Below are 144179 nucleotides of genomic sequence, written 5' to 3'. Positions count from 1 at the left end.
TATGGATTTTCTCTAGTAGAAAGTAAGATGTGAATCTCACCTCCAAAGTGAATTTGAGATATTCAATTTAGGGACTGCATGGAAACAGAAATAAAAAGCAACCAACTGACAACCAAAGTTCTTTTCATTAAAGTGTCAGCAAGTCTTCAAAGCTGATGTCTCCTATTTCATATAAATAAAAAGAAAATCAGATGACACGAGGCCTAGAAAATTAACACCATGTTTATAATTAGCTCTTCCAGAGATCTGGTCACGTCCATGTGTGACACGATCCAGTCTTAGTATTTCATGAGGCACCAGGAGGCAAAAAAAATATCCTCTCTTCAAGGAAAATCCCTGTACATGTAAGAAAGGTGCCTACACGATCAGGCCTCCCTACTACCTAACTGTGTTGCCATGGGGGTGTCAGGGAGGGGGTCTGGGAATATTTGCCCTGCTCCCTTCTCCCAGTTCTCAGAACTATATTCCTTTCTGTTTAGCTAATTAGAGACTCAATTGGGATTATCAAGGTATTTCTTTTTTCCCTTTGCCCCAGTAAGGGTAAGCCTATTGTATTATAAAAACGCATTATTCTTGTTTACTTAAATTAGGTTTTATGTTATTTGATCATCTAAAAGCAAAGATTTAGATTGGAACCGAAGTCAGTTGATCCTTTTTGCTGGCTTGAGCTGGCTGGTATGATGAAAGGAAGGGCAGCAGTGCCACTGGTATTGTCACAATGTCTAGTTTTAGAACAACAAACAGAGAAGAATGATAACTGGCACAGGGGAGGCATACTTAGAAGACTATTGAGGAACTTGACAGTGGAGAGAAGATTTGTGAAGGGGGAAAATGTGTATTATTTTTATCAAGTGCCCTCCTGAAGGCAACTGTTGACTGTCATAAGTCTGCATAGCTGGAACTCTGCAATGGATAGACCATACCTCCTGATATTCATTTGAAAAAATAGAAGACACAATCCCCAAGGACATTGTCCAGACAGTTAGTGTTGAATGGAGAAAGAGTTTACTACAGGCTGGAGTGATCAGGGAAGACTTCCTGGAGGAGGTAGTGTTCGGTCTTGAGGTTTGAGTAGAGTTGACAAGGAGGACAGGAAAGGGAGTGGCATCCCAAACAAGAGGCACAGAAGAAGCAAAGCCTTAGAGGTGGGAAAGTTCAAGACATTTTCAATGGAAACTAAGAAACGTGGCCTGGCTGAAGCAGAGATGTTTGGGGATATAGTTTATTAAATGCATTTGACAACTTAATTAAAAGGAGAGAGAGAGATGCATTCTAATGACACGCTTCTTTATCAGAAACTTGTTTTTTAACCAGAAGTAATGATAATATCAGAAGCACAAGGGGTACATCTAAGTCACCAGAAAAGACTGGTTTGGATGCAAACATAATAAGAATGAAACACACATCCATATGATTGACAAAAAGCCCCCATCCTAGATGAACACACCATGCACCTTCTCCAGGCTTATACTCCAGCAGATGAAAACTTACCGGGACCTTTTACCCACATAGAGCATTAGCTGCCCAGCCATCTTTATATGTTTCTCTAGTCAGTTCATGACTTTATTCTCCACATTAGTTCACACCTTTTCACTTTCTTCAAAGCTTCAATGAACTCCCACTCTTGAGACAGGCCTGTGAAAAGGACTTTTAGAAATGAGGCTACTGGATGAATCCCAGTTACCACCAGGAGTTTGGAATGAGGGACCTCTAGTAGCATCGTTTCCTAGGATTTCACTTGTCTTCTTCCCTGAATTTCTCCCTCCACACTTTACATGTACTAACTCCTGGACTTTTTCTCCTCCCACCTGTACTCTCCCACAGTGGTGTGCTGCTAAACTGGCTCTCTGAAAGAAATAAAGCCTGAATTTGTTAACGTTTGTTGATTTCTGTGGTATAAAGATTCCCACCACAGCTGCTTTCAAGCTACCACCAGCTTGAAATATTTAACAACCACCAAGATCCTGGGAGGCAGATCTGGCTCTCTGGATCACCTGCGTCACACCGGGCTCCCTTCTCATTCCTCAGACCACTCTTCCCATGGGCCTCTACTCTCTGGCCTTTGTAGGGGTTTTGTGCTTCATAATAGGGTCGCAGCAACCAGGATCAGCTGGCTGAAGTATCCTGAAATCAATGATGTTAGACCTGTAGGATGCTAAACCACATCTTTTACTGTTCCAGGGGTTAGGGCTCACCTTTCATCTCTCATGAAGTTCAATATTCTAGCAGGGCCAGGCAATGCTAGGGAAGCATTTAACAACAAGAAGCATTAAAAAGCCTCTTCCCTCTTCAACGAAATTCTGGTTCCTTAGCATTCTGGGCATAGTTCTTTTGCACACCGACAGGAAGCAAGAGCTCTTATCCCTGATGAATTCTCCTTCAGTGCTTCATACACTTCAACGTTTGTACAATTACCAGGGGATCTTGTTAAAACGTAGATCCTAATTCAGGAGTGGGAGGGCACTGAGCGTTTGCATCTTTAACAAGCTCTGAGGACCACACTTTGAGTAGCAGCAGACCGGATGACCTCTAAGGTCCTTTCCAACTCTGGTTGGAGAAGGTTGGTTGGCCTGTTGAGTAGGACTCTTCATTAACACTCAGCAGTTCTAAGGACTCTAGCGAGGTCTGCCAGCCCTTCAACTCTGTGACCCCACTGCCCTCACCTTTTGCCACATCTTGGCTAAATTGTCGACTAGTACATCCCACCCTGGCAAAGCCCACATCCTCTGCTCCTCACACAGTCACCTTCAAAGCATTTCTCCTGCTCACCCCTCCCTTCCCACCAGCCCACCTCCGGTCCCAGCTTACACTCCCTGGTTCCAGGTCCTTGGTCCAGTTTCCACAGTGCCCTTAGCACATGTGCATTTTTAACTGGGGCTATTTACATGGTGTCCCTTTTCCATTTGTGTTCTCATGCACATAATATCTATTTACATCCTCTCTTGAGTCTTTAAGAACAGAAGCTGTGACTTTGTCCTCTGCTCGGAGTCAGGTATGTAGCTCCACACAGGTCGTCTCAGGGAGACAACATTCATAAGTGTCAACCAGTGTCTTCTAGTGTCTCATTTTCCCTGTTCCTTTTTTTTTTTTTAATTTTTGTCAGTCCACATAGATAGGTTAATTTTCAAATGCTTTTTATTTTATTATTATTATTATTTTTGGCCGCTCCACGCAGCATGTGAGATCTTAGTTTCCTGACCAGGGATCAAACCTGCACCCCCTGCATTGGAATCGCGGAGTCTTAACCCCTGGAACGCCAGTGAAGTCTTCCCCCTGTTCCTCTTTAAGTCCTTCCTTGACAGACCTTCCTTTTTCTATGCTGTAAACATATTCTTCCCCTGCAATGTGGTATCACTGAAAACGCCAGGGACCCTGGGTCATAGAGAACCACATCCTTCCCAGCTTCAGCATGTGAAGCAGCACAGTGTGAAGAGCCTGGAAGTGGGGTGAGAAGGTCCTGCCTGAGTTCAAATCCCCCTTGCTCCCCTGATTAGGTATGTATGATCAGGTAGGTGATTTTGCCTCTCCAAAATGATTTCTTTGCAAAAAGGGGATAGTGGTGCCCAACTCAAGCAGTTGTAAGGGTTTAAGAAAATAATTCATGGGGAGCACTTAACACTGTCTAGCATGGAGTAAAAAATGTGCGACCTTAAACTCTCTCAGTCTTGGCTCCTTGTGGGCAAAATGAGAATAATAGTACCCATCATACAGGGTATTTGGGAGGATAAAATGAAGCAGGGCGTGCGGAGTGCCTCAACACTCCACCCGCAGATGGCCCCCCTTGCTTCTCCTTTCCTGCCATGTGGGCAGGCTCCTGAGGTCAGCCTTGCTCTTGGTGCTTTTTCTCTCCTGCCCCTGCTCCCATTCTCTCAGGCTTCCTTCCTTCTCTTCTTTCCCTTAATAAGTGTTCATTGACTGTAGTGACAGTGTGAGGGGAGAGTGGCATAATATTATTGGTCCCCCTTAAAGAAGTGTAATGGGGAAAAACCATGAGCCTACAGGTAAATGGGGATAGAAATATAAAATAATGACCACTTCTACATTAACTTTTTATTCGGTCATTGAAAATTATGTTATGTGGGAAATATCTGACTCTGTAAGACACAGTCCTTCTCTCTAGATGCTTATAACTACAAGTATGAGCAACAACAAAACGTTTACTTTAAATAAGATTAAATTGTGGAAAAATTCAACCTCAAACAGAAATTCTATGGCCTAAAAGCCAATGACCACGACTTAAAATGATATTCTCAGCTGACTAAAATCAGTCTTTCTTTTTCTCTCCTGTTTCAATTTTTACTTTGTTGATTGCTTAAAAGAAGAAACTACTAGTGAATTTTGTGTTGCATTCTCTCATCTTACAACGGATCCCAGGGGATATATCTTAAAGAGGGAGTGAAGAATTCGTATTCAGGAATATGTCAAGCTACTGGAAAAGAAGAAAATCCTAAGAAATCCTAAGTCCTTTGCAGAAGGGATACAACAGATGGAAATTGCAATCTTCTTAGATTCTCAACCCTGGCTGTGAAGTAGAATCACTTGGGGAGATTTTTAAAATTATCAAAATCCAGGTCCCAACCTAGACCGATTAAATCAGAATTTCTGGGCATTAGCAGTTTTATAAGTTCCCCAGGTGATTCCAATGTGCATCCCGGGTAGAGAAGTGCTCTGTTAGTTGACCAGCAGGAAACACCACCTGTTAAGCAGGTTGGTAAAGGAAGGTAAGAGTCCAACTTCACCTGAGAGCATGCTCTCACTCTTGTTCTGACCTCCAGCCAAGGCCTTTTTTCAATTCTCCAAATGCATCAAAACTTCACAAAGGCCCTCTGCCTAGAATGATCTTAATCCTTCTCCTTTTTCATCCAGCCCATTCTGGTTCATTCCCAAGGTTCAGCTCAATGACTTCTCAAGGAAGCCTTGGCTAACTTAGACCATAATACCCTATGCTTCTCCTCAGCATATATTGTAAGTAAATGAAGTACTGTGTAATTAATTGTGTTTTACTTTTATGCCTTCCTAGAGCAGGAGTTCTCCAAGTGTGGGCTGTGGACTGATAGCATCAGCCTATCAACTTGTTAGGAATGCAAATCTTCCAGCCCCACTCCAGACCTACTTAGTCAGAAACTCTGGGGCTGGGGCCGGGTTTTAACCAGCCCGCAGGGTGATTCTGATGCAAACTGAAGTTTGAGAGCCAATGGGCTAGAGTCTTAACTCCTTGAGGGGCAAGGATCACACCTGCTTTTTTTTTTTTTTTTTTCTATTGCTATATCCTCAGTGTCTGCCTCAGTGTCCTGTGCCAGGTACGCACTTGATAAATATTTGTTGGATGAGTGTAAGGCTCAAGAATCTGAGGTGGAGGTCTCTATGCCTGGCAGTAGGGAGCATATTCATTTAGGTTAAACTCTCTGCTACATAAATCCATGTGCATCGTGGGAACTTATTCATCCTCAGCTGACGTTGTTGGGAAGGGCCAGCTCACTTAGGGCCTTACGTGGCCTTGTTAAGGATGTTGGTCTTTATCTTAAGAGAAATTAGAAGATATCAAAGGATTTAAACAGTGAAATGACAGGTTTTAGAGGAAGGAAGAGGGTACTATAACTTCAAAGAGGGAGGTTGGTTACAAGAGAAAGGGCAGCAATGGTGACAAGTGGAAAGAAAGGACTCTGGGTGAGTGTGAGAGGAGGGTAGCTGCCCCTCTGATGGGCTGGTGGCAGAAGACCTCAGGGAGAAACCAGGGCAGGTGGAGGGATGAGACATTTGAATAAAAGGTTTGTGGGAACTGGGGATCTGGGGGATTCTCTGGAGGCACAGGAAGACTCTGGAAAGGAGGCAAGGGGAGAGGGTGCGTGCTGGGAGGAGCAGCGTGAATAACCCAAGCTCAACAGTCTCCTGCAGGCAGCTTGGCCCTGGGCCTAACGGAGACCCATGGCTTGTGATGTTGCCTGGCAGGCAGCCGCAGTTTCACATAGAGTTGTTTGGGGCCCATTTAATTTCTAATGAGGAATTTCGAGTAGCTCAGCGTCAAGCGGGACTCATGTTCTTGTTCTATGCATAGTGCCTGGGTTCTGGCTGAGAACCTTATTGTCCAGATCTAGCACCGTTTTTTATCCTCATAAGTTGCTGGATAAGGTTGATTTTTTTTCTTCTTCTCAGTCCTCCCTTCATCCATCTACATACTATGTACCTGGTAGTACTCTAGGAACTAGGGGTTAAATCTTCCTCTGGAATCGTACTCTCATGGCTGGGTTCCCTCTTTCTACAGCCAGATTTCCTTGATGACAACTATCAGGCAAGTGACACCCACTGTCACCTCCAGGAGCAGTAGTCCCAGGCTGTTAACCCACTCCATGGTTCAAAGTCATCAAGAAAGACACAGTTCATCCAGGAACTGGATGGAACAACGTTTCCCTCAAATAGAGGAGAGAAAGAGCAAGATCAGCTTCAGTGATCTTGTGGTTCAACCACCCAATCAATATCCAGTGGTTGGATATTGGTTCCCCCATGGCCAGTGGGTCTCGCCCTGCCGCTGATGCAGGGTGATGGTCTGCACACACCCTTCTCCTGCTGCAAGAGAAGGACCCGGGTTTCCCTGGTGGCGCAGTGGTTGAGAATCTGCCTGCCAATGCAGGGGACACGGGTTCGAGCCCTGGTCTGGGAAGATCCCACATGCCGCGGAGCAGCTGGGCCTGTGAGCCACAACTACTGAGCCTGCGCGTCTGGAGCCTGTGCTCTGCAACAAGAGAGGCCGCGACAGTGAGAGGCCCGCGCACCGCGTTGAAGAGTGGCCCCTGCTCGCCGCAACTGGAGAAAGCCCTCGCACAGAAACGAAGACCCAACACAGCCAAAAATATAAATAAATAAATAATAAAATTAAAAAAAAAAAAAGAGAAGGACCCGATTCCCTCCTCACCAGTGATGACTATAGTAGAGGAGCTAACCAGGTGCCATATGATACACAGGCTTACACAGAACAAAAGGAGTACATTTGAGTCTAAAACAGGAAAAGATATTCCCGCACAAGGCAATAGGCCCAGCACAGGCTGTGAGGGCTTTTTATTTTCTTAAGGAAGGTTTCCAGGGCCAAGGCCCATTCTTTTTTTTTTTTTTTTTATAGATTTATTTTTTATTTATTATTTTTGTTTATTTATTTATTAGTTTTGGCTGTGTTTGTTGGGTCTTCGTTGCTGTGCACGGGCTTTCTCTAGTTGCCGCGAGCAGGGGCTACTCTTCGTTGCGGTGCGCGGGCTTCTCACTGCGGTGGCTTCTCTTGTTGCAGAGCACGGGCTCTAGAGTGCACAGGCTTCAGTAGATGTGGCGCGTGGGCTCAGTAGTTGTGGCTCGCGGGCTCTAGAGCGCAGGCTCAGTAGCTGTGGCGTACGGGCTTAGTTGCTCCGCAGCATGTGGGATCTTCCCGGACCAGGGCTTGAACCCGTGTCCCCTGCATTGGCAGGCAGATTCTCAACCACTACGCCACCAGGGAAGCCCCAAGGCACATTCTTATGTGGCTGTGCAAGAGTTGAAAGACTGCATTTCTCAACAACTATCTCACAGAATCTTGGGATTCTTAGCGTTGAAGGAGGTCTTTGGGGTCATTACATATGTTCCCCCATCCGCGCTACTTTGTCCGTTGTCTACTACGTAGAATTTGGCTGTCAGACGTCAGCATGCTCCATTACCTGTCCCAACTCGCATGCCATGTCCCAGTGAACCCACCCAGTTACCAGCCATTCCTGGGTCTGATTCAAACAGCTACTAAGCCAAAACTCTGACATTTGAGGGAATGAGTATATAAACAGACAACAGTAAAGTAAGACAGTATATAGGACAATAGACCCACAAGGTCTGCAGCAACCCATCCAGGAAGCCAAACCTCAACCTCTGTAGCCATCGGCCCAGAAGGATCAGGACTTGGACAAAGACTGCCAGCTTCCCTACCTTTAATGCCAGCTTGCAGTGCAGGACCAACCAGAGAAAGTCCAATATGCTCCCCAAGCCAATCACGTAAGCTGCCCCGCTTCTAGTTAGCCTGCATCCAGCTTCCACAGGTGAACAGCCTCCAATCAGTGCATACCTGAGGCCTCCTCCTTTTTGTACTATGAAGCTTTTCTACTTCCTACCTGCCTTTGAGTCTCTGCCAAACACCAGTGAAGGTGGCTGAGTCCCTTACTAGAGACAGCTGTGAAAAAAATAGCCACTGTTCTCATTTGGGAGTTCTTTATATATTTCCACACATTAGCGGACAATAAATTAAATAAACTTGGAATTATCTCCTAGCTATCATGGACTTGGTGAAATAAAACTCATAACTAGAAGATGCTGAAAGTAATCTGAGGGGACTAGAACTGCATTTTTATATTTTTCAGTTTCATTGAGTTAAAATTGACATAAAATATTGAATTAGTTTAAGGTGTACAACATAATGATTTGATATAGGTATATATTGTGAAATAATACATGTTTAGTTAACATCCATACCAATTTTTTTCTTGTGATGAGAACTTTTAAGATCTATTCTCTTAGCAATTAAAAAATATACAATACAGTATTGTTAACTATAGTTGTATATAACAAGATAAACACTGTATATTTGAAAGTAATGTACATGCTGTACATTATATCCACAGAGCTTATTTATCATATAACTGGAAATGTGTATCTTTTGACCACCTTCACCCATTTCTCCAACCCTCTACCTCTTACCTCTGGCAACCACCAATCTGCTTTCTGCTTCTATGAGTTAATTTTCTCTTGGTTTTCACATATAGATATCATACAGTATTTGTCTTTCTTTGTCTGACTTATTTCACTTAGCATAATGCCTTCAGGGTCCACCCATGTTGTTGCAAATGGCAGGATTTCCTTATTTTTTATGGCTGAATAGTACTCCCTTGTGTGTGTGTGTGTGTGTGTATGTATATATATATATATATATATATATATATATATATATATATATATATACACACACACACACACACCACATCTTCTTGGTCTGTTCGCCCATTGTTGGGCACTTAGGTTATTTCCATGTCTTGGTTATTGTAAATAAAGCTGCCATGAACATGGGGGTGCAGATATTTCTTCAAGAAAGCAATTTTTTTCCTTCATATATATACCCAGAAGTGGAACTGATGGATCATATAGTGGTTCTATTTTTAATTTTTTGAGGAAACTCCATACTGTTTTCCATAGTAGCTACACAAATTTACATTCCCACCAATGGTACACAGGGGTCCCCTTTCCTCCATGTCTTTGCCAAAACTTGTTATCTCTTGTCTTTTTGATGACAGCCATCCTAACAGGTATGAGATGATATCTCATTGTGGTTTTGATTCACATTTCCTTGATGATTAGTGATGCTGAATACCTTTTCAAGTACCCATTGGCCATTTGTATGTCTTCTTTGGAAAATGTCTATTCAATTCCTCTGCCCATTTTTAAATCAGATTTTTTTTTTTGCTATTGCATTGTATAGAACTGCATTTTTAAAACATATTTAAATCATATGGAAATCCACGGTCATGGATAGTCATACAGCAGAGAACACTTGACTAGGGATAAAAGAAAAGAAAAAGACACATGCTATTTTTGCAGGATATGCTACAGACCATCGAGCCAGAATAAAGATAAAGGTAATATTTTCATGACATAGATTATAAAACTGGCAAAAAGAGAAAATTCTAGTAAAAGATGTGACTATGAAATGTCTGCTAAAAATCTAATTCTTTCCAAAATAGAGAATCAGATGCACTTCTGACTTGCTTTGTTAACATTTCAGGAATAAAACAAACCACAAAACCAAAAAGATTATGTGGCAGTGGAGGAGGAATCAAAGCTAACAATCTCATTAGAAAGTTCTGAAAATATGGGAGGAATGGAATGAATTGAATCGAATGAACTGGAGAACGCACAGCTCTGCAAGCAACAGACGAGGAAAGATGGCTGGATCTTGGCAGAGTTTTTCTAGAGTCTTGTAACAGTCAGCTGGATCACTGTTGGAAATTTAGCAGCCTGTTTTTTTCTTCTATTCAGCATTACAGCTAAGAGTCCCCACATTTACATATAAAGCAGCGAGGTCTGAAGTGACGTTATTTTAGCATATGGTCTTATTTCTGATATGCTAATATTGGTAGATATTTTGGGCAGTTAGGACTAAACACTGAAATAAGAAAAGCCACCACCTACGCTCTACTACAGTTATATTTCCCACTTAGAGTTAGTGTTTCCAGACTGCCCACACTTCATTTTAATCAACTTCTATTACTTTGCTGAATCAACTTATGAAGTTTGTATTAAAAAACAATATTGCTCATGATTTCATCAGCTCAGTAATCAGCTCAGTAACTCAGTAACCCTAACTAGAGTGGAAGAAATGAATCTCAAATAAGGGGCCAAGTCTTAGGTCTTCCAAATGCACTTCTCAGCATGCATGCACTCCAGAATTTTCAGCTATATCTACATTTTAATGTAACGGCCAATACTATGAAGAGAGGATACTGGAAAAAGCATCTCAGATCATATCTGCATCAAGCAAAGTATTAGCATTGCAGACTGATTGTTTTTCATTGAAAGATTGAAATTATTCTTTTTTTTTTTTTGAAATTATTCTTTTTTGACAGCTAAATATAATTCACTAAATAAATATTTGCAATCATTAAATAAATACTTGTATATCAACTATGTGCAAGACACTGTGCTTGCTACTCTAAAACAGGTTGAATGAAAGGTGGAAGATTTATTCTCCAAGTTTATTAAGTCTTAAAATGTATTTCCTTGTTTCTATCTATCAATGTTTCTCTTAGAGGCATCCAATCTATATATCTTAAAATGCCATAAAAATGGTTACACATTTGTTCATTTAACCTAACTTCTTTGAAGAAACGTCGGTCAAACCAACTGACCTTTAATTAAAATAAGTATTTCTCAAATGTGATATTTTGGGGGGCTTGAATGATCTGAAAAGCACGTTCGAAGTAGTCCCCAGAAAGCACAACCTGACAAACAGAAAATGTTGATTCTGTGAAATTCCCCACTGGTTTAGTAGGTATGAGCATCTGGGTGCTGATGAAATGCATGCTTGGACGCCACCCCTTCCACCAAAAGTCTCAGTTCTCCATGTGTGCACACAGTACTCCCATGACTAGGAGGCTATCGATTGTAAATCCACCATCAATTCAACAATAGATATTTGGGCAAAAAGGGGATAGTGGTGCCCAACTCAAGCAGTTGTAAGGGTTTAAGAAAATAATTCATGGGGAGCACTTAACACTGTCTAGCATGGAGTAAAAAATGTGCGACCTTAAACTCTCTCAGTCTTGGCTCCTTGTGGGCAAAATGAGAATAATAGTACCCATCATACAGGGTATTTGGGAGGATAAAATGAAGCAGGGCGTGCGGAGTGCCTCAACACTCCACCCGCAGATGGCCCCCCTTGCTTCTCCTTTCCTGCCATGTGGGCAGGCTCCTGAGGTCAGCCTTGCTCTTGGTGCTTTTTCTCTCCTGCCCCTGCTCCCATTCTCTCAGGCTTCCTTCCTTCTCTTCTTTCCCTTAATAAGTGTTCATTGACTGTAGTGACAGTGTGAGGGGAGAGTGGCATAATATTATTGGTCCCCCTTAAAGAAGTGTAATGGGGAAAAACCATGAGCCTACAGGTAAATGGGGATAGAAATATAAAATAATGACCACTTCTACATTAACTTTTTATTCGGTCATTGAAAATTATGTTATGTGGGAAATATCTGACTCTGTAAGACACAGTCCTTCTCTCTAGATGCTTATAACTACAAGTATGAGCAACAACAAAACGTTTACTTTAAATAAGATTAAATTGTGGAAAAATTCAACCTCAAACAGAAATTCTATGGCCTAAAAGCCAATGACCACGACTTAAAATGATATTCTCAGCTGACTAAAATCAGTCTTTCTTTTTCTCTCCTGTTTCAATTTTTACTTTGTTGATTGCTTAAAAGAAGAAACTACTAGTGAATTTTGTGTTGCATTCTCTCATCTTACAACGGATCCCAGGGGATATATCTTAAAGAGGGAGTGAAGAATTCGTATTCAGGAATATGTCAAGCTACTGGAAAAGAAGAAAATCCTAAGAAATCCTAAGTCCTTTGCAGAAGGGATACAACAGATGGAAATTGCAATCTTCTTAGATTCTCAACCCTGGCTGTGAAGTAGAATCACTTGGGGAGATTTTTAAAATTATCAAAATCCAGGTCCCAACCTAGACCGATTAAATCAGAATTTCTGGGCATTAGCAGTTTTATAAGTTCCCCAGGTGATTCCAATGTGCATCCCGGGTAGAGAAGTGCTCTGTTAGTTGACCAGCAGGAAACACCACCTGTTAAGCAGGTTGGTAAAGGAAGGTAAGAGTCCAACTTCACCTGAGAGCATGCTCTCACTCTTGTTCTGACCTCCAGCCAAGGCCTTTTTTCAATTCTCCAAATGCATCAAAACTTCACAAAGGCCCTCTGCCTAGAATGATCTTAATCCTTCTCCTTTTTCATCCAGCCCATTCTGGTTCATTCCCAAGGTTCAGCTCAATGACTTCTCAAGGAAGCCTTGGCTAACTTAGACCATAATACCCTATGCTTCTCCTCAGCATATATTGTAAGTAAATGAAGTACTGTGTAATTAATTGTGTTTTACTTTTATGCCTTCCTAGAGCAGGAGTTCTCCAAGTGTGGGCTGTGGACTGATAGCATCAGCCTATCAACTTGTTAGGAATGCAAATCTTCCAGCCCCACTCCAGACCTACTTAGTCAGAAACTCTGGGGCTGGGGCCGGGTTTTAACCAGCCCGCAGGGTGATTCTGATGCAAACTGAAGTTTGAGAGCCAATGGGCTAGAGTCTTAACTCCTTGAGGGGCAAGGATCACACCTGCTTTTTTTTTTTTTTTTTTCTATTGCTATATCCTCAGTGTCTGCCTCAGTGTCCTGTGCCAGGTACGCACTTGATAAATATTTGTTGGATGAGTGTAAGGCTCAAGAATCTGAGGTGGAGGTCTCTATGCCTGGCAGTAGGGAGCATATTCATTTAGGTTAAACTCTCTGCTACATAAATCCATGTGCATCGTGGGAACTTATTCATCCTCAGCTGACGTTGTTGGGAAGGGCCAGCTCACTTAGGGCCTTACGTGGCCTTGTTAAGGATGTTGGTCTTTATCTTAAGAGAAATTAGAAGATATCAAAGGATTTAAACAGTGAAATGACAGGTTTTAGAGGAAGGAAGAGGGTACTATAACTTCAAAGAGGGAGGTTGGTTACAAGAGAAAGGGCAGCAATGGTGACAAGTGGAAAGAAAGGACTCTGGGTGAGTGTGAGAGGAGGGTAGCTGCCCCTCTGATGGGCTGGTGGCAGAAGACCTCAGGGAGAAACCAGGGCAGGTGGAGGGATGAGACATTTGAATAAAAGGTTTGTGGGAACTGGGGATCTGGGGGATTCTCTGGAGGCACAGGAAGACTCTGGAAAGGAGGCAAGGGGAGAGGGTGCGTGCTGGGAGGAGCAGCGTGAATAACCCAAGCTCAACAGTCTCCTGCAGGCAGCTTGGCCCTGGGCCTAACGGAGACCCATGGCTTGTGATGTTGCCTGGCAGGCAGCCGCAGTTTCACATAGAGTTGTTTGGGGCCCATTTAATTTCTAATGAGGAATTTCGAGTAGCTCAGCGTCAAGCGGGACTCATGTTCTTGTTCTATGCATAGTGCCTGGGTTCTGGCTGAGAACCTTATTGTCCAGATCTAGCACCGTTTTTTATCCTCATAAGTTGCTGGATAAGGTTGATTTTTTTTCTTCTTCTCAGTCCTCCCTTCATCCATCTACATACTATGTACCTGGTAGTACTCTAGGAACTAGGGGTTAAATCTTCCTCTGGAATCGTACTCTCATGGCTGGGTTCCCTCTTTCTACAGCCAGATTTCCTTGATGACAACTATCAGGCAAGTGACACCCACTGTCACCTCCAGGAGCAGTAGTCCCAGGCTGTTAACCCACTCCATGGTTCAAAGTCATCAAGAAAGACACAGTTCATCCAGGAACTGGATGGAACAACGTTTCCCTCAAATAGAGGAGAGAAAGAGCAAGATCAGCTTCAGTGATCTTGTGGTTCAACCACCCAATCAATATCCAGTGGTTGGATATTGGTTCCCCCATGGCCAGTGGGTCTCGCCCTGCCGCTGATGCAGGGTGATGGTCTGCACACACCCTTCTCCTGCTGCAAGAGAAGGACCCGGGTTTCCCTGGTGGCGCAGTGGTTGAGAATCTGCCTGCCAATGCAGGGGACACGGGTTCGAGCCCTGGTCTGGGAAGATCCCACATGCCGCGGAGCAGCTGGGCCTGTGAGCCACAACTACTGAGCCTGCGCGTCTGGAGCCTGTGCTCTGCAACAAGAGAGGCCGCGACAGTGAGAGGCCCGCGCACCGCGTTGAAGAGTGGCCCCTGCTCGCCGCAACTGGAGAAAGCCCTCGCACAGAAACGAAGACCCAACACAGCCAAAAATATAAATAAATAAATAATAAAATTAAAAAAAAAAAAAGAGAAGGACCCGATTCCCTCCTCACCAGTGATGACTATAGTAGAGGAGCTAACCAGGTGCCATATGATACACAGGCTTACACAGAACAAAAGGAGTACATTTGAGTCTAAAACAGGAAAAGATATTCCCGCACAAGGCAATAGGCCCAGCACAGGCTGTGAGGGCTTTTTATTTTCTTAAGGAAGGTTTCCAGGGCCAAGGCCCATTCTTTTTTTTTTTTTTTTTATAGATTTATTTTTTATTTATTATTTTTGTTTATTTATTTATTAGTTTTGGCTGTGTTTGTTGGGTCTTCGTTGCTGTGCACGGGCTTTCTCTAGTTGCCGCGAGCAGGGGCTACTCTTCGTTGCGGTGCGCGGGCTTCTCACTGCGGTGGCTTCTCTTGTTGCAGAGCACGGGCTCTAGAGTGCACAGGCTTCAGTAGATGTGGCGCGTGGGCTCAGTAGTTGTGGCTCGCGGGCTCTAGAGCGCAGGCTCAGTAGCTGTGGCGTACGGGCTTAGTTGCTCCGCAGCATGTGGGATCTTCCCGGACCAGGGCTTGAACCCGTGTCCCCTGCATTGGCAGGCAGATTCTCAACCACTACGCCACCAGGGAAGCCCCAAGGCACATTCTTATGTGGCTGTGCAAGAGTTGAAAGACTGCATTTCTCAACAACTATCTCACAGAATCTTGGGATTCTTAGCGTTGAAGGAGGTCTTTGGGGTCATTACATATGTTCCCCCATCCGCGCTACTTTGTCCGTTGTCTACTACGTAGAATTTGGCTGTCAGACGTCAGCATGCTCCATTACCTGTCCCAACTCGCATGCCATGTCCCAGTGAACCCACCCAGTTACCAGCCATTCCTGGGTCTGATTCAAACAGCTACTAAGCCAAAACTCTGACATTTGAGGGAATGAGTATATAAACAGACAACAGTAAAGTAAGACAGTATATAGGACAATAGACCCACAAGGTCTGCAGCAACCCATCCAGGAAGCCAAACCTCAACCTCTGTAGCCATCGGCCCAGAAGGATCAGGACTTGGACAAAGACTGCCAGCTTCCCTACCTTTAATGCCAGCTTGCAGTGCAGGACCAACCAGAGAAAGTCCAATATGCTCCCCAAGCCAATCACGTAAGCTGCCCCGCTTCTAGTTAGCCTGCATCCAGCTTCCACAGGTGAACAGCCTCCAATCAGTGCATACCTGAGGCCTCCTCCTTTTTGTACTATGAAGCTTTTCTACTTCCTACCTGCCTTTGAGTCTCTGCCAAACACCAGTGAAGGTGGCTGAGTCCCTTACTAGAGACAGCTGTGAAAAAAATAGCCACTGTTCTCATTTGGGAGTTCTTTATATATTTCCACACATTAGCGGACAATAAATTAAATAAACTTGGAATTATCTCCTAGCTATCATGGACTTGGTGAAATAAAACTCATAACTAGAAGATGCTGAAAGTAATCTGAGGGGACTAGAACTGCATTTTTATATTTTTCAGTTTCATTGAGTTAAAATTGACATAAAATATTGAATTAGTTTAAGGTGTACAACATAATGATTTGATATAGGTATATATTGTGAAATAATACATGTTTAGTTAACATCCATACCAATTTTTTTCTTGTGATGAGAACTTTTAAGATCTATTCTCTTAGCAATTAAAAAATATACAATACAGTATTGTTAACTATAGTTGTATATAACAAGATAAACACTGTATATTTGAAAGTAATGTACATGCTGTACATTATATCCACAGAGCTTATTTATCATATAACTGGAAATGTGTATCTTTTGACCACCTTCACCCATTTCTCCAACCCTCTACCTCTTACCTCTGGCAACCACCAATCTGCTTTCTGCTTCTATGAGTTAATTTTCTCTTGGTTTTCACATATAGATATCATACAGTATTTGTCTTTCTTTGTCTGACTTATTTCACTTAGCATAATGCCTTCAGGGTCCACCCATGTTGTTGCAAATGGCAGGATTTCCTTATTTTTTATGGCTGAATAGTACTCCCTTGTGTGTGTGTGTGTGTGTGTATGTATATATATATATATATATATATATATATATATATATATATATATATATATATATATATATACACACACACACACACACACCACATCTTCTTGGTCTGTTCGCCCATTGTTGGGCACTTAGGTTATTTCCATGTCTTGGTTATTGTAAATAAAGCTGCCATGAACATGGGGGTGCAGATATTTCTTCAAGAAAGCAATTTTTTTCCTTCATATATATACCCAGAAGTGGAACTGATGGATCATATAGTGGTTCTATTTTTAATTTTTTGAGGAAACTCCATACTGTTTTCCATAGTAGCTACACAAATTTACATTCCCACCAATGGTACACAGGGGTCCCCTTTCCTCCATGTCTTTGCCAAAACTTGTTATCTCTTGTCTTTTTGATGACAGCCATCCTAACAGGTATGAGATGATATCTCATTGTGGTTTTGATTCACATTTCCTTGATGATTAGTGATGCTGAATACCTTTTCAAGTACCCATTGGCCATTTGTATGTCTTCTTTGGAAAATGTCTATTCAATTCCTCTGCCCATTTTTAAATCAGATTTTTTTTTTTGCTATTGCATTGTATAGAACTGCATTTTTAAAACATATTTAAATCATATGGAAATCCACGGTCATGGATAGTCATACAGCAGAGAACACTTGACTAGGGATAAAAGAAAAGAAAAAGACACATGCTATTTTTGCAGGATATGCTACAGACCATCGAGCCAGAATAAAGATAAAGGTAATATTTTCATGACATAGATTATAAAACTGGCAAAAAGAGAAAATTCTAGTAAAAGATGTGACTATGAAATGTCTGCTAAAAATCTAATTCTTTCCAAAATAGAGAATCAGATGCACTTCTGACTTGCTTTGTTAACATTTCAGGAATAAAACAAACCACAAAACCAAAAAGATTATGTGGCAGTGGAGGAGGAATCAAAGCTAACAATCTCATTAGAAAGTTCTGAAAATATGGGAGGAATGGAATGAATTGAATCGAATGAACTGGAGAACGCACAGCTCTGCAAGCAACAGACGAGGAAAGATGGCTGGATCTTGGCAGAGTTTTTCTAGAGTCTTGTAACAGTCAGCTGGATCACTGTTGGAAATTTAGCAGCCTGTTTTTTTCTTCTATTCAGCATTACAGCTAAGAGTCCCCACATTTACATATAAAGCAGCGAGGTCTGAAGTGACGTTATTTTAGCATATGGTCTTATTTCTGATATGCTAATATTGGTAGATATTTTGGGCAGTTAGGACTAAACACTGAAATAAGAAAAGCCACCACCTACGCTCTACTACAGTTATATTTCCCACTTAGAGTTAGTGTTTCCAGACTGCCCACACTTCATTTTAATCAACTTCTATTACTTTGCTGAATCAACTTATGAAGTTTGTATTAAAAAACAATATTGCTCATGATTTCATCAGCTCAGTAATCAGCTCAGTAACTCAGTAACCCTAACTAGAGTGGAAGAAATGAATCTCAAATAAGGGGCCAAGTCTTAGGTCTTCCAAATGCACTTCTCAGCATGCATGCACTCCAGAATTTTCAGCTATATCTACATTTTAATGTAACGGCCAATACTATGAAGAGAGGATACTGGAAAAAGCATCTCAGATCATATCTGCATCAAGCAAAGTATTAGCATTGCAGACTGATTGTTTTTCATTGAAAGATTGAAATTATTCTTTTTTTTTTTTTGAAATTATTCTTTTTTGACAGCTAAATATAATTCACTAAATAAATATTTGCAATCATTAAATAAATACTTGTATATCAACTATGTGCAAGACACTGTGCTTGCTACTCTAAAACAGGTTGAATGAAAGGTGGAAGATTTATTCTCCAAGTTTATTAAGTCTTAAAATGTATTTCCTTGTTTCTATCTATCAATGTTTCTCTTAGAGGCATCCAATCTATATATCTTAAAATGCCATAAAAATGGTTACACCTTTGTTCATTTAACCTAACTTCTTTGAAGAAACGTCGGTCAAACCAACTGACCTTTAATTAAAATAAGTATTTCTCAAATGTGATATTTTGGGGGGCTTGAATGATCTGAAAAGCACGTTCGAAGTAGTCCCCAGAAAGCACAACCTGACAAACAGAAAATGTTGATTCTGTGAAATTCCCCACTGGTTTAGTAGGTATGAGCATCTGGGTGCTGATGAAATGCATGCTTGGACGCCACCCCTTCCACCAAAAGTCTCAGTTCTCCATGTGTGCACACAGTACTCCCATGACTAGGAGGCTATCGATTGTAAATCCACCATCAATTCAACAATAGATATTTGGGAAAAAAGAAGCCACTCTATAAAATGTATACATGGTTATAAATGTTAAAATAGAGAGAAAGGTACATCTTAGAATCCAAGTAATATGATTTTCTTATAAACATACATATATATATCATACATATATAATGTGTATTTTTTCTCATAAGCATACCTATATATATATTTTAATATCTCTCCCTCTCTCAAACACACACACACACACACACCATCGTCATCATTGTCTATGTGGGAAAACCTCCAACATCGCAGTAAATATATTTCAATCTCACAGCCTGATTAACACATGCCATCAGTAGAGGCACATTTCTCACATAAGTGGAGCAGTTTTCACAGTCTGAGTGCCATTCTCCCTTCTTTAGATATTACAGTGCAAATGAGAATTTCAGTGCGATGATATCATGGTTAATTTAAATTTACGGCAGTCAGGAAATTCCCAAAGCAGATGAAGAACTTCTAAACGTCACATGTGAACACAGCTAAGTATAAATAGCAGTGGTGATCCCAACACTGATTTTCATTGTGTTTAGAGGCATTTAAATCATATCACATATGGGACTGGATTCTTTTTATGTTGATTTATATAATTTTAATTATTTAGGAACAATCACTTTCTAAAACTCAATAAAGAGGTTAGATGGGACATTTGTGGGGGAAGTTAAACATGGCTCCTAACCACAGGAGAAAAATATATGGCAAAGGAGAAAAGATAAACAAGAATAGAAGATGACATAGCCATCTGTCAGCTCCCAAAGGATATGTTGGTTTTCACGATGGTGTTTTTTGTTTTCTTTTTCAATGCTTTACCCAGCAGCATGCTGTTCAGTAAGCAACATTCAGGTATAGGATTGAGACAGACACTACTGATAATAGGTGACTGCCTTTAGGTATCCCTGATATATAACCTGGCTTGTCCCCTAGCAGATTTTGGACAATGGTTTTAAAGCACGTGTTTTAATCCAAGATAAGAAGCTCAAGGCTACTAAAGAGAAGATAGACATTTTACATATAAGTGTGTGTGAGTGTGTGTGTGTGTGTATATATATATATATATACATATACACACACACACACACACACATAAATATGTATATATAATATATTTCAAATGCAAGGCAAAAGATACTACAAAGTTATTACAGAATGTAAAGACTTCTGGTTCCAGCAGATAGTGTACCAGGATAATCTTAAACTAACCTAGGAAAAACAACTAGAAATGCTGGATAGAAAATAGGAGTATTATTTAATAAGTGTATAGAAGTCTTTGTAAAAAAAAAAAAAAGAAAGAAAGAAAGAAAATCTCCAGATGCTAGACAGGAAGAGTGGGGGGATGGGGGGAAGAAACGAAAAAAAAATGCAAAGAAAAAGAAAAAAAGGAAGAGGCAACTGAAAACCTGAGAGGTAAGGCTGTGTTCTGATGAAGGGGCTATTCTAGAAAATGCTACCCACTACAGTAACCTAAGGGCCTGAGTAATTTTTTTCCTTTTAGGTTGACTTAAAATTCTATAAATTTTCCTTAGAATTACAAATCTGATGTGTACATATTTTAGTGTGTAGCTGGATGAATTTAAAAAATGTTTACACCCATGTAACCCGTACCCCCAGTCTAGATACAGAACACCTCTATCACCCCAGAAAGTTTTCTTAGGCCCCTTCCAGTCAATCTCTATACCCACAAGCAATTATTGTTCTGATTCCTATCACCACAGATTCCAGTGACCATGTTTTTGAATTTTATATAAGTGGAATCATAACATATGTATTCTTTTATGTAAGGCTTCTTTCCACAATGGGGTAAGAAGATTTAGCTATCTATAAATAACTGTGCCTAAAAGGATTGCTTACCTCTGACAAAACCTAATGATAATGACAAAGGGTATTTTTGGAGAATTTCAACCGACACCCTACTGTACTGTAATGGGAATACAGAGGATTCCAGTATCAATCTCATGTTCTGCCTCATGAAGAAGCTGCTGGTAACCCTTAACCAGTGTGGATGGGGAATGGACTCTATTTGGACCCACCTTTATTTCTGTCATGCAGGCATGGATCTGTGTGCGAATGCTAACTTTTTCTTCAAGGATCATAGTTTCCAGATTTAGTCTTCACAGGATGCACTTATTTATAGACGTCTTCAAGCACTGAGTCATTATTATTTTGTTAACCTGAGTAGTCCTGCAGCTTCACGTTTCTAACACGGGCATGATGGGTCTTCTCCTTCTTGGGAGCTGGGGACAAGGCAAGTTTCATTCTGTTTTCCTGGGACAAAGGTATGGGAAGGCCTTCACATCTAGTTTCCTCATAAAAGTCTCTTTCTGTTTGAAGAAGCTTTTGTGCAGCACCTTGATGCTTCCTCAAATCAACAATAGCACAGAACTTCTATTTAATTTACTCCCCAGATTGCATGGATTACATACACTGCCAGCAGTCTGGAGCAGTGAGGGGCTGTGAGAGGGACCCTTGACCGGTTTCCTCCTCTCATTCTTTCTAAGGGTGGTGGTGATGACAGTGGCTGAGAAATATACTATGGCCTTTCTTTGGCTCTCCAGCTATGGGAATGAATTTTTTTTAATGACTGGGGAGAAGCATAGATACCCAAGTATAAATTCCACCACTTCAAGATTTCATTAGCACACTACATTCAGGTGAGCGAGCATTTGGAGCTTACTAGGTAATGACCGATGCTGACCGTGAGCAACTATAAAGCTGCAGGACGGCTGGCATCCTTCAGATGCTCCAAACACACGGCCACAGGATCAGCGCACTGTCCCTGTTGAGCTGTTACATGGGGCTGTGCTAGCTTCCCAGGCTTGAAAAGAAATTCAGGCGGTAACATCCCAGCAGAGCTCGGCGCACATGCCACACAGGTGACCTTAGCTGACGCGCTTTCTCACAGCTCCTCTCTCCATGCGAACGACTCTGTCAGTATGTGCACCACTTTCCTCCCAGCGGTCAAATGTTCGACGTTTTAGTTCGTCCGTGATGGCAAAGGTCTTCTTTGTTCGAAGCTCCAGGCAGGGTTTAACCAGAGCAGCTCAGGGCACGGCCACTGGGATTGGATATGTGCTTTGTGATGTCTTCATCTAAATGCTGTTGGACAGCTTCTCCACCACAGCGAAGGAAGGAGAGGAGAAAACATTTCGGCTGGGCCAAGGTGGGCGTGGGAAGGGAAGGAGGTGAGCACAGGGTCCCTGCCCCGTGCAGGAATGCAGGAGTGGAGGCTCCGCTGGAGGAGACAAGAGGCCGGTGAGCACGGTGACTGGGATGGGCCTGGGGAGCGCAGTGAGGAGTTCAAGACCTCTGGCACTGGAAGTCGCAGCAAGTGTTGACAAGGAGGAGGGGAGAGGGACCCAGGGGAGAGCCTGGGCCGTGAGAAGGCTTTGCGCGCCTCCCGGCACACGCCACCTTAGTGGGATGCGCTCCTGTGCGGATGCCTGCGGCCTCCCTCTCGGCCAGGCACTTGCAGCTGAGCGGTGAGTCAGCGCTGGGCGGTCGTGCATCCTTTTTTGAAGCCAAGTCTCTAGTCATTTCTGAAAAAAGAAAAATGATGGAGGAGGAGCTGATTTTTCCCCTTCAGAACAGATGTGAGTGAACCCATTATGTGTTTTACTAATAAAAGCAATCACATCTTAAGAGCAGCGTGGGGCTGGGGAACGAACGCTCCTTGAATACCTTTTGTCCGTCAGTGACGCTGCCGCCCATGGTGCCAAAGCACAGGTAGAGCTTGCCCAGCAGCAACACGTGAGGCTCTGCCAGGGCACCACCGCCACTGGAAATACATTTCAGAAAGCCAAGGGGTGCTTTTGCTCATTTGAGAGGCCAGAGTGAGCTGCTCACCCACTACACGTATTTCAGGAACAGATGAAAATGGACTCCGTGCCTGCTTCCTCTCAGCAGGCCCCTCTCCACACCCCCAGAGCCTCCACCTTGTTTCCTGGTGGCACAGAGCTCTACACACCAGCCGCCCCCTCCCCTTTCCCGCAACGTGGGTCTGCCCTTCTGGGTAGCACCCCCACGCATGAGCCAGTCACAGTTACAGGGCCTGTACTCAAATATCCTGGTTCAAATCCTGGCTCCACCACTTATTGGCTGGGTCAACCTTGAATGGGTTTCTTAATTTCTTTAAGCTTCGAAGTTCTCATCTATAAAACAGGAAATCTATTACCCTGGGGTTGTTGTGAGAATCAAATGTAACCATCTGTGTAAAACACGTATCGCAGCATCTGATGTATAAATACTCAATAAACACCATCACTGTCATCATCTCAGGTCTTTTCCCCAGATCATGCCTGCTCTGCGTCAGAGCCAGACGACAGAGGCCCCGTCGCATGTGTTGTGCCCTGACATTGTTCTGCTAAACCAAGGTATGACAAAAGCGGAGGGTCTGGACACTGCCAGGACTAAGAAGGCACCTTCTTGACCAGATCTTTTCAACTACTGAAAACCATGCTCAGCAGGTTTGGACGTACATATTTATTATACTACTGGTCTGTCTGACGGAAGGATGTTGCTACAGGGTAAGGATGCCCTAAACATTTTTAGCCAAATAAATGATTCCTGAAAAATTTCTGTCTAGCAAGCCAAGTCACATATTCCTCCTTTATATCAGGTGGCTTCTAACCTGCTTGAAACCTGCCCCTCTGGAATCCAATCTAAATGTGGGAGAGAAGAAGATCCCTAAGCAAGGAACTATAACATCATGTGGTAACGCCACCATTCAGGTAGATGATAATCATGGTAATGACGGCTATGGTTTACCGCGTTCCCACTATGGATCTGGCATTATACTAGTCAATCCTGTATCTCCACATACTTAATCCTTATAACAACTGTTCAAGGAAAGTCTTATTACCCCAATTACGCAGATGAGGAAACTAAAGCGATGTGGTTCAGGGTCACCCAGTGAGCGAGCGGCAGAGCTCCTTCAGGGACTTCTAATTTAGGTCTGCCTGGCACCACACCCCCCACACCTGTCTTAAACACCTGGGCCATGTCCTGGGTCAGGGCCTTCCAATGCTATTCTCTCTGCCTCACCCTCTTCCAGCGTTTGCTCAGTGGGGCCTTCCCTCACCAGCGTGAGTGCCTAGGACACAGGAAGACAGTGAATGTCACAGGAGCAGGTGTGAGGGTGGGAAGCTGACGAGTCATTCTGCATGTGAGTCTGAGGAGCCAACAGACTCTGAGTCACACAGATCAGGGATGAGTATTCCCTGAAGAAGGGCAGATGGTCACCAACAGGCCTGGCCCTAGGCAGCATTTGGAAACAGGTGAACTGCTCTCTAACTCCAGGTACCACAGGCCTCAGGTACCCTACATCTTTTCAAATCTTCTCTCAGGAAATGTGCTAATAAACACTAATATGTGCAATGCGTTGGCCAACCCAAGTACTTTTCGTCTCACTGTGGGAACAGGTCCTAAGCCACAAAACTGAATCTCTAATGGTGGATTTCTATATGTCAGTGACAAATCTGGTGAGGACACACTTCCCTACTCCTGCCACCCCCAATACCTCATAGGTGGCTTTCTGATCTCCTTATGAGCCTACCAAAGCAATTTTTGAAAGGCATTCAGCAAAAGATGGACAGAAAAGTTCTTTGTGACTAACTCCCCATTACTCAGAAAATTTAAGTGGATCAAATATCCCATCCCCCTTCACCCTCTGAGCATGTTGGTAATCACAATGTTACTGTATAATGTGAAAATTTCCAAATAGAACTAAACTCAGGTCTATAAATATGCATGATTAAGGTTTCAAATATAGCACTGCTGTATTTTCATGGGGGCTATTTCTGTGTGGTGATTGCCTGGCTGATTTGCAATTTCAGAATACGAATGGCTTTTCTCCATAACTAATGGGAAACTTGGCAGGGTGCTGCACACCCAGGCCCTGTCTGAGAAAAGTCTGTTGAACAGTGGTAAGTGCTCTTCTTTCCAGTTACATAAGCAGAGCTGACAAAAGGCAACAGTATGACTCCAGATCCTGCTAAGATGAAATAGTGTTTGTTTGGTTTCTCTTCCGGTGCTAGAGGAATACTGACTCTTCTGGTAATTAATAATGAAATGATCATGAGTCTGTATCCCTCTATGATATTTTAAATTAAGCGCACTATGGTACAAGTTAGGAATAAATGGCAATGGAGAGTTCTCTGACACTTGATTCACAAATAACTAAAAAATGCTTAAATACAAATGATGTAAATAAATTCATAACCATGGTGACTGAACCAAAGAGGACCTGCCTGAAGCAAACTCTATGGCTGTTATAAGCAAAACATTATCATCTCCAGCAAACGGAGAGAAAAGTAGATTTCCAACGTGTCCTGAACTCCACATCATAAAGCAACGTTTCCAGTATCATCACAGACAATACAACCTACCTCTGAGCCAGGCCTCTGTGGTTATATTCTGAAGCAGTTTAGAGAATGATGGACTTTGGAGTCAAATCTCAAATCCCAGTTCTCTCACTTATAAATTTTGTTACTTTGGACAAATAAGGCTTAGAGAAGTTTTCTCAACTGTACCGTATTTCTCATCTTTGAAATCTGGAGATTTCAAAGTAATACCAAAGTCTCAGGGTTATTGAGAAAATTAAATGAGAGAAGGCATGTAAAAGCACAGTATTTGGTGTATAGTAAATACTCAGTAAACATCTTTAATATTTTGTCTGAAAGTCTATCTTCAGTGTCTCTCATTGATTCTGAGCCTCCTTTTCCTGGCTCCATGGTTCTTCTTTCTGGAGGACCTGAGGACACTCCTTCCTGCCAGCCACATTCAGGGAAATAGGCCAGGTAAAGAAATAGAACACAACTCCATGTCAGAACCCTAGAACACAACTCCATGTCAGAACCCCAAACCTTGTGTGAAAGAAACAATTCTAGAGTAGTTGCTCCTTAAGATAGGGGTTTAAATATGGTGGAGAAAGAAAGCCAGGACCAAAAATTTAAACCAACACCAGAGACAGAGTTAGTATGAAGCTAATGAAGGTTAAGTTTCAAGACTCCTCTCTTGCATGGCCCCTTCCAAAACCTTATACCTAATTTTGTGTTCATAATTTTGCATCCTTTTTCTTAAATATGGCTCTTAAATTTGTATACACTTTGGGCCCACCAAAACCTGGAACTGCCTGTGTCTAATGAATATGCTCTGAGCCCATCTGGTAGCAGGGGTGACCTGAAGCTGTGGATCTTTCTTTCACCTTCTTCTAATGAGTCCCAGGATTGGTCAAAGGTCAAGGATAAGGCTATACCTGCAGGTGGGGTCTAAACATTCCTTGATGAAAAGAAGAGTCAGTGGTTATCAGGAATGAGGCAGAGTCTGATCAACCTGAGGATTAATGGTAATTCTCTAGAGACTTAGAGTTTAGTAAGGGAAATGAGACATTACAAAATAGGTACAGAAAGGCATTAAATCAGTGTTTTTCAAATGTGGTCCAGTCCAGCTGTGATGGAATGGCCTGACCAATACTCACCAAGAACAACTGAAAAAGCTGGATAGAAATAGAGAAAAAAATCTGTTTGAAGGCACTAGAAACGTGCCGAGATAGCCAGGGCTTGAGGGGAGGCGACTTATTGAGGTGATCCCAAGTCTCTGCACACTGCTTTACCCCTAGGGGCATGCAATGGACTGAATGGGTATACTCGCAAAATTCTTATGTTGAAATCCTAACTCACAATGTGATGATATTTGGAGGTGTGGCCTTTAGGAAATAATTATGAGGGTGGATCCTTCGTGGATGGGATTAGTGCCCTTATAAAGGGGACCCCATAGAACATTCTTGCCCTCTTTCCAATGTGTGTGGTCACAGAGAAAAGGTGGTCCTTTATGAACCAGGGAGTTGGCTCTCACCTGACCTAAATCTGCCAGCACCTTGATTTAGGCTTCCTAGTCTAAAGAACTGTGAGAAATAAATGTTTGTTGCTTAAGCCACCCAGTTTATGGTATTTCTGTTATAGCAACCCACATGGAATAAGACAGGGCATTTGGCAATTCTCGGTGCAGGGCAAATGGCTGAGAAGTTAGCAGTAATTTGATGGGGCTGGGAAGATAAAAATTGAAGTTTGAAGCTGCCACGGCAATTAGGACATGTAGAATCAAGATCCTAGAGAAGAGGGGTGCAAAAATGTGATCCCAACATCAGCATAAGTTTTCTTCAAGTTATTTACTGATTAAGTTGTGCAGGCAAGAGGCTTAGAGCCAAACAGAAAGTGGGTGAAAAAGCAAAGCAGAATATTTGGCAATTTCATAATGCTATGGAGACAAAACCTGAATTTGGAACCTACCCAAAAGGACTGATCCCCCCAGAATATCTCAGGCCCTCAGCTGGGATGTCTAGATGGTTACACCCTAGGAATAAGAGTGAGCCAGAACTAGACTGACCTTCCCAAAGACAGCACACCAGCCTGGGAGAGGTGTGGCCCCAACTGGATTGAGGTGATCTGCTTCCAGGCTGCCTGTGAGAGCAGAGGATAAATCCTCTCTGGAAGGAGAAAACATCACCCAGAGCCTGTGCAATGTTTCACATACAATGTCAGACATTCATTAAAGTACTGCCAGGCATAGCAAGAAACAGGACTGAGAGAAAAACAGGCAACAGAAACACAGACAGGTAATCCAGATACTGGCGTTATCAGACACACCGAAACCACTGTGATTAATATGTTCAAGAAAACAGATTACAAGACAGAGAAATGGAATGTGTTAAAAGAGAATAAAGTGAAAATTATGGAGGTGGGAAACGCACAAACTAATAGTAGCACTCAACAGGTAGCTGTAACAGCAAATAGAGCAGAGCGGAAGGTAGGATTAGTGGGGTGGAAGGTAGATGAGTAGAAAACCACCAGACTGCACACCCTGGCACATCCTAGGCAAACTGCTAAAAATCAACAACAAAGCTAGAAATTGTAAAAAACAGCTAGAGAAAAGAGATATTTTGAAAGAAGCATCAAAAGACTGACACCTGACTTTTCCAAAGAGAGATGGAAGTAGAAGAAAATAAAATGATATTTTTTATGTGCTCAAAGAAAATAATTGACAGTTTAGATACATGGGAAAATATCCTTCAAAAACAAAGGTGAAATAGATAAACAAAAACTGAGAGAAATTTGTCAGTAGCACACTTACACTAAAGGAAATACTAAAGGGATTTAATTCTTCATAAGGAAGGAAAATTTTCCAGATGAAAAATAAAGATACATGAAGGAAAGAAGAGCAATGGAAAGGGGAAATGTATGGGTTAATCAAAATAAATATTAACTTGCAAAACAATAATAATGTTTTTATTGGAGTATAGAAAAATGTCTACAAAAATTTATGTAGAAATAAAATGTATAACAATAATAACACAAAGTAGGAGGGGTTTAATAAAATCAGTATTACAAAGTATTAGTATCATGTGAGAGGTGGAACACATATTAATTCTTAGTAGACTGTAATAAGTCAAGAATGCCTGTTGTACTTTTGAAGATAACAGGTAAAAGAATGTATTATTGGGAATTCCCTGGGGGTCCAGTGGTTAGGACTTGGTGATTTCACTGCCAAGGGCCCGGGTTCAATCCCTGGTTGGGGAACTAAAATCCCACAAGCTGAGCAGTGTGGCCAAAAAAAAAAAAAAAAAAAAAAAAGCGTTATTAACAAACTAAAAGAATGGGAAAAATAAAATAATAACGAATACATTACATATCCAAAGAAAGGGAGAAAAAGTGAACATAAAACACAGGAGAGTAAAATGGTTAAAATAAACCCAAACATATCAATTATATAAAATTAAAATGATCTACTCTAAAGACAAAGGTTATTATATTAATTATATATGTTGCTTACAAAAGAAAAAAATTAAATATAAGGACACAGAAAGACTGAGTAGGGATGGAAAAAGATACAGCATGAAAAATCTAACCCAAGGAAAACTTGGTGTAGTTAAAATTAATATACGGGAAGGTAGACTTTAAGGCAAGAAGCATTACTAGAGTTAAAGAGGGACATTCTTCATGATAAAAAAGTCTGCTGATCAGGAAGGTATGATGATTCTAAATATGTATATTTTTAATAAAATAGTCTCAAAATACATCAAACAAAAATTGACAGAATTACAAGGAGAAATAAATAAGTTCAGAGTATCCCAACACGCTCTTGGTGGGTGTGTCAAGAATACAAGGCAGGGCTTCCCTGGTGGCGCAGTGGTTGAGAGTCTGCCTGCCAATGCAGGGAATACGGGTTCAAGTCCTGGTCTGGGAAGATCCCACATGCCGCGGAGCAACTAGGCCCGTGAGCCACAATTGCTGAGCCTGCGCATCTGGAGTCTGTGCTCCGCAACAAGAGAGGCCGCGATAGTGAGAGGCCCGCGCACCGCAACGAAGAGTGGCCCCCACTTGCCGCAACTAGAGAAAGCCCTCGCACAGAAACGAAGATCCAACACAGCCATAAATAAATAAAAATTAAAAAAAAAAATACAAGGCAGCTCTTCACTCAGGTCATTTCCCAAGAGGGCTGAGTTTGCAGCAAGAAACCTTGAGGGGTGAGGACACGCCTCCCTCGGGGACAACAAACAGGTTTGCTTGCTGCTTACGGTAAAAGTGGGGGATTCCCCAGTGCTCCTTTCCTATAACGCAACCCATGACTATGCAGGGACGCGTTAGGGCCCTCCACGTCACCTCTGTGGGACTTGGGGTGCAAGAGGAACTGTTGCAAACAAACATGCTGAGGCCCATGCTGCTTGCTGTTGTGTGAGTGCTGCAGTCTTTCGCTTCTCACCCAGAAGCCTTGTGTCGTCAACTTATTACTTACAAATAGGTAAAGTCAAATCCTAAACCTAAGAATATGTTACTTACAACAGGAAAACCCTAAACATAAGGACCTGGAAAGTTTAAGTAGGAGAATGGAAAAAATATGCCATGAAAAAAGCAACCAAATGAAAGCTGGTATAGCTATATTAATGTTAGACAGGGTAGTCTTTAAGGCAAGAAGCATATCTAGACTTAAAGAGAGACATTTCTAAATAATTGAAAAAAATCCATCCATCAAGAAGGTATAATAATTCTATGTTTGTATGCTTTTAATAACATGGTCTCAAAATACACAAAGCAAAACTTGATAGAACTAAAAGAAGAAATAAGCCTATAACACACTCAGATGTTTTTTAAAAACACACCTCTCTCAGTAACTGATAGAACAAGCAGACAAAAAAAAAAGTGAGAATATAAGGGATTTGAACAAAATAATTAACAATTTATTAACACTAATTTATACGTGTGTGTATATACATATGATGGTACCTAACTTCTACAGAATACACAATCTTTTCAAGTGCATGTGAAACATGTACCATAAAAGTCCTGACAAATTTCAAGGGATTTTCATCATACAGAGTATGTTCTCTGACCATGGTGGAACAAAGCTAGAAGTTAATAACAAAAAGATAAGAAAGATGCCCAAATGCCTGGAAATTAAGAAACCCACTTCTTAAAAGGCATTTTTGTTTTTTTTTTTTAAATTGAGGTGAAATTCACATAACATAAAGTTAACCATTTTAAAGAGAACAATTAAGTGGTATTTAGTGCATTCACAAGTTTGTGTAACCACCACCTCTATTAAGTTCCAAAACATTTTCAAAGAAAATGAAAAAATGTGTTTGAAAAAGTCCCAATGGAAATTAGGAAACATCTTGAACTGGATGTTAATGAAAACATGATATGGGATGTGCGCGATATAGCTAAAGCTGTGCTGAAAAGTTATTATACATTACTTTTGCCCATATAAATTTTAAAATTCAGCTTAAATGGAGAATTCCTATAAAAACACAACTTACCAAAACCAACAAGAAACAGAATAGTCTTATACCATTAAATAAATTAAATCTGAAATTTAAAACCTCACAAAAAAATCTCCAGGCTTAGATGACTTCACTGGTAAATTGTTCCAAATGCTAAAAAAAGAAATAACACCACTTTTTCAAAATCTCTTCCGGTAAAAGAAGAAGGAGAGAATACTTTCAACTCAATATATGAGGTCAGCATAATTTTGATACCCAATCTGATAAAAGTAATATCATCATCTTAATAATTATAGACCAATCTCTATAATTCTCACAGATGCAAGAATCCTAATAAAAATATTAGTAACTTAATACAGCAATTATTTTAAAATTATTAGGAATATGAGGTCACTTTAATATTTGAAAAACCAATCAATGTGAGAACCTCTGCTTCTGCTCATGAAATAGTAACTCATCATCCCACTATAATCAACTAGAAAACTGGACAAAATATACGAAGCAACTATTTTCAGACGTTGAACAACAGGCAGCAAAGGTCTTTGATCCCTGAAAGAAAGGAAACAAAACAAAACAAGGTGAGCCCTGTGATTGCCTTGGCTTTTTGCCGAGAGGTAATTTCCAAACAGCAGCACAGGGAAGGAGAACCTAAGTAGAAGCCCAGCAGTCTCATCAACTTTAGGAACTAAAACGTGAGGAGGCTGAGCTGGGTGGAATTTGGGGGCAGAGTCTATGAAAGGAGAGAGTTATGCATAGGAAGAACTCCAGAAGTCTGAAGAGGGGTCCCCTCAAGTCTTTGGCTGAATACTAATCTATACATGCACAGTGTGAAACTCCATGAAGTCAATCGAATAACAACACCTGGGAGCTATAAGCTAAACATTTCCCAGAGCTCACATGAAAATCAAGGTTTAAATTTCTACCAGCTCGAGTAGAGACACCTCATTGAACACCTGGGGCAGTGACCACAGAAAGGTCACAATTTAGTGACAGAGCTAAACTAGTCCTAGAGTAAAGTACTCTACACCTGTGTAACAAAGCTTAAAAACAAACATCAAAAAGGTCAACTAATACCCACAAGTCACTGCCTGCTAAAATAGACTTCAACAGTCTTTAAAGGAAGACAACAAAATCCAAACATTCAACAACACAGCCTTTTTAATTTCCAGTATTCAACTAAAAAGTTATTCGGCATGTGAAGAGTAGCAATTTTGGCCCATGACGAGAAGAAAAAATAAATAAATAGAAAAATAAACCAAGGGACTTCCCTGGTGGTTAAGAATCTGCCTGCCAATGCAGGGGACACAGGTTCGAGCCCTGGTCTGGGAAGATCCCACATGCCGCGGAGCAACTAACCACGTGCGCCACAACTACTGAGCCTGCTCTCTAGAGCCCGTGAGCCACAACTGCTGAGCCCGTGTGCCACATCTACTGAAGCCCGCGTGCCTAGAGCCCGTGCTTTGCAACAAGAGAAGCCACCATGATGAGAAGCCCGCGCACCACAACAAAGAGCAGCCCCCCCTCGCCACAACTAGAGAAAGCCCACGTGCAGCAACGAAGACCCAACACAGCCAAAACTAAATTAAAAAAGAAAAAAAAAAGGTTGAAAAATAAACCAATGCAATTCACCACATTAACAGAATAAAGGAGAAAAAGCATATAATCATGTTGAGGATACATTGAAAAAGTATTTGTGAGATTTCAACATCCATTCATGTTAAAAACAATGACAACAACAACACTTGGCAAACTAGGCATAGATGGAAACTCTCAAAATCTGGTACAGGGTGTCACAAAGACCTATATAGCAATAGGTGAAATATTAAAAGCTTTGTCCCTAAGATTGGGAGGAAACAAAGATACTCATTTTGATTGCCTCCATTCAACACTGTACTGGAGGTCTTCAATAAGCCAATAAGCAGAAAAGGGAAGTAAAAGGCACAAAGATTAAAAAGGAAATAAGAAGTATAATGATCAAAGAAGAAGAAATAAAACTACCATTATTCACATATGACATAATTATGTATGTAGATAACCCAAAATAATCTATTGTCATACTATAATAAGTGAATTCAACAAGATCGCTACATACCAGGGCAACATACAAGAAAGATACTGTATTTCTATATACCAGTAACAAATAATGACAAAACATAATAAAATGTAGTTTTAAAAGTACCATTTATAGTAGCATAAAAAATCAAATACGAATAAATTTAACAAAAGACGGCCAAAACCTTTATCTAGAAAACTACAAAACATTGAGATTAAAGAAGGCTTAAGTAAATGGAAAAAAACACCATATTCCTAAATGATAAAGACATCAATTTTCCTCCAAATTGATCTATAGAATCAATACAATCCCAATAAAAATCCAAGCAAGTCTTTTTTTGCTTTTTTTTAGAATTGACAGGATGATTCTAAAGTGTATACACAGATTAAGAGTGGCCAATATCTTGAAGAATATAGCTAAGGGAGAATACACAACCAGATGTCAAGGTTTAATGTAAAGCTACAGTAATTAAAACAGTTAAATGTTGGCACAAGAAAAGAAAAATATACCAATGAAACAATTCCAGAAACAGACCCACACATATACAATTACTTGATTTATGACAAAGATTACAGTATAGTGTGTTGAGGGAAAGAACGATCTAATAAATAGTGCTCAGTTAATCTTGATCCCTACCTCATGTCATTACGATCTATTTGAGAAGGCAGACCAAAAAAAGCACATTTTGTATGATTCCACTTTTATGTAGCTCAAAAGCAGGCCAAACTACCCATGCCCAATATTCATAGTACCATGTCAATTTAAGAGAACCACTTACCAATTTAATTTCTCAAGTGTCAATGACAGTTGACATTCATGAGTCTTTTCACCAAAGCTACGACTGTATTTCTGCAGAGGAAACACATTCTCTACTTGCTCAGATGAGCCCATTCATTTAGTGAGCCCAACTAGACCAAGAGTTGCAATGGCCACCTCTAAAAAACCACAACTGATTTCCGTAATTGCGTAAGAGCATCTTGCTTTGAGTTGTTTTAGAAACAGACGTTCGCTCCTGGGAACTTGAGCTCACACAGATGTTCTTTTCAGCTCCCAAACGTGCTAACGTTGGGTGTGCGGCAGGTAGAGTTAAACTGGAAGGCTGAACCAGGCATTCCTCATTTTATTGCACTTCACTTTACTGCGTTTTGTAGATACTATGTTTTTAATGCATTGAAGGTTTGAAGCAACCTTGTGTCAAGTTAAGTCTATCAGCGCCATTTCCCCATTGGCATTTACTCACTTTGAGTCTCTGTGTCACACTTTGGTAATTCTTACAATATTTCAAACTTTTTCATTATTGTTATATTTATTACGGTGATCTGTGAGCAGTGATCCTGTGTGTTATTACTGCAAGAAGATTATAACTTGTTGAAGGCTCAGATGACGGTTAGCTTTTTTTTTTTTTTTAAGATTTATTGATTGATTGACTGCTATGTTGGGTCTTCGTTTCTGTGCTAGGGCTTTCTCTAGTTGCGGCAAGCGGGGGCCACTCTTCATTGCGGTGCGTGGGCCTCTCACTATCGTGGCCTCTCTTGTTGCGGAGCACAGGCTCCAGACGCGCAGGCTCAGTAGTTGTGGCTCACGGGCCCAGCTGCTCCGCGGCATGTGGGATCCTCCCAGACCAGGGCTCAAACCCGTGTCCCCTGCACTAGCAGGCAGATTCTCAACCACTGCGCCACCAGGGAAGCCCAGCATTTTTTTTTTTGCAATGAAGTATTTTTAAATTAAGGTATGTATGCTTTTTTAGACATAATACTATTTAGCATACTTAATAGGCTACAGTATAGTATAAAAATAACTTTTATATGCACCGGGAAACTGAAAAAATTAGTGTGACTCTCTTTATTGTGATATTCAATTTGTTGCAGTGGTCTGGAATGAACCCACAATATCTCTGAGGTTTGCCTATAATGGTAATTTAAAGTGCAGGTCTTGGTAAATTCTAACTTTTCCCTTATCATATATTACATTCTTTTAAAACGGTTGTTATTTAACCTGTTCTGACTTGGTCTAAAACTAAAACAGCTTTAGGATAATTTGCATTTTGGCACTTAAATACTACTTACTATAGCCTCTCCCCATTATATGTTTCTCATACCTTTTTCAATCCAAAACAAGTATTAATTTGGCTTTCACCTGTTAAGTATAAACACTGTAACATTAAAGCATATTTTTTCATAGACCTCTTATTTCCTATCCTGATTTTGGCAACCCGGTCTCCTCTCTGGTATTCTAAGCCTGAGAGGAATTCTTTAGTAGGCTTGCCTTGCTCATCTGTGAAATATTAAGTGTGGCTCCTTCTACTTTGATTTGTTTCAAGCAAATAAGTTTAAAGAACAGCAAGGTAAGGGATTTGCCTGAATGTCAGATGGTGGTTCTGGTCCCAGTTCAACTAACCATAGTCTCCTAGGCAAACCACCCAATGCCTCAGTGTTCTCACCTATGAACTATGGCATTGTTGCCTGACATACAGTAGGTACTCAGTCTATGAATGCACAAGAATTAGATAGTTTCAAAGACATCTTTCAACTTTTTACTATTTTTAATTCAATTCACTTCTGTGAAAAGTAGTCAACCAGCAAAATAAAATGCAAATTAACTAGCTCTATTCTTGTTCCACTACTATTCTTGGGGAAGTCTGGGATTAGAAGAAATCAGCACTGGAAAGTGCTACTAGAAGAAAAGGGGTAATGAAAATACCATAATACAGTAACCACATTTATTGTAAATAACTGAACTAAAAACCAGAAGAAAACTCCCCTCAAAATGAACCAATGAATAAGAGTAGAAAAAGATAATATTTTATATGACCACTTCCTATCAAGAACTCTTGACTTTTTTAAAAAGGGCAATAAAATGTTTCTCAAAAGAGCCATTTATATTAAACAAGGTATCTCCCAAGGAGAAGCAGCTACCATTGAGGTTCTTGCACTTAGATTTACTGCAAGAAGAGTGTTGGGTAAATGTATGATGTAAGTCAAAGATAGAGAGAAAGAGGATGGTGGGGACCATTATCTCTGGAGATCAACCAAGAGAGAATTCAACATGTCCTATGCAAGGTAACTTTTGGGGTCCTTTATCTTACATTCTTCTTTAAGGAAATTTTCTTCATATTTGCCTAAATTTTCTTCTATTATTTCTTGTCCACCCCTATTTACCATACTAAATCTTTTCCCTTTTTGAAACAGACTTTTAAAGAAAACAAACATTTAGAGAACTGAGAAAACAAGACACACTGGAAACATGGACTGTTCTTTTACTGCACAGTAAGAAATGAGAAAAGGTTAGTGTGAAATCCTGGACTCTCAAATTAAAATGTAAACAGAGAATGCTCAGTGACCTTTTCTTAGAAGGCTCACACGAACAAATGTCATGGTACATTGATCAAACTTGTATTCATTTGTATTTTCAGGATGTTGCTATTAATACCATGTGACACTCAACAAATTACACTATAATATGACATTCTGTCCAAATCACTTCACCTCTACATTCTTCTTCAGCTGTGTTACTTTAGCCTCTGGTTACTTACGGAAAAACGATGTATTAAAGTCTTATTTTTGTAGGGGAGGGAAGACTTTACCTTCTTAGGTCTGTACCTGGGGTCTGTGAATTAAACTGTCAAAAGACAAATTAATAGGAGAAACAGCATGCAAATTTAATTGATGTTTTTAACTTTACTTCCAGGGGCCTACACAGAAAAGTAAAAATTCCCCCCCGAAGCTGTTAGGCTTTGAAGCTTATATACCATTTTAACAAAGGACAATAAATTATGGAGAAGTAAATAGGCAAAAAAAAAAAGGGGGGGAGTTTGGGCTTTTAGGGGTGGTAAATTGTGGGAAAGTAAATACTCGGGGAAATTAATGGAAGATAAGGGTCATTTTAGTAAGGTTTGTTTATGCAGACTCATTTCATAGCATCATCTCTGTGTCCGGTGATAAGGGTTGGTGTCTTCTTCCTGGTACAGGAGAGAGGGGACACCTTTACAAATGGAAATTTATGTCATCTTTACAAAGGGAAATTTATGCCCTGCTTTTAGGCAGAAGCACAAGGACAGAGAATACTTCCTGTATCTGCTGTTTCTCAACTGCCTTCAGCTCAAAATAATCCTTATGACAAAGTAGCATATTGGGGCTGGTATATTCTTATCCCCTTAATTTTCTAAGGGGGAATCAAAGTTCATTTACTAATGTAAAAATATTGGCTCCCAAACTGTTCTGAGGAACTAGTTCTCTAGAATGTCTTATTTTTAAAAAAAAGAAAAAGAAAAAGAAAGAAAGAGTTCTATGGTCAAATAAGCTTGGGATAATCAAATGCTAGATTAAACAAAGTTAACATGATTTTTTCCTGCAGGAAAGAACCTTTAATTAGCTAACAATGCATTGTTATTCTGCAAATGGGGAATGATAATTAATTGTGTTCCTCAAACTTATTTGACCATGGAACATGTTTTTCAAAGTATTTTTGAAGATGGGTGGTTTTGTAACATATGTTGAGAAATACTGGGATTAGCCATCTTTTATATGTAAGTGCAAAAGTTTAAGTAGCTAACGAAGTAAGTGTAAGCCAAAAGGTAGAGCTGGCAATAAAGCTGGCAGTCAGCTGTAACCGTGCTGCATTCTGAGTCATGTTCCAGGGGACTGAGCTCAGGATTGTCCCTATGAAGAAAAAAAGTGTCCAAAGCTTCTGGCTACCGCTGAATTAAAACCCCTTCTCGGGCACTGAAGAATAGCAATGGATAAAGAAAAAATGGTCTCATGTGCTCATTTCCATCCTTGGCTCTGTACAGCTCCAGTTGTATTATTCTTAAACATCTATTAACATGATTGCTTCATAATTACAAAGGCTACTGCCAAGCATTTTTCACAGGAAGCAAGGCACTGCTTGTTTTTAACTGCTCTTCTGGTGCATGCAAAAGGGTCAGCGTTTTTTAAAAAATCTTTTTTATCTTATTTTAATTGAAGAAACATCTCTAAAATACCATGTGAGTGACTGCAAGATAAAAAGGAAAAAGCACATTCAAGCTAAGTAAGTGCAATAATATAGATGATCTTGGGGTGGGGAAGTACAGGATACGGAATTGATGTTATCAATATATCCCAAGCACAATGGTACCTACTATCTCCATCTGGGTAGGCTGTTCTGCTAGAAATTTTAATTTCGGCAGAGACCATCCTCAATGCTGCCATGGGCTGATTTCAAGGTTTCCAATCAGTAAATTTGACCCTTGATCTTCAAAAGTCAACTGCCACCATGTGTTCCCTTCTTAATCCTCCTCCATGCTCCCTGGATAGGGGCATAGCTACGCACTCAAGTCAGAGGACTGGCTGGCAATATCCTACACTGTCTCAAAGATTTGGGGGAAAATGGAGAGGGTGGGACTGGTATTTACCGAGCACCCAGGGTGCCAGATGTTTTCATAAACATTACCCCATTAACAAACAAACAGATCTTTCCCCCATTTTGTAGACAAAACTGGGACTTAGAGAGGTTATAACACTTGTCAAGGTCAAACCAAATGCTGATGAGCAAATTACGTAAAATTTGAGTCAGGTCTGGATGAGTCCAAAGTCTGTTTTACAATATCATGTTGTCCCCTGATCATAAAAACTTCATTTTTTATAGGAGCACAAATGGCCCATTTATACCATTTCTCTCAGTATCTAGCAAAATATCAACTTTTATCATCGCACTAACTTCAAGAGACCTGATAATATTTAGATCTTCTCATTCATTTGCCCAAATCAATAGAGCTATTTATTCTCAACTGCTGGTAATGTACTTTCTTAACTCAGCGTTTTGTGAAAAAAAGTCTAAATACTTGAATTGCTTCATTTCATGCTCTTTCTCTTGGCATGCGTCTTTCTGGTTTGCTTTTAAAAATAAACTCCAAAATCATGACATATTCAAATATGAAAAGCAGGATGGAGAGCAATGGGAACACTAATCTGAAATGGTCACCTGGCTAGAATAACTGTGTCTGTAGTAATCCCAAATTAAATAGAAAAATTTTGAATTTATGAAGCAATTACTCATGTGTGGTTGATTTAAAAAAAAAAAAAAAAAAAAAAGGCACAAAACTGCCCTGGACTATAGATTGGATTCTACCCCAGTCTCCCACAGTTGCCACCCTGGTTAAGACCATCTGATTCAGTTTCCTCATTATCTAAGATTAGAAAAGATCTCTTAAGTTCCTTTAAAAATACCACAATTCTATAGTCAACTGCAGTTCACTGGCCTTTCCAGTGAATAAACAATTTAAAATAATGCAAGTCCCACTTTCATCATCCCTTTCTTAATTTGACAAAGGCAAAGGAATTATTCATCTTCCAGTTAAAATTTTCTTTTTAGTGTGATAGAAAATCAAGCAGCAGAGAAAAAAGTTCAGTCACCCAGCTAGACAGAGTGATATACAGTGTTAGGAAAATGGTTTATTTAAGGAGAAAGCAGCACAGCAGTTTTGCTTACTTTGGTTGCAGGTATCATGATTCATTTCCTCTAAAGGGTAGAGGGAAAAATCAATCTTTTCCAGGAAAGACAGTAATATGGTAAAGCTTCTTTCCCTCTTGCTTAGCCTGATACTATATATTCACAAATGAAAATAATTCTGAGTGCAAGTCCTCATACAGATGCCCATAACACCTGCTTTCAAATTCTTATACTCAGAGAAATTATGTAGCAGACCATTTGGCTCCATCCTAACTCTGATAACAAACAGACCTAGGTTTCCTACGTTCGTTTCCTTGGCATTTCACTCCCCTTATTATCCCATCACTTTCATCTTCCCCTTCCCCACCCAACACAATTGTTGATGCTGCAAGAAGCACTGTAAGACAGGAGTCTAAATTATACCCACCACAGACTGGTAAACTTAAGCAAACATTAGTCACTCAAAAATATCACTGACTTGACTTTCTGGGTTTAATTTCCTTATGAATTCATCATTGCTTCAAAATATCAAGATGAGAAGCACTGGTCTTGTCTCTGGCAGTGTGCAATTCTTGCTTAATTCTTCAAAAGTTCGTTGGACACGGTCAAGCCTAAAGGTAGATGCACTAGATTTGGGGAAATGCTCCCCTTAGCCACTCTAGCAGATGTGGGAATGGGGAAGAGAACTAGTGGGCAAGTTCACCCTCCCCACATACACATATTCATCTCTTCTCTGGTCACCATGCCCAGGGACCTTATAAGCAGAGGTCCATTGTCAGAAAACAGTCATACTCACTGTAAACTCTACCATCATAGGATCACCATTCTACCTCTCATTCATGTGAGGACAGCACAGTAATCTCAGTACAGCGCTTCTAAAACTACCAAGTGCATATGAATCACCTGGGGACTTTGCTGTAATGCAGATTGAGATTTAACAAATGTGGGGTAGAGCCCAAACTTTTGCATTTCTTACAAATTTCAATGCAACACTGATGCTACTGATTTGCAAGCCATACCTGAGTAGCAAGGTCCTAGTACAGATGCCTTCTCAAATCTGGAGCACGTTTTACCTTAAGGTCTCCTTATGGCTGGTTATCTATCAAGAGAACTAAACAGGGCAGAAAACTCAGAAGCTCTGCATTGGAAGAAATCCATCCTGAATACAGGAATTAATTAAGTTCACTGATTTTCACTGCCCAGACCCTGGACCTTTGTTCCTGCCCAAATGGATCTGCCAGATCCTTCTTGCTTAGATGAATGACAAATCTTGGCCCAGCCTCACCAGCCTTATCTGATATCATTCGGCCAGCAACTCAAACATTAATTGTGTAGCACCTGCAAAAATAAACATGCAGGTTCCTAGGCTCTAACCCTGAGATTCTGATTCATTAGGCCTGGAGTGGCCCCCAAAATAAAGAGACATTCTAGGTGATTTTACACATTCTGAGATTTGGGGGAAGGAAATGCATGTCTTCTTTAATGGATCGGAGCAACTTATATCCTATGGTGTTGATGCCTTTCCATCAAGGAAGACAGCAAAGAAAGGAGGGACAGAAAGAAACATGACTTGAGCATCTTACATTATGGTAGAAGAAATGATTTCCTCCCCAATTTGGACACTTGCTTGAGGTAATTTGTAGTTAATTCCAGTATATTTTGTCCTTTTCTTTAGAGAAGTTCACTAAAAATGTGAACTATTACTCTGTAGAAAATTCTTTTAATGTAGGTATGATTACAGATATAGTTATTTAATAATCAAAATATCAAAGGAATGGTTATTTACTCTTCTGACTGAACAAATAAAATTGGAGTTGTTCACACACATTCTTTTTTCATATATACAAGAAGACAAACATTGAGATCAGCTAACAAAAATAAGGACTGAATATTAATTAGTGCCATTAAAATGGCAGAAGCATATGTAAAATACAAAAGGTAACTTTACCTAGACTTTATAAATGAAATGTCCTCCCTAAGAAGGGCTACAGATTGGCTACTTGGTTTCTCTGGGGGCAGATGTGGCATCTTGAGGGGTGTTATTCTCCACTGGTACAGCTACAGGTTCTGCCACAGTAGCAGTGATCTCGGATACAGTAGGGATGGCCTCTGAACTGGAACTGGCTCCTGTGTGATTGGGGATGGTCTCAGTCTGAGAGGCTGAGGTTTCTTGACTGGAGCTGGCATCTGTTAGACTAGGTACAATGTCAACTTGAGCAGGCGTGGCCTCTTCTTCTGTTTCCAATTCTGTTTCCTGACTCTGAACTTCTTCACCTTCTTCTACCATAGCAGGTGGTAGCTGTAATAAAGTCTAAAGAAAAAAAAAAAAAGAAAGAGAGAGAGAGAGAGAAGACATCAGTGAATCCAAATAAAAAGACATTGGCTTATAAAGTTAAGCTCTCCCATTAACATTATCTTCCTAATTGATACTGTCACTCTAGAATTCTCCAAAACACTGCTGGCCATTTTCTATTACAGATGTAACAACTCTGATGATAATGGCCTAAGTTTTACTGACTCCATGGAATATGCCTGCATAGATATCAGATAATAATGATGAGATCATATATTACATCCTCAGGGAGAAAAACAATATCAAAAGCTATTAAATTTTTTAGCAAAGGAATTTATTGTAACACTCTGGAAAAACAGTGGCTGATTAGGACTGACTGCCACACCAACCAAGAAAGGACCAACTTCAATCAAGAAGCCCTGTGAGGGGTGAGAAGGAACCAAGCCTTGAGACAAGGCCATGGCAGGGAGAGAGCAGCAGGGCACAAGGCTTCTGTCCCACTTAACCAGGACACTGGAGCAGCTCTATATGCCTGGCTTCCCTTTTACCCCATGGCAGTCTGGAGCTAAAGTTGGGCTGCTCTCTTCAGGAACTGTTTCTCTTGTTGGAAACTGAAAAAGTTTTAAAGTAGTAGTCACAATGGCAGCACAAAATATGAATACTTAGCAATAAAACTAACAACATATGTATAAAGCCTGTATGCTGAAAACTGTCAAACACTGAGGAGAGAATTCAAAGAAGACCTAAAGAAGTGGAGAGAGATATCATATTCATGGAAAGACTCAATATTGTTAAGATGTTAATTTCCCCAAATTGATCCTAAGCAGTAATACTCCAAAATCCTAATCAAAACCTCAACATGCTTTTTCTGGGGGTTGAAACAGACAAGCTGATTCTAAAATTTATACATAAAAGCAAAGGAACGAGAACAGCCAAAACCATTTTGAAAAATAACAAAACTGAAGGACTCACATTATCTAATTTCAAGATTTACGATAAAGAAACTCTAATAAAGGTAGTGTAGTAAAGGCAAAAAGGAAAGATGCAAAGATCAACAAAACAGAACAGAAAGCCCAGAAGTAGACTCTCACATACATGGCCAATTGATTTTTCTACTAAGACAACAAGGTGAGATCCTAAAAGTTCTCAACATAAGAAAAAAAAATGTGTAACTCTGTGTGGTGAAGGATGTTAATCAGATTTATTGTGGTGATTGTTTTGCAATATATAGAAATAGTGAATCATTATTTTATACACCTGAAGCTAATATAAAATTATATGTCAATTATATCTCATTTTGAAAAACTGCTTTTTTAATCTCAAAAAAAAAAAAAAAAAAAAAGACAAGGCAAGTCAACAGAGGGAAAAAAATAGCCTTTTCAGGAAATGGTGCTGAAACAACTGGATATCCACACGCAAATGAGTAAAATGCAACCTTACCTTGCACCATATAAAAAAAAAATTAACCCACAATGTACCATACCTCTAAATAGCAAATTAAACTATAAAACTTCCAGAAGAAAACATTAGAAAAAAAAAAAAACTTGAATTTTGGGTCAGGCTAAGTTCTTTTAGAACATAGAAAGCATGAATCACAAAGGAACAACTTGATACACTGGGACTTTGTCAAATTTTAAAACTGTTGTTTTTTGAAAGACACTTAAAAATGAAAAAAACAAGTCACAGATTAGGAGAAAATATTCGTAAAACAAACATCTGATGAGGAACTTGTAGTCAGAATAAATTTTAAAACTCTCAAAACTCAATAATAATACAACCCGAAAAAGTGAGTGAGAGGCCTAAACAGACACATCCTCAAAGATATGCAGATGGTAAATAACCACATGAAAAGATGGTCAACATCAATTGTTATTAGAGAAGTGCCAATCAAAACCACAACGAGACCATTACACACCTACTGGAATGCTAAAATAAAAAGACCAGGGCTTCCCTGGTGGCGCAGTGGTTGAGAATCTGCCTGCCAATGCAGGGCACACGGGTTCGAGCCCTGGTCTGGCAAGATCCCACATGCCCCGGAGCAACTGGGCCCGTGAGCCACAATTACTGAGCCTGTGCGTCTGGAGCCTTTACTCCGCAACAAGAGAGGCCGCGATAGTGAGAGGCCCGCGCAGCGTGATGAAGAGTGGCCCCCACTTGCCACAACTGGAGAAAGCCCTCGCACAGAAACGAAGACCCAACACAGCCATAAATAAATAAAAATAAATAAATAAAAAACAAAACAAAACACAGAGGCCCCCCCATCACTGCTCATGAAACCATTGTTAAAAAAAAAAAAAAAGACCAAATGTAGTAAGTGTGTGTGAGCTCTCATACATTGCTGGTGGGAATATAAAATGGTACAACCACTTTGTAAGACAGGTGGGCAGTTTCTTAAAAGAAGTTGAATACATACTTACCATACTATCCAACCATTCCACTCCTAGAAATTTACCCAAGAGAAAGTACAAAGACTTGTAGGAGAACGTTCATAGTAGCTTTATTTGTAGTAGCCAAAATTGGAAACAACCCAAATGTCCATCAGTGGATGAATGGGTAAACTTGGTAATCTGTACAATGGATTACTTATTCAGCAATAAAAGGAAAAGGACTACTGATACATTCTGAAACATAAATGAATATCAAAATAATGCTGAAAAAAAGTAGGAAAAAAGAGTACATGCTGTATGAGTCTATTTACATAAATGTCTAAAAAATGGAGACTAATCTATTGTGACATAAAGTAGATCCTTGGTTTCCTGGAGAAGGTGGAAAAGGAACTGGTGTGGGATGAGAGGGATTATCAAGGTGTACATGGAAAACTTTTGGGGATAATGGACATGTTCATCATCTTGATTACGGTGATGGTTTCATGGATATATACAAATATCAGAACATATCAAATTGTATACTTTAGATATGTGGAGTTTATTGTATGCCAAATTATATCTACAAAAGATGTTTTTAAAATATGGATGTTACATGAATAGTAATCTACTTTGGTTTAGCTGGTTTCCCGCAAGGAATCAAGTACGTTAAAGATTTATTCGGCAACAGAGAAGATTCTACAGCAAGAAAAATAAGAGTCAATTTTGAGAAAACTTACCTGATGATAATGATGTGTGGTCTGTATCAAATGCATATACATGTTGTATACAAAGTTTGCCATCTGGGGCATATTCTTTATTATCTGTACTTCATGAGATGGTCTCTCTCCATTCTAGAAGACGGCAAAAAGAAAGTTAAGTATAATCACTTATATGTGGAATCTAAAATATGACACAAATGAACTTATCTACGAGACAGAAACAGACTCAGAGACATAGAGAACAGACTTGTGGTTGCCAAGGAGGGGGTGGGTAAGGGAGGTATGGATTGGGAGTTTGGGATTAGCAGATGCAAACTATTATATATAGAATGGATAAACAACAAGATCCTACTGTATAGCACAGGGAGCTATATTCAATATCCTGTGATAAACCATAATGGAAAAGAGTATGAAAAAGAGTGTATATTTGTATAACTCAATCACTTTCCTGTACATCAGAAACTAACGCAGCATTGTAAATCAACTATACATCAATAAAATAAATTTAAAAAAAAAGAAAAAGAAAGTTAAGTATAGAGTGAAAGACACTGAAAGCTAACACTTCAACAGAAGCCCATGTCTCCATCTGATGTATGAACACTACTTGACTATTAGGGTTTGGAGGAAATAACAACAGTAAGAGGACATTAAGATGTAAGCGTTACAGTCGAATAAGGATTTCATGAAGAGAAGTGATTCAATTTAAATTTAGAAAAGGTAGACATGAGGAGAGAGCTAAGAGTCAGTAGCTTTTAATATAATTTCAAGTTGGTAAGTAAAACATGAGTTTTGGTCTACTAACTAATGTAGAAGAATTCATAAGAAATAAGCAATCATTTGAATAGAAAAAAAAAAATCAACATGGTCTAAAGTAGTGGTCTCCAATACCACATATGCTCCAAAGGCAACTGTCAAGGCTATTCACAAAGAAAATATTAAAATTATTCTTCCCATTTATGCTTTCCTAAAAAAATAAGAAGCTATCATTTATTATTACTTAATATATAGACTGTTAGTCATGAGGGTTAATATTTGCCAGTTTTCTTTTTTCGGCCATGCCATGCTGCTTGTGGGATCTTAGTTCCCCAACCAGGGATCAAACCTATGCCCTCTGCTGTGGAAGCGTGAAGTCCTAACCACTGGACCGCCAGGGAAGTCCTGCAAGATTTTTTTTTCTTAATAATAAAGCGTACGGTCAAAAATGTTGGCAAATAGTAGTCTAAGGTGTAAACTTTGTAGTATCCATCAGAACCATGTGGGGAAAGTGTTAAATAACAGAGGCCTGGGCTGTAGCCCCCAGTGATTTCGATTCAGTAGGTCTGAGGGAGAACGAGGTGATTCTGATGCAGTAGCTTCTGACAACAATCTGAGAAACACCACTCTATCGGTGTAGGTAAAGTGGTAAAGCAAATGAAGAAAACAGAAAATCTGCACTTCTTCTAAACCATCTGAGAATAAAGATTAAGAACTTTCCTATTTAAAGTCAATTGTAAAATTTTTATAAAGTCTTATTCTTTTTTACTGTACAATTCAGAAAATCATAGAGGTAAAAAACATATCAAGAAAAAGGATTTTACCTTAAAGTGACAAATTATTTAAAGCACATAAAGTTAGAAATATTTAGTACATTAAATAGCATTTCTCAGAATTAAGCAGGACGGTGGTATTGCACATAAGCAGGTGTTCTTTGGACGGTGGTCACTTTCTGTAACGGTCACAACTTCTGTGTGCAAAGACTGCCATGCTGTTACAACTATGGAATATTGCCTTTAAAGCATGGAAGTCTTTCTGTTTGTTTGTATTTGCATATTATCTGGCGGCTTTGCTGGGAGCAGCCTCTCCTGAGATTCAGGGCTGCTCAGTCCTCCTCGCCCCTCACACTGTCTCCTGAGCAGAGGATGGGGAGATGTTCCCAGCCCTCAGCCCCCAGGGCTTGAGTCCATGGTACTGCCTAGAGCACCGCTTTCCAAACCTTCTGTTCCTTGGTATTGCCTCCAGGTGTGTCTGCAGCCCTTGGCTAGGAAGCACCTGGAGAGTATGTTAAACCTGAAGATACCTAGCCTCTGCCCCAGACCTCTCATCAGCAATGTGCCTGTTTAATAATCACTCCACAAAAGACTGAGAACCTCATAGCTATAGGACTGTGTACAGACCTCAGAGCCTGACACTCAAGGCTGCACATGGCCCCACCCCATCGTATCGTTCCATCCTTTCCCTTTTATTCCTCCACAGCAGCATTTCTCTTATTTAAAGGAAAAAACAATTTTAAAAAAGTTCTTAACATTATTACAAAACAAACACACAGAATTTAACTTTATGTTTTCTTTTAAAAGAGGGGTGGGGGGAATACCCTGGCAGTCCAGTGGCTAGGACTCCATGCTCTCATTGCCAAGGGCCTGGGTTCAATCCCTGGTCAGGGAACTAAGATCCTGCAAGCCACACAGTGCGGCCAAAAAATGAAAAAATAAAAAAATTTTTTTAAATTTTTTAAAAAATAAAAAAAAGAGAGGTGGGGAAAAGAAATATACTGTGAACATTTAAGACAGTTTTATTTAAAATTCAATGGACCTCCAAGACATTTCATTAAATTAAAAACACAAAGCCCAAAAGTCTATAGTATGCTGACCTTCATGTAAGAAAGAAAACAAGGTAAGAAAATAAACAGTTACCTGCTCCTTTGTGCAAACGTAGTAAGGCTAAGCCAGAAACTGAAGAGATAATGTTACCTCTGGGAGCTGAGGGTGGGAAAGCGAAGAAAGAAGGGGAGATAGGAGATGGGTAGCAGGGATGAGGAGAGAGTGGCACTTCTCTGAGTTAAGTGTTTGTGCTGTTCCCTGACACCTTCCCCCAGAATGCAAGCTTCTTGAGGGTTCTCCAAGAGCTAAAGCAGTTATTACTCTGTTATCAAGTAATTAGCTAAGTTCTCCTTACAAAGCTGAAGAGAGGCAGTATAGTATGATGATGATTAACATGGACTCTGGAGTCAGGCTGCCTGGGTTTTAAAATCTTGGACTCTCCATCTACTCAGATGTGTGGCTTAACTACTTAACTTCTTGGATCCACAGTTTCCAACATATGGAAAGTGAGGTTAATAAGAAAACCTACTGAACAGGGCTGTTACTGAGATGAAATAAGATAACGTATGTAATGTAACATTTATTGAGTACCCACCATGTATCAGGCTATTAGCTTTGACATACATTATTTTATTTCCTATTGGTAACCTGTTCAATAGGTTTTCTTATTAACCCCATTTTCCATATGCTGGAAATTGGATCAGAGAAGTTGCCTGATATGTGGTGAGTACTCAGTAAATGTTAGCTGGTGTCATTATTTTTACATAGAAAATCTTAATTCAGTTCCTTAGCATAAGCAGCACTCTAAACCAGCGTTCAGATGATTTATGTGATGATGCTCTTTGCTAACGTGGTCACCTGTGGTCTTACCTTCCTACTGGTTGGGAAAGGTTCTGTTGGAATTATATGCAAATGAAGTGGGCGGGCTGTGAGCTGGCTGAAAGCTGGAGTTAGTTCAAAACAGTTTTGGAAGAGGGATACTCTGGCGAAGATATAAAGTCCAAGTCTGGCTCTAGACATGGCCACCACTAAGCGACGGACATCCCTTTGAGAAACAAACAAAATGAATTAAAACATATCAAGATTAGTAACATATTTATGCAGCCTTTTATTTTTAAAACATATTCCAGTAAACATTCCTGTTAAGCTGTGGCAATAAAGAGTTAAGCTTCTTAAAAACTTAACAGAATAAACATTAAGTTAATCAATGCTATGTAACTAGTTAACCAAGTAAGAAGTTAATGCTTTATTACCAACTTCTATGTTTTTTTTTGCGGGGAGAGGGTGGGGAGAATCACAAAATAACCAATGACTGATTAAAAAGGTTTAAGTTGCTATACTAGTATTACGATATAGTTCGGTTGTCAGTTACCAATTTACTGTATCACCACCATTGAGTCAATTCAAACCAGCCCTTGCTCCATTTCACCTACCAAATTCCCACGCTCTGTCACGGTTAATGGGTCAAATTTTACTTCCTAGATAACTCTTATCATACTGTTTTATACTTCTTTATAATAATAATTACAAATACAAACAGAAATACAGTATGACGAATGATATAATAATACCATCTCTTATTCACGCATTTACTCTAGTACCTACGCCCAATGGCTGGACTATAATAGGTCTCAGTGTTCACATAAACAGTAACAAAAATGCCAAAATGCATGATCCAGCTATACATGTAGCTGATGTACAATGGCAGTTTTCTTTATCTTTCAGAAAGAATATGTTCTTAAAACTTTATCTGAATTTACTTGAATCAAATGAACTTATTTACAAAACAGAAACAGAGAATGAACTTATGGTTACCAGAGGGGAAGTGGGGTGGGGAAGGCTAGACTGGGAGTTTGGGATTGACATGTACACACTGCTATATTTAAAACAGATAACCAACAAGGACCATGTAAAAAAGAAAAAAAAAAAATTACAGAAGAGTGGCTGTGTGTAAAAAGAAAAAAAAATTATAAAAGAGTGGCTATGTAAGTTTAATTTCACTTCACTATTAGTTAGAATGTGTTTTAGTAAGAAAATATAGTTTTGGTTTCAAATACAGAGGACAGCTTGTTTTCTTGAGATGCTCTTAGACGGCTATTTAAATTTGCGAGTATTCTACAAAAGAGAAGACTTTCATGAATAATAATAAAATCTGGTACAGTCATCCCTAACTCCTGAAAGAAAGTGTTAAAGAGTGTTACAGAGATCAAATGTAACAAAGATCATATAATAACCAGACAGAGAATCGGGAATTGGAATATTTATCAAATGGCTTTTCTTTGTCTCTGCATAATGCAAGATATTTGGGGAATACCTCTAATTCAGCCTCATTTTCTATTGTGTTTTATGGCCTTGATAAGCATCTAGTTTCCCTTATCAGGAGGGACTGCGCAACATCATATATAATAGCAGTTATGTTGAGGGGGTATGCCCGCCTCCCAGCAACCCAAACTAAGAGAAGTTCATTTAGGTATGAGGAGAAAGCATACCCATTTTCAGTAGCTTTGAGGAATTTCTACATTTGTGACACCCTGGATTCACGAAGGAAATGTCACCTTCTAGGCCACTGCAGGCCAAATTGTTTTTACTTCCTCCACATCCCTTAGAAGCCCGAGGGGTCACGCTATAGGTGGGTGGTTCCAAAACTAGTAACTGGATGTACAATGCTGGAAATACTTAGCATGAGTTCTCACCTAAGTATTATAAACTTAATAAAAACACTGTTAAAACAATGTTGTCAGGGAAAAAGGTGGGGAGGGCATGGTGGAAGGAGGTGACCTAAGCCGTTGTTTTCATGGTAATCCCTGTATTATGATATTCGGTTCTCCCTTTCTCATCCAGAAGGCTCTATCTCTAGGCAGAGCAGTGACAATGAACCTGTTCCTCTGAGGAACTTTTCCCTCCAGTCCTTAGTACTGTAGGCCAGTTAAGTGGCTCTACTAAGCTCGATCTCCGCTGTACATGAGGAGAGTTAGACTAAAATCTTCTGCAGAATCAAATGTAGGTATTTTCCAAGGACATGTTTAATGTCTCCTCCACTGGTTTCTAAGCTCCATGGGGACAGAGATAACGAACGTTAGATTTACGACTATATATCAAGAACCCATCGCATTGCCAAATAATAGGGGGATCTGGGAACGTCTGTTAAATGAATGACCAAACACTATAAACATAACAAACCACCAGGCAAAAAGAGTAAAGGGTGGCAGCATGAAAAGCCAGGGTTCCTTGGAGCTGTATCTTGAAACCAGGGCAATGAGAACTACCAACTTCTTTCATAGTCCCCAGAAGACGGCTGGACAGAAACAGCACTGTTAAAGAACAAGCCGTCACTCTGATAGAGCCCCTACAAGGAGACAACACAGGAAAGTTACAGTTCCACTGCTTTGCTCTGAACAAGTCACAAGCATTTCTATTTGTAGCTGGGCTATTCAAGTCAGTAGGGACAAGAACAACGAATGTTGGAAAAGGAACCAGAAATGTCTCACTATTCTAGCTTCTAAACAGCTCCACAGTGTCCTAAAACAGGTCTCTGGAACGGACGCTGGACGCTGAATAGCCTGGCTCCTAAACAATCACCTGATTAGTCTATCCTGGATGAAAAAAAAGATGTGGGTAAAAGAAGAAAGTCAGGCACTTGGGAAAACGGCTTAGCAGTTTCTTAAAGGGTTAAACATAGAGTTACTATATGACCCAGCAATTCCACTCCAAGGTCTACACCCAAGAGAAAGGAAAACATACTTCCACACAAAAATTGTACATGAATGTTCACAACAGCATTAGTCCTAATAGCCAAAAAGTAGAAACAACCCAAGTGTCCACCAACTGATGAATGGATAAATAAAAAGTAAAAAATTCACACAGAAAATAATGAAATATTATTTAGCAATTAAAAGTAATGAAGTACTGACACATGCTACAACATGGATGAATCTTGAACACATTATGCTAAGTGATTTCATTTATATGAAGTGTCCAGAATAGGCAAAGCTATAGACATATAGTAGAATAGTGGTTGCCAAGGGCTTAGGGGACGGGGGAGGGGAATAACTGCTGACAGGTATAGGGTGATAAAAATGTTCTAAAATCGTGATGGGGTGATAAAAATGTTCTAAAATCGTGAAGATAGCTGCATAACTATGAATACACTAAAAATCATTGAACTGTACACTTAAAATAGGTGAATTGTATGGTATGTGAATTATATCCCAATAAAGCTATTATTAAAGAGAAATATGGAAGAAAGTAGGTTTCCTTGGTCTCTTGAAACTTGAAAAACAAAATATTTTACTACTTCCTAGAAAAAGAAAGATATGAAAGATTGTATCTACAAACCAAAAAATTCTATGAGGAGTTTGATAAAATTCTAGCTAAGATACCTAACCTACCTGGATAGTTGAATCGTAAATCATAGGTCAATTGACTTTCTCCCCTCTATGCTTTAACAACACTACCACCATCACCAGCAACCCCCAAAGAAGAAGCTAGACTTCCAAAAGGGAAGTTGGCAAATACAAGGAAGACTAATTTATCTGGATAAAGAAAATTTAGATATGTAAGACAACAATGAAATCAGGTTCCTTTTTAAGCCTTCATTTATAAGCATTTTATTATCATCATCTTTCTCTTCATTTTTTTTAAGTTTCCAGAAGTCAGGTAAAAAACAGCATAGAAATAAAGTCATGGGAATGTGAAAAAGACAAAAGCACTACAGAGTAAGAAAAAAGGTGGGAAGGGGAGGAAGCAGTATTCACGTATTCTTACTGTGAGTTTGGGTAAGAGATTTTAATTATGTAAATCATAATGATACCCTATGCAGCAGCAGCTATAAATTTCAACGTGGAAATGGAACCGCTTTTTAGAAAAGTTAGTCTCCAAAACATGTTTGACACTTAAGTAAAAACACACTGCATTTTAGAATGCTATAGTATTGAAACAATTTCTTGAAACATTACATCATTGTTTACTCTTACATAAAAGTTATTGGTCTAATGGAACCTGATCACTCTGGGTTAAGCACCAAATAGATCTTGACTTAATGACAACATTATGAGAGCTTGCAGAAATTTCTTTTTATATCCATCAAATAAAATAATAAAATGAACTCTCCTTATAGTTTTGCTAGTAAGTCATATGAGATGAAGGTTTATATAAAACTAAATGGCTGCTTTTTAACAAGGAGACATTATTCCCATAAATCTCCAGCACATAAATACATCACAATAAATGATAAAAATATATTACTGTTTGTTTTGACAATTCTTAATCCTGGGAGAACAAATGGTTCCTTTATCCTAACACTGAAGCTAAAAGACTGTGTAGGGAAAAGTGAGAAATCCTGTGCAATGAAAAGTTTACTCTTAGACTTTTTACCACTTTACCTCCTTTAATTTCTGACATTAAGTTTCAAACAGACATAGGAGATACATACATACATACATATATATATATATTATGATTAAATGCTATCTCTGACTGTTCCTGAAGAGTAAAAAAGTTAAAATTACTAAAACATTTAAGATTCAAAAAATTCAGAAGCAATGGCAATGATTAACTAACTATACAAAGAATATGATACTGCTACAGTCCAACAAAAAGCACCAAAAGTTGCCATAACAATTAATTACACTTTCAACATAAAATTTAAAACTACTTAGCCACAGAAGCTCAAAATTAAAGCATACAGTAAAGTTCAACACTATTATGAAAATGTTTCCTTACATACCTCAGATGGCCCACTGCCCTGGTTCGTACTAGAGAAAGAAGAATATAATCATTCTGTTGACCTTGAAATCTGTCAACGGTTGTCACCTGAGGCAAAAAAAAAGGGGGAATATGGTATATTTTCAAAAGCAAAAACTCTAGAGAGATCATTTAAATAAAGTGCTAGAAATAAAAATCTTACCCTTAAAATAATCAATCCCAAAAGAACATGACTATATACTTGGAATTGAAAAAACAAGTTAATGAACACTATGAAATAAACCATGGTAACCAGATTAGGCTATGTCCCTATGTTATTCACATTTACAGCACTCATCTTTAACTCTGCAGACACCTAAGTAACTATTATATTTGTGGAATTAACAATCTTCACCCTACTAGACTACTCAGCTCCATGAAAGCAGGGACTGTTGTTCAGCTAATTATATACCTGATATCCCAATTTGACGCCCAGCAACATTTTAAATGTACAATTTGATAAATTTTGACAATATATACTCCCAAATAACCACTACCACAATCAAAATTTCCATTACCTCAGTCCCTTTTGTCATCAAATCTGTATCCCCCAGCCCCAGGCAACCACTCATCAGCTTTCTGTCACTATAGATTATTTTGTTGCCAGTTCTAGAATTCCATAAAAATGGAATCATAAATTAGAAGTTCATACCTTTCTACTGGTGAATAGTATTCCACTGAACGAATATACTACAATTTGTTTATTCATTCCCTTGTTCATGGAATTTGGGTTGTATCTAGTTTAGGGCTATTTTGAATAAAGCTGCAATGAATATTCATGTATAAATATTTTTGTGTAAATATGTTTTTATTGCTCTTGGATAAATATCTGGGGGTAAAATTGTTGGACTGTGTGGGTGTTTCTAAGAAACTGTCAACCTGTTTTCCAAAGTTGCTGTACACCCATTCACCAGCACTGTTCCAGTTCCAGAGTTCTAGTTGCTCCACATCCTTGCCAACACTTGGCATACTGTCAATCTTTATAACTTTAGCCATTCTATTGGATGTGTAGTGGTCCATCACTGTAGTTTTAATTGCATTTTCCCTGACAACTAGTGATGGTAAGCATTTTTTCATGTGCTTATTGTCCATTTGTATGCTGCCCAATTCATTTGCCAATTCTGTATTGGGTTGTCTATATTTTACAATGACTTTTATAGGAGTTCATATATTCTGGATATAGTCCTTTGCTCTTATGTGTGGCTATTATACCTGGAAATTCTGTTGTCATCCTGACCATGTGGAGAGCCTGTCTGAGAACTGGGCTCACAGACGGAGGACAGCAGAGCAGAAAGATGAAATGAACCTTGGTCTTTCATGACATCACTGAGTCACACTGTAACCTAACCTGGGGCCACACTACTTTCATCTTCTTGTTATGAGAGAGAGTAACTTTCCTTATTGTTTAAGTTTTTCTGTTACTCATAAATAAAAGGACTCAGACACTGAGGTTCTTCTATTTCTAAACTTCCTATATTTCAAAGTTATTAGTTTCTCATTTTCACTCTCTATATCCCTTACGGAGTGTTCTACAGTGTCTGTTCTTCCCCATTCCTTTTAATTTTGTCTCCGTTTCTTTGATTTTGTTTTATTTTCTGCCAGTTCACATTTCATCTCTTCCTGGGTTCTTCAATTTCTCTGTTTTGTGGCCTTCCCTCACAGAAATGGGTACTTCATTAAGTATTTTAAAATTCATACCCAAATATGCATTCAAAATTTTCATCTGTTCTAGGCCAACATGTTTTCTGGAGTATGTTATCTTGTCAATTAGTTTGTTCGGATGCTCTTTCCCTCATTTATAAATTGAGCTTGTGCTAGTTTCCTTTTCTCCTCTATTTTACCACTGATTAGGCGGGTTTCTCAGATTAGCTATGCACAAGAGGTTAGGTTAGGGTGAGCAGAACTTTCTTCTAAAGGCTCAGTGATTTTAACAACAGATGGTTCTCTTTTCCACTGTTACTATAGAGACGGTGTATTTTTTTCAAATATAGCTCATCTGTACTCTTCTTTGAATCAGTCTGGAACCAGGAAGGCTTCTGCTCACCCCAATACCCATATCCATTGTTGAATAATAGGGATGTGACTCTTATACTTCAAAGTATGCCACCACTTTCAGAAAGTGTGTTTTTGCTGGCACTTTCAAGACTGGTCCCCTAAATTCTCTTCCCATTTTTTCTTCTTGATCTTAGTCACATGTCCTCTCACTAAAAATGGAATTTGTTTTTTCTTCCTCTCATTTTTCTCTTACTTGTGGATGATTTCCAAGAAAAGGTAAAAGAGCTTTTATATAGCTATGTTCACAACCAAAGTCCTAACTGCATCATTACTAATACTATATTTATGTTTTGTTATTCTTTCTAATTTTTCAAACCTGTATTGACAAAATCAAGCATCTTCATTTTTATTTGCTATTACTCCATCATATCACATAAAGAAGTATAAAAAAAATCCTAAGGTCTGAATGTACTTTATGATTTTCCTTTATTCCCAAGAAAAAACACCCCCTTACACATACACGCAATAAGAAGCAGTACAAATTATACCTTTGTAAAACAAACAAAATTTAAAAAATGCTACAATTCCTATTTCTACTATAAAGGACATAAATAGTTTCATTAGACATCATTTTACCAACAAAAAGTTTCGGAAACATTTATTTCTGATTACTGTCAACAAAAATCTTCAATGTGATAGTTGAAACAGACATTCACAGTAAACCAATAAGACTGTCAGATAGAATTGCCAGAGAATAATTTACAGAGTTCCTATTATTTCATTTTCTCACATATTTTAAAAGGAGATAGCAAAGAGACAAGGTAGAACAACATAAATAACTCATAATAAATATAAATCTTTCCATCTTGCCAACAACATGAATAAGAGAACGTATTATACTTGTAAAATTACCTTATTTGGTCTTCCTATCAATGGATTGCTCCCGCATCGTCTATTGATGATGTCACGAATAAGATGTTTTTGTCCATTATATGTTGTTAGAATGCTAATCTTGTCAGCAGGGTAACCAAGTAAGCACATGTACATAAAAAGTGCCACTACATATTCTGCCTCTCCAAGATTCTGTAATGAAAGCATTAATCAGATTGTGCATTTGTTTCCCTTTATAGAAAAAACAGTTAACTAGCACAATTTGTTCATTTATCACACCTCAAGAAGTGAACAGTTAATATCTTGGACAAGTGAATACCTCTCATAAAACTGAGCAATAACTTATCCTAAATCAACAATGATAAATAAAAATAGAGTATGTGGTAATTACTTCCCTTTAACATTTGCAATGTATCTGCAATACATGGAACAATCATAAAATAAAAGTTACCAACTTAAAGGCTTAGTATTTCTGGGACCACAACAATCACAGTACAGATCAATAATATCCTGTTACAGTGTATTGCAGCTATAGTTATGGAAAGAAATATTAACATAAAGAAGCAAGGTAACCATCTTAGAAGCCAGCAGAAAATCCAGTCTAACACATACATCCAGCAGTACCGTAGCTGGCTCTCAATTTTTACACAATGTTTTTCCTTTTTCCTTCATACTTCTTAGTTTTTTTGTGTGTGTGTTATGTTTGTTCTCTTACTAATGGTCGCCACCTCTACCAGACCACTTTAGATGGGAAGAGGATGTGGCCTCAAATGGATCATTCTGGCCTGCTGTGACCTTAGGGGCTCTAGGTAAAGATGGATGGGAAGGAGTTTAAAACCAAGACTTAAATACACTACTTGACAGTGAGAAAGCATACACAAGCCTGCTTAGTCCAGTTCAACAGAGACTAAATTGAAAGTAACAGATGAGAGAAGAAAGTAAAATGAGAACATAAACATAACATGAAAATCAAAAAAGACAAGAAGCTGGATTTCACGTAAAGGCAATAGGAAAATTACAGTAAGACCTTGAGAAAAATCACTTGTATTCTGGTGACACACAGCTTCAGTTAACTCTTCATCTAAATTTTCTCGTTCTTTGGAAGACAGGAGCCACGTGATTGTGTAAATCTTTCCATTTTCTATATTGATAACAAACTACATTTATCTAAGCATCAGCTAATATAGATAAAAGAACAAATCTTTTGGTGCATATGCTGCCAGATCTTTTTGTAGAGATTATCTGTACATATTTCTATACGTATGTTTTGCTTTTTAAAAAGCAAAACGGGATACTATAGACACACTTTGCAAGCTGATTTTTTCATTAATATAGCATAGAAATTCTCCCTGTCAGTAAACCAAGTTATAATGTTACTCCTAGTGGCTATTCAGTATTATATGGAATAGGTAAAAGTGTAATTAATCCCTACTGATAAGACATTTAGGTTGTTTCTCCTTTCAAAAATAATTTGCAATACAAAAAAGATGTGATGAACATTTTAGCATATAAGTCTTTGCAAATTTTTCTGTTTTTTTTTAAGGATAAATTCCTAGAAGTGAGAGTACTGCTTTTAATACATACTAACAATATATTCACCAAATTACTTTCCTACAAGCATTGCATGAATATAGTTTCCCAAACCTAACCCAACAGAGGTGAAAATATATTCCAGTGATTTATACTTGCTACAAATCTGTATCTTTTTTTTGTGAATTGCATATTCTAGTCCTTATTGCATTTTTCTGTTGGGGGGTTGATTCTTTTATAAGTGATTTTAAAGAGTTCTATACACATCCAGACTTCAACCTGTTGTTTTTTAAAGGCTGAAAATAAATTTTGCTCTCAATCAAGCAATATTTTTCTTTATGATTTTGGTAATGAGCTTAAAAAGACCTTTCTTACCCCAAAATTATATATTCATCATTATTTTCCTCTTTTTTAGTATGTTTATGTAAGTTTCTTTTCTTTGGTGTATATATCTTTAATCCATCTGAAATGGAAATTTGTGTGTTGTGTGTGAGGTGGAGATCTAACTTTGCTTTATTTAATGGTTTGTCCAAGTGGTTCAGTAATACTGATTTAGGTAGTAATTCAGCCAGGAAAATGCAAAATAAACTTAAAAGTTTCCTATTTTTTCTTACCTGATAAAAGTAAGGATTAGGCTCAGATTCTCCAACTCCCTGAAAATCTTCAACATTAATGAGCTGGAAGTCATAAAGCAAGCCAGCATTTGCTGTACTAAACTCCGGCAAGAGCTGCACGTGGGGTAAGTTTCCTAGATTCTTGTATCGCCAGTTGTAGAGGTTGCACAAGCTTTCAAAGACAAATCCCCCCCAAAACAGGAAATATTAGCATTGTAAATCCCCTTTTAATATATATAAGGGGGTTTCTAAGGGATGGGCTCTTCCTGTTAATTTTCATATTATCCACGTTGTGCTCTTCTTTTTAGCAATAATACTTTTGCAACCTTTGTCTCCCTGTAAGTAACCAAATCAGAAGACTGATGATATTACAAGAAATAATAGCTCCATTACGTTCTCTGAGGTAATTTATTCCTTAAATAAAAAAATCAGGGAAGAGTCTGCACAGTGAAAAAATTTTTGAGGCAACTATGAGAGGGGACCTGTACATTTTATGAAGTAAGAATTAGTGTGTTCTCCTCTTGTTCACCTCTAGCTTTAGATTTCAAAATGATATTAATCGTGTATCTTTTGGGGGCATGAAGAAAAGGGAGGTGACAGTGAAAAGAAGCTCTTAGTTTATAAGTCACTTAAATTAATCTCAATGAATAAAATGAAGGATATAATTTGGTCAATTCACACCCCATGCTGAAGATAATAAAGGTACTTTCCAATTTGTAGATTTGTATCCAAGTTCCTGGATAACAGATAAGAGTCTATACAGAAGATGTTATCGAATACCTGGATCATCGAAATGATGTCCTTAAATAGAAGTAATATCCCTAACATCCACCCTCCCTGCCCCCCATTGCCCTGTCTCCTTTACCTTGCTCTGGCCCTCCCTTGGGCATCGAGGTCCACAGTAGGAACTCCAACTCTGACAAAGCGAGTGAAGAGAGATTGCTCCATGTTTGAATACTTCTGAAAGGCCATGTTCTTAATGACTGGAGGTAACTGGTGATGATCACCAATCATAATCCAACGTTTTAGTCGGCTAAAACCATCCTGAGGATTCTAGAAATAAAAAGTGAGGAAATGGCAAAATATTCTAATATATTACCATGTTAATCTCCAATTTATTGCACAAGATTCTTGCTATTCACAAGATGGCTTTGACAGCTTATTAATTCTTGCTCTTCCCCAGTTCCACAGAAAAGAATCTGGCAAACTTATAGAGCGACTTCTATGGGTACCACTGCTCTTGGCTGACAGTGTGTGAGGGAGGATGGAGGGACTGAGAGGCAAGCATGGAATTACCGTACTCTAATATGCAGGGTAACCCAAAGGGGTCTGGGAGACTTAGGTCATAATTAGGCAAAGGGTGCACAGAAAGAAACAGACGCCCAAGCAGAGAAACGGAAAGATGTCAAAGTAAATACCTTGTATCACAATTATGCCAAGAGCCAGTTTGCAAACCCCCCAAAGCAGTAGAAACTATACCTTCTTTAATTTCCTACACTAATACTTCAGTTTCCTACTCTACCTGTCTCCTTGTTCCTTGTAACATATTCTGATAAAATACAAGTCCCAAATAACTTGGCTTTATAAAACAACTTTCAGAACCCAATTTATCTATAAATGAGAGTAGCCTCTATTCTTCAATTAGGAATTCCACATTTTGTTTTTTATGGTCCATAGTAAAGACTATTGTACAATAAGAAAACATTTTTAAACATCATCATTTATCTAAAAAAATTCAGGCACAAAATAAAGAAAAGCAATGTACCCAGGGATCAAAAACAATTCCAGAAACAACTCTAAATAAAAGAAATGAAAAAGGAGCTCATCTTCCCTCCAAACTGCCTAACAATGTAATTTTCTTGATTAAAATTACTGTCTTTTCAAAACTTAGAGATAAACTATGAATTTTTAAATAGTGCTCCCAAACAATGCAAACTACTCAATAACCAGTGAATAGATTAAAGGAAGTTTACATGCTTAAAATAGAATACCAAACATAATGAAGTTAAGGAGAACACATAATCATAGCATTTAGCACCCCCAAACTGTGTAGTTTTCTGATGCTATTCCCCAGAATTCTTAAAACTCTACTTTTTTTTTATAAATTTATTTTTGGCTATGTTGGGTCTTCGTTGCTGCATGCAGGCTTTCTCTAGTTGCAGTTGCAGCAAGCAGGGGCTACTCTTCATTGTGGTGCGCGGGCTTCTCATTGCGGTGGCTTCTCTTGGTGCAGAGCATGGGCTCTAGGCAAACGGGCTTCAGTAGTTGTGCCACACAGGCTTAGTTGCTCCGTGGCATGTGGGATCTTCCCGGACCAGGGCTCGAACCCATGTCTCCTGCATTGGCAGGCGGATTCTTAACCACTGCGCCACCAAGGAAGCCCAAAACTCTACTTTCTTTGTCTCAATCTCAGTATCTTACCTGTAGAAGAAGAGGTATAAAAGTTTCTATCTCCAGAATCTGAGCAGCCTCTTCCATTAAAATGTTGTCATACTGAGAAAGGGAGAAGAAAGAAAGCTTGTCAAAAAGAGAGCCTGAAAGCCAAACAGCTACCACCATGACTGTAATAAGCATCCCAAAACCCCTCAAATAATTCAGATCAAAATAACAACAAATTATTCAAACAGAAATTTCATGATCTTCTTTACCATTATGCTACTGCTTCTCCAATTCAAGTCTTTAACTTTAAGGAAGTGCCCTAAACATACAACTCTACATTAAGGAAGCCTCGTTTATCATTTCCTGGATTGCGATTATCAATTTAGTTATTTTCAGTTCAGTTTTGAAGTTCTATATAAGCAAGAATCAACCTATGATTATATATGAGGTCATTTCCACTGGTACTCTTATCCTAGGTAGTATTTTGCAGTAATTTTTTTCCCTTATGAATCCTACTTGGCACTCAACAATCTCCTTTTGTTCCCCACCCCCAGCATTCAATCCATCACCAAAGCATGTCAATTTTACCTTCAAAACTCCCTCTAGAATCTATTCGTTTTTCTACATTTCTACTACCACCGCCACTCTAATCCAAGCTGCTACTCTGACTACTGCCAGCAATCTCTTTACTAGTCCTTCTCCTTCCTGTCTTGCCTCCCCTAAACCACTCATATAACAATCATCACAACACGTCACCTGGTTTCTAACCCTTCATTGGTTTCCACCTGTCCTAGGAAAAAAGGACTCTTAATGTGGACCGTAAGAGATGTGTTAACTAGGGCCTGTATTCAATCTGGCCCCTGCCTTCCTCTCATACTTTACATGTCACCTTCCTCCTTACTCACTAAGCTTCAACTACATTGACCTATTTCATTTTCTCAGAAATGGTAAAACCATTCATGCTTCAGGCCCTCTGAACATGCTACTTTCTCTTCACTTTTTATCTGCTTGGCTCTTCCTCATTTTTAAAGTATCAGCTTAAAACCCACTTTATCCATGCCTTCTCTGACCTCTCAATCTAAAACGGGTTTCACAGTACTCTGTGCCTTTGTCTCACAGCACATCACAATTTATAATTCTGTCTGTATATTTATGTACTTGTTTGATGCCTGAATCTTCCCTCTAGCCCACTTTCCAGGAATGTTAGGCACTGCACATTTGTAAAATAATGAAAAATCAAGTCTTTCTCCAACCTAAGGAAATTTCATTCTTTCTTTCATGTACCTCCTCTTCTATGTGCCCAATTTTCTTCTAGATTTATTCTCAACAGGTTTTATCTTTTCCCTTCCACTTCTAATTCTGATTGTTACTTATGATAGTATAATATCCTATTCCTTGTTTTATTGGTAAAATACTTTCTTTGAGACTTTCACTAAGTACAATTAGAGTTCCTTTGTTTTCTATTTTCAAAGTTTTCTCCCCTTATTTTGTTTTCTAAGGAAGTGGAAGGTAGGGGGAGCATATTTGCTCTTAATACTTAATTAACTCTTTTAAACTAATTGTTCATATATCCTCTAATTTCTGTGCTACTCATTTTACCAAAATATGCTTATATTTGTTCAAGACTGGTAGCTGAGCTGGATTTCCACTGTACATGATAAAGTTAAGGTTCAGTTCTGCACTGTTTCTATCGAAACTACCTGAAAGTTTTAGGCATGTGGATGGGTGTCTTCTCTAGCTCTATCTAATGCTAAATTTCCCTATTACAATGATTAATTAGGTCATCCTGGTGGGAACCTAGGAGAAGGAGGGGTTCAAAAAGCCATGTTTTCTCAGAAGTTCCCACGTGGACTCTGAAGGTGATAGACACAATATGGAAAACAGAGTGGGAGCAGCTCAAAGACGACAGCTTAAAGAGCCTCTTTCCTGAGAAATAATTCTGCAAATCTAATGTGATTTAACTTATAAAAATATATCTATAGATTCTATTAAAAAGGAGATTTTAATCACAAAGCAAAATTATGACACAACTATACTGGGTGTTTTAAGGAAGGAAAAGAGTACACAAATGTGCTTGCATGTCTCCATGGGGACAGCACAGAATCAAAACATATGCCTAATGGAAATTTAACATTCTTTATTGATATCAATGAAAGGACAAAGGAGATACTAGAAGAGTTGAAAGATTAATTAGAGAGCAACAGGGGAGTAGGGGACTGCCTTTTTTTAACATTAAGTAGAGCTACAAAGTTTTTAAGCTCTTACATCAGATGCATGTGTTAGTTTGATAAAAATAAAATTTCAAAATTAAAAATATAAAAGATGTAAGGGATACTATCAGCACTCATGTTAACTACCTTTAGATGTATATAGCACAATGTAAGAAAATGATCAATGAAAATGTGATAAGCTACAAGTAATGTTTTGTAGAATATGCATGTGAACAGCTGCATGAAAGCATAAAATGCTCTATTTAGACTGCATCATTTCCCTGTATTATTAAACTGATATAATTTAATATCAATCCAAAGTATATTTTATGTGTCAGCCCCAAGAAAAAAATATTTAGGTGAAAAATTCTCACTAATTTACAAAAGGTAAATTCACACCATTAGGTAAGTTCACACTACCTTTTAATAAATTATCATATTTGTCCTACCTTGCAAATGAGGAAACTTTCATCCAAGATAACAATAATTCTATCACCTTGAATTTATTTAGCATTTATCTTCCAGTGAGCTCATAACATTTAAAAATTGTCAGTTATTTTCATCAACAACAAATGCTTTGCTAACTTTAAATTCAAACCAGTACACAAACACTATAAGTAATGACAGATAAAACAGTTGCAGGGAAGTTAAATGATGTGCATTAAAATCAGAGTTTAGTCAGTATCAATAGCAAAGTCACAAAGTGTCTGCAAATTCAAATTTACTGCTCAATTATTACATTCCATTTCAACTGAGTAACAAGTAACAGGCTGTCTTGCCCTTTAGCTCTCCAGTCCTTATCTTAAGATGAAGTCATTTAAATATCTCCTTTGACAGTCTAAATAACTGTATTACACATCCTCACATAGATGGCTTTTTATTTACTGAATGAACAAATAACTGGGAGTGGATGTGTGCTTAAAAGGTAAACAAGTGTACGGATTTCTAATAGGTGAAAAACATTGTCAAATATTATTTGTATAAAGCTTTTACTTCTGTTTGGAGATTTTTTTTAACATAGTGAAAATAAATTAATGTACCTTAACAAGTATTAGAAGTTAGTTAGACAATCATATGGTTATAATGTTACTTAAAGGACATATGTCTGATAACTAAATTTAGAAAAATTAGATTTAGATTTTACTAATCATATAAACATGGGAGATTATGATCACTTTTAAAAGAGGCATTTTAAAGTAATTATAAATGCAAACTTCAGTAAGAAGCAGATGTCCAAGGGAAATGGTCTAGGGAAGGGAAGGGAAGAGAAGGGAAGGGGAGGGGAAGGGAGGGGAGAGGAAGGGAGGGGAGGGGAGGGGAGGGGGAGGGGGAGGGGAAGGGAAGAGAACTAACAGCTGCATAGATGAATTAAGGAACTAAAATATAAGTCTTTACCTTGAAGCCTAACTTGACTAAATCATGTCGTTTTAAGGCAGCATGAGTACAGGTCATAGCAATGATTTTGGCTTCTTTCACCAAAAGGTATTTAGATCTGTCTAGTCCACTTCGAAGCAGTTCGGAGGCTCTAAACTCCTATGGAAGTGGGGGAACAATGAGATACTATTTTAGGAAAATAAACAGTTCATGCATACATTCATACAATCCAGTTTATGAGACAATATGAGAAATTAATATAAATATCTCATAAACTAAGCCTAAAGAATCGTAATTCTGTCCATGATTAATAAGGTACTAATTGAGTTCAAATAATAACTGACAGTCAAGCTACAATTTGGACTGTTTTTTTTGGTATAAGATAAAATATTTACAGTATCAACAAAAATACTGAATAAAATATCAATCACCATTGTGTCTATATTACCCAAGGTCTCTCCAGGAAAACAGAAACTACTTCAAGCACTCATAACAAAGGGAATTTATTGCAAGGAGCTCGTTATACAGGTGATGGAGAAGCAGAAAAGCCAACCAGGGAATGGCGAAGTAACCCAGAGATTGGCAACAGCAGGAAATTATGACCATTCCTAGGCTAGGAAGGATAATGAGGAGGAAGTGTTATCAGAGCCCAGAAACTGGGGTACCAGAATAAGCTGGAACTGCGGTGGGCCAGGTCAGGAGAAACTGGAGCCATGGAAGAGACGAAACCTCAGGCCGAGAGAGCTGGTGCAGAAATATCCTGGCTTCTCTCTCTTTATTCTATTTTTGCCACATTTCTCATTGGCTAAACCCAGAAAAAAGTCAGCTGACATGAGAGGCTGGGAAATGAAAACTCCAAGGACCAGTCTCAGCCCTGACCATGGCACAGGATCCCCCATAGACGAGAGGAGGGGAACGGACAACAGGTGGATGTGAGGAGCAAACAAGCCCATGCAGAGCACCTAATATCAAGTTTTATCAAATCGGAACATTATATCATACTTACTTCAGACTTTCAAACATTTGTTTTTGTTTTTTTAAAAATAATTAAAGCATCACAGGTACAGGTGGAGGTACCCTGCATATATCCTTCTTCCCACTCTCTCCCCAGACAGCTATTATAACCTATATGTTTTTATCCTTTTACATTCTATTTATGTAATCATAAACATACTATAATACTGTTTTGCAGGTTTTAAAATTTTATTTATCATTATCATACTACATATATACTACATATGTATATACATTATATATTTATTATTCTGTACCTACCATCCATCCATTTCTATCCACCTACTCACACCATACATCAGTGTTTACTGAACATCTATTATGTGCCAGGTATTGTTGCAGGAATAAAATCATATCTAAAAGGTACAAAGACTTTAAAAAAGACACGGTCTTTGTCCTTTTTATCTGAAGTAATCCTAAACATTCTTACTGAGGAATCTGAGCCTGAATGCAATCTTTTTACAGCACTGCTGTAGTCTTCCAATGATGTTTCCAATAAGGAATGAGAAAACTATGAAGCATCCTGGGGCTCCCTGGGTTCCAAACATATTCTTCTCTGTCCCCTTTATATAGTGGTGATTCTTATTTCACCTTAATAATCAGGAACAGTCATTCTGGCTAACATAGCAACCTCATTTTTTGTTTACAGATCAAAGGCATAAAGAACTTAGAATGGCCAAATTCCAAATCAAAGAACCATTGTTAAATCTCCTAATGAAAGCATTCCTTTCTTAAACACTAAGACTTCCACACCAGAAAAGCCAGAAAAATGGGGATTCAATTCATATCTTAATTTTTACTTATTTCTTCAACTAGAAAAATAAATGCTTCCAATAATCTCACTTAAAAGTAATAATCTGGTTTGCTAGATTTGAATATTCCACTTACTACATTTAAAAAAAAAACAACAAACTAAGCTTAAAACCTTTAAAGGAAAGTTAAAAGAACTTGAGAACCCTTACCTCAAGCTGAGTAAAGATTTTCTTAATATGCCTGAAACATCCTTCAGCAATTTCCATGTCTTCTTCATAAGATCGGCCTTTAAAAATGGGTTGAGGGGCATTTGCAAAATACTCATGAAAAGGGAAGAAAGTGGAGACTTCAGTGACATCTGGCAACGTGTTACCTTTATTTTTCACTTTGCTGATATACTCTTCCCAACGAGACATTACCTGTAAGAAAAAAAGAGACTTGAGGTTAAATTTGCCAGCTCTTATGTTTTAAATAATAAAATAAAAAACGAATTGAGTAAAAGTAAGATTTGGTAGGTAAAAGAAAAGGAAAAGGAAAAGAAAAGCAATCTTTGACCCAACAGGACTATTTCTTATCCAAGTCACTGATACACTGCCCTTCTTTTATAAAAGTAACCTTTAAGACTGTAGGAAAAAAACCTCTTAGATAAAAAATGTACAGATGGGATGAGAAAGAACCTCAGGATCATCTCATGGGACTTTATCTCAGACGTTTCAGATTTTCTATGCATATTCAGAACAATTTATGATTGATGATCAAAAAAAAAAACCTCTCTGGACAAAGAAATTCCTCATTTTTTCACTATTTCAGTTTCTCTCCATATATGGTTAAGTTCAGCTCTAGTAGCTTTTTAATCAATTTAGCACTTGTCAACCCTTATCCTAGACCTTCATAATTTCTCCAATTCTCTTTAGTATACTTATAAAGAACTTCTGGTTAAGCTGCGTATATATTTGAAAGCTCATTTTATGACTTTTGTGACATAGGTAGTTCAATTACCTCCTGCTATAAATGTTAACTATGGCTCTACTCAGTTCCTGCTTAATCTCCATTTTTGTGATTCTCTCAGTTTTTCTGTTATAATTTCAGTGTTTCTCAAAGTGTGGTCCTTAGGCAGAATATCTGAAAAGCTAAATAAAAATGTAGATACCTGGATGCCACACCTTACTAAAATAAAGTCTCTGGGGACAGAGCTTGAGAATTCCCTTTTTAAACAACTTTCCCAATGTGATTATTGTGTGTTCAAAATTGTGAGGCCTTGTGAGGCCTCAAGTTCATATTTCTCAAATTTATTACCTAAGGTTCTAAAATTTACATATTATTTCTATTACTTTTAAAACTAGTTTTCACTGAGAGCCTAGTGATTTTTATGTTGTGACAAACATGCATTTAAGCATGATCTTTATTCCATTATTCAAAGTTCTTAACAGTGTGAGTCTAATGCAGACAACTTTGCAAGATCATGCGTATGTCCTGTGTTTCACAAGGAACCATGAAATCAGCTCATTCTGAACGGACTCAACTGGTTTATCTGCTTATAATGAGCATAAACTCTTTTTTTCATATACATTTTACAATTTCAGTGTTATGATTTATACCTAAAATATACAAATAGCATTAGAACAAAGAGAACAAATACAGTTATACAAAAATCTTCATTATTTATGTTTAATCCATTTAAAATTATTAGTAAACCAGTTGACTTTTAAAGTTTATTTTTATTTATTTTATTTGGCTTTACATTTCTCATTAACTTTCACACCCCCAAACAAAAGCAAAAACATGCCTCTAAATTGAAGTCAAAGAATGTTTAACTTAAACTCCTACTTTGAAATTAATTCTAAAACAAAATGTACTTCTAGAAATTTAAAAAGAAAGTATGTTTTTCTTCATTACTTGATTAATATGCATAGCAAAAGTAAGTTAAAGAACTGTATTTGTTACCACTGGGTAGCTAGACTGTTTGGTTATAGTTCTATAGTAATGAAAACAAAACAAAAACAAAAAAAAAAAAAGAGAGAGAGACTAGAAACTTTGTCAATAGCAAGAAAAAAAAAAAGAAAAAAGATTTTAAAGTAGCAACATTGGCCTTTCACTGAATAAGTCATCAAGCAAAGTTATTTAGCAAACAAAAGTGAAGATAACAGGAAATACAAACATTTAACACAAACATAGCTTTGGCAATAGCATATATTTTAATCTACTCAACAAAAAAGTAAGCTTTCAAGAAAGGATCTCCAGAACCCATCCCAGTTTCCAACTGAAGACCATATTACAATAAAGTATGATTTAAAAACCCTTAATCTCTTACCTGATATAAGAAGAAATAGCCTGCAGTTTCACAAGTATATGAAGCATCTCCTGGAACCCCTAGACTCTTCTGCAATCGTTTGACTTCTTCTAAAAGTTCTATTCTTCGAGCTAGGACATAATTAACTCTTCCATACCTAAAAATTTCAATTAAGCAAAAAGGCAAAATTACATAATGAAGAGACTTGCAAGGAAACTGTCAGCAAAATATTTAAGAAAATCATAATAGAAACGATAAATGGCCAAAGAGAAAAAAAGAACGGTAGAAAACATAAGTTTATATTTACTATAAGTGACAGTTCTTGAGTTATTTTATACTAAAGCTACTTGAAATGTACCCTATGGATCAGGGCTGATCTGCAAATGTGTTAGTGGTCTGTGAGACAGGAAAATCAACTACACTACTAAACACACCTCTGGTTCAGCTTTTTTTTTTTTTTTCTTCATAAAAAGACCTTCACAAAAAAGGAAACACTACAGTGCATTCAGGTGCTAGTGCATCTCATAACAGACCAGAATATAGTTTACAGATTGGCTACTCTGAATAGCACCATCATAAAAGTAGATTAGCTCTAAAGGTTTTGAAAAGTAATTTTAAAATTTATTTGATCATTCTTTGGCATAGAGCATGGAGCTTGGCATCTGGACCAAGTATGTTCATAAATGTTTGCTGAATGAGTAAGAAAACTAAAATTTGGAGAGTACCCGGCCCAGAGATAGGTAGTTAAGAAAAAAAGTGGAACCAGAATTGGATCCCAAAGCCTATGTATACTCTTTCCACCATAAAAAGTGCCTCCTTCAATCCTTTAACACTAATTAAAAAAAAAAAAAAAAAGCAACATACAATGGAATTCTATGTAATATTTGCTCAATTATTCTGTAAATCTAAAACTATACTAAAAAAAAGTCTACTAATTAATTTTAAAGAGCAAGGTACAGGAACACCTCATTTTATTGTGCTTCACTTTATTGCACTTTGCAGATACTGCATTTTTTACAAATTGAAGGTTTGTGGTAACCCTGCATTGAGCAAGTCTATCAGTGCTGTTTTTTCCAAAAGCATTTGCTAACTTCATGTCTCTGTGTCACATTTTGGAAATTCTTGAACTATTTCAAACATTTTCATTATTATTACATTTGCTATCTGTGATATGTAATCTTTGATATTACTATTGTAATTGTTTTGGGGTGCCACAAACCATGACCATGTAAGATGGCAAACTTAACTGATAAATGTTGTGTGTGTGTTCTGATTTGCTCCATCAATTGGCCATGCCCCCATATTTCTCCCTCTCCTCAGGCCTCCTTATTCCCTGAGACACAACAACATTGAAGTTAAGGCCAATTAATAACCCTACAATGGCCTCTCAGTGTTCAGTTGCATGTCTCACTTCAAATCAAAAGCTAGAAATGATTAAGGTTAGTGAGGAAGGCACGTTGAAAACTGAGACAGGCCAAAAGCTAGGTCTCTTGCACCAGTTAGTGAAGTTGTGAACGCAAAGGAAAAGTTCTTGAAGGGAATGAGAATTGCTATTCCAAGGACTTCCCTGGTGGCACAGTGGTTAAAAATCCGCCTGCCAATGCAGGGGACGCACGTTCGAGCCCGGGTCCGGGAAGATCCCACGTGCCACGGAGCAACCAACCAAGCCTGTGCACTACAGCTACTGAGCCTGTGCTCTAGGGCCCGCGAGCCACGACTACTGAAGCCCACGCACCTAGAGCCCGTGCTCCGCAACAAGAGAAGCCACCGCAATGAGAAGCCTGCGCACCGCAACGAAGAGTAGCCCCCGCTCGCCGCAACTAGAGAAAAGCCCGCGCGCAGCAACAAAGACACAATGCAGCCAAAAATAAATAAATAAATAAATAATTTTTAAAAAGTGCTACTCCAGTGAACACACGAATGATAAGAAAGTAAAACAGCCTTATTGCTGATATGAAAAAAGCTTTAGTGGTTTGGACAGAAGATCAAACTAGCCACAACATTCCCTTAAGCCAAAGCCTAATCCAGACAAAGCAAGGCCGTAACTCACTCTCTTTAATTCTAGTAAGGTTGAGACAGGTGAGGGAGCAGCAGCAGAAGAGTCTGAATCTAGCCAAGGTTGGTTCATGAGGTTTTAGGAAAGAAGCTGTCTCCAAAACGTAAAAGTGCAGCGTGAAGCAGCAAGTGCTGATGTAGAAGCTGCAGCACGTTATACAAAAGATCTAGCTGTGATAATGAAGATGGCTACACTAAACAACAGATTTTCAGTGTAGAAAAAAATACAGCCTTCTATTGGAAGAAGATGCCATCTAGGACTTCCACAGCTAGAGAGGAGAAGTCAGTGCCCAGCTTCAAAGGTTCAAAGGACAGGCTGACTCTCTTGTTAGGGGCTAATGCTGCTGGTGACTCTAAGTTGAAGCCAATGCTCATTCACCATTCCAGAAATCCTAGGGCCCTTAAGACTTACGCTAAATCTACTCTGCTTGCGCTGTGTTAATGGAACAAAGCCTGGATGACAGCACATCTGTTTACAACATGGTTTGCTGAATATTTTAAGCCCACTGTTTGCACCTACTGCTCAGGAAAAAAGATTCCTTTCAAAATATCACTGCTCATCGACAATGCACCTGGTACCCAAGAACTCTGAAGGAGATGTACAATGAGATTCATGTTGTTTTCAGGCCTGCTAACACAACACCTGTTCAGCAGCCCATGCATCAAGGAGTCATTCGACTTTCAAGTCTTATTATTTAAGAAATACATTTTGTAAGACTATAGCTGCCATAGACAGTGATTCCTCTGATGGTTCTGGGCAAAATAAACTGAAAATCTTCTGGAAAGGATTCACCATTTTAGATGCCATTAAGGACATTCGTGATTCACTGGAAGAGGTCAAGATATCAAAATTAACAGGAGTTTGGAAGAAGTTGATCCTAACCCTCCTAGATGACTTTCAGGGGATTAAGACTTCAGTGGAGGAAAAAAAACTGTAGTTGTGGTAGAAGTAGCAAGAGAACTAGAATCAGAAGTAGAACCTGGGCTTCCCTGGTGGCGCAGTGGTTGAGAGTCTGCCTGCCAATGCAGGGGACACGGGTTCGAGCCCTGGTCTGGGAAGATCCCACATGCCACGGAGCAACTGGGCCCGTGAGCCACAATTACTGAGCCTGCGCGTCTGGAGCCTGTGCTCCGCAACAAGAGAGGCCGCGATAGTGAGAGGCCCGCGCACCGCGATGAAGAGTGGCCCCCGCTCGCCGCAACTAGAGAAAGCCCTCACACAGAAACTAAGACCCAACACAGCCATAAATAAATAAAATTAAAATAATATTAATAAAAAAAAAAAAAAAGAAGTAGAACCTGAAGATGGGACTGAATTGCCTCAATCTCAAGATAACACTTTAACAGATGAGGAGTTGCCTCTTATAGGAGAGCAAAGAAAGAAGTTTCTTGAGATGGAATCTATTCCTGCTGAAGATGACATGAAGAATGTTGAAATAACCACAAAGGATTTAGAATATTACATAAATTTAGTTGACAAAGTAGCAGCAGAGTTTGGTAGGACTGACTCTAATTTTGAAAGAAGTTCTATTGTGGGTAAAATACTACCAAGCAGCATTGCCTGCTACAGAGAAATCATTAGAGAAAGGAAGATTCAATCCACATGGCAAATTTCATTACTGTCTCATTTTAGTAAGTTGTCATAGCCCCCTCAACCTTCAGCAACCACCACCCTGATCAGTCAGCAGCTATCAACGTTGAGGCAAGACCCTCCACCAGCAAAGATTACAGCCTGTTGAAGGCTCTGACGATGCCTAGCATTTTTTAGTAATAGAGTATTTTCTAACTAAGGCATGTACATTGTTTTTTTAGACATAATGCTATTGCATACTTAGTAGACTATAGTATAGTGTAAACAATACTTTTATATGCACTGGGAAGCCAAAAAATCCATGTGACTCGCTTTATTGTGATAGGCACTTGATTATGATGGTCTGGAACTGAATCTGCAAAGTCTCTGCGGTATGCCTGTACACAATTATAAATAATAGCATAGTTACAGATGATTATTAAAAAAGAGACTAATAAAAACTTGTTTGGGAGAAGTAGCATTATGAGTGATCACTCCCTCTCTGCTATCTTACTAGATACAAAAATTTTTCTTTAGGGAAAGTGATATTAATTTTATTGTGAAAAAATATTCACTATTTTTCTTTTTAATTATGACAAAGAGAGAAATATGAAATAAATGCACAATCAAACAAGCACACACATTATTAACAAGATCTGGAGCTTGACTTGCCTATCAGAAAGCAAAAAGTACTTTTTTCCTGAGAAACTTGGTAGTACCTGAAATCATTTTAAAAATTCTGCTGCTTTTCTATTATAATATCTTTAAATACCAGAAATTGAACTGCACCACACTTATAATTACACTATTTAGCATTCCATGAGTACCCATACATTCAATGAATTATGGATTGGTAGATTTTACAGTTGAGCCCACTGGTGTAAGTTAGGTTTAATAAGAAGAAATACCCATGGGAAGAATTCAGGGAAGCATTACAAGCTGATCCAAAATTAAGAATCTACAGCCTTAAATAAATTAATGTGTGTTGATCTTGCCCTCTGACTTTTCAAAAGCTAAAAAATTTTGGGAGGGGGACCTTCAAGATGGCAGAGGAGTAAGACGTGGAGATCACCTTCCTCCCCACAAATACATCAAATATACATCTACATGTGGAACAACTCCTACAGAACACCTACTGAACGCTGGCAGAAGACCTCAGACTTCCCAAAAGGCAAGAAACTCCCCACATACCTGGGTAGGGCAAAAGAAAAAAGGAAAAACAGAGACAAAAGAATAGGGACAGGACTTGCACCTCTGGGAGGGAGCTGTGAAGGAGGAAAAGTTTCCACACACTAGGAAGCCCCTTCACTGGCAGAGATGGCATGTGGCGGGGGGGGGAAGCTTTGGAGCCACGGAGGAGAGCGCAGAAACAGGGGTGCAGAGGGCAAAGCGGAGATTCCTGCACAGAGGATCGGTGCTGACCAGCACTCACCAGCCTGAGAGGCTTGTCTGCTCACCTGCCGGGGAGGGTGGGGGCTGGGAGCTGAGGCTCGAGCTTCGGAGGTCAGATCTCAGGGAGAGGACTGGGGTTGGCTGCGTGAATACAGCCTGAAGGGGGCTAGTGCCCCACAGCAAGCCGGGAGGGAGTCCGGGGAAAAGTCTGGAGCTGCCTAAGAGGCAAGAGACCACTGTTTCGGGGTGCGCAAGGAGAGGGGATTCAGAGCACCGCCTAAATGAGCTCCAGAGATGGGCGTGAGCCGTGGCTATCAGCACGGACACCAGAGATGGGCATGAAATGCTAAGGCTGCTCCTGCAGCCACCAAGAAGCCTGTGTGCAAGCACACGTCACTGTCCACACCCGCCTCCCCCTCCCAACCCCCGGGAGCCTGTGCAGCCCACCACTGCCAGGGTCCCGTGATCCAGGGATAACTTCCCCAGGAGACCACATGGCCCACCCAGGCTGTTGCAACGTCACGCCAGCCTCTGCCACCTCAGGCTCACCCCATATCCAATTATAATTAGCACACCTCTCCCTGCCCCCAGCCTGAATAAGCAAGAGCCCCCTAATCAGTCACTCCTTTAACCCCCTCCTGTCTGGGCGGTGAACAGATGCCTGAGGGTGACCTACACGCTGAGGTGGGCCAAAATTAAAGCTGAACCGAAGAGCTGTGCCAAAATTAAAGCTGAACCGAAGAGCTGTGCAAACAAAGAAGAGAAAGGGAAACTTCTCCGTGAAGCCTCAGGAGCAGCAGATTAAATCCCCACAATCAACTTGATGTACCCTGCCTCTCTGGAATACCTGAATAGACAACGAATCGTCCCAAAATTGTGGCAGTGGACTTTGGGAGCAACTGTAAGACTTTGGGTTTGCTGTCTGCGACTGATTTATTTCTGATTTTTATGTTTATCTTAGTTTAGTGTTTAGTGCTTGTTATCATTAGTGGATTTGTTTACTGGTTTGGTTGCTCTCTTTTTTATTTTTAATTTTTATTATTTTCTTTATGTTAATAACTTAAAAAAATATTTTTATTTATTTATTTTTTTTTTCATTCTTCCTTTCTTTTTTCCTCCATTTTATTCTGAGCCATGTGGCTGACAGGGTCTTCGTGCTGTGGCCTGGTGTCAGGCTTGAGCCTCTGAGGTGGGAGAGCCGAGATCAGGACATTGGACCACCAGAGGCCTCCCAGCCCCACGTAATATCAATCAGCAAGAGCTCTCCCACAGATCTCCGTCTCAACACTAAGACCCAGCTCCACCCAACGGCCAGCTAACTCCAGTGCTGGATGCCCCATGCCAAACAACTAGCAAGACAGGAACACAACCCCAGCCCTCAGCAGAGAGGCTGCCTAAAATCATACTAAGGTCACAGACACCCCAAAACGCACCACCAGGCACAGCCCTCTCCACCAGAAAGACAAGATCCAGCCCCACCCACCAGAACATAGGCACCAGACCCCTCCACAAGCCACTGAACCAACCTCAGCCACTGGGGGCAGACACCAAAAACAACAGGAACTATGAACCCGCAGCCTGCGAAAAGGAGACCCCAAACACAGTAAGATAAACAAAATGAGAAGACAGAGAAATATACAGCAGATGAAGGAGCAAGGTAAAAACCCATCAGACCAAATAAATGAAGTGGAAATAGGCAGTCTACCTGAAAAAGAATTCAGAGTAATGATAGGAAAGATGATCCAAAATCTTGGAAACAGAATGGAGAAAATACAAGAAATGTTTAAAAAGCACCTAGAAAAACTAAAGAGCAAACAAACAATGATGAACAGCAGGATAAATGAAATTAAAAATTCTCTAGAAGGAATCAATAGCAGAATAACTGAGGCAGAAGAATGGATAAGTGACCTGGAAGATAAAATAATGGAAATTAACTACCACAGAGCAGAATAAAGAAGAAAGAATGAAAGGAATTGAGGACAGTCTCAGAGACCTCTGGGACAACATTAAAAGCAACAACATTCGAATTATATGGGTCCCAGAAGAAGAAGACAAAAAGAAAGGGCCTGAGAAAATATTTGAAGAGATTATAGTTGAAAATTTCCCTAACATGGGAAAGGAAATAGTCAAGTCCAGGAAGCACAGAGAGTCCCATACAGGATAAATCCCAGGAGAAACATGCCAAGACACATATTAATCAAACTATCAAAAACTAAATACAAAGAAAAAAATATTAAAAGCAGCATTAAAATTAAAAATCTTCCAACAAACAAAAGCGCAGGACCAGATGGTTTCACAGGCTAATTCTATCAAACATTTAGAGAAGACCTAACATTTCTCAAACTCTTCCAAAATATAGCAGAGGGAGGAACACTCCAAAACTCATTCTATGAGGCCACCATCACCCTAATACCAAATCTAGACAAAGATTTCACGAAAAAAGAAAACTACAGGCCAGTATCATTGATGAACATAGATGCAAAAATCCTCAACAAAATACTAGCAAACAGAATCCAACAGCACATTAAAAGGATCATACACCATGATCAAGTGGGGTTTATCCCAGGAATGCAAGGATTCTTCAATATACGCAAATCAATCAACGTGATACACCATATTAACAAATTGAAGGATAAAAAACCGTAGGATAATCTCAGTAGATGCAGAAAAGGCTTTTGACAAAATTCAACACCCATTTATGACAAAAACTCTCCAGAAAGGAGGCAGAAATGGAACCTACCTCAACATAATAAAGTCCATAAATGACAAACCCACAGTCAACATCATTCTCAATGGTGAAAAACTGAAACCATTTCCTCTAAGATCAGGAACAAGACAAGGTTGCGCACTCTCACCACTATTACTTAATATAGTTTTGGAAGTTTTAGCCACAGCAATCAGAGAAGAAAAAGAAATAAAAGGAATCCAAATTGGAAAAGAAGTAAAACTGTCACTGTTTGCAGATGACATGATACTATACATAGAGAATCCTAAAGATGCTACCAGAAAACTACTAGAGCTAATCGATGAATTTGGTACAGCAGCAGGATACAAAATTAATGCACAGAAATCTCTTGCATTCTTACACACTAATAAAGAAAAATCTGAAAGAGAAATTAAGGAAACACTCCCATTTACCACTGCAACAAAAAGAATAAAATACCTAGGAATAAACCTACCTAAGGAGACAAAAGACCTGTATGCAGAAAACTATAAGACATTGATGAAAGAAATTAAAGATGATACAAATAGATGGAGAGATATACCATATTCTTGGATTGGAAGAATCAACATTATGAAAATGACTATACTACTCAAAACAATCTACAGATTCAATGCAATCCCTATCAAACTATCAATGGCATTTTTCACAGAACTAGAACAAAAAATTTCACAATTTGTATGGAAACACAAAAGACCCCGAATAGCCAAAGCAATCTTGAGAAAGAAAAACGGAGCTGGAGGAATCAGGCTCCCTGACTTCAGACTATACTACAAAGCTACAGTAATCAAGACAGTTTGGTACTGGCACAAAAACAGAAATATAGATCAATGGAACAGGATAGAAAGCCCAGAGATAAACTCACACATATATGTTCACCTTGTCTTTGATAAAGGAGGCAAGAATATACAATGGAGAAAAGACAACCTCTTCAGTAGTGGTGGTGGGAAAACTGGACAGCTACATATGAAAGCATGAAATTAGAACACTTCCTAACACCATACACAAAAATAAACTCAAAATGGATGAAAGACCTAAATGTAAGGCCAGACACTATAAAACTCTTAGAGGAAAACATAGGCAGAACACTCTATGACATAAATCACAGCAAGACCCTTTTTGACCCACCTCCTAGAGAAATGGAAATAAAAACAAAAGTAAACAAATTGGACCTAATGAAACTTAAAAGCTTTTGCACAGCAAAGGAAACCATAAACAAGACAAAAAGACAGCCCTCAGAATAGGAGAAAATATTTGCAAATGAAGTAACTGACAAAGGATTAATCTCCAAAATTTACAAGCAGCTCATGCAGCTAGATATCAAAAAAACAAACAACCCAATCCAAAAATAGCCAGAAGATCTAAATAGACATTTCTCCCAAGAAGATACACAGATTGCCAACAAACACATGAAAGGATGCTCAACATCACTAATTATTAGAGAAATGCAAATCAAAACCACAATGAGGTATCATCTCACACTGGTCAGAATGGCCATCATCAAAAAATCTGCAAACAATAAATGCTGGAGAGGGTGTGGAGAAAAGGGAACCCTCTTCCCACTGTTGGTGGGAATGTAAATTGATACAGCCACTCTGGAGAACAGTATGGAGGTTCCTTAAAAAACTAAAAATAGAACTGGCATATGACCTAGCAATCCCACTACTGGGCATATATCCTGAGAAAACCATAATTCAAAAAGAGACAAGTACCACAATGTTCATTGCAGCACTATTTACAATAGCCAGGATATGGAAGCAACCTAAGTGTCCATCGACAGATGAATGGATAAAGAAGATGTGGCACATATATACAATGGAATATTACTCAGCCATAAAAAGAAATGAAATTGAGTTATTTGTAGTGAGGGGGATGGACCCAGAGTCTGTCATAAAGAAGTCAGAGTGAAGTCAGAAAGAGAAAAACAAATACTGTATGCTAACACACATACATATGCAATCCAAAAAAAAAAAAGAAAAATGGTTCTAATGAACCTAGGGGCAGGACAGGAATAAAGATGCAGACGTAGAGACTGGACTTGAGGACATGGGGAGGGGGAAGGGTAAGCTGGGATGAAGTGAAAGAGTAGCATTGACATATATACACTACCAAATGTAAAACAGATAGCTAGTGGGAAGCAGCTGCATAGCACAGGGAGATCAGGTTGGTGCTTTGTGACCACCTAGAGGGGTGAGATAGGGAGGGTGCGAGGGAGACGCAAGAGGGAGGGCATATGGGGATATATGTATACGTACAGCTGATTCACTTTGTTATACAGCAGAAAGTAACACAACACTGTAAAGCAATTATACTCCAATAAAGAGGTTAAAAAAAAAACTGTTGGGTGATCTCTTTAATACAAGGACTCAAAATAAATGCAACATAGTAAGTTAACACTCTTTTAGCTCTTTTGATGTCTATAATCTATTCAGTCAAAAGTAATGTTCAGTAGTCAAAGGCTGTATTTATTATGTACAGCTGTTAATTATACCTATTGACTGAAATTATGCTTTAAAAATGAATTTAAATATAAACGAAATGAGCTAATATAAAGCAACTTTAAAGGAAAAAAACCAAAATACTAACAGCAGAAGAAATTTGACTTCTAAAGTTTTAGTCACCTTACAATATGTAATATTAAGCTTAAAGTCCAGCTAAACTGGCAATAAGTTCCTGAAATAATACTTACAACCCCAAAGCTTATACTATCATTAATCTCCAACTGCATTTCATTAAATGAATCCAGCTAATTGGTGCCTAGAATAAATGCAAATTAAATGTGTAGATGAAATGTGAAAAGGAATTGCGTAACGTACAGTTCGGGTTTGGCAACATTAAAAATTACTTCAATAAATAGAAAGCAAATGGATATCTGCAATTTAAAAAAGATGAAAAGATAACTCTCTTCACTGAAATAACTGTATGAGGAAAAAAATGGCATAAACATGCAGAACTGGAGCAGAGGGAAATCCTGAACAGACTTTGGGTTCAATTAGTATAGCCTAAGTAGGTTACACTAGAACCCTTCAGAATTCAGTTGGATTATTCATTGCTCTCTTTTCCTATTCTTTATTAAAGAAAAAGAGGAGAAGGTTAAAAATTCTTTGTATACCGTTTCAAAACTAATCCCCATTTGCTCACCTGCTGAAATCTTTCTCTGTCTCCAGCTCTTCTTCTCCATGACCAAGACGCAGGAGGTGACGCTCGTCAATGTCTAAAGCCATGATTTTCTCAAACAACTGGTTCAGGGCCTGGAAAATAAAAAAAAAGAATGATGGAGAATTTTATAGAATCAGTAGGCTCCTTTAAAAGTAACAAAAACTAACAATCAGAAGGATAGAAAAGAATGAGCATTGCCCAGTCAGATAAGAATCAAAGTCAAAACACAGAAGGAAACATCTTTTATTAAGGCCATTTATAATTTAAACAAAATAGTATTTTTATTGATTTCTGATATTGCTACATACGTGTACTTGGTCAAATTAGTAACTGGAAATCATAAAAACCATCCATCCATTACATCTCTGATAATTTATGAAAAGAGAAGGCTTTGGCTCAGTATGTATTTCTCTCAAGTAGTAAAAATTACTAAAATAATTAACAATCACATTCAGTCTCATTTTATTTAACAGAATTTCCATGGGTTGCAGAAAACTGAAAAGTTTTTGTGGTTGGAGAAGTCCTCTTAGGAGATGTGTGGGTAGAATGCTTCAAAAGGATCACAGAGAGGAAAGGTAAAGTGCATCATTCAAATCTTAGACTGAAAGTCTAAATTAGCTCTCTATACAATAAGAAGCAGAGCACTCATCGCAAACTGTTCTGATGAAAGCCACCTATCTATGAAATGTTCGTATTTGGGGCTCCCTGAAATCCTAGTATTTACTATCTGAACATCTGCAATTATTAGGTTTTGCAGAAAGGCAAAAGTTTCATTGCATGGAAAGATATGCTAATAAGATGACATTTAAAAATTAGCCCCCACTCAAATATTTCTCCCAATTTACCATTAGTTTAACCCCGCCCGTGAGGTCAACATCCAGTCTTGTAAACATCCAGGCTACATAAGGTATACAGATATTCTTTGTTATCAAAATTCTAGCAATTAGAGCTCAGAAACTGATGAGATAAACATAAATCTTCAGGAAAAAAATTCACACAATCTAAACTCTTGATATTTTCCATCTAAAACTTGAGATGCAATAGATCAGACCACATGGCATTACTTACTGTCCAAACCTTTCCTATCCAAACTCACGAACCACATAGATTTAGGGGACAAAAAATACTAGCACATTGCAATCTCAGAAAAAACTGCAAGATTTCATCGTGAATTAGAGTGATGTTGGAGAACTGCTTGAATTATAGATGGGAACCAAGATCTGGTAAACAAAAGAGTTGTGAAAAATCAACAGTTTGCGTTAAAGAGGATGGTCTGATTATCAAAGGAGCAAAGAAGTCTTTGGCTATTTTTGCAAAATAACCTTCTCTGTAATTGTGCTACACAAGACAGTCATAAGTAGAGGATACTATAGAAAGTCATTATCAAGTTATGACAAAATTTACTAAAAAATATTATGTTAAAACAACACTGAATAATTCCTTATTCATTCTAAGAATCTGCAAATAGGTAAAATTATTACAGACTGAATTTTATTAAATAGAAGAAAAAAGTCTTTACACAGTTTGTTTCTTTTATCAAGATAAAGTCTTAACCCTCTCTTGTGCACAATTTTAGTACACCAGGCCGGTTACTTATAAACTTTAAAGAAATAAAAACATAAGTGAATGAATTGGATAGTATTAATTTTAAAATCCTGAGATTAAGTTGATGAATAACCGTAAATAACATTTAGCCTTCTAAAAACTCAAGTGTTTCTTTGTAGACCAACTTTTTTAAAGAACTGGTCAACTGAAATCACTATTGTTAATACGTATTCAGAGAAAACAAGTACCTTTGGAGATTTAGACTACCATGTGAGTTTCGTAACATGTTTCAGAATGTTCTGAGAGCTAGCTCCCTGTCACATTTTACATGAGTTAATATCACTTGTTCTTTTTCATTTCTATGGTAATGACAGCTTCAGAATAATTACCTCAGCACACATACAGATGTAAAGACCATTTTTCATCCATTATTTACAAGAAAGGAGTTTGTTTTGCTTGTTTTAGCTATTTATAAATGCCTTATGTATTAGACCTGCAGCCTAAAATTGTCCTTCCATGTAATATATATATTCATATGCATATTTTATAAGGATTTAAAATTCAATCCAGTATTAATATGATCCGGATTTAGTCTTTTAGGAATATCCATTCTACTAGTAGAAAAATACTACTAGTAAGGGGTAATGCTTTTGATCTCAAAGTAAGCATGGATGATGGGAGAAAAAGGCAATTACCACATATCCAAATATTCTTCTCAGCTCTTCCACATTTGGACTGCCTCTATTCGAAATAAAAGAATGTTTTTATATTTTTCTCAATATGGTCTGGTTATGACCAGTGATAAACAAACACTATGCTCATCAGCCTTTCCTGGTATTCTGTCAGCTCATAATCAGATTATCATATAAGCAGAAATCTCCATTGTGCTTTCATGCATCTCCCGCTCCATACACGCATGTCCACTTCATACATGCATGTGTGCACGTGCGTGCACGCACGCGTGCATACACACTCTCTCTCTTACCTGATTGGAATGAGTAACAATCAGAGTCCTCTGCTCTGGGAAATTGTGGTAGATGTTGGATATGATTTGGACTGCCACATCTGTTTTTCCTGTACCTGGTGGGCCCACAACCTAAAAAGCAGATGAACACATAGCAAACTACTAAGTTATCACATGGCTAGAAAATGGAGATTTTAAAACTGAAAGGTAAAATAAATTTAAAAATTCGCTGGGTAAGTTCAATGCAGAATGGACAAGACAGAGTTAGTGAACTTGAAGACAAATCAATAGAAATCACCCAACCTGAACAACAAGCAGAAAAAAAAAGATTAAAAAAATAATACACACAGCCTTGTGAATCTATGAGGCAATATTAAAAGGTATAACATATCTTTCAAATCCTAGAAAGAGGGGGAAAAGCATGCAGTGTAGAAAAAGTATTTAAAGAAATAATGGCTAAAAATTTCCCAAATCTGGCAAAAGACATAAATTGCAGATTCAATAAGCTCATTTAACATAAACAGAATAATCCCAAAGAAATCTAAGGCCAGACACATAATAATTAAATGGTTGGAATCTAAAGACAGAGAAAAAAATCTTAATAGCAACCAGAGAAAAATGATATATTACATATAGCAAAAAGATGTTTCAAATGACTGTGGACTTCTCATCAGAACCATGGAAGCCAAAAGGAAGTGGAATAACATTTTTAAAGTGCTGAAAGGAGAAAACTATCAATGCACTATTCTTTGTCCAGTGAAAATATCTTTAAAGAATGAAGATGAATTAGAGACATTCTCATATGAAGGAAAATAAAGGTAATTCATTGCTAGCTGATCTGCTCTTAAAACTGGTAAAAGAAATCCTTCAGACAAAGGAAATGATACCAGAGGATACTTGAGATATCAGGAATAAAAGGACAAATGGTAAATATAACAGACTATTCTTCTCCTCTGGAATTCTTTAAAATATGTTTGATGTCTGCAAGAAAAAATTCTAATATTGCCTGATGGTATTTTCAGTGTATTTACAGGTAAAACATATGACAACTACAACATAAAAGGGGAAGGTAAAGGGACCTATACAGAAGCAAGGATCCTCCAATCAATTTAAGAGACAGAATACTGATTCTAAGTAGGCTGTGAAAAGGTAAGTATGTACATTGTAATTCTCTAGAGCAGCCATTAAGAAAAACCTATACAAGAGATATAATAAAAGAACAAAATAGATAAATATAAATGAAACACTAAAAACTATCCAAATAACTCAGAAGAAGGCAGGAAAAGGGAAACAGGAACACACAAAAAAGGGAACAAACATAAAACAAATAATAAAATGGTAGGCCTAAACCCAAACACATTAATAAGTACATTAAGTGTAAATGGACTGAACACACCAATTAAAAGCAGAGACTTGTCAGAATGGAGAAAAAAAACATGCACCAACTATATGCTGTCTATAAGGAACTCACTTCAAATATAATAAGTAGGTTAGAAGTAAACTGATGGGAAAAGATATATCATGTAAACATTAATCAAAAGAAAGTTGTAGTGGCTATATTAATATCAAAGTAGACTTTAGAGTAAAGAAAATTACCAGTGATGAAGACAGACATTATACATGACAAAAGTGTCAATTCACCAAGAAGACACAACAACCCTGAAAGTGTATGTACATATCCATAAAGCTTTAAAATATATGAAGCAAAAATGGACAGAACTGAAAGGAGAAACAAATTCACAATTATAGCTGGAGACTTCAATACTCCTCTCTCAGTCAGTAACAGCAACAGTAGGTGGAATACCATCGGCGATAGAGAAGTACTGGATAACAACATCAACCAAATGGATCTCATTGACATAAACAGGACACTCCACCCAAGACAACAGAACACACATTCTTTTCAAGTGCACATGGAATATTCACCAATAGATCATATCCTGGGCCATAAAACAAACCTTAATAAATTTTAAAAAATTGAAATCATAGAAAGTATGTTCTCTGACCATAATGGACTTAGACCAGAAATCAGTAACTGGAAGACAACAGGAAAACCTTCAAATACTTGGAAATTAAACACATTTCTAAATCATTGTCAACAGACTTTTTCTGTACAGGGCCAGCAAGTAAACATTTTACTCTTTGTGGCCCATACAGTCTCTGCTGCAAGTATTTAAACTCTGCTGTGGTAGCACAAAAATGGCTATAGGCAATACATAAATGAATGGCCACAGCGAGGTTCTAACAAAACTTTATTTATGAACGTTGAAATGAGTAGCGTCCATACACATAAGATGCCACAATTACTTATAAACACTTAATTCAGTTGGGTTTTTGGGTTTAAAACAGAATATACTCTGAAAATCTGACACTTCTAGTCTGAATCCATTTAAGAACTTGTAGAACAGTAACTCTCTTACCATAGTTAGCCCAGGCTGCATTCCAGCACGGATGGCCTCTATCTGTGTATGAGTGAACTGAATTGTATTCCTGCAAATAAGAGTTGATAAGAAGTTTGTTAAAAATAAAGATGGATGACGTTAGTAAGAATTTAGACAACAATGACCAGAGGTCTGAACATTTGTTCTATATTTGCCCCTTGTTTCCCAATTTCTTCCTCCTCCCTATCCAGCCCTTTCTGTGGGTGTGTGTGCAGTAAAAAGTACATAAAATAAGATATACCCTCTTAACAAATTTTAAATGTACAGTACAGTGTTGTTAACTATAAGCCCAATGTTGCACAGCAGATCTCAAGAACTTTACATCCTACATGGCTGACCCAATCTCTTCTGAATGACTCTCTTTACCTCCGCCCCTCCACGGACCAATTAAAACTGAATGAATTTTGTGGAAAGAAAAGACTACAGTTATTTTTCAATATGTTTAGCCCAGCCCAGATCTTAACAGGAGTGTCAAAATTCTAGTTCCAGATCTAACACCAAATACAATGCCACTTTATTAGTCATGGCACACAAGCACAAGGGTAGCTGCTAAATGCAACACACGGTCATGAAGTAAGAACCCTGTGCTCACATTAAGGTAGACTGCTAATATTTATTTCTCATAGTACCTGAAAATGTTTCTTTTTGAAATATTACTACAGAGTGGCCAAAAATATTACTACAAATGGCCAAAACTAACAGAAGAGAAGTAAACAGGGTCCAGAAACAGAAGTTTCTAAATAATTTTTAAAATCAGAAAAATTTTTAAATATTACTAATCCACTTGAAATAGCAAACTATTATTCATTATTACAATTAGCAGAAATAGTGAAATTACCGTTTGGGCTGGTTGTACGGATATGGACCTCTATTAGGAATAACATGAGGTTCAACAATTAAGGTTTTTGCCTCTTCAGTGTCTTCATCTTCCTTCTCTGCATCTTTCCTTTTCTTCCCCTTTCCACTTCTTACTGGAAAAGTTATCCTACAAGACCACAACCTTGTTCATCTTTACAATTAACAACAATTTACCAAGCACCTATCTTGTGCATGACATTGTACAGAGGATAATCAGATGAGTAAGAAGCATTTATAGTTTAAAGGAACTTACTATCTGCATATAAATTTTGAAAAAAGTCTATTTAAAAGCATTAAAATGTAGTTAAGGGTGTTTAGATTAAGAAAAAGTCATCTGATTAAAGGAGAGTCAAAGAAGAAACATTTATTTATATATTTACTTTGTTTTCTTTAGGGGAAATAATTAACTATTTTTTTAATTGGAGTAATACTCACATAATATAAAATTTACCATTTTAAAGGTTCAATTCAATGGGTTTTAGTACATTCACAATGTTGTATAGTCATCACTACTCTCTAATGCCAGAATATTTTAATCAGTCCAAAGGAAACCCCATGCAATTAAGTAGTCACTCTGTATTCCAACCTAAACCCAGCCTCTGGCAATCAGTCTGTGTTTATATTGTCCTATTCTGGACATTTCATGTAAATGGAATCATACAATATTTGTTTTCTTCTGTCTTGCTTCTTTCACTTAGCATGTTCACAAAAGAAAATTTATATACTTACGGCACATGCACTGTAAAGTGCCTTACACACTGTCCTTCATTTAATCAGAAAAGGCTTTATGGGAAAGGTGGCATCTAAAATGAATTTCAAAAGACATTCCAGGAAGAAAGAATGAGCCAGTTCCGCTGAAGTGTAGGATACAATAGAGAAAATAAGGCTAGAGAGAAAGGCTGGAGCCTTGTTCTGACACCTTTGGAATATCAAGCCTTTAAGGCAGAAGTTCTTAGCCTGGGGTCAGGGAAACCTCAGGAGGCAACTTCCCATAGGTACCTGAGGAAGTCGATGAATACCCTAAAATTAAACTAAAAAATTAATTCTCTCTCTGTACTTTTTCCAGTCTTTGTTCACATTCTGAAAAAACAGACAATACCAAAAAATAAAAAGAAAAAAAGAAAAAAGAAAGCTAAGAACCAAAGAAGCTAAATGGTCAGCTCTTATTCTGATAAGCAACAGGAAAAATCAAATTTTTAGTTAGACAGTGGAATGACTCTAGCAGTAAGGCATGTAATGGGTTTAAGCAAGGAGACAGAGGGAGCAAAGACATTGCCATTATAAAGACTGAAGGGGCTTCCCCGGTGGCGCAGTGGTTGAGAATCTGCCTGCCAATGCAGGGCACACAGGTTCGAGCCCTGGTCTGGGAAGATCCCACATGCCACGGAGCAACTGGGCCCGTGAGCCACAATTACTGAGCCTGCGCGTCTGGAGCCTGTGCTCCGCAACAAGAGAGGCCGCGATGGTGAGAGGCCCGCGCACCGCGATGAAGAGTGGTCCCCACTTGCCGCAACTAGAGAAAGCCCTCGCACAGAAACGAAGACTCAACACAGTCATAAATAAATAAATAAATAAAGAACGTGAATTTCAAAAAAAAAAATAGGAAGATGAATATGGAAATAAATCCTAAACCTCTTTAAAAAAAAAAAAAAAAAAGACTGAAGTGTTGAGGGTTTAGAGAGGTAGCAGTCAGGACTGACATTTGAAAAAAAATGTACCTTTAAGGCAGAATCTGTAAGACACAGCAGGAGTTATGGGAATAGAAAGATTACAAAACATTGCTGAGATTTCAAGATGATTTTGCCATTAACAAGATGAGGAAAGTATGGAGGAAGACTAGGTTTGGGAGTTATAAAGCATACATGCTTTTAATATGCAGAATTATTATATTTATATATAACAGTTAACTAAAAACGTTCTAATTCGCAACTAAGAAAGTAATTAAGTCCTCTGCTACCACCAAGGTATACTTAGTGCTTCGCCACTAATCCATATGACGGAATTCATGAAGCAATCAGCACTTCAGGTACTTTGTTTTTTTCTACTCAAATTAAACCAAAGCTCCTTTAACTTTGAGTATAACTATATTATGAATATTTAAAATTTGTAAAAGCAACCAGGGTTAAAAGAAAAAAAGAGAATTTTTTCCTAAAACAAAAGAAAGTTCAAAATCACATGGCTATGTGTATTCATTAGCACATATTTCTTCAGTCGAACGCTACAACTACGTTTATATAGTATAGTACTCTTCAGACAAAAAGCATTTACTGAACCCTTGTAAGACATGAGGCTACTTTCACTGTGGTCTTAAAATAGCTACTACACGAAGAATTAGAAATAGAGTCAAATAACATAAATTTATCCCAGCGATTATATGGTGAGGGTAAAGACTACCCAAACATAACCCAGATATGATGCTCAAAACTTACTTTAGCTACAGTCCTGATGGCCTAACTCAGACTGACGACAGAAAGCTTAAAAGGAGTATATCCAGTTTTGACTTTACCTGAAAGGGGGTATCTGTAGAGCTGGGTCATCCACAGTTACTTTAACATTATGACCAGGAAAGCTGGTTTTTAAATGCTCAATGGAGAAAAACGTATCATTGAAATCAAGGGTGGCGATCTGATTGGGCATTTTGGAATAATGTGCACTACTTGGATCCCCGTAACCTAAAATGATGTCATGCAGCCAGTCAGGTACTACACAATCAGTATTCATCAGGTTCCGAATCGTCTCCAGCACAGCCTGTCAGTAAGAGGACAAAAACGGATTTTGTGAAGAAGACATCTCAAACATTTGCACTTCAATGGAATGCCCAGCGGGCTGCACTAACCAGAATTCCTGAGTGTTTCAGGGCAAGAAGCTATTTTCTGCTGACAGGTGCTTGGCTAGACTGAATCAACAGCTATATTTTCAGCTGATACCATACACTGAGTTAAACAAAAGACCAAACTTAGCAAGAACACTTTATCCATTAGTAGTTCATTTAGACAGAATGTCATAGATGAGTTTACCACTTGACTTCTGTTGAGCAGGATGAAAATCTGATCGGGTCTACACATTATAGACCTGATGTGGTCTATAACTATAGACCACTATAGAGCAAACCCTTAAAAAAATGCTTCCTCTTAGAAATTACTGGAGTTTTCTCCTCTTTATAGCCCATAGTTCCTCAATGCTAAGACCACATACAACCAGAGGCACATTAATGTATGCCTCGATTGTGAAACACACCACGATTTAGAAATACTAAAATTAACATTGCTAGAAAAAAGAAATAAAAAATAAAGTGAACAATGATAAAAATGAAACGTCAAAATTTCAGAATGAAAGAATCAGAACTACAATAAAAGGTCATTATAGCAGTTAATATATACATTGTCCAGAGTAATTGCTAAAAGCTAAGGCAAATTCTTAAACTTTCCAATAATTATTTCAACAAAGTGATCTATGCCACATATGGAAATCAGAAGGCTAGGCTATTAATTTCAAAGAATAAAATAACCAAACCAGACATTTTTATATCATAAATGCTATACATCTAACAAGGTAATAAAATAACAGGATAGTGTATGTTAATCACACTTATATTGCCTTATTTTATTTTCTTGCACTTACCTCTACCTAAAATTCTCTTAGTCATTAGAGAACTGGTTACTTGTTTAACATTTGTCTAATCCCCATCAGAATACAATTTCCAATGAGAGCAGGGATCTAGAACAGCTTAAATACGGGATAGGTAAATGGACAGATGGACAGATAAATGAGTATGTTCACATAATGGAGCCCCCAGATGAGGGATCTACTCCCTAAGGTAATTACGATTCTAGTAGGGAGATACAATACATCTTTCACAACGATACAAAGCAGCAGAAAGTGGCAAATTGTAAAGAATATTACAAAATACAATAGGAAGACAGTTCAAAGTGGGTGAGAAATGGATGTAGTGGAGACTTTTGACATTAGGAAAGGCTTCAAGCAGGACAGTGGCATTTCAATTTAGTTCAAGTAAAAGATTTGTGGAAGAGCTTATTTCACCATTAATGGATAGTCACAGAAATGTTTTGAGAAGCAGAGTGAAATGATCAGTAGAAGTGAATGTAAAACAGGTGACTGACTATGAGGAGAATACGAGTAGAGACAGAGGAGGCTATTTAATGCAACTACTTAGGCAAGAGGTAGAGTATCCGGGTTAGGACAGGGTACTGAAAGAGAGAAGGAAATAGATGAGGGATGCTGCCCAGCTATACAGTGAAACACCAAAGATACCAAAAGAGTGTTCTTCCTTTTCCCAACATAGGCAAGTTAATCATTCCCTCTCTTCCTTGAATCAGAAACTGAATGCCTCTTTGAACTTCCATGCATCCTTCTTATGACTTCTAACCGTTCACAGTAGTTACCTGTTTATATTTCTAACTTCTCTTATTAGTAGTCTGAGCTCCCTAAAGGTATAAGCTGTGTCTTACTCATCTTTATTAGCTCCATATAACTTATCACAATACTAGACACACAACAGACATTAAATAAAATGGTGAAAGAAATGAATATAAGAAAGGAACTATTTTTCTTTTAGTAAACTAACTGAAATTCACTCATTACTGAGCAATAAAACAGAGACAGACCAAACAGAGGCCCTGCCCACATAAGTTTGCATTCTAATGCTAGAGAAATAACAAATATAAAGTCCTTCTAAAGTCAGACAACTAACAAATATATAATCATCAGGTATAATAAAAGCTGTGAGGAAAAATAAAGATAATTGGATAAGGAACGATGAGAAAGGGAAATGCTACTTTAGATAAGGTTGTCAGAGAGGACTTCTCTTAGGAGGTGACATTTAAACAGAGCTGCCCATGTAAAGTGAAAGAAAAAACCGTGTAGATACCTGGGAGAAGACTGTCTAGGTCAGCGGAAATACCACGTATGGAAGCCTGCATTATGAAAGAGGAGCAAAAGTGTCAGGGCGACTGGCATGGAGTGAAGAAGGAAAAAGCGTTAGAAAATGGTGCTGGAGAGGCAGCCAGAGGACAGATAATAATGGGACTTTTGGATCACGGTAACAACTTTCTACTGCGACGGGAGACCACTAAAGGGTGTGAACAGGGGTACCAAGATACAATTCACATTCAGTCACTATGTGGAGAAGAGTAGAAGGGGAGGAGCAGTCAAGAAGAGAAGCAGGCATGTGAGACATGAAGATGTCCTGCACATGGCATCGGTGGAGGTGGTGAGGTAATTAGACTGATTGATGGATTGGATGTGGAGTGTGAGATAGAAAATAAATTCCTTTGTATATGAGATTTTCTTTTTTTAAAAACGGTAATAAAGTGATGATGTATAAGAAGCACTGTTTTGGGGGAGAGAGAAAAGAAAGGCATTTGTGCAAAAGCTAGTGTTATCACATGCTAGAACTGCTCAATGTTTAAGTTTTATAATATAGTTTCAAATAATACTTCCAAATTCTTCCTTACTAAAACTCCTTTTCTCTCCATAAAGTTATTATAAAGGTAAAACTCTCTAGCCCCCAAACTTCCCTTCTCCCACTAATGAGTAAAGTATAAATACAAAATATCACAGAGTAATTTAGAACCCTGAGGTTCCACATCTGTACTCTTAAAGTAATTTGAAAATACACCTACATTTGATTTAAAAAAGAAGTCTCAGTAAACAAACAAGCAGTTTTCTTCATCTCAGACTGAAGCATAAACTGAGTATCTAATATACAAAAAGCAAGAAGGGAGGCTGATTTTTAAAATAACACCTGGATTAATTTATATTTTAAGTTTCCAAACTCATCAAAAGAAAAAGTAAGATTTAGCAAATAAATTTACTTAAGTTTTTAGATTTAATCTATATGTTAAGAATTTAAGAGATTTGTTTAGAATCTAAACAAAAGCAGTGATCGTTATTTTAACAAATCTTTTTTAACCTAGGATCTATATATTTATGTCTTAAAAGTTATTCAAATTATGAAATACTACTTTTAGTTGACAGCCCCCAAATTACCTTAAAGTTATTTTCCTTCGGTTTTCTCCTCATTATTATATTGAAAGTTTCATACACATCTTCTGCTCCATTTTGTATCGTATTGGTCATATCTTGTTGATACTGGTTTGGATCCAAAAACACTCTAAATGTCCTTGATTCTCCTCTAAGATTGGGTCTGGGTTCAGGTCCTAGACATTTTTTTAAAGTTTGTTAAATGAAATATATTCTTTTCAAATATCACAGTAAGTTAGCAGAATTCCTTTTCTAGAAACGATGAGTGAAGTGTCCAGATTTAACTCCAGCAATTCCCCCAACTAGAATGCCTTCCACTCATCCATTTTGAGTTCCAAGCTGAAAATATTTTCTCCTTTCTCTAAACTGTCACTATGTCTTCCCAGAACAGTCTTGCGATGTTTATGGTACCATGCCATGAATTGCAATTACTTGTGTATGCCCTCAACTAGAAGAGGATCCTTAGAGGTCAAAGAACTTTACTCGTGTCAGTGACTCATAGCTCCTCCTATCGCCTTACATGTAGTAGGTACTCGGCTGATTACTCTTTATGTCCTTCCACATTCCATGTGTAACATCACTAGTATAACAGGAGATTTCATATACTAATGGCTGAAAGCTCAGAGGCTTTTTCTTGCCCCTTTGCCCTCTCTCCTCTCTTTTTGCCTTAGACCTCCAACTCTGGTCCCATGACGTGGCCTTATGTTTATTCTACCTGTCCTCCATTCTTTTCTCCTATTTTCTTTTATTCTAGTGATAAGAGTAGCCTAATTTTCAGCCCCTTAGCAATGATTTGATCTTGAAATCACAGGTAGTAGAAGCTGATTCAAGTTCTGAGAGAAGTTTCATAAACAAATTGTAAAATAAGCACTGGACACAGATGCAGTTATAATTTAATAGTAAGTATTATCAAAAAAGTCAGGACAACAAAAGAAAGAATTTCAAAAAACAATCAGTTAAGTCTAAGAAATCAAACTGCGTTTCTAAATAGGGTAATGCTGGCGTCTTGGGCAGGACAGTTCCTTCTAGAAGACAGTTCTGCTTAGATACTCAACATCCCGGACCCCCATCCATCAAACCCCAATAGCTCACCATCCCCTTCCTCTACCCCAGTCATATGACATACCACCATGTATTCTGAAACACAGGGTAGTGCTGTTTCCATTTGAGAACCACTGCTATCATGAATCAAATCAGTAAAACTTAAAAAGGAAAAATTAGAAAAATATATCACTGAACAACTATAAGAGGTGCTTAGAGGTTTTTGAAAGCAATATTATAAAGTATCATATAAGGAAGAATTTTAAATATAGGCAATTTCAAAAGATCCTGTCCAATATCTAAAACAGAAGTTTAGAAACCATATTATTTATTTCTAAAACCGGGTGGTAGGTACCCTACACACTTCTATATATAATTCTTTGTGTTGATTTAGTATATAAAACAACTAAAATAAATCACCTAGGACACAAAAAGGAAAAAAGGCAAAGAAATTTATCATTATGTACACACACTCTTTCAAAAATACAGATCACCATACCGTCTTCAATGACACGCCCTTTATCATCCAGCATGCCTTGGATTTCACAGCCTCTGACATAAACCAGGCCAACCTGTTCAATAAAAGGTCTCCTCCGGTCAAACTTGGTACCATAAGGTTTTGTGGGACGCACGGTGATTAAAAAGCATACATCATGCTTCCGAAGTCCTAGTAAAACACAAAAGACATTTTCACTTATTAGAATGACATTGCTTTGTCTCCTGTTGGCAAATTCTCATCCTCTTATCTTTTGAAAAGGTATAAAAAACATTTAAAATATCAGAGGTGATCAATGATTATATGCGCTTTGTAATACAATTACGGGTTTTCCTATAACCTTCAACACTCAATGTTTGACAGCAATAATTAAATAAAAATTTCTCTTTATATTAAAATTAGAAACTTTTATGCCGTATATACATTACTGAATAAGTCCTCCAGATCATGCTACAGCTCCAAAACTGGATGCTTGTCATCATTCTTATTTATAACATTCTTAATAAGTAACCAAAAATATGGTTGGCATATAATCCATCTATAGCGTATTTAGCAGGTTTCTAACATCAGTTTAAATTATCCATCAGTGTCATTTCAACAACAGTCTAACTGTATTTCACCAGAAGAGGTCAAGTCTAGAATAATTCATCAAGGCACAAAAGCATTGTTTATAGATAGCATCTTGAGAAGACAGCTGAATATATATTGCTTCAGTTGGCAAATGCTGAAATTTTTATAAGCAAATGTCAAGGAGGAGACTTGTGCCAAAGTCTGTAGTTTCTCAGTCATTGGCTCAAATAATGAATTCAACTGGATTCCCAGCTCTATTAAAAATACACACTGGAAGACGAGGGACACAAAATTAGACCACACAGCACGTAATGTTACACCACTTAATCTTCAATTTTTTCCCCCGATTCATTTTTTTCTTTAGTTTTCTTTCTTTCTTTCTTTATTTAATTTTTGGCTGTGTTGGGTCTTTGTTGCTGCGCGTGGGCTTTCTCTAGTTGCAGTGAGCGGGGGCTACTCTTCGTTGTGGTATGCAGGCTTCTAATTGTGGTGGCCTCTCTTTGTTGCAGAGCACGGGCTCTAGGCACACAGGCTTCAGCAGTTGTGGCACGTGGGCTCAGTAGTTGTGGTTCACAGGCTCTAGAGCGCAGACTCAGTAGTTGTGGCGCACGGGCTTAGGTGCTCCACAGCATGTGGGATCTTCCCGGACCAGGGCTGGAACCCGTGTCCCCTGCATTGGCAGGCGGATTCTTAACCTCTGTGCCACCAGGGAAGTCCCCCGAGTCACTTCTGTTAGTCATTGTATAGTATAAATGCAAATTTAAACAGTCTGCTTGCTCATAACCTTGGTAATAAGAGATACAACTAAATCAAATCAGCCATGTGAGTGCTTTACTTATAGTATTAGCACCATTCTGGTTTGTTTCAATATGGAATAGGGTTTAAGTGTGCTAGAAATAGTAACTGATTCATAATTATGACTTGATTGTTTACTTCCCAACAAATTCTATGCAAAGAAGCAGGAGAACAATGCAAACTAAGGGGAAATGATCTACTATGTGAGTTGTACCGCCTATATGACTTCTGATCTGCACAACTCATTAAAACTTCCCAGTCTCAGAGCCAAAGAAGTGGGCCTGAGAAGTAATTTAATCCCTACCAATGTTACCTTTTGGCATCACAGAGGGATGCTGTGGACGTCTTACATCCACATTAAAAATACCTGTATTACAATAAGCTGAACTCTCCTTTCAACCATTTGCATTTACTCCTGGCTGTGCCTTCTAGGGCAGAATCCAACATTTCAGTTTCACTAATTCTGTTTCCTTAATTTTAAATGGGGTAATGGAGAAGATAAGGGCCCGAGCTTCACACCTTCTTGAAGTGACAACAATGTTTTACAGTATTTAGCTTAAATTCTTCAAAAATTTTCTGTTTTTACAGGACAGTATTCCTTGCTATTTACAGAACCTCCCTCTCATTTTTTACTTGGTTGCTCTATCTGGAATCAATAAAGGGCCTGCATTTTGGCTCTGGCCTCCCAGGAAACACTCTTCTCCCCACCATGCCCCGGATGAATGGCTTGTCCTACAATACCCTACTGTTCCCTATCTTGCCCATCAAAATTTACCCATTCTATTTCTCATCTACCAGAGGCCTATGTTTAAAAAAACAAGAGAGACTATTTGATGGCCTTCTGATTACCAGTCTCCAAAGTAATGGAGGTAAGAGACTCGTAAGGGGTTTGGGGTAACAAATCCTTTTTTTTCCTTAGCACCATAAGGCTTGTCATCTGTCATCTATACATTTCCACAAAGGGTCTTTTTTTTCCTTCAAGTTTTACTTCTAGCCATCATTGCTTCTAGGGGTGGCCAATAAGTTATTTCAGTTCATTACCCACTACATAAAACGGTGTTTATTTTAACACCTCTTTAAGCTCCAAGGGGCAATAAATGTAAAACCTTCTTCAGCAACTGAATGACTTTCTCACAGTTCAGCAATAATAAAGGTACATATTATTCTAGATGTGTAATGCACCAGATTTGAACAATTTTGAAGGATACAAGAGCCACAAAAACAATCTGTCACAAACTATACCAACTATGGTGGCCATATGTCAAACATTTGGCCAGCTTTGTTGCTGGATTCCTTCAGAATTATTTGATAAATATATCATACAGTCCCTATGGTTATAAACAGCTATATCGAGAGCAATAATTTCTGAAAACTGATCCATTAAGGGACTATCCCTTTCCTTCTGGCATGCCAAGAAGGTAGAAGGAGATAAAACCTACCAGCTCCTGTTTCTCATAATGGGGCAGCAAGAGCTCTCATAGACAGCTGGGAGAAAAATACAAAAGTGCCAATTAAAAATCAGTTTATGTGTCATTTCTGGCACAGGTGGTATTGATGTTTTAACTCCATTTGACTTAGTAACTTAGAACATATCTGCCTCTAAATAAAATTGTGACATAGAACTCCCATCCCTAAAATCTTGCTTAGTAAAGAATAGGGAAAATAACTTTCCTGCAATTATTATTTATCCTTGAATACATTTGGTTTCACTGATTTTTTTTATCTGACTTCTTCTCTTTGGTACAAATAAACTATTGCTTCTTTCTGAGTTGCTTTGAGTTTGTCTAATTTTGATTTTGCATCTGTTATTTTCCACAAATTGTAATAACATCCCTATTCACTTTACTTTGGCTGCTTTTATCTCTTAAAAATACCAATTTTCCTTACTTGCTTTGCATGTGTGCAAGTTATATGTGGGTTTCCCCCCTTTCTTTTGTGAACACAAATATTTTATTCTTTTTATAGTGATCCTATAAATTCATAAACATTATCTTCCTAAATTTTACGATTTAAAATGCTCTCCTCTCAGCTCTGCCGACTGCAATTTTCAAAACACTGATATACGTGCCATTTTATGCTCTTTATCAGAGTATTAAGGTATGTAATTATTCTTGTATGAGCTTTGGTATTTTTACTAGTAATAACTATAAATCAATTGCCATTCTTTAAAACAAATTTTAAAGATAAAATTTAATAAATTTACAAGGGCAGTATCTGGTGAATGTGCTCTGCTAATGCTCTAAGCCAAAGTCTATAAATTGAAAAAGCAAAAGGTGACCACTTCTTGAAAGGCAAAGTTACCTTCCCACTCATCTCTGATGTGGTCTCTGACGTTCAGATGGATGGTGACGTCTGCGCGAACCCGGGTTGGCCAGTTCTCGCCTATGCTGGGTTTGGCAACCTCCACCACGGTGAACGCCACGATGGGCTGGGCCATTCGCGCCCAGCCACCGAATACCACCCCGCCATACTCAGACTGCCTGGAAACCAGAAGCAGAAGACTGATTACCCAAGCAAAAAATAACTTTTGCCCAACTTTGGACAAGTTAAACTAGTAACTAAGAATACATGGTTAGCTAGTATTTAAGCCCTAACATTAGTAACTCTTATTTCTAAACTCAAAAAAACCCCTAAGTCTCAATATTTGGGAAGTATATATGGTAGGATGAAACAGGCAAACATGGTCCAGAAAAGAAAGGGAAGTAGAGGAATGTCCCCCACATCCCCAGAAAAACATATAACTCTATGTACGTAAGAGCTGAGCCATTGTGTCAAAGAATGAAATAATCCAGCACATTCAGTTTTATTTTATATTCTTACCCTCTTCCCCTCTTCATCAGGATAGCCTCAACTGTTTACATTTTATCTTATGTATTATAAATATTTCTATAAGTTGCTTCAAAAATGTTTTAGAACAAGTTAGACTTTAAGAAATTAAAAACAAGCAAATGACAATATCTATGCAAATGCTTTCTTTCGGGCATAATATTTAAAACACTGAAAAGACACTGCTATGGATGGGAGTGTGGGGAATCATCAAGCTAGTTGTAATAACCAGAACCACTAACAAGCAAATATTCATTCTTTCTTCTTATATTGGTGCTTTAGCTTTTACATTAAATAGTGTATTTGGGAAATCTGTAATATAAAAACTGCAGCAACACTCCAAAATTGGAAAGTACTGCCAAAAATGACATGCTTACAAAGATAAAGAGAATCTATATCCTAAGTAAAGGCTTTTGTAAACAACAAAAAATTATAAAACTTCATAACGTCAAAGAGTGAAACTAATTAAAAATAAAAGTTCTGCAATCCAATGACTTGGTCAGTATTAAAACAATTTCTAAAAGGCATTACCTTGTGTCTAAAAGCTTTCGTAATAACTTTCTATCACCTCCCCCATTTTTCACAACTTTACTACAATATAGTTTATATACCATTAAATTCATTCTGTAAATGTACAATAACTTTTAGTAAATTTACAAAGTTGTGCATCCATCACCACAATCCAATTTTAGAACATCTTCATCATACTTTAAAAAGATCCCTCTTGTCTACTTGCAGTCAACCCTTCCTACTCCCAAGCAACCACTAATCTACTCTCCCCAATTCTTTCCTCCTTTATAAAATCTACCTGCAACATGAGGCATTAAAAGAGTATAGATTTCTGATCCTTATAAGCACATCCTCTTTTACACTGCTCAGTAGTTTCAGCAGCCTGAAAAATGATTAGAACTACGCAATAAGTAAAAATGCCTCTGCTACTTTTCCACCTTCAAGACATGAAACAGAAGGAAGCCTCACCCCTTTAGATCTCACTATTTTTTAACAGTTTCCAATAATAGGCAATTAGGAATGAAAATTTAGAAAAATTTATTACCAATAGTTATCTCCAAAAAGTAACATTTTCTTCCACTAGCAGAAAATAATGTAAATTAAAAAATATTATTTTATTAATAAACCATAAGAACTCCAAGTATTACTGCTTTATTTGGCATTTAAGTAAAATATAAATGCATTCTACTTGATGAGCTGCTAGTTACTAAGTCCCTACTTTGCAAAATGACCAAAATTAGGTCCAGAATCTGAGCATATAAGTGCAAGGTAACCATAAATTGTAAGGGAGCTTTCTAATCAAGCACTCCCCTGGGGTCCAAACAATGGGCAATAATTTCAGCAAAGCTGTGGGCAGAAACGATCAGCCAGTGGGTATACAAATTGCACAGCGCTACCCTGCCCACTGATTCAACTGATTATTAAGTCAAAAATACTTTGTTGTGTTTTAGACTCTCACCCAGAATAACTTTTCACATAATAATTAAAAATTAGAACTGTGTATGAAATAAAATATGGAAGTGAAAAATACATCATAATCACAGTGTCCATGCAGCTCTCTGTAATTAGTAAGGAGAGAAGCCTGGAAGATACCTGAATCAGTTCACACTCAAAATATGTTAAGCTTTTCACATAGAATGCAGTATAATTGTACATATGTATGCATGGTGTGACAAGAATGTAATGAAAATTCATTTTACAGAATTATTTTACCCATTTACAGTCAACTGTGATATATAACTTATCTCCAATGTTTCATACTTAGAATGAAATAGTGAATGAAGGGCATTTACCCAAGGTTAGTCATGTCTAAAAAGCAAAACGAACCTTCACAAATCTTATAATGCAGAGCTGCCTACAACAGAATGAAAGTCTTTTCTTAGCTAAAGGAGTTCCAGACAGAGGCTAGCAGGTGGAAAGTTGAGTTTAGGCAGAAAAGTTATTCAAATAACGAAACCTACTCAACAGGCCCTAAAAGTAAATGCTGATGATTTAGTCTCTTCAGGGCAACCTATGGATGGAGGGCAGGGAAGATGTTCCAATGTTCCGCTCTGTGCAGTGTTCAGCTATGCCCCTCATCTCCCGCCAGGTCCTTCAGAGAGGCTGACTGAGACTAGTGGTGACAGCCACAAGAGCGGCTGGGGTAACAGAATACCCCTTTACCATAAGCTTCTCCCAGGACTTAAACTGCCCTGCCTAGTACAGGCCTGCTGGCCAGCCCATACCCTTCCCTCTTTACCCTTTTTCTAATGCCCAACCTCCTCCCCCCTACATTTCTCCCTCCCGCCCCACTTCCCAGAACAATGACCTCTCTTCCCTTACCCTCAGCCCCACTTCCAACGACCCAGATACATATTTTCTATTTTAGCACTTTGGATATATCTAATTCACATTCAAGAACTTCTCAAAGAGTAAGTATCTCATATTTTAAAGGGCATCTTCATGACAGATATATTATTTCTAATTACACGTGTGAGGTTTCTGACAGAAGTATGTCAGTCACTGTTTGCATCTCTTCATTGCAAGTGGAACCAATTTACTAACCATGGCTTCATTCTGCTGACACTATCCTCGATGTCCTGCCTAATTTCATAAGTTGATTCTAAGCGGAAGAGATTAAAGTTCCTTAGGAGGTAATCATGAAGAGTCAAAAACTGCAAATTCAACTTGGGAAGAGCAAGACAACCTGAAAAGGAAAATAACATCCAGATTTGAATTATTTTTTTTAATTAGACATCTGCTTTATGTATTAAAACAAGGCAGCACAAATTTGTTAAGAATCTAGTTTAATGGTGTCTAAAATACAGCATATTTGATAAGGTCGTGTTCTTACTTCCACACAGAAACTGAAACCAAGTTAACAAATGCCATCTATTAAGTCTGGGAATAAAGGATGAATTTCATTAATACACGTAATCTGCACATCAATGACTCATATGCAAACAGTGCTTCTAAAAAGTATTTAAAGATACTTAAAACTAACACAAGTAGTTTAAAAATTCTTTCTTTACCACCTAATTTGTATTTGGCAAATCTCAAAGTAAATAATGCTACCATAAACATAGCCCATGACCAAATTTACCAAGAAAACTGAATTAGGATATTACCTTACACAACTCTGTCTTCAGTGATCACTACTGTGCTCTGAACCTTCGCTAGACTTTAAGGATAAGGCATTGATTGTATGTTATTCCTGGAGTTATTTCCCTTCTCTGACAACATTAATGAACCACATTCTTTCCATTACCTTCACCTAACACTATTTCCCTGTGATAATAAGTAACCAAGCACTCAGCACCAATATCAAAAAGGTCAAGAAAGAAGAACCCCAGGGACTTCCCTGGTGGTCCAGTGGTGAAGTCTTCACCTTCCAGTGCAGGGGGTGCGGGTTTGATACCTGATCAGGTAGTTAAGATCCCACATGCCTCGCAGCCAAAGAACCAAAACATAAAACAGAAGCAATATTGTAACAAATTCAATAAAGACTTTAAAAATGGTCCACATCAAAAAAATCTTTAAAAAAAAGAACCCCCAAACACATTTCACTAGCAAATCATATTATTTTCATCATCCCTATCCATACTTACCAAAGAAACAATGCACCTAAAAGCAAGAAACATCAATGTACAAAAATGTCACATCATTTGTTAGTAAACTCTGACTTATAATCTAATTCAATTTCTTTCAAGCCAGAAGCTGAAAGCATCTCTTTTGATAGCATACTTATATTAAAAAAAAAAAAAATTAACATATCACTATTTTGTAACCCTCCCTGAATTAACAAATCTAGGTATTAAAGAGTAATATCACAAAAAGAGAGACAACCAGACATCATGTGCCTCCTGATGAAAGAATACACCACCAACAAGGATCTTGCCAAAGAGAGAATACCTCCGCCTGATCAAGCCAATTTGTAGAAAAAATAAAGAGCAGAGGGACATGTTGAACTGTACTGTGAGTAGTCAATTAGAAAAATCTAGACTGTGGAAAACTATACAGATCAAACAACTCAGGGTCTTCAACAGAAAGAAGAGAAAGGGATACAGTGGGTACCTGTAAAATAAAAGGCATCTTAAAATGTACAGGACTGACTATGGTGTCTAGGGATACACAATTGGGTGATAAAACTATGAAGAAATAGTGAGACAGTGATTGCTATAAAAGTCAAGAAATGGTTACTTTCCAGAGGAGGAAGAAAGCAGTAAGTAGGAAGGGATACATAGGAGGATTCTGGGATAGCTAACAAGGTGATTATAAGGGTTTTAGGGTATTTCCCTTAAGATAATTAGTAAAGCTTTATCTTTATTTTGTGTGGGTTTTCTATATTTGTGTTTATTTTACAATAAAAAGGTTTTAAAAAGGCAACACTTTACAAAGACTTTCTTTACAATTCTTATACTATATTTTTAAAATATCTGTCCCAATTTCACACTTATTTTCTCTCCTTGGGAGCTGGAAGCAGCTTACATAATTGTGCTGGATTAGCTCTGATCTTTGCCTATCTCACAGCATTGAATACCGTGCCCCACAAGCACAGTTTCACCCATGGTCAGTGAAGAACCATGGCAAGACAAGATGCAAAGACAAATTTTGAGAAGTCATTCTTTTCATTTAACTTCATTAATGATAGGAGCGAAAGAAAAGCAACACTTTATACTAAGCAAAATATGTTTTAAACTCAGACCAACATCACTGAATAGTACCAAAAGCTAGATATAAGACTGTTTACATTTTCAAGGACACAAACTTTTCATTAAAAAGACAAAATATTCTTGGGCTTCCCTGGTGGCGCAGTGGTTGAGAATCTGCCTGCCAATGCAGGGGACACGGGTTCGAGCCCTGGTCTGGGAAGATCCCACGTGTTGCGGAGCAACTGGGCCCGTGAGCCACAATTATTGAACCTGCGCATCTGGAGCCTGTGCTCCGCAACAAGAGAGGCTGCGATAGTGAGAGACCCGCGCACCGCGATGAAGAGTGGCCCCCACTTGCCGCAACTAGAGAAAGCCCTCGCACAGAAACGAAGACCCAACACAGCCATAAATAAATAAATAAATAAATAAAATTAAAAAAAAAAAGACAAAATATTCTTAAGTGATATTCATACATATATGGTCACAAATGCTTTTAGTATGAACAAATTAGAAAAGTGAGAAAACAATGCATTAATCACTGGCAGAATATAAAAAGATATGAAGACTGATTATTCTGAAATCTAGTACAATTTTAGTGTACTGGGTTTATTGGAATTATGGCTCCAGGATATGACTCTGAAGAAACAATTTTCTTTTAAATAAATATACCAATACCTATATTGGCGATCTCTTTAAAATAGCCACATCTCTACTAATCATGACACTGTTGTTCAAAAATCTTCCAGGAATTTTTTTTTGAAATATGCCTTCAAAATGTGTCAGAATGCACTTTGGCATATACTCAATTGTGGCAAATTCTCATCATTAGAGGATGAGCATTTAGAAACAAATCTGTTGAAAGAGGTAGATGAACATACTAGGCAATACTACTCTGGATCAAAACTAAGGGTTTATCTTAACTAATGACAATGTCTTTCTTTTGGAGGTCATTAGCTGGCTCTACAAGGAATTCAAAAGAGCCTCTAGAAAAGGCTTTGAAAAATAAAACACTACCAAACAAAGCCTGTTACGGTGACATAATGAAAGCTACACTTCTTGTATTATTAGGTCTCCTGAAAACACAGCTTTACGGGCACATTTTATACAGGATGATACACACACACACAAACACATATTCATTAGGCAATGCTTAAATTTAAGAAAAATCCTTAATGCTAAGCATTCAAAACACTGAATAGTTTCTAGCTTCTAAAGTTGAACTTGAGGGTACCAGAAAATTACCCTAATGTATATAGCAGATAGGAGTATGTTCAGTTATATATGATGAATTCTAAACTAAGTTTCATGTTACATCTGAATACTGTACTTCGTTACCATACCTTCCCCAGAGTAGTACTCAGTTGGGACAATATTTTCATCCCATATGATTTTCTCGGTTGGATACAAAGGCATCTGGTTCAACTGCTGAATCTGAGAAATTCGACGCTCATGACGCGATACCTAAAGGAAACAGGTTTAGAAAGAAAGTTAGAAGCATCTTTTTTCAATCAAAATAATTTATGGAGAAATTCAACACAAAGTATGGAATGAGAAGTTTCATGTCTTTGAGTTATTGTACCACTTAAGAAGAGATTTTTTTTTTTCCTTTTTTCATGTTCTCCACAAATCAAAGAAGAAAGAGGTACTGATTGTGACGGACTTTGGAATCAGACAGATCTGAGTTCAACTCCCAGCACCTCTACTTATGGGCTATGTGAAAGCTGGGCAAGTTACTTCAACCTCCCTGATTTTAGTTTCCTTTTCAGTAAAGCAGATTAAAATGCCACTCCCTTCTTAGGTTTCTTATGAAAATGAAGTGGAATATTGTAAAATAATGTCAAAGTGTCTGGCACATGCCAAGACCTTAAAACCCACAGCAACACAGCATTCACCAATGTAAGAAAAAAAATGGGAGCCCTAAGTCCTAGGTTACAGTTTTCATTCTTATACTAACTAGCTAAATAATCTGGATAAGTTTATTAATAACTTGGCCTCAGTCTTCTTTGTAAAACGAGAGAGTGGTACTTGATGTTCTCTATGTACCCTTCCATTGTTAATACTACAGTGATCTATCTCATATACAGAAATAAGTTTGTTACTTAATTAAGAGATGCTAAAATAATGATATATTTGAAAAATGTGTCACATTCTTTTCAGTAGAGATAGCATTGTTTTAGGAAAGAAGACAGTGTGATATCATCTAAACAATATGCATAGTTGAATTTTTTAATCATATTTGGTTGGATATTAGAAGAATCCAAAGCCTGAAAAAATCCTTTAAGAGGGGGAGGAAATGAAAGATAATGCTGTAGCATTATAAATTTTTAAAACTGCTTTCTTTTCACATAACTATTTAAATTTTAAGGATGAAATCTTAGCTATAAGACCCTAAAAAGCATAGATAGGATCAACTTTATACTCAAACCTATTTTCCATTAGAAAGGTTCCTGGAAAAGTCCTCATTTCTTTCTATAGTAAGGATTTATTATTAATCTCCGAAACCTGACTTACCAGAGAAGATTTTACATTATCAGAAAACAGGACAAGGAATTTTTAGAAAGCACTTGTAGTCAGAGTCAACAAAAAGTGATTTGTAAGAAGGAAGGGAAAGACAGTGACCCAAGACATACATTTCATGCAAGTAAATATATCGATAAAAAAGTATTTTCTATACTTGAGTTAATTTAAAACCCTTCCCAAGGATTTCTCTCCAAATGGCACTTAAACACCTGTCACCAGGCTTAAAACACCTGCTACAAATAGTTTCCTGTTACTACCCCAAAATAAGCATATTATCTTCCTCTCTACAGTAAGGAACTGTATTTTATACCCTGTATTAGAAGTATTAGCTTGAAATATGTTACAAAAACATGTGCCCGTTATTGTTCCATATGTGTAAAAAAATGTATTTACAAATCCATGCGGTGTATATTTGTATAGGTATAAAAAATGTCTGAAACATATAAAAGACAACTCAACCTTATAGCAGTCAGCAAACAAAAAATTAAAACAAGTTTTTTTTGTTAACCCATGAGCCTGGCAAAACTGAGGCGACTCATAGCGTCCAATGCCGATAAAAGCTTAAGGAGACATACTTTAATACACTGTTGATGGGAACATACAGCTTTTGGAGGACAGTTTGGCTGCATCTTTTATCTTTTAAATAAGCACATCAAATAATTTCACTTCTGGGTACCTCTCCTAAATGTCCACATATGGGCACAAAGAGGCATGTATTAGGACTGCATCATTATTTGTACTAGTGAGCATGCAAACAACCTAGATATTCATAGTGACGTATGGTTAAATACTCATCCACTTTATGAAATATCTCACGGAAGTTTAAAAAATAAAGTTTATCCCTTCCCCTCAGTTTTGCTATGAACCTGAAACTGTACTAAAAAAAATAAAACCTCACACAAAAAAGTATTAGTTTAAGAGTTGACGCTCAAACTAATACTCATTTCCCAAAATGATTGAGAAACCCCTTAGAATTCTTAAACCACTAAGTCGGTAATAACTTTTTCTATTTTTAAACATTCCTGAGCTCGCTAGTGATAAAGGTATGGCTTAATATTCAAGGTACTATATTTAAATAATAACTTAAAAATAAACAGATAAATAAATACGAATATATACGTATTATCTGTGTGTGTGTGTGTGTGTGTGTGTGTGTGTGTAGGTATAACTGTGATCTCTTAAAGGCAGGAACAGTGTCGGCCATCTCTGTATCCCCAGTGCTTGAATCCAGTGCCTGACACAGATGTTGCTCGTAAATATTTGCATGGAACAAATCCATGCTATAAAGCAGTTTTAAGAGGTAAGAGACTTGAAAAAAGAAATCTAAGAGATGAAAAAGAAATCTGACAAAATCAAAAGATGATATAGTTCCCAAGCAAGTAGGCATTACCTACCAATTTTTTAGCCCCCAAAAAAATCTGTACCAACCTACATCTTTAAGAATGATTCAAAAAAGTAGGGAAAACCACATGCAAAATTCAAAGAACATTAATATTTACCAACAATTCTAGAAGAAATTCTTTATCAGAAGTTGTGTCTTCACCTTTAGGAAGAGTTGGTAACAAGCAGAGGTATGATGCCACCTGGTGGAGTGTATTTGAACTGCAGAATAAAGAATATTCAGATCAGAATATTTTATTACAACTTAATGCATTTTTGAAACATAATTTTACAGATGGCTTAAAAATTTTTACGTAGAAAATATAATCCTATGACACAAGCAACAAATATATGAAATCAGCAAAGAGTTAAACCCCTAATACAGAATTCTCAAAGTGTCTTCTGCAAACCTCTCATGGTCCCCGAGATTGTTTCAGGGAAGCTACAAGGACAATACTTTTTCATATTAATACCAAGACATTATTAAGTTTTTTTCTCACTGTCTTTACATATACAGTGACAGTGCGATAATGGGTAAAACTGGTGGCGTGGATCAAGGCAGTGGCACCAACCAGTACAATAAGTGGTCACAGCATTCCTCACTGTGACACACAGTTATTAAAACAAACAAAAAAACCCCGCCAGTTTTGTTTAAAAATGTCCTTGATGAAACAGTAAAAAATTATTAAGGTTATTAAATTTGGACTTGAGTATCTGTTTTTTAAAACATCTGTGTGACAGAGTGGGAAGTACACATTTTGCACACAATTTTTACTTGTGGAAAAAGAACGTTTGTCAGAACGACTGACAAACTACAGTTATTCAGACTTGAATAATAGCAAAAAATCTGAACAAAATAAACCTAACCTTAAGGAAAATAACTGACAGTATATGTTGCCAAAGATAAAATTTGAATTTCAGAGTGAAAAACTGAAATTCTGAAAAGCTTGCATTTTCCACTACTTACCTGACAGCTTTCAACCACTCAAATACAGTTTCATCACCCCCCAAAGCCCCTCAAACTCTCCATCCCTGTCCCTGGTAACCATGAATGTGTCTTCAATCTCTATAAATTTGCTTTTTCCAGAAGGTTAAATAAACGGAATCATACATTATGTAGCCTTTAGACGCTGGCTGCTTTCACTCAGCATAATACATTTGAGATTCACCCACACTGTTGTGTGTATCTGTAGTTGGTTCCTTTTTATTGCTGAGTAATATTCCATTATATGGATATTTCACAAGGTGTTTATTTACTCACCAGCTGAAGCATATTTATATATTCCAGTTTTTGACAACTATAAATAAAGCCACTATATATATTTCTGTACAGATTTTTCTGTGACTGTAAGTTTTCATTTCTCTTGGGTATGTCTGTGAGAACACTAGATCACACAGTAAGTGTATGTTTGTGCAAGGAACTATCAAATTTTTCCAAAGTGGCACTACCATTTTGAATTCTCATCAGCAATGTAGGAGAATTCCAGTTGCTTCACATCCCGGTCAAGAGTTAATATACTGTTGTTTTTATAAACAATTCTAATAGGTACATAATGATATCTCATTATGATTTAAATTTGCTTTTCCTAATGACTAATGATGTTAGGCATCTTTCTACAGGCTTATTGAAATCTATATATCTTCTTCGGTGAAGTATCTGTTCAAATCTATAGCCATTTTTTTATTAAGTTGTTTTCTTATAATTGAGTTCTGAGACTTCCAGATACCAGTCCATCATCAGGTATGTATTTAGCCAATATTTTCTCCCAGTTTGGGGCTTGTCTTTCATTCTCTTAACAATGTCTTTCAAATAGAAATTTTTAATTTTGATGAAGTCCAATTTATCAGTTGTTTCCTTTAAAGACTGTGCCCTGGTGTCTACAGAAATCTTTGCACAAAGCACAATCACAAAGATTTTCTCCTATATTTCCTAAGTTTTCATTTTGATATTTAGGTCTATGATTCATTTTGAGTCAATTTTTGTATAAGATGTGAGGAATGGGTCAAGTTTCATACTTTGCATATGGCTGTCCAATTGTTCCAGTACCACTGCTGAAATTATCTCTTTTCCACTGAGTTGCCTTGGCACCTTAGTCAAAACCCAACTAACCATATGTATATGTGTGGTCTATTTCTGAATTCGACCCTGTTCCAGTGATCTATAATGTCTACCCTGTTTTCAATACCACAATGTCTTGATGACTTTAACTTTATAGTAAGTCTTGAAATTAGGCAGTGGAAATCCTCCAACTTTGTTCTTTTTCAAAATGGTTTTGACTATTCTAGTTCCTTTGCCTTTCCGTATGAGTTTTAGAATAAGCTCGTCAGTTTCTATAAAATATCCTGCTGGGACTCTGACTGGAACTGAATTATATCTATAGATCAATTTGGGCAGAATTCACACCTTAACTGAGTCCTCTCATCCATGAACAAGGTGTACCTCTCCATTTTTAAAATCAATTCACTTTAATTGCACAGACTGCCTTAACATGGTTTCAGATACCACAATGAAACTAACTTTCAAGAAACCTACCAACTGTCAAGTTTTGATATGTATCAAAGAATAATATTCCTAATTACTTGAAAAAGCTTTTAAAATAAACTTCCCTCTGTGTAAGAGTGGATTTTCTTCATTTACTTCAGGCAAAATAACATCTTACAACAAACTGAAACCAACAGTAGATCTGCAAATCCAACTGTCTTTCATCAAGCCAGACATTAAAAAGATTTGCAAAACTGTAAAACAATGCTACTCTTCTCACTATGTATCTATTTTCATTTTGGAGCATATATTTTTCATTAACAATATGTATGAAATATACAATGGATTTTACTTGATTTTTAAAATAAATTAAATATTTAAAATTCCTCTACTTTTAATTTCTAATGTAGTAAATATAATGGCTATAATCCACATTAAAAAAGTTCTCTGTGATCCTCAATGATTTGTAAGAGTATAAAGGAGCTCTATGGACAAAAATAAATTCCCTGGACAGACTACACAGCTATTAAATTAAATGTAAGAAAAAAATCTACAAAAGTGCTTTAAAAATATAATATTTTTGTAATCTTTTGGTGAAGAAGGCCTTCTAAATAAAACATTTGTTATTGTTATTAAAAAGAAGATTGAGGGCTTCCCTGGTGGCGCAGTGGTTGAGAATCTGCCTGCTAATGCAGGAGACACGGGTTCGAGCCCTGGTCTGGGAAGATCCCACATGCCACGGAGCAGCTGGGCCCGTGAGCCACAGCTGCTGAGCCTGCGCGTCTGGAGCCTGTGCCCCGCAACGGGAGGGGCCGCGATAGTGAAAGGCCCGCGCACCGCGATGAAGAGCGGTCCCCGCACCGCGATGAAGAGTGGCCCCCACTTGCCGCAACTAGAGAAAGCCCTCGCACGAACCGAAGACCCAGCACAGCCAAAAATAAATAAATAAATAAATAAATAAATAAAATTAAAAAAAAAAAAAAAAAAAAAGATGATTGAAAGATGTGATTAAAAATTTAAAACATCTGTAATAACAAAATATACCATAAACAAAGTTTAAAAGGGAGAAACTGAGACAAAATAATTGCAACAGAACTAGACAAAATATTAATATCCAGAATAAAGGTTCCTTATTTTAAAAAATCAATAAAATGACAAACAATGGAATACAAAATGGCAAAGGATGACAACCAGAAAGTAACATATAATCACAGAATGCAAGTAAAACAATGAGATGTTTTTTGTCCTTGGATTGGCAAAAATGAAAAACGAATTTACCTAGTGTTGGAAGGGAGAGAAATAAATCCTCATACGCTACTGATGTAAGTGTATAATTGGCATTTTTTGGGAAGATAATTTAGCAATATGTAACAAAATTTAAATACATAACCCCTTTGAATCAGCCATTCTGCTTCTGGGAATCAGTACTAAAATTCTTAAAATAGAAGTAAGAAGAATGTTCATTGCCTAATTGTTTGTTATAGTCAAAAATTTAAAAATTAAAGATCTGTCAACAGGCGAGTGATTAAAAAATAGTATGGCAGACCTGTTCAACAGAACTCAATGCTGTTATTTAAAAGAAGGAAGTAGACCTGTGTGTTATAAGTTATTATATATCCTCATATGAAAATGAATGACCAAACCAATCTGTTTGTTTCAGTTTAAACAGCCAATTAACTACACATAAATTCTCCCCAGAGTTAAGGAAAATGAGGAGATAACAGAGCACAGTAGTCAAAAGTTAGGGCTCAGAATAAGAAAGAATGATATCTTGCCATTTGCAACAACATGGATGGACCCTAAGGCCATTATGCTAAGTGAAATAAGTCAGAAAGAGAAAGACAAATACTGTATGGGTGCCTTATATGTGGAATTTAATAAGTCACTTATATGTGGAATTTTAAAACAAACCCCCCCCCCAAAAAAAAACCAAGCTTACAGAAACAGGGAACAGATTGGTGGTTGCCCAAGGCAAAGGTGGGTGAAATGGTAAAGGAGATCAAAATGTACAAACTTCCAGTAATAAAATAAATAAGTCATGGGTATGTAATTGTACAGCATGGTGACTATAATTAGTAATAGTGTATTGCATATTTGCAAGTTGCAAAGAAAGTAGATCTTACACGTTCTCACCACAAAACCAAAAAAGTTCTAAATATATGGAAATAAATGCTACCTAGACTTGTGGTGATCAATTTCACAATAAACACAAATATTAAATCATTGTGTTATACACCTGAAACTAATATAATGTTTTATGTCAATTATACCTCAAAAAAAAATAATTAGGGCTCAGAACTCAGACTACCTAGGTTCAAATCCTATCTTTGGGGCTTCCCTGTTGGCGCAGTGCTTAAGAACCTGCCTGCCAATGCAGGGGACATGGGTTCCAGCCCTGGTCCGGGAAGATCCCACATGCCGCGGAGTAACTAAGTCCGGGCACCACAACTACTGAGCCTGAGCCCTAGAGCCCATGAGCCACAACTACTGAGCCCGTGTGGCACAACTACTGAAGCCCGTGCGCCTAGAGCCCGTGCTCCACGACGAGAAGCCACCACAATGGGAAGCCTGTGCACTGCAATGAAGAGTAGCCCTCACTCGCCGCAACTAGAGAAAGCCTGTGTGCAGCAACGAAGACCCAACGAAGCCAAAGATAAAATAAATAAATAAATAAATTTATATATAAAAAAAAAATCCTATCTTTGCCACTTACTTGCTGTGTGACTTAGGTAAAGTACTCAACTCTTCTGTGCCTCGGCTACCTTATATGTAAAATGGTACCTACTCCTCTCACATGAATATTTTGAGGAGTAAATTATTTACATACTAGTAGAGTACCTATCACAAAGTAAATAAATGTATGCTATTATTGTTATTTTCAAAAAAGTATACTCACAGAGATGCCAGAGAACATTACAATTTAATAAATTTTAAACACGCAAAAATTTTCTTATGCCTAACCTCTAATATCACATAGGATGAACATTTACTAGTTTCTGTTGTATGTTGTTGACGACTAATGGGATACCAGCTTATATTCTACTCTAAAAAAATTTAAGATCTAGGAAAATTCTATAAGTTATGAAAAATAAAAATTTTACCAAAATAAAGAGAAGATGTATAATTATATTTAAGTGACTCAAAGATAACAAATGTTAGAGAGAAGCACTAGTTCTAGTTGTCAATAAACAGTAGTGCAACAAGTAACATCACCTAAAGTAGTGCAAAAATAACTAAAACCAAAAAAGAAAATTAAAATTCAGTTGTCCTTTCATATTGCCTTACCTAAGAGGTCCAAAAAACTTGATCAAGGATTCCCGAGTATCTACTTCTGCAACATTTGAGAGGGCAAAATCATAGAGTTCAGGGAAATGTGCAAAAGCAGCTCTCTAGAAAATAACAGAATTAATTAATTAATGCCTACATATTAATATAATAAATTACAACTTATATACTGCATAATGGAAAAAAAATTTTTTTTAATTAATGCAATTCTCTTTCTTATATGCTTCTCATATGTGACCTCTGCCTTATTCAAAAGCATTAGATACAATGGGGAAAAAACCCAGAATTGTTCTAGCCGGAGAGTACAAAGAATCAATGTTCAGTTTTTGATTTCTAAAACTGTATTTTGAATATACAAGAAAATAGCCAGGAAGGCCAGCTTCACTGACAGGAGAAGAGAAAGGACAAAACAAAACACTTTATGATCAAGAACTGGCCTAACAAAACTATAAGAAAGTCTCAAGGGCAACTCCCAATGAAGAGGTATCTCAAGGGAGAGGCCTACAGCATAGTATGCTTGTGCCCTGCTTTACTCTGGAACTCTGGAAACAGAGAACCTCGGAGGGTAACACCTCCAACCAACGTGGGGTAAGCTGCAAGAAAACAGAAAGAGCAGCATTATGCTGACTTGATTAAGTGTGTGTGAAATAACATTCTTAGTCCTCCACAATGCTCATGTGGCACAGGGGAGATCCACAAGTTTTCATGTGCTCTGTACTGGATGACACAGAAGGTTGCCAAGGTTATCGATGAGCCTGCCATGAAACAACTACAGGCAATGGCAAAATGACCCTGAAACCAAGCCTGAAAGTGAGCTGCCTGAGCTGGGAAACGAAGGCGAGTCCGCTCCCAGGAGGACTCCAGCACCATCAAGAACAAGGGCTGGGGCCTTGTCAGTAGGCTGACAACCCAGCTCCGAGGCAGCAGTCACTGTGCCTTGCTGGTGGCCGTGAAAACAGCCACACACCACACCCGCTGTGGTCACTTCAAGGGCAGAGGCAGAAGGACAAAAACACTAATGTTCTGAGAAAAGCAGGAAAAGATGTCTGAGCTGATTATGAAAGACAATTTGAACTTAAGTTTGGCTGTGTCTTTACCCAAAAAAAGACTCTTTAAAATGTAAAGAACTGAATTACTTTAAATTGAGAAATAAAAGCTGCCACCAGACAAAACTGAGTTCAAGAGCAAAATGAGCTCAGTAATAGAAACAAAGGTACTTTTGGGGCATATCTGAGCTGCATTTGTAAATTTCAGTCCCATTACATGTGTTTATCTTTAAAATGTACAAAGCACTTACACATACTTTGTCAAGTTGAAATACTCTTTCATAAAATAAAACTGATACTTAAACACACTAAACTGGCCCAGTAACTAATATTTTTTGAGTGTCAAATATCAATATACTGATTCTCAAGATTGAGAACTATAAAAGAAAGCATTCTTTTTCATGAATCCATCAGAATTAGCAATATTTTAAAAATTCAAGATGAACACACTATTAAATTAGTATCTTTCCTATTTGTACTATATAAAACCTAAATTATTTATGACTCAACTTCATGCAGCAGACGCAAAGGCTATAATGCATTTCAATTACCTGTAGAGAAGTAATTCTATCATAGTGAATCGTAGTCATCTCATTCTCTGTCAGAGCATTTCCAGTCTGATCATTAATCTCAAAACCAGTATAGAACTTAAGCATGTCCAAAAGCTGAAAGGATACATTTAAATTAATAAACTGTGTAAACATGAGAACAAGAAAGCAAAAATAGACAGTATTAAAAATAATAAACAAGTCCACATACCTTCTTAGAGGTACTGAAAAGCTTTGGAATGTAAACATTGCAACAAACATTTCAGCACATATACAAACGTGTTTTATTTATGTGAGCATAAAGTATATGCCTTGTGAACAAACTGTTAAGTCTATTTCATACACATGGTCTACTTCTACAGGAAAGAACTTCAACTGCAATCCCAATACTAAAGAGACATTAAGGAACTAATCAAAGGAAGTCAATCATTTTAATGGAAAAACAAAAATCTATCTACATAGAACTATACCATTAGAGGGAATTCCTGAGGTCTTATGCCACTTAAAATTTTCTGACAAGGGTTTTGCAATTCACAATTAGAGATACTCTTCTCTATGCTTCTATTAGAAAAAACAGCAAGGTGGGAAAAGCTAAGTTATTCATTCCTCTCTTCGGTCTCCATGGCCATCAAGTTTTCTCTGGCTTAGTTCCTGGTGCTTTAAGAAGGCCTGCTTTCCCCCTGTGCTGGCAGTATCAACAGAATCAACAGAATTTGGGGCTCCATTTGCTCCAAATTTTTATTATTCTTAATTCTAATCTATGGCAGATCAGATACTAGGATTTTTTAAATTAATTTTTATTGGTGTATAGTTGATTTACAATGTTGTGCTAGTTTCTGCTGTACAGCAAAGTGAATCAGTTATACATATACATATACTCACTCTTTTTAGATTCTTTTTCCATACAGGTCATTACAGAGTATTGAGTAGAGTTCTCTGTGCTATATAGTAGGTTCTTATTAGTTATCTATTTTATATATAGTAGTGTCTATATGTCAATCCCAATCTCCCAATTTATCCCTCACCCCCCACATATTAGGATTTTAATGTATTTTAATATATGCAACAAATCACTGGGTAAAATTTAATAAAAGAATAGGAAAAAAAAGGAATGCTCACAGATACAAGATAAAAGAATTCTTAGGACAGTGTGCAAATACACACACGAAAATTTTATCTCCAGCTGTGATCTCACTGAAAGGCGAGTGTTAGAAGTTTGTTAGAAGACTTTTCTTCTGGATGACATTACAGGAAATGGGAAACCTTAATAGTGTGTCTTCCTACCCAAGGCAGTAAACAAAGTTCACTTGCCTTCCAACTCAAGGCAGCAGTCTAAGTGTATATGTACTTCCACACTATCAACTGCCTCTGTCACCATCGTCTTATGCAAAGAGAGCCATGATATTAGGGCATAGTTCACTTGAAATTAATGCTTATCATCTATTATAGTCCACAGTGGTTGCTGACATAGAATCAAAATATATATGAGTATGTGGGACTACATCACACATAATTTAGTCCAATAATAAAATCACATATGATTAACAAAACATTTATTTGAATTACCTATTCCCCTCAAATTTAATAATGCTTGTTTTACTGTTTACATTAATAAAATTAATATTCAGAAAAGAAAAAAAGGTTATATATAAAATTAGTATAGGCCACCTATACAAGAAGGCATCCATTTTGTATATTAAGACTTGGTTTTACTTTAAAATGACTCATTAGGAATTTACATCATTCAATTCAATATTTAGCAAAATATACGTTGCACCAAGCCCCAGTACTCCCAGGTGCATGGCAAAGAAAGCAAAGATTGACTCAGAAATGAAAACAATAAGTATGTTCAGATCCACCAGCGCTCACCTGGGAAAAAAGATGGCCATCCTCTTCTCTACGAACAAGATTGGAAAGGTAACAGTGAACCAAAAGGTGGGAGTCATCCAGGATGGTATTAAACCAGCGTCTTGTGGGGAGTAGGGCCTAGAGAAAATAATCACCACAGCAATAAGTCTGCATGCTCTCCCAGCTACAGGTGAAGTCTACTGATACACAGCGCATAAGTGTTAGTCACATACAAAGTACGCTCAGCCCCCCAAAAGACACTCTGCACAAAGCAAAGGGTCTGGTCCATGCTGTAAATAAATTCAGTGGTAATGTTTCTAAATACACTCCAGCACTGGAAGAAATCTCAGATATCCTGGCCACTAGTTTTCAAACAAAATCCTATATGAAATCCCAATATGTATTGTGTGCAGGTTTAAAAATGGGGAAAAGGGAGTGGAAAACCCTAAATGGAGATTCCTTTCTCAGTTTCCTCTTCCCATATCATCCTATGACAGTCAGAAAGACAATACTGAGAAACTATGACAATCACAGTTGGGAAACCACTAATCTAGTCAAATACCCTCATGTTAAAGGGGAGGTTACTGAGATCCTCAGAGATTACAGTTACTGGCAGAGCTGGAATCTCAATGAGGATCTCATGAATGACTGATAGTCCAATACTCTAATCCTCATGTCTAGAAACCACCCTAGCTCTCCTGATAAGGAATGAACAGAAAGGATTTTCTTTCAATTTCCTGCATTAAAGAAGGAGAGGAAAGGAAAGGAAATGAATTCAATCTGAACTATACAAACTCTGCATCTGAACTTTGTATCCAAATCTTGCACCTAGTAGCATGAAATCTTTTTTAAAAATCTTAATTTTAAAAATTGACTATAGCAAGCAGCTGTATCTTTCTTCATCAATAATATTGGCACATTTAGAAAAGTGAGATTATTAAAGAGATGGCCATAAATCTATAACTTCAGCCCTTTTTAAAACTCTACATAGGGGTATTAACTGTGACACAAAATAAATTGCCATTGCCGGACTCATGTTTAATAACTATACTAAATAATGTTTTTTATACAAATGCAGCCATTTGACAGTCATCTGAAAACTTCAAGGGTCAATCACTTTTGACTTTCTTCTCTATAAGACATTTTGAAATAGGTACAAACAAACTAAGGCCAGTTTGAGGTGATAAAGAAATATTTCATATATAGTCATAGGCTTAATCTTAGCCTCCTTAATGATAATGTAACAGAAAAGTCACTATACACTTCTTACCTCTAGATCAATCATAAGTTCAATAAATCTTTCACAGTAATGAACTTTGTCCATAGTGACAGGTTCTAGACATAACAGAGAAAACATGTTAAAACTTTCTTACTTAGGGTGTTCTATGGTACTATATCTTAAAATTGGCAGTTATTTAGTTATTTAAACAAGGTTATTTGTCTCATTCATCAGGATTGGACCAACTATGGTTCAGAGCACAGACCTCACATATATTTCAAAAAGGGCAGGCCTTACCCTTACAGTAAGCTCTATAAATATGAGAAAATGAAAAAATGTAGCTTAAATGAGAGACACATTTTAAAAATCCGACCTGCAAAAATATTTTTAAAGTGTTAATTTTTAAAAATCTGTACCAAATGATTAGATTTTGAAAAAACTTGAATAGAAAAACTAGAAAGGCAGTTTTATCACAGTTATTGACCTACTTTCCTTATTTTCTTCACATACTAAACATCTAGAACTTCTTTCATATGCATAAACACATACATGTATGTGTACCTGTATACACACAAAGAGATATATATATATATCTATCTTTAGAATGCACAGAAAATGGGTGGGGAAGATACAAAACAAACTAATTAAAGGGACAATTTTTGTGACTTTTTTTCACTGTACATGTATTAACTTTGACATTAAAATGTCAATGACGCATAGAGCAATAAAATATTTTTAAAATCACTATCTTGTGTTATTCACGAGCATTAATGTACTATTTTTAAAAACATTTTTGTTTTTAAAAGAATTACAACCTTGTGACATGACATGCTTTCAGAATACAAATGTCTTTTTTTTCTAATGTCAGAAAATGTTCTGCTGTTTTACCAGCTGAAACCATCCTGACAAGACTGTTTCAATTGAAAAGGAGATAATTTCAGGGTCCCTAGGCTAAGGACTCCCAGCAGCGAATAAACCAGTGCTAGACCTGTAGAAGGCATCCTACAAATGCTTAAATAAATCCACTTTTTTACTTGTAGCATACAGGAAAACAGAAGGCTTTATGTGAAGAAAGAAATATGAATACTCTTGTGACTAACACATGCCCATAATCCAAACCCTAAAATAACATAACTATAGAATTTCACAGCTGGAAAAGACCTCGGAGAACATCTGTACTAGCTCTTCATTTTCCAGGTAAGAAACTGAGGACCAGAGGAAAATGACTTGATAAAAGTACAGAACAAAGTAATGGCTGGTGAGAACTGGAATCCAGGTTTTCTGAGACACAGTCTAGGTCACACAGCCACTAAAACTAAAGAATTTAAAGGAGCGACTTTTAAATTAAATCCATTCAAATCAGTCCTCTGTTGTATCTTTTGTTCTTATTACTGTCAAAGGAAAATAATTTTGTCCAAAATTTTAAAAGTGAACAAGAGCTGTATTTGTATTTTTATTTATTGCTTGAGAAAATTACTGGCAATGGCCTGTTTAATATTAGAACGTGATGCTTGGTACTCAATTTCTGCATTCTGGTGGATAAAACAGCATTTTTTTTTTTTTTAAATGGCTTTTTATTACTTTCCCTTCTTCTCTAGCATGGTGTATTTTTTTTTTTTTTAATTTATGGCTGTGTTGGGTCCCCGCCTCTGTGCGAGGGCTTTCCCTAGCTGCGGCAAGTGGGGGCCACTCTTCATCGCGGTGCGCAGGCCTCTCACTATCGCGGCCTTTCTTGTTGCGGAGCACAGGCTCCAGACGCGCAGGCTCAGCAATTGTGGCTCACGGGCCCAGCTGCTCCGCAGCATGTGGGATCCTCCCAGACCAGGGCTCGAACCCGTGTCCCCTGCATTGGCAGGCAGATTCTCAACCACTGCGCCACCAGGGAAGCCCAAAACAGCATATTTTTACACTAATTGGTCCTACTAGGCATAATTCTTCAGAGCTGAAGCCCTGTTATTTCAGTTTCAGACACCAATATATCCTTATTGTTTGCTTTTTATGTGTATTGTGTATTTTTCCTTTCTTCTGATAGCAGTCCTGACATCTCAGACCATACTACACAGATTTCCTTTATAACAATTGATATGGACAGGTTGTCTGTAATGACCCTGTAAAATGAAACTACACACAATCTTTTTTACTCTCTTATAAATTAGTTTTCTGTTTCCTAACTATATATTCTATCTGTTTTTATGCCCTCTCTGAACTGGCACACTATTTTCATCACCTTGTTGGTTCCTTTGCCAGAAAGTTAACAAATTTTGATTAAAGCTCAAGATCAATCTAAGAAATTTTGTTTTCTGACAATATATTACGACAATGGCCACAGTTAGTAGTTAATAGGATGTTAAAATTACTGCAGGCTCTATATTGTTGTATTTACTTGACTTTCAAACCTTTCTACGTGACATCAATTTTTTTTTTTTTGGCCACGCTGCGTGGCTTGTGGGATCTTAGCTCCCCGACCAGGGATCAAACCCAGGCCCACGGCAGTGAAAGCACTGAGTCCTACACACTGGACCACGAAGGAATTCCCAAGATGACATCAATTTTTATGACCCTAATTGTTACAGACATTATTGGTTCTCATTATTACTATTTGTGCCAAGGAAACCAAATCTAAGTCCTCTTTCCAGGTTTAAGGTTCTTAACTGAAAGATTTAAATACACAAATATTAAGTGACTTAGATTACAAGCATATGACAATTTTCTCTTTATACTGATGTAGTAATCTTGATATTATGCCCCAAATCAGGTACCATAAATTAGCATTTATAGCATTAGTATCTACTCGTCACTGAATTACAGGTGTGATTTTTGGTTGTAAACTATTACTTGGGGGGGGGGGCAACATTTATAAGTAAATAATTGTTGTATTTCAGTTTAAACAAAGCTACAATATGATTCATATATGTGCTATAATCTCTGGTGCATATAAATATGGTACACCTACAGCATTGTTCTTAGATTATATTCCAGTTAGAAAATAAAATATTAACAACCAATGACATATCATACATAGCATACATAAATCCTTATAAAGATCTTGCCAACCCAGAATAACGTAATAAGCTATTCCTGGTACACAGGTCTATCTCACACTCACTCACACACACACACACACACACATCTATCTATATACAGTATAATCATGATATATTTTGAAATTTATACTCTACATAGCATATATTTATATTTGTTTCATCAATAAATGGGGGCCACGATGGAGGAAAATCCTTCCCATTTCATCTTGTAGCTCGTATCTCAAAATAATTCTCCTCTTCCCCTCCTAACAATATTTGATATTGCTTGAAGACACTACTCAGCAAATTGTAAATGCCATGTAGATAGGGCCTGTGACTGTCTTGTTCACCATGTCCCAGAACCTTGTTCAGGACCTGTGGCTTATAAGCAAGCTCCAAAAATAAATAAATGAACATTTTAATAACCATGCTGGTGCCCCTAAATTACGTGAATTTCTAAGGCAGCCACAATACTCAGACTGGTAACTTATTTGAAAAGGGAAGGACATAACCCCTTGTCAATATAATTTAAAATCATTCTGAGAGCAGTTTTTACACTAAAGATTAGTAAATACTGTATGGGCATCTAAATGGTAACTTCACAAATGAGCTGAGAAGAGGAATATAGTTACCAGAAAGTGGGACTGATTTCAGCACAGAGATAAACTTCTGGATGAGTTGTGAAAGAAATCTTCTTTCTTGATAGGCTCTAAAATCAGAGAGATAACAAACAGTGACCAAATTATTTTTGAGAAATAATTATTTCAAAAGTAAAATTTAAATGCTGAACAGCCTTCCTTACACTGTTCAAAATGTTCCATTTCTCTCTGAAATCAGGACCATAATTTAAACACACAGCTTCTTCTTTGAATGTAAATACAGCACTACATGAAGAAAAGAGGAGCCTCATTACTGGCCTAATAAACCAGCCAAGAAAGCATCTCTATCTTCCTACTGTAAAAGTTTTCACTTGTGATTTAAAGGTCAGGACTAGAAAGTTTTCAAAATTTCATTTACAGTCTGCTCTTGAAACATTAAAAATCTAACATTTAAGTATGTAGTTAAAATGAGATAAGCAATTACATACTTTAATATGTTTAAACTATTAAACATAATAGAGTATTACGATTTATAAAAATTAAATGTTAGTTTAAAAAACAACTTTTTACTCATTACTAATTTAAGATGCATTATGTACCAACTAATCAAAAAACAATCATCAGGTACTGGATGGCTACAAATGATTATGCCAGTCCTGGTGGAAATAAAAAGAAGGAGAATGACTAAAATATACTTGAAATGACAAGTCATAAAATATAATTAATAGCACAAGCCAGCAGTAATAAAACTGGCTGACATTAACTGAGCACTTACTGTGCCAGGATGTGAGCTGTGTTAAGTACCTCATACAAAATAATCTCATACTGACGACAGTCCTACGAAACAGGTACTACTGTCCTGATTTCACACTGAGGCTCAAGGAGGTGCAGTAACTTGCCCAAAGTTACACGGCAGGTGAGTGTGAAACCCAGTTAAGTCTGATTGTAGAACCTATACTCTAAACAACTATACATAGTCTAATCATTATGAAAAGAGCTGATGTTTCAATAAGAAACACAGTCTGTTTTAGGAGTTCAGAAGAAGAAAGCACTGTGGCCTAAAGTAGTTGGTGTGGAAGAGCATTTAGAAGGTTACCCTTCAATTAAGTGGAGTAGAGTGGAAAGGGTAGTTAGGGAAGGAATGCTTACAAAACAATGAATAGTCTATCGGTTTGGAATTAAATCATATTGAGGTAACGGGAAGAGAGAGTTTAAATTTTTTAGAAGTAGTCAAATAATGCAAAGATATCATGTAATTAGCCCAATCAAGAGGCTACTGGTTAGAAAGATACCATGGAAGAGATGAGACTGGAGTTCGAAGTTAAAGAAAGGATATTCCTATTCTGACCCTAATATCCTGTCCTTAGAGCTCTCACTTCCTTACTCCCAAACTTGTTTCTCTGATATCCAGCTTTTTTCAGTTCTTCTCATTTTCAGTAATCACCAGCATAACTCCAAGCTTCACTTCCTTTTGTCCTCAACCCTCTTTTCACAGTTTACATACTCACTACATAATCTCACTCATACTCATGACTTCAATTACTATCTACAGGTGTATACAGACTACTCTCCTAAGTGGAGGAAAAAACAGAGTCAGAAGAAGTTATCATAGGCCCAAGGGAAGCGAGTCCTCAGCATATAAGCAGAGGGAAAAAATAGTGAGTGGAAAAGAGCACTTAAAGATGAAGAAAAAGGATCACTGCTAGAAGAGTCAGAGAGTAAATAAGGCAAGAGCACAGTTAGACCAGCTAGCCTCAAAGATAGAGAGGAACAAATCTCTTAGAGTATACAGATTCTTCCCCTGTGTCCTCCTAACAGCACTTTGTTTGATGAAATAAATGCTTGCTGCCAGACTTTTATCCAATTGGTAATAATTACTATTAAAATACCCTGCAACCCTCATCTGCTTCCTTAATTGTGATACTTGATTAATTTTTCTCCTTAGCATGGACCACCATATAATATACCATATAATTCATCTGTTATTTGCTGCCTTCCCCAACTAGAATGTAAGCTCCACAAGAGCAGGGGTTACTTTCCATTTTCTTCTCTGCCACAACCCCTATACCTATAATAGTACTCAGCAAAATAATAAACACTCAATATTTATGGAACGAATGAACTGTATAAAATGGAGTGTATTAGTCATTGTTAAGAGTGCAGGAGTGAGAAAAAGAAAGGTAAGTTGGACTGACAGCTTGCAGATTGTGGAGAAAATTGAGAACCATCCACGACGGAGACTATGATGGACAACAGGCAAGGGGAAGACCCAGTGATACACTTATGACTGGAGCAGAGATAAGGGAAAGGAGAAAAACGTGGTGATGTTTTGGCTTCTCCCTTGGACCTCTGAGAAAAATATTCCTGTGACAGTCTAAGTGCTTCTTAATCATTTATTTGGTTCAGCAGTATGTAAAGGAAACAACAAATCAAGTCAGCAACATCTAAGACTCACAACCCAGCATAAGAAACCAACGTGGAACAAAGCTTTGGCAACATACTGTTCTCTTGCTTCTGGATCCATCTTTTCATCATTCTTTTTAATCAAGTTCCAGAATTTTCTTAGTTTAGGTGTCTTTTTTAATTCTAATTCCAATCGTGCCTGAAAGAGTGATGTGACATTAAATCATCAGTAACCCCAAAGCTTACAAGGATAAAGATTAGATCAACTATTAGGTAGTTTTCTAATGTATGGATATAATATAGAGCAATGGGATAAAACCAGAAAGCAACATGGCAAAACCTGAAAACTAAGAAACGAATACCTATATTTTAAAGAACTGTTCAATTCTGACACTTGTTCATAGAAAAAAATAAGACAAAAGAAACTGCCTTTTGTAGTCAAGATTTTAAGCTCAATAATAAATTTTTTTCTTATTTCTAAAATTAAGGACTTCAATTTGAAAAATATGAGCATTAACCTTTAGGAGCATTAAAGTTCAAAAAAAGGGTCTGAAACAATGAACATAAAACAGCTATCACAATAAGGAAATGTCCACACCACCACATTCTTTCTTACCGCACTTATCTATTTTTAACTTAGTATTAATTATTTATACGTGCCTGTTTTCACCTTCATCAACTGGTACCTATGAATGAGCTTGCATATCTGGGCGTCTGCAAAACCACCCACGAGCAGGAAATGGAATTCTGAATACAGTATTATACTGAAATTTGATAGTTTTAACTTTATTCCCTAAGATCTGTTAATTTGATACTGGCACATATTATCCAACAAGAATTTGATGAAAAAAATGAAGTTGCTAATACTAAACATAATTCTGATCTTCTCCTATAGCTGTATGTACATTCCAATCAAGGAAAATAAAAAATTCAAGTCTGTATTTAGTCTCATCCAAAGACATATATACGAGTAATATTATTTTACTAAATTAACTCCTCTCTGAGCGCAATAGATATTACCTTATTTCACCTTACAATAATGAAATCAGGTGAAACATATACTAGCTTACATATAAAAACTTTAAAACTGAAAAAACTACATCTATGATGAGTTAATGCATAGTAAATTAGACAAATTTTGTAAGCAGGAAAGGGGATTTTTAGCTACCATTTTATATCCATATTAAAGCTACACAGTCTAAAACCACATGTTCCACTTATAAATATATGTAAGTTTCTGAAATTAGATACTTACAGGCTGTAAGCCCATCCACATTGGGAGGGAGATAAGCTGCTGTACTTGACTCCGTATCAAGTCTACTTCCTGTTTAAAGCATGAAGAAACCAAGTTTATAAACACACCAGCACTTTAACCTAAGTCTCTACATAAGGCGCGTACTGCCTTTTTAAGTCCTGGGGGGAAAACATGCCATCAGTACTTTCAGATTAATGATATTATATTATTAAGAAGTTCAATATTTTTTAAAAAAGATACAGTCAAGCCTCATTATTTGTAGATTCCACATCGGTGAATTCATCCACTTGCAAAAATGTATTTGTAATCCCCAATTCAATACTCCCGATGCTTTTGCCGTCATTCATTGCCAGCACAGAGCAGAGGAAAATGTGAGCTGCCCAACACGCACACTTCCAGCTGAGGCTGGACAAGGTGATGCTCTGCCTTCTTGCTTCAGCTCTCATATTATACACTGGCATCTTTTTTTGGTCTACTTAGTGCTACTTTTTCACATTATTGTGTTTTTTGTTGGTGATTTTGCTATTTAAAACGGCCCCAAGCACAGGACTGAAGTGCCGTCCGGTGTTCCTGGGCGGAAGAAGGCTGTGACGTGCCTTACCGAGGAAATATGTGGGTCAGATGAGGTTTGTTCTAAGTTACAGCACTGTTGACCGTGAGTTCAATGTTAATGAAGCAACAACATGTAGTACGTAAGGCGACTTTAAACAGAAACACATAAAACAAAGTTATACGCTGATCGGTTTGTTGTGACCAGAGGCTTGCATGAACTTAACCCTGTATTTTCCCCAAGAGCAATGGTTCAGTTACAGCTAGTTCAGTGTTTGCAGCTACTTTACAGAGCGTAGCTACCTCAAATAATGAGAACTGATGGTAAGCTGAAAAAAATAAAGTATTTCAATAGTAAGCTAGCTTTTAAGTTAATTAAACCTAGCACCAAACTACTAATACTAATTAAATCTTGTTTTTGTTCAATTGCTGACAAGGAATCACATCTATTTATATTTGCTTTTTTTAATTTAATAAATGTTAAAGAGATAATAGTGACATATCATAAATCTTTTTCTTATGTCTTTACAAGATCCATGTGAGGTACTACATGGAAACAGATAATAATCATCCATCTACCAACAATGTTTTCAGGGTAAGAAAAAACCCCACGCATTCTCCTGTATGGGTCTAAATGCACTATCAATTCAGAAGCACCTATCTTTAAATAAATAGGTATATACCTTCAGATAACTACAGTAGAGAAGCACAAATGAAATAGTAATTACTGTAAATATTTATTTTTTAGAAGATAATCCTATGAAGAATGAAAAATGTGTCATACACAACCCAAGAGACTTTCAAAGATCATCCATAACCACCCCTAAACAGTCAGCTCAAAACATAACTCTCTTGCTGACCTGCCAGCTTATGCATGAAGTATGACTGAGAAGTAATGAAACCATGTTTTTGTGTATAGCTTACACACACAGATCTCATTACTCCATGTTCATATTAGACTCTTTGCTGCTCTACGTTTGGAGAATTTCAGTTCTTATTATCATTTTACTTAGAGGCTAGATAGAAAAAAGGAGGGATCAAGTCCAAATCTATTAAAAAGCAAACAGATCTTATAAAAAGATTTTACTGAGAAGGGGCTGAAATCAAGCTGTTAGTATTACCCTCATTCCCCACTACTATGAAGAGTTGGCTACAGAGGTAATCTCATCTACATTCAACTGAAAAGAACAAGAAAACTTGAACGTTTCCCCAAAAGATAAAGTAAAATTACCAAACTATTGAAGCAATGATCAAGAAAAAGCAATAAGACTGTCTGTTCATGGAGTGAAAATTCACCATCAGTTTCAGCTAATGCTGCTTTCAAGATACACTTGAAAAAGAATGGGAAGTCATCTGGCTTCTTCTTAAAAGTCTGAAAAGAAAAATAAAAATTCATTTTGAAATGGCTTGCTCACCTCTTTTTCTCCTTTAAGCAAACACTGGTGGACTTTTTAGTAGTCCATTAACAATACCTAATAATTACAAAAAGATTATTTGCTTTCTCATTAACGGTAGCAAGTCAAATTAGGTTTCTGGCAGGACTACGTGAGAGTTGCAGAAACGTTCAGCTAATAAAATAATGGCTTCAATTCTTTTATCTTTTCTTCAAGGATTAGGCTGGTAATTAGCTTAGGCTTTGTTTTCTTATTAAAGATCTGAAGTGCTTTAACTCTTCTAATTTAAACAAAAGAAACAACATCTTTAGTAAAAACTAAAGTCTTCCCACTCTAATCTCAAAGACAGCCTTTCCTTTATATTGTCTCTTTACTCTTAATATATAACGTTAAAAAAAAAAAGGTAAATAATGTAAATATATTCAAGCCTCTCTGTGATCTACCTCCCCACCTAGTTTCTTTCTGTTACCTCTCCCTTCTTTCACAGGCATGTGCTCCAAATGTGTGGCCTACACTAGTTGTTTTCACTTTCTTCTCTACAACAGGTTTCCACCCACAGCACTCCCTGAAGTTGTTACAGCTGTCAAGTCCAAAGGACTCCTACCAACACTCAACCCCTTTTCAATGTGCTGAAGGCTCCTCCTCCTTTGTCACTTTACAGAGCAGTGTTCCTAGGGTTCTAGCCTCATTCTTCTTTTCTCCCTCCCATTACTTAACTACCATATGCTAATAATTCTAAATATACATTTTCAGTCCAGGTTTCTCTAGACCCTTAGATTCCTTTGTCTACTAGACAATTTCACCTAGATATTCCAAAAGCAATTTAAACTCAGTAAGTCCAAAACTCAATTCAATAATTTTGTACCCTCCAAAGTATTCCTCAACCCTCTTCTACCTATCTTGGTAAATGGCACTCTCATCTTTTACATTCAGTTGCCCAAGCCTGGAAGGTTATTGGAAATAATACCTCTCCCCGCTAAAGCTACTTCAATTATCAAGTCCAATCAATTCTACTTTCCAAATCTGTGTGTAACCTCTTCTCTTTATCTATACTATCTTTTCTCTGTTTCAAGCTCTAATCACCAAAGTGGTCTTTATAACATGCAAACTGATCAAGTCATTCTCTGGCTTCCCTCTCCCTTCCTTTGGTAGTTCAAAGCAACTTCAAGAAATCCCTAAGATCTCTCAATAAGACACAAGGCCCTTAGTTTACTCTGGGTTCTAATCTGCCATACGATGGTAGTCACTTAATGAATATTTGAGTGAAGTGTCCATGGTTTTATCTTAAAGAATGTTAACACCTTTTCATTTTGGAGACCATCCCCTCAAAAGAGATGACAAGTATCCATGCCTTTCCTTCATTTAAAAAAGTATGACTGGAGGGGAAGAAACTCTTTTGATGAGCTGACCATTTCACGGTGGCCAAAGAAAGCCAAGATTCTGGACCTCTACTAGCTGATCAAGCCTCTACTACAGTAGCACAAAGAGAAAATGTCAGTCAATTAGAAATGTCAAAAAGGGAAAACAGATCCCAAATCAGAGACAGAGAAAATTGAAATTACAATATATCTGTCTCGACTTTGGAAACACTACTTTATTCACATAAAACTACAAATATATACCCCCTACTGTGAAACAAGGCACTGAAAAATATTATCTCATTTGAGCATTATCTATTTGTGCTACTTAATATAAATTTTTCTTCATCTGATGTAAAAGTCTTTATAACTCATGCCACTCTGTTTTAAGTTCAAAGCAGAGAAATAACTCCACATTCATAATTTTTCAATTCACAGTAAATTAAAGAAAGTATTAAAACCGAAAGAAATCTAATATTATTTTTCATACATCCATTCTTTTTCTCAACATTTATTATTGGATAAAGTTCTGTTCTAAAAACATTATTTATTATTGGTAAAAAGTTTGCTACTTCGTAATGGCTTAAGTGAGCACAGTAAGAAAGCTATGAAGTAATTTAAATCTGTTACCTCCCATGCAGGGACATTTTCTCTGAACTTCTCATTCACCATACAGCAGATTGACATTAAATAGGCTTTGCTGGACACTTCTGGAGAATAATTCATCCAGAGGTAATTTTCAAGATACTGGCTGTGGAAGAATGAAAAGGCATAGAATATTTCATTAGTTACCACCACTTCTTTGTAATATATCACTCCCCTGAAAAAGCCTAATTATTTATAACTTTTTGAAAATCTATATTTATAGTTTGAGAATCCTTCACAAATTTACCTCTAATGTAGGTCAGTGCTACCTACTACAAACATATGTAGCAAATGTGGCTTTGGAGAATGAGTCTTAAACTTTCAAAGTAGGAAGACCTCAAAGGTTATTGACATATATAATTATCACCATTAGAGCACTGGATATTCCCTTATCTAAGGCATTTCATGGAGTAAAAATATCTGACAAATATCAGCTCTAAAATGAAATGATATGATGGGCAGCTTCACAGATAAATGTATCTGAGAAATTAACATGAACTCACATCAGGACCAAATGATTTCTGGAAACTAAGAGACAATCAAAAAGAGGATTTGTTATTTAATTTACAAGGTATTCAACATAAGTCAGTTTTCAAGGTAACTGGCATTTCCCCCTCAAGATGCCAAAATTCTTATTCTAAGACTTTGGTGAAAATATTCCTAAACAAAGTAAGTATTTCTGATTTCTAAAACAAAGCTTAGCCATTTCTTATTCAGAGTAATTATAAACATCAATTACTGTACGGGGTTGTAAAATATTCTCAAGCACTAATGCAAAAAAGAAGGACTCCACATGCCCCGGAGCAACTGGGCCCGTAAGCCACAATTACTGAGCCTGCGCATCTGGAGCCTGCGCGTCTGGAGCCTGTGCTCCGCAGCAAGAGAGGCCGCGATAGTGAAAGGCCCGCGCACCGAGGTGAAGAGTGGCCCCCGCTTGCCACAACTAGAGAAAGCCCTCGCACAGAAACGAAGACCCAACACAGCCATAAATAAATAAAAATAAAATGACTAATACTCCTAAAAAAAAAAAGGACTTTTTGTTCCCATTTTAAATCACTCCACACGTATTACTTTTCAATTGGTTACAAGTGCACGTGCACATACATGCACACACAGAGTTATGCATTTTAGATTCTGCTATAGCATATAATTTTTCTACTTTCTCTTATGCTTCAAAGGTCTGCTCACGTTGGTATTTCTATGGGTCTATCTTTAGCAATCATTCTTGCTTAATTTGCAAGAGCCTAGGAAACCGGTAAATAGTATTTTATCCTAAACAATGGCCAAAAGGCTCCAAGTTAGAGACTACTCCTTCGTAAATAAAATGCATGAAACTTCGTATCATTCCTTTCTTATAAGCTTAAATTTTTTCCTGAATTATGCCCTTTAGAACTTCCATTACCAAGTCTGTTAGTGTGAATCTGTCTGAAATCTCTTCATTTCATGGCAGTTTAGCTGGTGATAGAATTCTTTCTAGGTTGATAGTTCTACTTTTTTTCTATGTACTAGTCTCATACTACTATCTTCTCTGTCATTACAATTGAGAAGTCTACAATTTGTTCTTCTTCCTCTTTGAGTAATCTGTCTTTTTTTCTCCAGCAGATTTTAAGATCTTTACGCTGTCACTGTTGCTTTGTTCACAATTTGCTATATATACTTCCTGAATCTAAAAGACTCATATGTTTCAACTGTAGAAAATTCTTAACCATCATTTCTTCTAAAATGACACTCCCTCATTCTCTCTAAATCTCTTCTGAAACTCCTAATGGATCTTCTCATTCTAGCATCTAGATCTCTTAATTGCCTTGTATACTTTCCATCTCTATTTCTCTTTGCTATTATTTGTTAATTTCCTCAGATCTAAATCCCTATTCACTAATTCCCTCTTTAGCTGTGTCTAATCTATTTAATTTGCCCATTGAGTTTTGTAATTTCAATGATTTTTATTTTCATTTTCCCCCAAACTGCCCATTTTTAGTGTCCTGTTTCTTGTTCACATATTCTATGTGTTCTTTTATGCCCATTATAATTTTAAACATGATTTGACAGTGTGTATTAATTATATAATTACCTGGGATTTTCTGGGGGATATCTAATTCTATTCTTTATTGTCTCAACTAAATCTTGCTTTAATGTGCTTTGTAATTGGGAGCTTGAACTCATCTTAACCAGGGTTTTAGCTATAGGAGTTTTTTTGCAGTATAGTTGGAATACATATCCTTTCAGAGTATCTTTATATTTGTTCCTGCCAGATGCCCCACAGATATCATTGGCTTGTCACAGTTTTTAACAGTAATGTCTTGGGTATTATCTGACTACACAGCAAACTCCCAACCTATTCTTTACATTTTTCAGATGATGAATCTGAGAATATTAGAGTCAATGATTTGCCCAAGATGATGCAGTTATCTCCATGATATACAGATGATACACACCTGACTCCAAACTACATCTCTTTAACCCAAACTTAAGGACTGTTCAATAATTCCTTGAGGGCTTCCCTGGTGGCGCAGTGGTTAGGAATCCGCCTGCCAATGCAGGGGACATGGGTTCGTGCCCCGGTCCGGGAAGATCCCACATGCCGCGGAGCGGCTAGGCCTGTGAGCCACAACTACTGAGCCTGCGCGTCTGGAGCCTGTGCTCCTCAACGGGAGAGGCTGCGACAGTGAGAGGCCCGCGCACCGCGATGAAGAGTGGCCCCCACTCGCCACAACAAAATGCAGCAATTAAAAAAAAAAAAAATTCCTTGATTCTATTTTGGCAATCGCAGCAAATATAATCTATATAATAACATGTCCCTCTGCCGCATTTCATCAAAGATTCAGTTCACTCTCCTGTGCCCAGGCACCTCCTCCATGCCATCTCACTTTCCACTCTAGCAAGAGACCATCAATTATCTCTGCTACAAACTTGAGACTCATTATGTCTGGAGGCTGGCACAGAGAAAATGGCATCCTCACCCAGAAATTATTATACATAAAAGTTCCTGGAAAGTAACAACCCCCTTTTTCAGTTATTAAAAATCTTTCACTGTCACTGGTGCCTTTAATATATTCTGCTGCTTTCTCCTTCAGTTCCTGCAATTCTCTTAGTATCTGATAATTGCCAGGACCATAGAATTCTGGTTTTATCCTAATCATATATCAGCATCCTCTTGATTTTTATTTACTTTTCTTCTGAAAGATGGCATGATATGATGAAAAGGGCATATTAATCTAAGGGCCAGATGGACCCAACTTCTAGCCTCAGTGCTCTCTATAAAATAAGGAAGCTCTTACTGGGATTATTATGAGGATTAAATGAGATCAAGTATTCAGTGATGATACAGTTCTTAGGATATAGCAGGAGTCTACTTACAAGTTAATTCATAGCTATAAACTTCAATTTCTCTCTGTAAAAATAATAAGAACACCTACATCATGACATTTTTGTGAGGATCATAACAGTGTACGTAGGGAGAAACAGTTGTTAATAGAGACTGACTTCTGATACAGACTAGACCTCAAGAAGTGTGGAGAAGTGGAAAAACCATGAGCTTTGGCATCAGACATTGGCATCCCAGCTCTGCCAATTACTTAAATGCATTATCTTTAACAAATAACTGCTCTGACCTCAGTTTCTTCCTTCACTAAGTGGAGAGTATAATACTGACTTCGCAGGGTTTCTGTGAGTGCTCTGTATGTAAAATGTTTAACAATGTGCCTAGCACAAGGTTCAGTAAATGGCAGATACTACTATCATCAACAGCAACCTTAGCTTTTACTTCCAGCCTACTGGCCACACCTGGTTGCAATATAATCTAAATTGTAACCTAAAAATTATATATTCTCTTCTGTCTGAAATATTTATCAGTGGCTTAGGTCAGAACAACACCGGCTTAGTAATAACAAGTTAGCCTGGAAGGAAAAAATGGCTACAGAATGCATTCCAATTTACTCCCATTATCACTAGAGGAACCAAGAAGAGTTCAGAAATTGCTCAGCACACACTATCTTAATTAGTGAAAAACAACTCAAAATACAAGTTACACTAATAATGGAACATCATCTTTGAAAACAAAGGCTATCATACACGTATTCCAAAATAAGCCAATCACAAAAATATAAATCTTTTAAAATTTATAATTATTTTCTTATCCACTCACAGAAATGTACAGAAAACTTAGGTAAAAGTTAAGTCACACTGTCATCTTTAACTTCATCAAGTAAAGCCTTTAAACTCACCTAAATTCCAAGAGCATTATCTTTCTGATGGCAAACCTAAAAATAAAAAAATAAATAGTAAAAATATTTAAATAGAGAAAATAAACATTTCTGAGTTACTAACGCAGATGTATTTTGGAATCTTGTTTTAATATTGACTCACATATCAGAATAATTATATTATATTTATTTATGCATTGAAAAAAGCAAATTTTCTTTTTATTTTTTGTTTGTATTTTGTTTCAGATAGTTTATTTTATTTTTAAAAGCTGTCTAAGAACAGTTACTTATATCCTACCCATATAACAAACACAATCAGCACCATGACATACGAGGATACAACACATAGATTAATAAGCCAAGTAAGTTTAATCAAAACACAAGTGCTCATCAATATTCATAATATTAGATCACAACTGCCAAAAGCTAGCCTGTCTCAATTTCTTAAGCACTGACTAACATTCTTCCATTTAATAATCAAATGAAAACATTCTGCTGAAGTCATGCCCTCCTATAAGCACAAGGGACACATGTATCTATATCACAAACATGGGAATCAGGCTTCTGTAGCCTTGAAATTAGTTTAAAATATTAGAAAATTGTGGAGGGAATATCAGATATCTCTTTATTTACTTTAAAAATCAGAGTGTTTTGTTTTATATGGATAAATGATGCAGTAGTTACAGGGTATCCTTCCAAAGGTAGGTTCAAATGTCCACTAATTTAGTTTTATCATTTTGTATATTGAAAATAAAGTAGCCAGACCAGAACCATGCCACTGGATATTAGCCTCCAGCTTTGAAAATTAAATGAGTATGCATTATATATTTATAATACCCCAAGAGACCATTATCCTGTCAAAATCCTATTCCACTGATTTCTAATCTCTTGAATAGTTTCACTGAGCAAGCAATGTCAGAGAACTTTAGTGAGAATGAAATGAAGGATTTAACTGTGCAATAGCACAAAGACAGAACACTGCCAAGGCACTGGCTTCTACAGCCAGCCAAGCCACTGAGAGGATACAAGAGCTTGTGTGGTACACTCTAGATCTCCAGCTGCAGGCATTTCACTTTATATGTGTGTTGGACAACAGAATTCAGGGCCTGCTATGCAAATACCTGCACCCTTAATTTCTTCAGCCACATATAGGACCTCACTGATGAAAGAAAGAAAATCTTGGCTCACGAGATAGATCAGTATTCTAGTCATGATTTAGTGTTACCTTGGCAACATCTTTAAACACCCTGGGACCCAGTTTCCTCATGTACAAAAGAGGTGAAGTGGTCAATTTTTTTTTCCTATGGATGACTGGACTAGTGAAAAATCAGTTTTGATGGGTCAAGATAATGCAAAAACACTCAACTTCTCTTATAGCGATCTTGGTGGTATTCATTAAATTGGGGGTTTTACACTTCTGCCAGTAAACTTCCTGAAACAGATAAAGAACTTAACTAAAGGTATACATATAAGATATAAAAATGGGTCTAGAGACTAGATATTATGCCAGAAAATCTTTAAAGATAAGGATGAAAAGTTATAAGAAATAATGAGAAATATAAATAAAGGATTTGGGGACAGTTATTTTATTAAGTTACCAATATTTACTGAGAGCATGCTTTGCAAAGCCTGACTCTGGTCAAGGGTTTAACATGCATTTCATTAACTCCTCCCAAAGCTGGATAATTTATGTACAATACATTGGGTCTATTAACTGTATTGTTAACTGGATGATTAAATTTGATTGAAGAAAAAAAAAAAAAGAGTGGGGAGGGGTAGGCAAAGGGGGGTTTTTTTGCTGCTATAATTGCCCTCTGCTATCTCTCTTGGGATATGGTTGTGTGAAAACATGAGGTCTGGAGCTGTGGCAGCCCCTTTGCAACCACATAGGGAAAGCCAGAAAGTTTGTTAAAAGGCTGACAAAGACCCTCACATTATGAACTTCTGAACTACCTACTCCAGATTTATTGTTAAATAGATGATTAAAAAATCAAATAATAATTGTGAACAAAGGAAGCCAGCCATAAAAGAGTACATACCATGTGATTCCATTTATTTAAAGTTTAAAACCAAGCAAAACTAAACTACAGTGTTCACGTTTGCATACTTACATATTTAAATGGTAAAGCAAAGGGCACATAAGGGTTTGTGGGATGCCAAAAGGTTGGTTTATTTTTACCTCAGTGGTGGTAAAAATTCAGAAGGCTAAATGTTTCTGTACGTTTTATGTGCTTTCTGTTAATTTCATACTAAAGAGGTTTAAACATTTTTAATAAAAAGAAATATAAACACTGGCAAAAGTAAATTGCTCTAAAAGTCATCCCTTTTTTTTCTTTCAGTATAAAAATCACTTGGATGGATTAACAGGATGAATAATCATACCAAAGTGTGGGGGTTAAGAGAGTCCTAAAGGGCAAATGGACCCTGTCCTATTTAAGAACCGAGTATTGGATAAGAGCCAGAGAACAAGGATTTAACAACCTGGCGCTGTCTGTATCTATGGTAAAATACCTTGGGCTAGTTACTTAATCTCTCTATACCTCAGTTTCATCATCCATAAAATGAGGATAACAGTAACTATCACAGAATTGTTGTGAGGATAAATACGCTGCTATATACAATGTGCTGAGATCAGAATCTGGCACACAGTAAGCACGTCAGAAATGAAAATTACTGTTACTTTTAATATTTTAAAATCAAACAGATAAAAATACATTAAGACAAATTCACCAAATCTGATAATGGTAAGGATAGCAAATATGAATCTTTTGTGTAATATACCACACACTACAATGGGGATTGAACAATATGGTATTTTAAGATCTATCTAATTTTGAGATTCTAGAAGTGATCATTTATACCATAAGAATATAAGAACTGATTGATTTAACTCCCAGATGCCTCCTAGGGAAATAGGGATGATGTACAAAAAAATGTATATTATAAGAACCTTAATGTATCATATTAAGAGTGCCTTATGGCTATAAACTGCCCATCTTGATAGCCTACAAACAAGTTAATAAATCTTACATTAAGCCATTCCCCAATAATGAAGAAGCTACGAGCATATAACTCTGCAAAACAGCTTCCACAAGGCACTAGTCTAAAAAAAAATGGTCATTTAAATTTTTAAATATACACTACAGTTTTTGTGCTACACAGGTGCATTATTTAACTTTTTTGAACTTAGAGATTTGGGGGCAAAATGCAATCAGTTCACTTTTATTCAAGTGTTTAAATGTGTACAAGATGAGAATATGGCTGTTAAGAGTGCCATGATAAGACTCAGGGAGCCCCGCCAACGACTGTTACTACTTTCAGCAATTAAAAATGACTTAGCCAAGTCTACATAACTTAAAAATCATCAGCAGCTTTTAGTTGTTAATTATATAAAAATTATATTCAAGGAAGCAATATCAGTAGCAAAGGTTTAAATAAAAAACCCCAAAAACCCTAAGCAATCCATTGGAGTGAAATCCTGTTGTACAAAGAGGCAGAGAACTAGTTCTGAAGGTTCAAGGTAAATTCCAGATTGGTATACCCTTAATATATAATAAAAAAGGGTTCTAGAATTTATCTACCCACTCATCTTCAGTTAACTTTCCTCAGGCAATTTCCTCCATACCCACACTCACACCAACAAGTCATATGTTACATATCTGCTCAAATGTGATATCTTTTTCTTCTTTGATTGGAGTACAGTTGCTTTACAATGTTGTGTTAGTTTCTGCTGTACAGCAAAGTGAATCAGCTATACATATACATATATCCCCTTCTTTTTGGATTTCCTTCCCATTTAGGTCACCACAGAGCACTGAGTAGAGCTCCTTGTACTACACATTCTGTTCTCATTAGTTACCTATTTTATACACAGTAGTGTATATATGTCAATCCCAATCTCCCAATTCATCCCACCCCCGCTTTCTCCCCTTGGTGTCTGTACGTTTGTTCTCTACATGTGTGTCTCTATTTCTGCTTTGCAAATACGTTCATCTGCACCATTCTTCTAGATTCCACATATGTGTGTTAATGTACGATATTTGTTTTTCTCTTTCTGACTTACTTCACTCTAAGGGAGGATCTTTGCCTGATCATCAATCTAAAATAGCAGTCCTGTCGCTATACCCTAATCCCACTTTAATTCATAGCACTTACTACCTGTTGATACTGTATATATATGTATATATTTTGTCTGTCTAGATAAGAATTAGAACACAGCTTCACGAGTAGAGGCTTCATCTGCCATGTTCACTGATGCACGCTTAGCATTGAAATGGTGGTTGATACAAAGTAGGCTCAACCCAGTCCTCTCTTCAGAACTCTACACTTAAATACCCAACTGCTTATTCTACATCTCTCTCTATAGCTCTTTAGTGGCTAGAATTCAACATTTCCAAAGGTGACTACTGATCTACACCCAATCCCACCACCAACAACAACAGCAAAAGTCAGTAATGGCACCTAATCACCTGACAACCTTTGCCAAAAATTTTGGAGTCATCCTTGATTCCTCCCTTCCTGCGTTCACCACATCCAACCACCAACCACTTCTATCTCTCTCAGATTGGTAACTCCTCTCTATCTCAACTTTCCATGCTAGTCCGTGCCATCATTATCTTCAATCTGACTACAACAATGTTCACCTAATTTCCTGCCTCTTGCTCCCTCCAAAATTTTAAAATACCACCATCATGCTTCACTGGTTTCCTATTTCTCTTCAAATTTAAAACAAACAAACAAACAAACAAACAAACCTTAACATGGTCTTTGGCCCTACCTACTTCTACAGGGTCAAGAATCGATTGCTGAAACAAAACAACTAGAGGACTTGCCTGGTGGCGCAGTGGTTAAGAATCTGCCTGCCAATGCAGGGGCATGGGTTCGAGCCCTGGTCTGGGAAGATCCCACATGCTGACATTAATCATCAATGTCAGTAAAATAGTCTTTTATTTTTAAGTGCTTTTACTTATGTTGTTTGCATTCTTAGATTCTTCTTGTCTTCATTTTGCCCGAAAACTTGTTTCTTAAAATAGTTTGCACAGGGACTTCCCTGGTGGTCCGGTGGTTAAGAATCTGCCTGCCAATGCAGGGAACACAGGTTCGAGCCCTGATCCAGGAAGATCCCACATGCCGCGGAGCAACTAAGCCTGTGCGCCACAACTACTGAGCCTGTGCCCTAGAGCCTGCGAGCCACAACTACTGAGCCCACGCACCACAACTTCTGAAGTCTGCGCGCCTAGAGCCAGTGCTCCACAACAAGAGAAGCCACCGCAATGAGAAGCCTGAGCACTGCAACGGAGAGTAGCCCCCACTTGCCGCAACTGGAGAAAGCCCGCACGCAGCAACGAAGACCCAACACAGCCAAACATAAATAAATAAATAAATAAAAATTTTTAAAAAACGACTGGCCTCTTATTTTGACACTGCCTTTACCATATTTAGTAAAATTTACCTCCTAAGACTCAAACACATGAAAAAAATAAAATCTGAGATTTTATAAGGTCTATGACATTCATAACACAAATGTTTCTATTTCATATTAAAACGGTTAGTTACCTTTTAAAATGCTCATTGGGCATATATGTCTACAGGTGCAGCTATGGAAATATGCCCAAGACACATTGTTTAAAAAAAAAAGTCATGATGCAGAATGGTATGTAGAGTATAAACTCTTTGCTGTTTAAAAAAAAAAATCAAAGGGGTAGGGAACTGGAACAGATGTATACATAAATAAAGAAACTGAGAGTTACGGGACAGGGAAGAAGATGTACTGAAACTTAGCCTTTCTGTGTATTGTTCAAAATAATTTTTATTTTTTATTATATATATAGTTTGTACATTATGTACAAAATACATATTTTATTATTTTGTATTTAATTATTATCATGTATATTTTACTTTTCCAATTTTTAAATAATCTTCCAAAAAGATTTATCAGAAAATAAGAAAATTAGTATTAATTGAACTGAAATTTTAAAATCTCCATATTTACTCTTCCTCACATTCCTTCAAAAACAAAATAAACCCTAAAGAACTTAATCCCTCTAATCTGAGCCAAAAATTAAAAGGCAAAAAAATATCTTATGCCTCTTCAGCAGCTAGATATAGTTTTTCTAGTCACCATCTCCTTGATGACCAAATCAAAAAAAGGAAGGAAAGTTCCAAGTTTATGATTACATTTAGTTTAGAAGTTCAGATGAGATCCAAGTTAGTTCCATCTACTTCCTATGCATGAAAATTCAACTCATTCCTACCTTGATTTGACAATTTCTTTCTCATATATATCTTCAATCACCTGTTAAAAATATAAAAATGTTTAATATCTCAAATAACTTTTTTTCAAACTCTAAATTGAGAGTTTTCAATTACTGAGATTACACAAAACAAGGTGGTTTAGGAAAGCTATCAAATATCACTGCTATTGAAATAACACTTAAGAGATTTTTTATAATCCCATTATATCCCTCAAAATGTAAAATAACAGAAAGCAAAGTAGTAGAAAAAAATAAATAAAATATATCTAAATAAAAATAATTCTAGAAATAATTATTAAAATGATGTATTTATTTCATTTCTAGGGAAAATAAAAATTCACAAGATCAGGATATTTTTTAAAACTTAACAAAGTACATAAATGTTATCAGGCTCCACCTAAGTTAAGTGCTTTCAAAAACCAGAAAGTAAATTGGAAGTGCAAAGACATAACAGAAGCAAATGCTAATCATTACATCCTGTTTTCCAAGCACATATGATAAAACCTCAGAATTTCCATTTACTTGGGTTAGGGTGGGTAGGATGGTATAATACGTAAGAATTCAGGTTCTGGGGTTGGAAGCCTGGTTCAAACCATCCACCTTTACTGCTGAAGACTACAACCTTTGCAAATGCATGACTGCTCTAAGTCTCAGTTTCCCAGTATACAAAAAGGATCTAATAATAAGAAGTACCCCGTGGGGTTGCTATAAGACAACACATGTAAAGAATTCAGTACAGGTCCTGGCACATGGTAAGCCTTTAATAACAGTTATCAGTAGCAGAAGTAATAGTAGTGCTAGTGACAAGAGTAGTTAAAAAAAAAAACTTACTCTAAAATTATGAAGTACTTTAACATGGTATAATATATTATTTTATGGCAACTATGTCTTTTAACTGTTCAAAGTATATTTCTCAAATAAATGTTTGTGGGTGGTAAAGGGAGGAAGACAATGAGGCAAGCAAGTCTTGAATTTGTATGAAATTTTCTGTCATTGTTTTTCTGTTTATCAAAATCCAAATTAAATAATAAAATGAAGGGTATAATCTTCTTTAAATACCAACTTATAATAAAATTCTTCTAAACAGGCATACATAGCTTCATCTAGTGTTAACTAAAATGATCTGAATATAAATTTAATCTCTAAAATCCTTGATCTAATTAAGTTCAACTCAATCTAGTAGTGTCATAAAGATATTTTTGTTATTAATGAAAAATGACCCTAGGAACCCCCAGACCCAATATATACAAGCACAAACATACACAAACAGCATATAGTAAGATAAAGCAACCTGGCTGATAATTAAAAGTAATTAATGTATGTCAAGTTTATGAATATCCTCCTGATGAATAAAATGGGATTGCTGGCAAAACAAAAATATATTTATAAATAAAACATTTAAGCTCAAATAATGTGAGAAATTTGGGATTAAGTTCAGTTTTAATAAGAGTGCCTAGAGTATCACAATTCAATTTACAATGGCAAACTTAAAGTGAGTCTTCACTACCTGTTAAATGGCATGCATATGTTAGCTCTATAAGACCTCTCTTTAAGAACCTATGTCCGGCTTCCCTGGTGGCGCAGTGGTTGAGAGTCTGCCTGCTAATGCAGGGGACACGGGTTCGTGCCCTGGTCTGGGAGGATCCCACATGCCGTGCAGCAACTAGGCCCGTGAGCCACAACTACTGAGCCTGCGCGTCTGGAGCCTGTGCTCCGCAACAAGAGAGGCCAGAGTAGTGAGAGGCCCGCGCACCGCGATGAAGAGTGGCCCCCGCTTGCCGCAACTACAGAAAGCCCTAGCACAGAAACGAAGACCCAACATAGCAATCAATCAATCAATCAACAATCAATAAATCTTAAAAAATAAATAAATAAATAAATAAAGTTAGGGATAATTATAAAAAAAAAAAAAGAACCTATGTCAATGAGAATTAATCCTCCGTTAGGAATTCTGCCTTTCATTTATTCTAAATTGTGTCACCTGAATCCTAAGTCCCTTCCCTAATTGAATATGATTGGCCCTCAGTCATCTAATTCTCTAAACAACTCCCACTTCTTCCACCATTATTACAGATCTTTATTTCAGTTCATCAACCTAAAAATAAAAGAGAAAACAATAGATTTTATCCTAGATGAACTGTCAAAAAAACTGTAGGAAAACTGATGTGCATTTACAAAGATATTAATTACATGATCACCTAATAATGATAAATCAGAACAATCTAAGAATCTATAAACAGCAAAATCCACACACATTTTTTAAAAAGCTTAAAGGAAATAAAGCAAATGATAGTAGAGGTTACCTCTGGGTAGTTATTCTTATTTTCTTATGTGTAGCTTCTGTATTTTCCAAATTTTCTATTATGAGTAATTATTAGTTTAGAAAACCATTCATTTTGACTTTTAAAAAAATTATGAAGAGCTTCTGTCGAATCAGCTCTTGAAAAAGATACAAAGAGCATACCTATTCAAAAGGGATGTGGCAAACCAAAAATACTTACCTTTATATCAAAAGGTGATTTTTTCTTGATGTGGGGAGCCCAGTATTTACATGCTAACTGCAAAAGTAAACAGTATAAACAGTAAGTCATAGATTCATACCACTGTAGAGTCATACCACTAACAGACTGAGATCATTCAGAGACAAGCTGTTTCTTAACAGGGCGCTACTGGCGCAGGGCGAGGCAATAGAGTAATTTACCTATTAAGGGGACCATATGGGCTTGCAGACCAGTTAGCATCTTTGGACCAAACCACTGAATGCCAGTTATGCCCTGCATGGCAACCTGCCACTATGATTTTAAAAAAAACAAAACATACTTTTTAAACTACTCCTATGGAAACAATAGGGTGAAGTTAATAACCACAGTCAAACATCTTCAGCATAGAGCTAACGAAACCCAGGTCTAGAAAGATTAAATGAGCTGCCCAAGACTACAATTAGTTAACAGGTGAGCCAGTACGAAAAAACAGATTCAAAATCCTCAGGAATGTTGATTTGCAAAACAATAATCTTTAAGTGATCAGTACACACTCAGGCACACCTAAACAAAACCTAAAAAAAATTGTAGTTTATCAGTGGGTTATTACCAAGAATAAAAGAGTCAGTATGTTAGATTTCAGCAAAGCAGGTTTTACCTGAAAAATGTGAATTTAAATACATACACAGGGATACCTCAGAGATATTGCAGGTTTGGTTCCAGACCACCACAATAAAGCCACTACCTCAATAAAGCAAGTCACATGAATTTTTTGGTTTCCCAGTACATATAAAAGTTATAATTTATACTATACTGTAGTCTATTAAGTGGCAATAGCATTATGTCTTAAAAAAAAACAATGTACATACCTTAATTTAAAAATACGTTATTGCTAAAAAATGCTAACCATCATTTAAAAAAGTGAGATCACAGAGTTCAGATATCTGATCTTCTTAAAACTAAATTTTAACCTCTACATCTCACTCATTCAATAATAATTTAAAAACCCCTTCTCTGGTCAGGTGTGCCAGGTACTCAGAAATAATGGAGGAGGAGGGGCAGGGAAATGGTAGGATCCCTACATACTCTCTGTCCTCATCTCATACCATCCTCCCTCTTACTTCTTAAGTTCGCTCTCCTGGCTTCTTTACATACACACCATAAGGCATTTCCACTTGCTACTCCCTGGACTGTTTCCCTGCTCTTCCCCAGACTGGCTCCTTTTTTGCATTCAGGTCTTAGCTTTTGCATTCAGGTCTTAGCTCATTCGGGTCCTAGTCGGAACCCTCCTGACTGCTCTTCATAAACCCCACCCAGTCTGCCACAATGCCGTTTCATTTTCCTGATAGCAATAATCACTGTCTGAAACTACACTGTTCATTTGTCTCACTCATCCCTCTAAAATGTAAGCTCCCTGAGGGGAGGAAACTAATAACTTTTACCACAAAAATTCAAGCATATGGGAAAAGGGAGTTCTAGTCTAACTTGTCCAGAAAAACCTCTCCAAATTAATGTAGATGGATGACAATGAATTAACCATATAAGAAAAGGTAGGGAAAAAAATGAAGTAGAGGGAACAATGTTGAAAGGAGGTGCCAGGAGGTGAAAGATTGCATGGCACAAATAAATGCAGTTCAGTATGGCTAAGAAAAGGAGAAAAAAAGAGAGGAAACTGGATATAAGCATGGGCCAGATCACAAAACAAGGTGAATGATTCCAGTCATTATCCTAAGGGCAATTAGAACTCTTTAAGGAAGGATTCAAAATGACTCTTATGCTTCTGCCTTGGCAAATCTGCTGAAACAGGGCACAGAGAAGAAAGAAGCAAGTGAGTAATAAGTTCTGCATAGAGCTACTTGCACTCTTATCCAACACCCAAAGCAACAAATAAGGATTAGGAAAGTTGCTGAGCGCTACAGGGCTATGTTTCCCTATTCAAAGCCAACCGCGGTTCACCATGCAACACAATAAACAGGTTTTAAATGAACGCTCTCCGACCACGGGATTGCTCTCTTCGTAGATGCATGTATTTGGAGCAGGTGTCTTGTCAGATTCTCACCATTCCTTTCAAAGATCTAGGTTGCTCTAAGGCTAAGAATAAGCCTATTCCTCCTTTGACCCTCAGTTCAGTATCACCTCTGCTATGAAACCTTCTTGCCCCTCTCAGGTGACTGGGGTGTTCCTTCTGTGAATCCATCGCTCCTGCGACGAACTCTTAACATAGCAAAGCTCGCATAATAGCTTTCTTTTCATGTGTCTGTCTCCCCTGGAACATGAACTCCTCAGGGCAGAGCCTCTTTCATCACGGTCTCCCCAACAGCTAGCACAGTTGCTGGCCCACAGCACGTACTCTTTAGTAAAAAGACTTGAGTGTATGAACTGACAAACGAATGCCTCCTCGGTGCTCCCGTTCCCAAGAAAAATCCCACCTTCTGGCCTCGGGGCTTCAGCGTCCTCACCCCTTCACACACACCAGACTCGCCCAAGCGCACCTGAGTCACGAACTCCGCGTTGATCTGGGACACCGTAGGGGCCACGATTTTCTTGGGCTGAGCAGGGGCCGTCATGGCAGCACTCTCCTTCCGCTCCAGTGGAAAAAAATGGACCGCTCCGAGCAGCGGTGAACCCAATACACTTCCCCCTAAGAAGCGACTGCGGCTGCCTAACTCCGAGACGCAAAACCCGCGGAGCAGAGTATCCTCAACGCTTACAGACCACAAGGAACGCGCGCCCTAGCTTGTACATTCTTCGAGAAGCGGAACAGAACGGGGCCGGAAGTGCATGCAAGCGCTGGCTCTGAGCTAGAGAGGCAAGGGCTTCGACCTCCCCCGCTCCTGCCCCCTAGCGGGAAGCTGAGAGAAAACACCCAGGGAGACCGGATTGATGTCTCAGTGACCAGGTAGATGGTGTTGGTTAAGGTTTTCTTGTGGTAGGGTCAGGGAGGGAAAGGGAGACTTGGAGTTTCTTTCAACCCTATAAAAAGCATTAGTGAAAAAAAACCTAAACGGGGAATGCGAGGCTTGATTTTAACTGTTTTTTAACAGATTCATGGAAATATAAATTAGCATATAATGAACTGCACATATTTAGGGTGTAAAATTTGATTTTTTAAAAATAGTCATACATATGTGAAACCATCACCAAAGTCATAATAATAAGCATATCCAATGTTCCTAAAATTTTCCTAGTCCCTTTTGCAATCCATCCCTATCCCATTTCTACCCACCCATTCTCAGGCAATCACTGATCTGCTTTCTGTTGCTATAGATGTATAGACTAGTATCCTTTTTATAGAATTTTATAAATATGAAAATAATACAGTATGTACCTTTTTTCTTTCTTCTTTCACTCAACATAATGATTTTGAGATTCATCCATGTTGATGCAGGTATTAATAGTTGGTGTCTTTTTATTGTTGAGTAGTATTCTATTTTATGGACATACTACAGGTTGTTAGTCTGCTCATCTATGGATGAACATTGAATTGTTTCCAGCTTTTGACTACTACAAATAATGCTGCTAAGAGCATTCGTGTATATATGTCTTAATGTAGACATGTGTTTCCCTTTCTTTTAAGTAAATACCTAGGAGTGGAATAGCTGGATCATATGGTATGTGTATGTTTAAATTTTTAAGAAACTGCCTGTTTTCCAAAGTAGTTGTACCATTTTATATTCACACCAGTAGTATATGAGAGTTCCAGTTCCTCTTCCTTCTCACCCACACTTGATATGGTCAGTCTTTTTAATTTTAGCCATTTTAATAGCTATGTGGTATATCTCACTGTAGCTTTAATTTGTATTTCCCTAATGACTAATGATGTTGAATGTCTGTTCATGTGCTTATTTGCCATCCATATATCTTCTTTGTGGAAGCCTCTATTCAAATTGTTTGCCCATTTTTAAATTGAATTGCATGTTTTCTTATTACTGAGTTTGAATGCATACCTCTACCACTCCCAAATCCATATATAAATTAAACATGTACCTCTAGTAAACTTTCCCTGGATGAACACAGGCAAGAAACTGGTAACATGGTTGCCTCTAGGGAGGAGGAACTGGGGGAGGGGAGAACAGGAGCAAGGGAAGTCTTATTTTACATTTTACATCCTTTTGAAACTTTTGAATTTTGTAACATCTATAGCCCGTTTGAAAATAAACAGTTGTGATGGAAAAAACAAAAAAGTGTCTGTAGATATAGAAATTAAATGTGGAATCCTTTTTTCCTTCTACTTGTTATTGTATAAAGTTTATTTATAGAGCTAAAGATGAAAATTTGCATGATCCTAATTTTAAATGCAACAGATTTTGAATACATAAAGTATCTAACTACACTTTATTTACAAATGGAGTCTATACAACAAGAGGTAAAATAAGATTTTCTGAATAGCTTTTATGATGAATCTTGAAAGGTAGATAAGATTTTGATAATCACAAACATCAGGGACAATATTTCTAGTATAGTCATAGCACAGATAAAGCCATGAAAGCAGGCCATGCTGGGAGAATGTTGGGAGTGAGCCATCAGGCTTAACATGTCAAAACCTTAAAAGCTAGAGAAAGGAGACTGTATTTATCGTGGAAGGCAATGGGAAACCACTGACTGGAAATCTACTTTTGGAAGATGACTTTTCAGTAGTTTGTTAGATGGGTTGGAATAGGTAAAGTGGGGATGGGAATACCAGTTGGGAGACTATTGCAAATCTAAAGCAAAAGTAACATGCCTAAATTTGGGTTCTGGCAGTAAAATTGAAGAGGAAG

At 37.5% G+C, this 144179-nt stretch overlaps 1 protein-coding gene across 5 annotated transcripts; it reads right to left on the bottom strand.

Moving 5' to 3' along the window:
- Window positions 1–30470: 30470 nt before the first annotated feature.
- AQR (aquarius intron-binding spliceosomal factor) lies at window positions 30471–142182 on the bottom strand. 5 transcript variants are annotated; one of them, XR_009007500.1, is made up of 37 exons: window positions 141912–142182; window positions 139441–139497; window positions 136940–136980; window positions 130707–130742; window positions 126469–126589; window positions 124318–124458; window positions 122538–122606; window positions 121381–121481; window positions 118913–118989; window positions 115309–115373; window positions 114060–114176; window positions 112194–112307; window positions 110597–110700; window positions 104949–105051; window positions 102270–102390; window positions 98843–98984; window positions 95765–95943; window positions 92102–92269; window positions 90568–90737; window positions 87065–87306; window positions 84539–84685; window positions 83680–83749; window positions 81281–81391; window positions 78733–78842; window positions 67874–68009; window positions 65772–65981; window positions 63817–63954; window positions 60254–60325; window positions 58698–58885; window positions 57833–58004; window positions 55710–55880; window positions 52786–52871; window positions 47931–48105; window positions 44503–44616; window positions 41055–41417; window positions 40126–40217; window positions 30471–31173 (listed from the first exon to the last, which is right to left on the bottom strand). XR_009007500.1 is itself a non-coding variant. In XM_007180442.2 (36 exons), exons 1-35 carry the CDS (start codon window positions 141984–141986, stop codon window positions 41103–41105), a joined length of 4458 nt encoding a protein of 1485 aa, XP_007180504.1. In that variant the 5' UTR covers window positions 141987–142182; the 3' UTR covers window positions 30471–31173; window positions 41055–41102. The 5 variants fall into 5 exon arrangements, 3 of the variants coding, with proteins under 3 accessions (XP_007180504.1, XP_007180503.1, XP_028021814.1); XR_009007499.1 differs by having other exon boundaries at window positions 40126–41417; XM_007180442.2 differs by lacking the exon at window positions 40126–40217.
- Window positions 142183–144179: the final 1997 nt, after the last annotated feature.

This window comes from Balaenoptera acutorostrata, chromosome 3 (genome assembly GCF_949987535.1).
Source record: "Balaenoptera acutorostrata chromosome 3, mBalAcu1.1, whole genome shotgun sequence".
NCBI lineage: Eukaryota > Metazoa > Chordata > Mammalia > Artiodactyla > Balaenopteridae > Balaenoptera > Balaenoptera acutorostrata.
The sequence above is the reverse complement of the archived record's forward strand: the minus strand, read 5'-3'. Positions and strand labels throughout refer to the sequence as shown.

What these genes read in the sequence shown, in the direction of transcription:
- AQR (XM_007180442.2), bottom strand. Translation starts at nt 141,986, where the DNA reads ATGACGGCCCCTGCTCAGCCCAAGAAAATCGTGGCCCCTACGGTGTCC. An exon ending in TGTGGATGGGCTTACAGCCT is followed by an intron (nt 121,482 to 122,537) that starts GTAAGTATCTAA and finishes TCACTCTTTCAG; the next exon opens with GCACGATTGGAATTAGAATT. An exon ending in CTTTCCCAACCAGTAGGAAG is followed by an intron (nt 44,617 to 47,930) that starts GTAAGACCACAG and finishes GCCGTCTTCTAG; the next exon opens with AATGGAGAGAGACCATCTCA.